We start from the raw sequence: 121,896 nt of genomic DNA, 5'->3' as shown, positions 1-121,896 counted from the left end.
TTATGTCAGAAGCAGGAGGCAATGGAAATTTGGATGTGCTGCTGCAGGCCAGAGAACTAAACCTCCTTCAGTCCCCGGTCCAATTACGCTAAGCTTGATCCAGCTCTACTCTGCACTGCTGACTGCAATGCAGACACATACAGACTGCTTTGGAAAAGTAACTGCACAGTATAATCAATCCTCCTATTTGATGCACAGTGTTACAGTTAAGAACAAAAAATTATGATGTATGCTAACCACCAGAGTCAATGGCAGTCTGAGTTGAGCCCTGCAGACCTCTCCTAAACAAAATCTGACTCATTGCTCAGGGACTTTTTTAAACCATCCTTTTTATACTGAGGTTGGGGAATTCCAGTGTGATGAAAGATAAATTATCATTTTATTTCTCTGTCAGAAATTTATGAGGTTTGGTGGCTCCATTTTAAGATCACTGCAGTTCAGATTGGTCAGTTCCCTGCTCCTCTGGAACCCTGGGAGGTGGACCACCTTCATTTCTGCTGCTCAGATGCTTCACTTGGACAGACAAAGCCAGAAGTCAAGGGAAAAACAGTTGAAGTCAAGCATCTGCCAACAGAGCTTTAAGCTACATTCATGCCTTCCTGGATGGGATGTGGTATAGGGAGGGAGCAGCCTATCTACCAGGGCGTGTGAGAGCATGGAGTTCTCCTTCCTCCCTTCCTTCCTGTCTTGGCTGTGCTTCTGCACGACTGCATCCTACAGAAGATGGCACAGCTGACCCCACTGCTGGGCTGCTTTTCTGAAAGGCAGATATTTCATTCTCTTAGGTATGTGTATGATATTTTATATGTATGGTATTTTATTCTCTTAGGTATGCGGACCCTGGCCAGAACAGGACCAGGGGTAACACATTGTCATGGTGTGTCAGAGCTGTACACAGATAGCAGAGATTCAGGCCATCTACACAGGGCCAGGTGCAATCAGTCCATGGATGCACAATTTGGCCCATGGCTGTTAAATCATCTGACTGCAGCAGCCTGAAGGTCTTCCTTCAAAAAGCAGCACAGTGTGGGGATTTTGGCAATATAGCAGTGGATTAGATACTTAGAAAATGCAGCTAGATTAGAGGCTCCAAAGTGGGGTGGAAGGTTTTTCTGACTGTTTAGCATGGAAGGTGCTTAAGAGCTGTACAACATACACTGGTTCTGGGCCAAATGTGCTTTGTGTCATTGAGACCTTTAACAGGTCAAGTATATGAAACAGGTAATAAGTTCAAAGCTACGTCCTGCCTTTCCTTTAGGCTCCTGCTTAATGCCATGCACAGACTTTAGCAGTTTCCAAAGGCTATGTACTGCCTTCCCAGGTACCTCACTTCCAGCTACGTGGCATTTTGGAGGAGCTCCATGTGGCTGTGGGCACCCAGCATTGGCAGGGGTTGATTGCCAGCCTCTGGCACCCTGTGGCCAGCCTTACCTTGCCTTTCCAGGTCCTGTGGTCAGGTGCCAGCCATGGGACCCTACCCCACACACCCAACACACCAAAGGGCAGGTGAGAGCCAGCCCAGGTAGCTCTCTTCCTGTTTTGGCTGAGTCCTGATACTGGCTGGAGATGTTCTCCAGGAACTGATCACAGAACCAATGAAAGACATCTTTCTCACCCTGTAATCGGGAAAAATCAAACCTTTCCAGTGAAGTCTCCCCTTCTGTTGAAAGACTTTGTGAGATTTGCACAAATGAGTGTGTGAAAGGGAAAGGCCTCACAGCAAAGCTGCCAGCACTATACTGGTCCTTTGAATTTAGGAGCTGAGTCCGAAATTGGTGATGAAAGAAAGGTAAGGTGTTTTTTCAAGAGAATGATCTCCTTTATTCTGATTTGCTAACCTGAGTAAAAGCAAACTTGAACATGACATCTATATACTGCACGATAAGAAAGACAGAAGCCATGTTTTATGCAGATTTTTTTTTAATGAAGAAGATGCTTTCATTGTATCAATTTCTGCATTAGAAAAGCATCATATGCTCTGAAGGTTGCCTTCCAGAAATGATGGTTCTGTTGTGCTGCTGACCCTATTAACCCCGTGCTCCTATTTCTCTGAAGGTTTCAAACATTAGAAGAGGCTTACAAACACTGCTGACAACAACAGAGATAATTATTTTTACCTAGAACTGAGAGCTTTTAGTATCGAAAACTTGCACACATATACAAAACTCCATATACACACAGAAGCGCTTTCATGAAAAATAGAAATTGTACTTGCAGCAGAGTAGAATCTACACAGCAACACCTATATTTCTAATTAATCAGGTGTAAGGCAGGTAACGTTATTTTTTCAAGTATTTTTCCAGATACACTTTGTAGACTCATAACACCAGAGCTTTCCCTTCAAAAAAAAAAAAAATGGAACAGTCTGCATTTTTAATGTATGCAGAATCTTACATTGATTAAATAATGCAGGACCATGCATTTAAACCATTCCTTTTCTTCAAATGATAACTTCTTTCCTCTTGTAATGAATCCTATAGCTGGAGTCTTATATTGCACCTTTTAGTAAACAAGTCATAAAACTTCTTCAAGTCCTTAACAATCAAAAAAGGCTGGAACTTTTTTTAAAGGAAAGATATTGCTACAAAATTTGTAATTATTCCTTTTGCATATAATAACTTACTTGAGTTCAATCAGAACTGCTAATGAAAATGTCATTTTAAAACTTTGCTATTTATGTTAGAGAAATATTCAGAAATAAATTTCAAGTTACTCTGTGCAAGGTCTCTTCCAAACTAGCAGTAGAGGCTTTACTTAGCTCAGCACTCTCATTGTAAGAGTTTCTACCCTCCTGAGTGCAAGTTTTGCTTTGCTCACTGTCAGGATTATAAGACTGTCCCCCTTCCTGAGAGCTGGAAATAGCTGCCTTCAGTTTTTGCTCAATTTTATCAGCTACAGCACACATTTTTAACTCTCTCAGGCTTCTTATTAGGGTTCCATAGGCTCCCTTCATCCCATGACTTTGGTACCAGACTCGAAACAGCCTAATCTTCTGTTCAGATGTATCACCAGGAAAATCCTGAATGCTTTGGTCTATGGCAGGTTCTGATACATGGTGGTGACGAACGAATTTCTTGACTTCTGTGAGTGTCATCTCTGCCACAATGCCAGGAATGTGGCTGCTCAGGTCAACATCTAGGAGCAGGAAAGGAAATGAATGCACCTAGCTCTTTTATCTTACTGGGTTTTATCACCTGCATTCAGATTTGATACTTCTATTTGTGACTCAGTATGGTTTATGTGTGATTTTTTACAATACATGGCAGGTCTCTTTTTACATGTTCTGCCAGATGCTGGGTATTTAAAAGATTCAGGCTTGCAGCCCATATGGCTTTCTACCACCTAAAACAGAGTCTCAGCTCCCTCTGTAACCTATTCTGTCCTTCTATATCATGGAAGTGTGGTCATCTCTCACATACCCATTTTTCTCAAAATAGCACTGGGGAGAGGTCATGAAACAGGACAGGTCTTCTGTTGTGATACAGTCTTGGAGCTTATCTTTTTTCCTGTTGTGTACCTCTCCTCTGGATTTGTCCTTTAACAGAATGTAGGCTTGTAAATCTTCAATCCCATTGTGGACTGCTCCCTTATCATAAATATCCATGGTTATAGAAACAGTTTCTATTGCTGTTTCCTAGTGTCTGTACCACATGCAGAACTGATATTCACTTGTAGACAATGAATAATTGCTCCCTATACACAGAAATTCCTCCTGAGGCAAGACTTCCATGATGCCACTAAGTGTCTTGATGACCATTATATGAACTGGCACTTCTTTAGCAAGTGTTCACTTTTGTGCTGGCAGGACAGGTCTGGATAGTGACAAAGTCTACACAAAAATACTTTTTTTTTTTAGTTTAGGAATTTTTTATCTGCATCTGTTTTTTCTTTCTACTGAATTTTGATAAATTGTTTCTTACCTTCAACTATAAGAGGTACATTCTCCTGAAAAAAAAAAGCAGGAGAGAAAAAAGTAGAAACAACCTTTGTAAAATCCCACACTTATATAAGAGGATAAATACATTGCATGATAATTTTATGATTTTCTTTTCGTTTTCTCCATGATTCCTGTTTTATGAGTGAGAGAGTCAGACCAGACAGACAGACCTCTTTTGACTTGGGTAAGTTTGGGGAATCACCTCCTAATGCCTAGAATTATGCATGGGGACAGGAACATCCTGGGTTGGTGGAGGCTTGATGATTTATGAAGTTTTGATCATGGCTATGTGACTTAGGAAGCATTCCAACAATCCTGAAGATATAATACAGGGTTTCTCTTACTTCTCCCAAAAGAATTCTTGTGGTGAAATTTACTTCATTCTTGTCATAGAAGAGAGGCACACAAATGTTTGGGGAGACTCAGTGCAATTTAAATGGAAAAAAGTTCTTTGCATAAAGCTGAGTTTTTTATGATCAAAACAACAATACTTACATGCTCTCCTTTGTAAACCCCATTACCTGGGAGGCCCGTATTGATTGTAAGATGTTTCTGTTTTTTCTTGTCTGAAACAAAAAAAAAAGCATTTTTAAAATCTAGGGAAGGATATCTCTCCTTTGGACTCCAAGACTATAAAATTATATTTGAATAAGAAGCTGAATGTCTCCTTCATAGTGCAACAGGAATAAGTAGGGAATCACTTACACCAGACTATTGCTCCAGCTATTGCCAGTAGTACCAAAGCTACCAAAGCTACCAAAGCAATCCACCACAGTGTTGCTGGATCTGTTGGAACATTGGAAAATTTGCATGAAAGTTAAGTCAAGAAATGCAATACAGCAGCACACCAAATTTTAAACAAGACTGTGTCAGATTTTAAAAGCCCTCCTAACACAAAAGCCAAATATGTTAAAGACGTACCCTATGGTGAGGTGCCCCTAAAAAGGGGTAACAGCCCCTACACCTGCACAGCGATCAAGGGAAAATCACACTCTGCAGGTCAGTAGAGGGCCCAGTGGGACTGAGGCCCTGAGCTGTCAGGAATTACTATGGCCACTGTGTAGAACAGGACAATTGCAATTGCCTCTCAAAATACAGCATGCGCTGTACCTTGCTACATTTATTTGGTACCTTTCATTCCGCACACAGTGTCTGAATCTCTAGTACATTGCTTTTCAATTACACCGCTTCCACATCTGCAGAAAATATGAACACAAATTATTAGGGGGATTTTTTTCTCTCTTAAGCTGTTCAGAGTGCAAAGCAAAATTTTCTAAGATGTTTTATCAGCAAAATATGAAATATTTTGCTGATAAATATGCTGGTTTCATATTCCAAATCCCTGAACTTGGGGTTTGGAATTTAATAGGTACGAAAATGTTATGGAAATTTGTGGGAAAACAGCAGTGGGAAAACATATGAAATTATTTTTCAATGTAACAGTAGATCACACTAAGACAACAGGAAAGTGCTGATACTTTATTAGTCATTTTGAAATGCATATACAGACTCAGTGGATATATATTTTTTTCTATATTCCTTTGGAAAGCTTTCACGGCTGCAAATTGAGCTGACTGAACTCAGTCAGCTCAGGTGTAAAGGAAAATTGGTATGCTTTCCCTGAGGTTATAGATCACCTTAGCCTCTGCTTGAAACCAGCTGGAAAAAAATATGATTACATATTAACAATTTCATGCGTAGTGATGAAGGCATGAACTTACATGGTACATGGACTGCAAGCGTCACATCGTGTATGATTGCAGAAATGGTTCTTTGCACAGTCACACTGCGTGTCCTCTTCTGGGGTACAGTTCTTTACAACTTCCCAACCTAAAAACAGATGTCTTAAGTGTACTAGTCTGAAAAAGCAGGCTTCTGCCCACAAAGTCTTGTCCTCAGACTTGCTGATAGCTCCACCTCTGGAACTGGCGAGGCTTAGCTTTATAATACGCCGGAGCCTTTCTAAGGAGCTGGGCTGGCAGAGCTGCCAGAGAGACCTCTGCTGGACGGGAGCGTGAAAAACTCATCACACACTGCAGCTCTAAAGCTCATCACACACTGCAGCTCTAAAACTCGTCACACACTGCAGCTCTAAAACTCGTCACACACTGCAGCTCTAAAACTCATCACACACTGCAGCTCTAAAACTCGTCACACACTGCAGCTCTAAAGCTCATCACACACTGCAGCTCTAAAACTCGTCACACACTGCAGCTCTAAAACTCGTCACACACTGCAGTTCTTGCCAGGAGAGGACTCATTCAGCACAGCCAAATCCCAACTTCTTTTTCCCATTTAGTATTGTAAACTTCTGAGTTTCCAGAAGGAAACTCAGAAGATCACACAGCCAATCTCCCTACTTGATAATGAAGATGGGTTCTTTGCACTCCCTGACAGACAAAAAGTTTTACCTTTTCTTGAAGACCTCCAATGATGAGGAATTCCACTGTCTCTTTTTTGGCTAGCATATCCACGTTAAGTATTCCTCTTAAGAATCAAAACAAATTATTAATTTTCTCCTATCCTCAGTTTATATGATAATGCTATCTCCATCCATGAAAAAAATACTTCTGCATTAAAAATTACTGTATCTACCTACTATGAAAGCTATTTTCATAGGCATATATAAACAGAACAAATTTTTGAGTTACTACATTCAGTGCCCTGCTGTAATTTGAAACTACTTGATATTTCAAAATTTGGTGAAGCTCTACTGTGACATCAGTGCTGAAGTAACTCATGAAAATGGTGGATATGAATGATCATAAGAATGGTTCACATGGAATTCAGTGGTAATTTTCCTCTTGCCTATTGTCAGTCTACTGACTTCTCTTCAGCTACATTACTGTCTGCGGAATATTGTGACTAGCCATTACCCCTTTCCTCCCTTCAGTTTTAATAATTGTGACACATATAAAATACTGAATTGTTTCACTCTTACCAATTTCATCACCCACACAAAAATGCTTATTATAGCAGAAAATGAGAGGAAAGTTTTCTATCCATATTGAGGTCCTAAAGGAAGGAGAGAGCACTAAATATTGATATTCCAACAGGTGATCTGAGTATAACCATATTGGAGTTGAGAACTGTTTGTCCATTCACTAAACTTGATTTTGGGTATGAGGAATGAAGAACTGTCATTCCCTAAATCCAAGCAGAGGAGATCTACAGGACACCTGGTGGAACTGGTAGGAGATAAGTTTAATGGATTAAAAAAAAATAAATCTGTGATGGGTATTTATGCAACAGGTAGTGAATTTCTGCTGTCACCCAGCAAGTTCACGAACAAAGGGCTCATAAATAGACACTGCAATGATTAGGTAGGGACAGATTTCCAATGTCCTTTCCCTCAGCTGGGGTTGCTGATAGACAGCAGGGCCCAGACCACAGAAAGCAGACAGGTTGGTTTGTGTTATCCCTAAACAGCCCCTCCTGCCTGCACTGCTGAATGCAGAGCCCTGGGTGGGTGGGCCACTGCTGTGCCCCAGGAGGGCTGGCCTTACAGCCTGACACACCGTCCCAAACTGCATCCTGAGTGTCTTTCAAAAGACAGCAATCAGTTTTAAATAACATTATCAATTATGTGAAAGGCTATTAAAAATCATTACTTTTTACACCCCTGTTTTAAACAGAGGGTGAAGAAGAGGGAGAACTTGCCTTCCTTGACTCTAACCAGTTTGTACAGTGTCAGCTTAGCAAGGACTTTGGCTAAGCAAAGGCAGATATTTGGAGAAATAATGGGCCAGCTATTTGTCTTCCTACTTGGTGCTTGATGAAAGGGAGCTGGAGGATAAACTTACTACTTTCTCACAAATTCATTCATGTCTTACCACTAAAACTTTTGACTCTACGTGCTAACCACGACTAGGTATTATGGAGACTTTTCAGTGAAATCCTGTGTGAAAGAGGAGTCATTGCTACAGTTGCTATTTCTATAGACATACCAAAGTTGCTGTCACACAATTTGCATCTCAAACACTTGTCTAAGTCATTGGGGTGATTCATGAATTCCTTTCCTTTCTGACATGGAGCACAGTGTTTGGTAACATCTGTTGGGCAGGAGACATTTTTAACAAAACCTGTAGAGACAGAAAACCAACAATTTAGAGAGCAGCCACCAGCTCTAAGACTAACATCAGAATTACATTTTTAATCCCTAATACTTTTGATTCCAAATAAGGAATGTATATTCTTTGTGCATGTGTAGATGCACTCCAGGAATGTAGTATACATAACTTTTGATTATCCCCACTCTTCCTCCAATTTAATAGTGAAGGAGAACACACTAAAAAAACTGTACATGAAAAATTGGAAAACCCACAAACGTATGGAATCCTGTAGGCAAAAGCATGTGTTTTCACTTTTTCAACCTTTTTCAAACATGTGTATGTTAATTCTTGGCTCTTTTGTAACAAGCACGTTATGAGAGAACTACTCTCTGTAGTGAGAAGTTATTGGTGCATTGAGCTCAAGAAATATCTTTCAAGTGGCTAATATCCTGTAACAAAACAAAGATACAGCTGGAATGAAGCACTGCATCCAGGAAACCACCTCATGCCACTTCAGTATCCCAGCACAAAGCAATGTGCATGCTGTGGTGTCCCCTGTTAATGACTTCTCAACACATCATACTCACCACTTCTACATTTCTTGCAACACTGATTATCTGAACTGTATTCATCCTCCTTGCAGTTAACTTCCCTCCTGGAAATGATCCTCCTACTGGATGTTATTAGAGCTTCAGTATCATTTTTGCACTCTGTTTCAATAATTAGGAGAGCCACCTAGGAGAGAACAGAAAATTAGACGAAAAAATGTTTTGGACTGTGCACTAAAACTGTGTGTTTCAGTACTAGAAGAGTCACATTAATAGTGTTATCTATAACTAAACATATTAATATTCTCTCCCTTATTAAAACTGTTCATTACTTTAGATTTAATAGACAATGAGGGCCCATATTAAAGCCATGAACCCTACCACTACACTCTCCTTTCAAATTAATTTGTAACAGATCCATTTCTTTGAATTTTTTGCACTGTCAATTTGCACTGTCAATTGCATAGTGCTGGGAGCTTTTTGTTTGTTTGTTTTTATTTCTGCCATTAGGCAGGAGAGGTTTACTAGTGGCCCCTGCCCTGCCTCTTCTCATGATAATAATAAAGCACTCCAGCCCAGAGGCCAAATCATGGTTTTTGTATTATTTTGGAAGAAGGAGGAAGAATTATAAGGATAAATCTGGTATAGTTTGCCTTCTTCTCAGCAACATTTTCTGGGGAATTCTATATCTACTCTGCATACACTAAAGATGAGATGTCTGTATAATGCAGCTATGTATGCTGACCACAATTTCAGTTAGATGCAAAAAACCCTTTATGTTAAATTACCGAAAAAACATTTTGAACATCAAACTGGGCTCTCAAGTGAAGGAAGTGTTATCTGTTGCTAACTAATGATGTAACCAATAAGACCACTGCCTTCTACAGGTAGCCACTTTTCATCCTCTAGTCTATTCACAAGTGAGAAGGTAGAAAGAATTTTATTTCCTTAGCAGCTGCCTGTTTAAAATATATATAATATTAGTTACTTGACATAATTAAGAAGGCTTTTCTTTGCACCTGGAAGTGCAAAGCTCCAGCAGCTGAAACAGCATAATTAGCACTGGAGAAACTCTGGGTATGGATGCTCATCCCATCACTTCCCCTGTTTGGTGCTCTCTCTTCCTTTGCTGCCAAAGCTTTCAGGGTGCTCTCCTCTAAATGCCAGTGTAACGATGTAAAAAAATTAAAGTCTCCACAGAAGCTGTCAAGTGGATGTGTCAAATTAGTGTGATTTGTTTTCCTTTTGTCTAGGAGAGCTACCTCACTAAACACTGGATTAGAAAGTCCAATTAAAAAATAATCATTAAAATATAGTCAGGGATGTATGACCTGTCTGGTTTGGTTTTTCCTAAAGCAGTATGAAGGAAATGTCGAGAGAGTCATGCAAAAAATAGAATATAAGCAAAGAAGGAAACATATTTCTAAATTACTAATACCAGTAAAACCTTGCTTCTTTTACCAAATGCCTGCAAACATAATGTGTGCAAAGATGTGTTTCCTCACACCAACAAAGCTCTCTGCCTCTTGTTTATGCTTTTATACAAATGGGCTATGCTGGTGTGAGGGGCTACAGAAACAGAACATTTTCAGATGGATGCCCTCTGCTCCTGCTCACAGAGATGAACTTCCTGGTACACTTACAAGAAGTGGGGGTGACTTCTCAGAATTTGACACTTAAGCAGCACCAAATACCTACATTGGCTCTGCTTGCAGGGATGTCTTACAACATCTTCCTGTGGAAGGAATTATGATAAAACTGTGAAGACTTTTTTTTCAAAGCAATGCCCTAATTTTTTCAAACATTTTTCCTCTTGGATTTGCACCCTTGTAAAGCAATCCATTTGCTATTTACAAATTTTGGTGTGTCTCATAGGAAAAAAAACCAGAAAAGAATCAATAGTCATTTAGCTTCCTGTGCACACCTTAGTTGCTCTTTCTGTTGTCACTGAGCAGTAAACACTAATATCAGAAAGGAAGCAGTTTAGGGGCTTTTATACAGGCAGGGATGATAGGTGCTTTTTTATGACATGTACACTCAAGCAGTGGTTGTATGTTTTCAGCCTAGAATGAGTCACAGAGACTCTCTTTTAACTTTCTCAACCTAAAAAAAATAGTTTTGGTATCTAAACTGAAGACTTAGATTGCACTAAGTAGTCAATGGGATTAAGATCAATCAGCTGGGGAATCTACCCTTAGCAGAACCCATAAAAATATGAGCCCAGATTTTCTGGTTTTGCTGCATTTGCATTGCCCAGACAATGAAAAGAGTTTTCTACCTGCTCCCTCTCCTTCATCCCAACAGGGCCCTCCAAAATGCTTTCACCAACAGGTATTTGCTAAGGACACTTTTATGAAACCTGTTTTCATCTGCAGTTCTAGGGCACAGTGACAAGAACTTTCATTTCTTTGAATACTCGTGTCATTTTGGGATTTTCAGGCCTCCAGTTCTTCCTCTGTCAAAGTATTCCTCATGACATCTCAATCTATTTCAACAGGAAAGCTTCTGCAAGACACAGCTTATAGGTATGTAATCTCAGCTTTGGAAGTGTGTGAACACGTAATTTGCCTACAGGACTTTTTAAAACTTTACAAAGTTAACCACGAGAAACAAAAAATTCTGTTTTCTCCAGTTATCTTTATAATACATTTTATTTTTAGCAAGCCTCTTCTCCCATTTCTCATCTATGAATGCTGATGGACGAGAAGACTGATGGTTACAGTATGAGGCCTTTTTTTTCCACTCCACATTTGTTACATGGACCAAGGTGCATGAGCTCATCAGGGGCTTTCTAAAGTGTTAAAAAAGGAGGAGGAGGGATTTTTCTTGCTTTTTTTTGCCTCATGGAAGTTAAGTTGCTAAAACTATCTTCATTTTAATATGCTTTTCTCTGTAATTAATCTCCCTTGTATTAACTCTGTCAGGCTGGCCTTTTCAAAGAGTAATTTCGCTCAAAGGGTAATCTTAAGAGGATACTCTACTCCAATTCTTTCACTATGACAAGAAATTTCTTCTTCCAAAGCCTCAAGTATAATTTTTCCTCCAAGTCTTTTTTTTCTCCCACCAAGGCTGGATCTCAGTTAGTACCAAAATAACCTCTAAAAATAGTATTTCACATTCTAAAATCTTTTATGAAAAGAACAAAAATAATCCGGTTGCATTTTTTAAAGCCCAACAATGGGAGTTGGTATTTCCCCACATCTAGAAGCACCCTGAGCTTCTTAAATTCCAAGGGAAATGCGTGTGTTTAGTGCCTGTGAGAGCAAATAGCCTCAGACTGTTCAGCACCTTAAAACACTGTTCAAATTCAATCCCTTTCATATCTCAGCTGACTCACATGCAAATTAAAACAACATACTGGGCCTGGGGGTTGTGTGATGGGTTATTTTGCTGGGTTTTGCTTTTCAGAAGTACTGTACTACTAAGCACCTACTAGTAAATAGTACAGTAGTAACTGTAGTCAATACTACACTATTTGGAGAGTTGGGAGAGATATTAACAGCTCTCACCTCTCTTTGTTGAAGCTAAGCATGAATTAGAGCTTGGCAGATAGAAATCTAGCAACTCTCACCCTTTTCCTTTTCTAGCACAAAATGGTTTTCTTACGATTTTCTCTTTGTTCAGTGAGTTACTGCAGAGATGAAGGTGGTTACAGTGGAAACATGCACAGACATGTTTCCAGAACTGGGGCCCTTACACCTTTCACTTGAGTCTTGGGCCAGCCCATCATTTTATGGCTGTTTATGCATGTACATGTAAATGTGTGTATTAGTTTTCCATGATTTGAGGAAGAAAGGCCAATGCAGTAATGCAGGAACCTTGTTCTCAAAGGTACATCTTCTGAACTTCCAGAAAAGTGCCAGCTCTGTAGTCATATCATAATTACAAAATATTTACATAACAGTTCACTCTCTGGCCTATTCCTGCGGAGGGCTGTCTTGAGGTGATTTTATGGTGGTACTTCATTCCCTAAAGGCCAGCTGCATGGCTAGGAGAGGTTGAAGATGAAGCAGGAGGCTGGGCTGGAGCCTGGGAAGGCCAGGCATGGGCTCGGTTCTCTCTCTCTCTCTGGCATGCTTTGGGCTGTGACTCGGACTGTTAGCTCACTGCCTTTGCTCCATCTGTATCCCTGGTTGCTCAGGCAAGAAGCTCTTTTTTGTCTTTCCCCACCTTTTCCCCTGGACTTCAGCAGAAATCATTCAGTGGTTTCTTTCTGGGTTTTTTTTCCACTTATCTGTTTTGGCTTGCAGTCCAGGGAGCCTACGGGGGCAGTGGGAAAGACCCAGGCCAGCAAACAAAGGACACTAAACCCCACCAGTTTCACCTGCTGTGAGGAGCAGACCAAAGCCAGAAGCTCAACAGCTTTGCCTGAGCTGCTGTGTGGATTTGTTTTCTTCCCTTTCCTCAGACAAATGGAGCGGCCACCATCCTTGCCCCCTGGCCATGGGGCTGGGTTGGGGGTATAAGGTTCAATTTATTTTTTCTGTCTTGTGGGTATCTTGCTTTGTTAATAACCAGGGTTTATTTTCACTTGCACCCACTAGTATTCATTTCTCTCATTGGCAAAAAGGGATTATTGAAGCCCTTCCTCTTCTCAGAGGAAACATTAATTACAGAGCGTTTTCTCCTAAAATCTGTCTCTAAACTGATACAAGTGTGTCTCTCAGTGGTACGTAGTTTTGTAGCTTTTTCTACATGGAGAACTCAGATGTTTTCTAACTTCATAGACCATGGCTATTTTTGCATGACTATGCCTAAATCTTCTTCTACTCGAGTGCAGTGTGGAGTTCCTTGCAAAATTGAAGTCTCGTTCAACAAACTGTTTTCATGTTCTGGTTTAACCAAATAACATGTCAAACTCTGACCAGGTTAACTATTTTATATGTAGTGAAACAACATGCTAATTAAAACAAAAAACTTTTTAAAAATAGAAATTATGTAGGAATGCTACAGACTTTCTAAGGTATACTGAAATTTGGAAACAACTGGAAAATAAGAAGAGAAATTATATATTCTTTGGAGCGGTGTTATAAATGAAAGTATTTTTAATCTTAAGACATATATTCTGAATAGTTTTAACATACTGAGCTACACTGACATTTCTGTCACTAGTTGGCTGCTCCTGTACAGGAACAGGTAATACACACTTCTGTCAGCAGATGAGAATCCTTCTTTGTATTTAATTATGCTTTGATGATTTGTGCAGGGGCATGGATAGAGCTCTCTGAAATACTTTAAATGTTTTACTACCTGTTATGCAGTTGATCAGATCACAATTTGATTGGTTTATACATTAAGACTTGATTTTAACCTGACAAATCGCAAAACAAACTGCGTTTGTTGGCAATAAAACCACATTGCAAAGAGACTTGGGGGGTCAGCTGCAGTGAGGTGTCTCTGGAACGGGAGAACTGGGCTGGGGAAGCAATGTGTTCTGCATGCACACTTCCAGGTGGCTATGCTGTCCAGCAGGGCTCGCTGCCACCTGTCTCGTCCCCCTGGCATCCCTTGGCTCGGGGCTGCCTCGGAGCAGCTCTGGCCGGGCGCAGGCCAAGCCAGGCAGTGTGCTGCCCTGGAGCTGCCTGCCGCTGCAGCAATGCGCTGGACCAGCGGAGACCCTGCGCTGGCCACCGACACACACTGACACGCTTCCTTACTTTTGCAGCTGACGGCGGCCGTTCGGAATGGATCTTTGTCAAGGTAACTTTACTGATGAGAGTGAGACAGGAGACCGAAACTCTCAGAAGCTGCAGGGACTCACTGTGTGCACAGGCATGGCTCAGGCAAAAGGGAAGGCCCTGCCCTACTGATTCCAGTAAATGCTGTACACTGACGGCAGGCTTGGGCCATTCCTCTGGCTTCTCCTGGGTCACTGTCATAGAGGTTCAAACTCCTCCCCTAGAGGTATTTGCTTTTATGTTGCTTTCCCAGCTCTCTGGTAGGGATCGGCGGAGGTGCAGCGCAGGTCGGCTCTCACCGAGCCCGGTTTTATCCCGCACCTCCCCGTGCTGGCGGAGCGGGGACTCCGCACCTGCCTGGCCCGCGGCTCCGGCCGCTGTGGGTGCCTGCGGAGCAGTGCCAGCTGTCCCTGGGTCCCCCCACCTACAGCCACCTGCATCCATCCCCCTTTTCTTCCGTCCGCTTGACACAACACGCCCTTCACTGAGCACCCTTCAGAAGCGCCTGAACTTGAAAGTGAGTTTTTTCCACTTAAAACCTCACCTAACGAACTGACTGAAATGTCGGTAATAAGTTCGCCACGGTCGGTGGCAAGCAGCAGCCGGGCAGCGCTCCCCGCCCGGCGGCGCCGCGCTCCTCGTCCCCGCCCGGCCCCGCCGCCCCGGCCGGGGCTGTCCCCGCCGCCCGCCCGCCGCCCTGCTCGGGCGGACACTTACGAGGAGCAGGGCGAGGAGCCTCCGGGCCATGCTGCCGCCGTCCCGCACCGTCTCCATGCCGCCGCTGCCCGGCACCTCCGACGGGAAGTGGCCCGTCCCTGCGGGACAGCCCGCGCCCCGCCCGCCGCTCCTCCCATGTTGGCAAACGCGGCCCGGCCCGCCCCCGGCACGGCCCGGCTCGGCACGGAGCGGGGGGGCTGGGCTGGGCCGGCCATGGGGCAGGGCAACCCGGGCGCGGTGATCCGGCCCCGGGCAGCGGCTCCGGCCGCCGGGAGAGCCGCGGACACCGGCGGGACCGCCCCGAGCCCAGCGCCCCGCGGTGACCGGGACAGAGCGCTCGGAGCTCCCGCTCGGGTGTCCCGGGCGCCGCGGGGACCGCGGGTGCTTGGCCGGAAAGACACCCGCTCGGCAGCTCGGGGATGCCAGGCGCGGCCCCGAGGTCACCGAGTCAGCGGTGCTGGGAATGAGACGTTCGATTCCTGAGCTTCAGGTGCTGGGCGGAGCTATTGCCTCCCTACCAGGGCAGAAACTCTGCTTTTCAAGTACTGCCAAGGACGGGCAGTCCCGTGTGGGTAGAATGGAACAGGCACTCAGGACGGGCTAAACTGCAGCAGGCAGTACTGCCCTTTGCTGTCCTACTGAAAGAGTTGCTCAAGCCCGTGACTTCTATTTGCTGTCTGTTTCCAGTCAGTTCTTGTGTTTTTCCTGCAAGCTTTCAGGGGTTTGAAATGCTGGTAGTCTGGCCTCCTTTGTAGAGTTAGAAATGACGTGATGGAGTTAGTTATCGATATGTGTTTTCATCTTTCAGGTTTTGACATGATTCGATTGCCTCGGGAGGACCATGGTTGCAATCGAGCTGGCATTTTCATTTTAAACACCATTTTTCAGTGGTTTATGACTCAGATTTTCAAAAACCCTTCAGCTTTTCTGCTAGTATGGCTCTTAGTTGCAATACATAACATCGACAAAAAAATAGCTACTGTTTTAAATACTTCAGGCTTTTAAACCACTTCCGGATAAACCAAAAGTACTGCTGACACGCTTTTAGAGATGCTGCCTTTGGAGTACCCTTGAACAATCCACTTTTTGCCTTCCCAGTGGCAGTATGGAATGTAAGGAAGGAGAGGCATCTCTCTTGGGTGCAGTGCCTGGGTTACATGTCTCTGGTTCCTACTGGGCAAACCCAAAGCAGCGTATCTGTGAGGCTGCTAATTTTAGCGGAAATTTGCGTGCGGGTAGGGGTGCAGTAGGGACTGCAGGCAGTGTTGTCCAGATCCGGATTGTTGCTGCAGCAGAAAGCTTGGTAGAATTGTTTCCAGATCCATCGCTCGAGGGGATTGTGTTTTGTCCTAAAATCAAAACCTTATGTGGCTGGGCCCTCAGCAGGCATTGCTCAGGGTACAGTGGCACCTTGGTGTGCCTCTCGCACTATTTGCCCGGTACCTTCCTCTGATGTCGCTCTAGTCTGTGGGGTGCATGTGGTTTGCACTCCTCCCTGCCCCCAGGGCGTGATGACTGTGTGCATGAAGCTTCTTTGCGGTGAGCTGTTTTTCTCTTAGGTAGGGAGCTTTGAGAGATGTTTGAGAAGCCACCAGATTCATGTCAAAACAACAGTGCCTGCATGTGATGTGAAGTCGTACCTTACGTAGTTAATAACTGTAGTTGTGGGGTTTTTTTAAATATATATAATGGAGAAAGAGAAATGCGTTTGGAGGGCTTTTTTTTGTTTGATGAGAAGACAAAGGCCTCTGCATGATTTAATGTGAATCAAGCAAAAACTGTTTATGGTGCTTCTAAACATTGTTTAGATTTACTTCTTATCTTGGCCTACACAGTCACGCATTGTTTAATTGGTAGCTCTGCTTTGCCCATGCATCTCTTGATTGGTAGCTCTGCTTTGTCCATGAGGCAAGCACGCATCTTCTCCTTCATCTAATTGGTAGATGCTGTGTCATTTTACTCGAGTTGACGCCCCTATGTTTGTCAGCAACTTTTCTGCTTCTTCTTTCTTCTTGCAACATCAGCTTTTTTATCCACAAAGATGATGTTGTTCTTTAGTTCCAGAAGGTTAGGGTGGTTCATTTAGTGTATGTCCTGTAAATATGATCCTACAGTTTGATTATTCTAACTGTGAGAATAGTCAAACAAATAGTTGGTATCAGTGAGGACTATAATGCCAGTGTTTTCATCTTTGCTCTGTTCCTTGTGTTGCAGCAGCTTCTTTTCAGCTGGTAAAAGTGGCATCATCGACTCTTTTCTTTACTCACCCTTCATCTAAAGCTTAATTCTTGTGTCAGCTGCGGCCTGCTAAGCAGTACAGGCTCTGCAGTTTCTCTCTGCCAGCAGATGGCCTTGTGCCTTGCCTAATGTGGGAACAGGGGTCAGGCTGGGGCAGGATGCAACTCGAGGAACATACACTTTTTAGCTCCTTTGCAATTCCAGCTTAAAAAATGTAAGATTCTGGAATTAAAGTGATTTTTTTACTGTGATGATTTAATTTGTGTGTGGCTGTGTGTTGTGTTTCTTTTTCCCCCTTGAAATTGTTGTCCTATGTCACATGTACACTGGTCATAGGAAATTCTGCTCTGAGCAAAACCACCCAGGGAATAATTTTGGACACACATGGTGACAGTATTCTTGCATTTGGTGTTTCTGAGTTGGAATCATTATTCACACCTTAACTGGCATCAAACCTTTTCTTCCCTCTCCAGAAAGCTGCTGCACCTAAAGAAGCTGATTCTGTTGATGTATTATGATATTGTGGATTGCTAAGTTTTTGAGAAGATTAACTTAGCTAGTCTCTCCAGGTGAAGAAAAATTTGTCAAGGTGCAATAAAACATAACTGAAGGCCCAGAGCCCTGTGCATTACATTGGTCTCACCTCAGAATATTGAATCCATATTTATATTCCAGAGGGAAAATAATGGGGGACGAAGCATAAGATCTGACTTGCTTTCTACTACATTTTTCTCTGTTAAATTATTAGAGATTTTAATTTTTTTTTAAATATTTTGTTTAGATTTGTTTTGGCATATTTGTAATCTCTAGCAGTTCTTTTGTACTAAGATTGGGCAATTAGATTGACTGTAGTATAACTTAACCAAAGTAGTTCCATCAAACTTAAATTCCCTTTTGACCTAAAATACACATTAGAAGACCATTGTTGGTTTGTTTTTTAGTTTGTTTGTTTCAGTTTCTGTCTTTTGTTTTCTTTTGCTTTCCTGTTTTGCCTCTCCCCTCCCTCATGTATGTTCAAGAACAACCAACCTTTGTTGGCTGTTCATGCCAACTTTTGGCTTTTTGTTGAAGTACTAGAGTGAGTGATCCGTTACTCATGCAGTTCAGTGGTATCTCCTTCATCTTCTATTCAAACCTCTTCAGTGATGTGGCTCATGTCACAAGCATCACAAGCATCAGCTAACACTATTGGGAAATCATTAGAGTGGCATCAGCCTTTAAATAATCAGCTCTTGCCCAGGACAGTTTTATGATGCTTGTATTGTTTTCCAGATCTTCTGTGAAACACTGGAACAGCGACCTTGCTGCACCCTTTGCATTATGGTCTCATAGACCAGAGAAGATCTGTAACCACTGTAAATATGGCTATTTGTTGCAGTGTGGTGTGGCCAGATTCTGACACCCTTTGTTCATAAACCACTTTGAACCACCACTTCCAATCCCCTGGGTTTGTGGTGCAGGGAAAGTTTCTTTGTAACGTGATGTGGTAGTGTAACACTTTGTTGGCCCTAACCCCCTGGTCTGTGTGTGGAGAAGCTGACATGACAGCACAGAAGAGGGAGAGCAGAGTGTGACCAGAGAAGTTTATGAAGACCCTGTGGGGTTTTTTCATAAGGGTGTTGCCTGGTGTTGCATCAAATAACAGATCAGGGTGTTCTGGCATGCAGTGTACTTCTTTTAAAAGTAACAGTGATCTGATATACCTGCCTGTGGATCCATAGATGCTACTGTTTATCTGAAAAGGCCCCACACTGGCAAGAAAACAGAATGGAAACAAAAACCCAGCCTGGAACAAAACAGAGTGGAAATCGAAACTCACAGCTAGTGACTTGTGTCCTCTAGCAGTTCTCCTCTGGAGAAGGTGATAAAGGAGAACTGGCCATAAACCCTGCCATTCTTAAAGAAAATCAAAACACATATGTGTCCTTTTTCTCATAATTTAACTTCCTGACACTACCCTGGATCCATGCTTTTGTTCAACAGACCCAGTTTGATGACGTCAATGCATTCTTCACAGCAGGGAAAAAAAAACATTTTTTAAACAAACTAAGCATTTCCTTAGACTGGAAAAGCAAATTGGCTGGATGCCTGGTGGCTCCTACAGCCAATCACCATAACCTTACCATAAATGTAGATGTGTTTCTGTCTTAGGGTTGATTATTGACTTTATTTTAGACATGGGACCATCCTGTCCCAGTCCTCTGTGTATGCACTGTACGAGGGAATGCTGAGATTCTAAATGCTGCATTATTTACCAAATATTTTGCACATTACATGAACTGACATAAAATTTGACTTTGTGACTTGATAGGTTGTAAATGCATCTGTTTTAATTGTTTTGAGAGCTCTGTATCCATCCAGATCTTGAGGCAGGCAGCTTTGTTTCAGAGGCTGGTTGGTGATATTTTCTCTTTTTTTTCAAGCAAATTGATCTTAGTTGTTTTTTGAAGATGTTATGACAAAGATTAAGCTTTATACTTTCAAAGCTTGGTGTACAGCAAATGCTGTCAAGTCTGTAACAGATCAACTGTAAAAGTTTAGGAGATACTGTGCTAGGGATACTAAATGTTCTTCAGAGGTGAGTGAGGAAGTGTTCAAACCTTTTCCCTTCAGGTACTGCCTGGACAGAGCACTGCTGATTTAATTTGTGGGTTTCTTCCATTTGTGCGATAAACCCAAGGCTGAATCCTTGTGCTAAGGATGAAAGAGGAAAAAAAAAATCTATAGAGGAATGTCTGAAGTTAAAAGGTAAACGTGAATAAAAGGAAATCTTTAGTTCTACTTTTGACCTTTAATCTGAAGATGGCCTTAACAGGTGCACCAGATGGCTTCATTTCCCATGTTAAGTAAGTGATGCTCAAAGAGCCACCCTTCAAGGAAGTTTTCCTTACAATTTTAAAGAAAACAAATTTTATTAAATGTGGTAGTGAGGAGGAGAAGCTAAAGAAAACATTTTAAAGGGTCTTGGCATGCTGTAGTTTCTGATATTGTAAGAAATATTACAAGTTTGGAATTCAGTTCCACTGTTTTGCTTTGCTCTGTCATGCTTCTCTTTCTGGGCTATCATCTGACAAGTGAGACTAGCAGGCTTAGATAAAAGCAGTCTCTTGTGGCTGAGACTCCAAACGCTCTTGTTTTGGTTTCTTTTGATATCACTTAACCTTTGAAATTCTTTGGGGGTGGGGAAGACACAAGAGTGATGTGAAAAGCCTTATCCCTCCCACTACCATATGATGCAGCTTGGCATCCGCTGTGACATCAGAGCCAGAGCAGCATGCAGTGACCTTACTCTGGGTGTTTGTCTCCTGGACACGGCTGTGTGCTTGTCAGCACGACTTGTGCTTCAGGTAAAGCTGCTGTGCAACAGCTAGATCCTGATAAAGAGGGGCTGTTGTGGTCGGAACAAAGTTGGAGGTCAGGGGGTTATCCCTGCCTTCACCAACTCCCCCACTTGTACCACACATTTGCACAAACAGAGGAGAGGCCTGGCTAGCTGCTGAAGCTGCAGGAGTGAGTCATATTTTCTCTATTCAGCTGCACAGCCCACTGCATAGTAAGGTTCTGTGACCTGTAGCAGATGAATTGAGTATGTAATACAGACTGATTTATATTTCTGTCAGAATGCAGTGGATTGTTTTCTGTTGGTGGTTCTCATCAGCAATTAAATGATGTGCTTAGATAGCTGTGCATCTCTAAGGGTGGTCGTAACCAGAAGGAATGCAGTGGTGTTAGCTGTCTGAAGCAGTCTGTTCAATCCCCAGATAAGACATCAGTGTTATTTTCCAGCTGAATAATTTCTCAAATGCTTCTTGGAGGCCAGTATTTTGAAAGAGGCATCCTTTCCACACTGCACAGTAGCTGTCTCTCCTGCTGTCAGCCAGCTCAGGGGCAGGAATGGGATGAGGGAGTGCAGAGGGATGGGCAGCAGAACATGCATTTCTGGTTCCCTGGGATGAGCAGCAGTCTAGTGGCAGTGCAGGCCATGGCTCTTAAAGGCACAAAAAAAGCTGCTCTCTCAGCTTGGGGATGCTCAGAAACCTCCCTGCCTGGAGGCAGCCAGCTGAGAGGAGAGCAGTTCCTCAGTTTCATATGAAAAATGAAGAGCAAGTCACATGCCTTTGCTATTAGTGTAGGGAAATGGTCTTACCTTCTGGAAGTAGAGGTTTTGGACTGAATTCTCATCTTTCATTTATTCACTTCAGAGAGTCATGACTTTTCAGTTTTTTGGTTTTTTTTTTTTTGAGATCAGTGGTAATTTTGATATTGCTAAGATTTGATTGATTGAAGCTAAGATTTCACTACCTGTGCATAAAGCATATATAAAGATATGTTATATCAATACCTGGGATTTGCCTCTCATGGGGAGGCAGGGCTGGCCACCAGCCCCTTCTCCATCAGCTCCCTGCAGGGGCAGCAGGGTCCGTCCTGCACAGGGCATGTGGCAGAGCCTGCAGTGTCACAGCTGGTGCAGTGAAAGGCTGTTGGCACATGGAGCTTATCCTTTGTCCTCACAGATACTGCCCCACTGTTCCTGAGTGACCTGGCACAAACCCCACCTGGTTTTCTCTTCAGGGGGCCCACCTGAAAAACAGGATCTGACAAAGACAAGCTACTAAAGGATAGTAAGTTATTAAAAGCAAGGTGATAGGGAAGGTTTAGCCCTCATGAAAACAGTAGCTTGTATTGTATGCAGAGTAAAAGAACACAGATGTTAGCCCTTTTTCCCAAGTGTGGCTGTCTCCTGCTCCTTCCAGCCCCTTTTCCTGAGAAGGCCTCACACATTTGCAGTGTGAGCGGTGTTCAGTCTCTAATGCAACAAAATGCTACAGCAACACTGTTTTATTTAAGTGCAATTCAGAAAGGGAGATGTGTTTGTGCTGAAGATCTGCTGTTGCATAATTTTCTTCTTGTATTAAGCAATGTGTCCATGCTGTGTAGTGCAGAGTAATCAGCATGCAGGGAAATGATTTATATTATATTGAAGAGGTCTGAGCTTTTGACCTTGTAAATGAATTCCCAGAGACAGCTAAATACAATGCAGTGAGTAACGGGCTTTAATTAGGAAGCTGGAAGAGTTGTACATAGTTCTGTATCCTGATGTGGAAACTCTCCAGGCATTTTCAGGATGCTTGCACAGCATTGTTTTACAGCAGTGAAAGGATTACTATGCCTTCAACAAGTTGCTAGCAAGGAACTGAAAGAAAGGGAAACTCAGGAGGTACTTACAGGACTGACAGCATGGTAGAAACTACAATTCTGAGACTTGTCATTTTTTTTAGTGATGTTACTGGCTTGCAAGAAGAACAGAAATGGATCAAAAAGCAGTTGAGTTTGCAGAAATCTCCCACTGGCAGGCTAGACCTGAGTCCTGACAGTTTTCATCCTCCTTGAGACCAGTGGTACAATAATTGGTCCAGAAATGGGCTGGAATGAGGAAAAGCTTTAGAGAATTCTGAGTTTTTCCGTGTTTCAGGAGGATGGTTATGTTTGTTTCAGAATTATGTATCTAAGTCTTCCTTACAGTCATAAAAGGAAAGGAACAAAATTTTGTTTTTTGGCCTGTAAGGGAATTTGAGCAAGCAGTTAAAGCTGGGCATGTAAAATATATTTGGTGGAGAGGAAAAGAAAACCCTAAGTTTGATAGGAAAATCACTTTCCCTTTCAGAAACCAAATGAAATTATTGAACAAAAATAGCACATTATCTGTACTTTTCCATAGTTCTTATGGCTGCCTGTTAGAAAGAGGAAGAAGAAACAGCCTTATGTAACTTAGCTGCATCTGCAAAGCAAGGACCAAAGGTCTGCCTGCTTCAGTTTTCTTGTGAGGCTTTAGCATCCTTTGGGGAGTAGTTTATAAATGGAATATTCTAGAGCATGAGACACAGCTGTGTGCTAAGTGACCAACCATCACCAGCTGTCTGTCTCCTGAGGCACCACACTTTGTAACAGGAGGGCGTCCCAGGGCCAAGCAGCAGCCAGGATGATGCAGGGAGGTGTGACAGGGCAGGTTGGCACTGCACATGGGGCACAGGAGAGCTCCAGTGAACTCCTGTCCTTCCTGCAGGCTGCAGTGGGTTAGGCACCATATTCCTGGGTGTGTTTGCATCAGCCAAAATGACATTTGGCAAAAATGCTATGGGGGCATGGGGTGGGAATCCTTCTGCACAGGTCACAATGCAAAGAGCCTTCTGTTATAAATTCCCTATTTATTCTATAATATTCTCCTATTGTAAATACTTCTCCTATTATAAACAGGATTATGTTGGAGAGAACTCTGTTTTATCTTAGATCTTTAATGTAGGTTGTAGCAAGTTATCAAAATACATTCATGCTCACACAGATTTTATCTGTGACCTTTTTCTGTAACTTATATTATTGTTCAGATCACTGATAAAGGCATTAAAGTGTGTAGCCAGTGCTGGTCCCACAGAATTCCACCCACTCAGCAGAGATGTCCCTGCGCTGCTGTGCTGTAAGGCTTCAGAGGCACCTCTCATGCTACTCTGTATATGTTGGATCTGCAGTTGTTTGGTTTTTTAATGTTTTAGAATGTAAAGGGGTTTAGAGGACTTTACAACTATGTTTATAATATTCCTCAAAAAATTTACAATAAATATTTTCTTATACAGCCTTATTCTCAATGTTTATTATATTTTCTCCTTTTATTTTTGTTGTTTGAATTCTGTATTGGCAGCTGTGATAGGTTGACTTAGAGTGGTGTGTTCATCTGGCATGTTTGTAATTAACTACTTCTTGTCATTACATGCTTGAAATTTTTGTTAAACTGCCTTTCTTCCTGGGGAAACCCCACAAGCATTTTTAAGGGCTAATGAAAGTAAGTGTTGATTTTTCTGGAGGCACTTTGGCCTATTTGTAACACCTGTGTGGATGCAGGCTATTCCTGCCTGCTGCAATGTCCATGCCCAGCTTTATTGATGGCTCTTTTAACGTTCTCTTGCAGTGGAGTTGAAATCAAAAAAGCCCCAAACAGTTTTTGCCCACTTTCGAATTGACTTCTGACTTCTTTTTTCTGATACACAAAATGCACATGTATTCAATATGACTGCATTTGCCACATTACTTTTTACTTTTGCATATAACAGCACACACTTTCATGTAATGGCATGCCAATTCCAAAAGTAGGTTTCCTTTTTATCCTTTTTATTAAAAGTATGTGTTCACTTTAGTCACAAAGGTGATAGAATTCGCCTCGTATATTTTGTACATTCTTTGGTTTATTGCCACTTTACTCTCATTCCTTCACTGTTATTTAGTGGTTCTTGTGAAGTTAAAAAAAAAAAAAGTTCAGCTGTGCTCTCAGCTGTTTGTAGTTTGTGCTGAGTGACTCATACAGAAGACAAGGAAGTTGCAGTGTGGCCACATCTCCTTGTCCTGCCCAGCAGCGACACTTAAACTCCAAATGCTCTAAACCCAGTGCCAGGAGCAAGAGATGGAGACCAGGGCTGGGCCTTTGGGAGAGGCAGGCACTGCCTCCGTGACATTTGTGGTGAGTGACTCCACAATTTGCCGTCATCTAGAGCCAAAAAGTGAAACTCTGGCACTACAGTAAATTATTAAATGTGCTAGTGAAAGCAATGACCTTGTTGAGTCTGGGAAGTTTTGTGGAGGAAGGGCCCCTGTGCCCTCCCTGTCGCATGCGCAGGCTGTGTAGGTGTGAGTTCCCTAGAAGTACAGCACTTGTTTGCCACAGCGGTGGGCTGGGAAGATGTCATTTACATTTTGACAAGTTCGGATAACTTGTTGCTGCAGAGGTTCTAAGCATCATGGGAATGCGGCTCTTGAGAGGTGTTCCAATGTAACATTATCGTGAGGCCTTACCTGCAGTGTGATTTTGGGCAGTTGTGTCAGCACGAGCTGTGACCCAGCTACTGAGGGGCTGCTGAGAGTTTGCACACAGTGGGTCACAGCTCTGCCCTGGCCAGTGGCCTGAGGGCTGACCCAGCATCTCCGCTGGATTTGCAGCTCTTGGTATACACTGTGTTCCTTTCACTATCTTTCTGATATATTTGTTGCTTTCCTTGTAACATTAGGGTTGTCTGCACCAGTTAGATTGTGAGCTATGGGAGGTGCCTTGCCGACAAAATGCAGTGTTACTTTCTACCAAAAAAAAAAAAAAAAAAAAAAAAAAACAAAAAAAAAAAAAAAAACCAAAACTTCAAGGGCATTCAAAACTATGTATTCAAACCAGTCAAATTTATGGAGGGAAAATATGAAATATATCTGCATCTATTATGCATGAGGATATGGGTACATACTCCTGTCTCAAGAAATCCTTCTGCTTTACAGAAGGAAGGAGAGGGGATATAGGAAGTGTAGGTGTCCCATTTCTTCCCATGCATTTGCTATCAGGAAATCTCAGACACAGGATACGGACCTATGAGGATATCAGCCTGACCCAGCAGGACTTGTGCTGATGTGCTGTTTATTTATCTAAGAAGGATGATGGGGGAGACATTATCTCATTTTTACTTTGAACATATTCCTTTGATTTTGAATGAAGGATAATTTTACCACATTACTAGAGGAAGATACCTTGTTAAGAAGATGAAGGAAGGTTGTGAATTAACATTCTTTATACAGCGTACTTAAGAGGTCCAGATGGTAAATACTGTCTCCTCTAGCTCTTGAAGAGCACAGGCAAAACTATTTTCCAAATTTTGAAAGTTGAAAACTGCTATACTTGAGAATTATTAGAGCAATTTTGTCTTAGTTATTAGAGAGCGACCAGTGTAGGAGCCTGACAATCACAGAGAAAGCTAATCTATGCGTCTGATGGTTTATGGTTAATCTGACACTTTACAGATGCTTACTGTGTGACAGCTGCAATGAATCAGGTTATTAGAGTGACTTTCTGCTCCCTAAAGCTTATTTCTTCCTGTCTTTCCCAAAATAGGGGGTGGGGAGGTGTAAAGCCTATCAATGAGATAGAGGAGAGGGCCTGAAGGCAGACAAACCAAAACATTTAGAGATTCTGCTAATGTTACGAAGATGAAAGGAATCCCCAAATAAAAGGGAGCCAGAGACATATTTAGCAGAGCCTCATTCCTAAACAGCCAATTGGATGGAGGCAGGAAGGTCTCCACACACATCTCAGAAGTTGTTTTCCCTTATAAAGTCAAGCAAAGAGATTACTTTATTCACATTCTTCTATAGACTGGGATAAGCCTGCAGCTTCTGTCCTCCTTTACCAAAAAAGTATGGCATCTACCCACTGCTGCTGGGCCTCTGAGCTGGCACTCTTGGGGCCAGCTGGAGCCCATTTCCTTGGCATGGGGGGTCTGCAGCCCCTGCTGCTGTGGAGTCCCAGGCACACTTTGGGTCCAATCCACAGTTACTGAAAAGAAGGAGCTTAAGGAAGGTGTAGCTAAATTTCCACTGCTATATGGAAAGATGCTGGAAGCCAATAGGAGAGTACCCAATGTGCATTGGAGCTTTGCTGGGATCTCTATTAAGAGATCAGGGGAAAAGATACTGAAAAGAGGAGCAAAATTCATTTTTCCCCTTCTTTTTTTTTCAGCGATTGTACTCCAGACATACTCTTGTAATGCACACTGTAAAAGTGTTTAGCTTGGAAGACCTGAGAAGTTCTCAGGGGAGTTAAATAAAAACCATAGGTTTTGGCTATGGATATAAAGAAAGAAGAAGAACCTTGGGGTATGGACACACCAGGCAAATTGTGCTGAGCAGTCTCTGTACAAATGAGTGGGATAAGGACTGAAAGGCAGCAGAAGCTGGTGTTGGAAGTGGCCTCCAGAGGGAAAGCTAAACTACTTTCAGGAATGGTGTTTTGTTCTTTTCCTTGAAAAACAAACAAAACCCCAAAGCCCCACTCCATATATATAGATATATTTCAGATGAGCTCTTATTTGCCCATGACTGCAGAGGAGGGTTCAGAGGTTTGATCCCCAGCATTCTAGGCTTGATTCTCAGACTTTTTCTACACAACTTTTGTTAGGTTCTCATTCATGTCTCATGCTGAGTTCATTCTTCCCTCTCCCCTTGCCCCTCTGGCAATGACCTAAGTTACTGAGAAGAAAGGTGTAACCTACTAATGCCATTTTTTTCACATGAGCTTTTATGTATAGAAATATTTTTGTGATCATAACTTTAGCATGGAGCCACTACAAAGAAAAGAAATTCTTTTATTCTATAATGTCCCTGGAGCTGGACTGACCTAATTTCCTCGTATAGTTCACCTGTTTGCCTTCCTTCCTTCCTTCCTGCCCTGGCATTTTCCATAGTGTCCCACTGCAGAGACAAGCTGCCTGCTGAGCACTGCTCTTCATTGTGTGGCTGGGCAGCACCTCTGCATTTTCCCTCTGCTCTTGCTGTGAATTCATTCTCTACGGCTCAGTCAGCCTCTTCTAGCCTGCCTGTGCCTGCCTCTAACTAATGTCCTCCACAGGGCAGCTCCTTCCAAAGAACTGGTGTTTACGTTGTATCACCGTGTCAACACCTGCCTGCTCTGAGCGACACTCTGTATCTGTCAGCTCTATCTTTTTCCCGAGCACCCTGAAATCCCCGGCGCCCCTGGCAGGGAAGGTGATGTGTGATCCCTGCCCAGATAACCATTCCTGAAAGCAGCCAAGGGGCTGCTGCTGCCACCACTGCCACCAGCAGTAATTACACTCGGATGAGGTTACAGGAATCATGGTGAAGCTTAACAGAGGTCCAGTCTCTGGTATCTGTGTGGCTCCTTTATGTTCAGAAAGGTAGAAAATTGTTGCCTGTATTTCTAGCTGTGCCAAGGAGCAGTGTGGATGATGTGCCAGCTCTGCTGAAGGGTTGATTTCTTGGCTCTGCAGTCTCACTTGTGCTGTACCCACCACAGTGCAATCACCACCAAGTTCTTTTGGGATTGTGAGCTTCTGCTCAGTAAGGCAGAAATTTAGGATTTTTTTGAATCTTTGTCCCAGTCTAAGTATTCAAGGATGATGTTTCTGAAAACCTTGGTGTGTGTTTCTTCTGATCTAGAAGGTAATTGATGTTTGTATTGAAATCAGACATAATACTGCATTGAAGGGTTCTGCTGTGTGAAATTCCCCTTCCCCTTGACCAAGGTTCCCTGATCTGATACCATATGCTCTATATGAGGTATGCAAGTTTTCTCAGCTGTGTTGTTTAAAAACTAAGAATTTGGTTTTGGCTGTCCTTTGAATGTCAGTTGGAGATATGCAAAAAAGGGCCTGTTTAGATCTTCAGTTTGCTTATCTCAATGGGTATTTTCATTTTCTTTCCATTTTTCTTTCCCTTTTTCTTTCCATTTTTCTTCCCCCTTTTCTTTCCATTTTTCTTCCTTTTTTTTTTTTTTTTAGTATCTCTGTCTTTTGCCCTGATGATGGAAGTGAAATAGCAAATAGCTTTTGCATGGCTCACGTTCCAACACTTGCTAGCTTCTGTTTCTGACTCTCCAAAGCAGTTACATTCCTTAGAAGTTCCTTTCCTTAAAAGTTAAATTCCTTTTGGTGTTCAAGCCATAATTCTGCCTATTTACTATCTCTGCTAGTAGCTTATTTCTTACATTTTCACATCAGAAAATCTTTCACTGTGGTTTTCTGGGAGGTTTTTTTGCATGAAAGCTACTCAGGCAGCAAGCACTCCATAACAAAGGCACGTTGCCTCTCCCTGCTGTAACAAGACTTGCAAAGCAAGGATCTCACTTGGGTTATCACATCTCTCTTGGCTTGTGTGCTTGGAGAACTTTTGAATTTGCAAGGTTTAGTATTGGAGTTAAGAGATGCTGTTTCTTGTCTGTTGTACAAACTTAATGGCAAAACATTGTTGGCTGTGAAAGGGCTGCTCCACCAGAATTAATCTCTCCACAGAACAGTTGGCTACAGCTGTAGAAATCCAGGCCTGTGCTGAAAATAACTTGTACAGTGAGAACTGTTCCTTTGTTTGCTAAAAGTGTGTTCAGTGGAAAAGATAGCTGGGGTTATAAAATTCAACAACTTTATTATGAACAAATTGGGATGTGAGTTTCTGACAGTCCAGATTTGTGGGCATCACTGGAGCAGCTCTAGGGCAAATTTGGCCTGCAGAGCCTAGAGCTGGAAAATAAGCTTACACAGAAACAGAATGGATTCTAACCCATCACAGACCAGAGAGGATCAGAACAGTCTTTTACATGAACATTTTCACAACCTTCAAGGTCTTCTCTGTGAATCTTGTACAACAGCTGGTACATTTTTTACTACCCTTAAGCCTGTGGGCAATATTCATTATACAAGCAAAATTATAAGCTTTTAAAAAAACTTTGTAGAAAAATTGAGCAGCTGTGTAGCTGGCCAAAAATATTTATTCATTGTTTTTATCAAAATCTTCAGTGACAGCAAGGTGCTTGTTTAAAAAGACTTTCCCTGTTATAAATGACTGCTCTTCCAATTTTTCATTCTGCTTCTTGGATGTTACTGTGGAGTCCTGGACCTCTCTTGTTGGAACACATGATCCTCCTGCCAGAGAATGTCTACTGTGGGCACACTCTCTCTGGATTTTAGCAGCTCTCCTGAAGTTTAAAAGTGTTTATCTTACACAGCTGAAATTCTCCTCCTGTTTCATGAGCTCTACGCTGGAATGCAGTGGAAGAGACCCAGGGCCTGTGGCCACCCAGATCAGAGTTTTTTGTATTAAGGTCCCTATATGGTTTTGTTAGAGACTTCAGCTCTGTCTCTGTCTGTCTCTGCTCCTTGTTTGGGAGGCTAGTGGGAGGAGAAGAGCTGAAGGGGCTATAAAACCTCTGGGGTTTCAGATACAGAGTGTACCACCCTAGAGCAGCCATCCTCAGCCAAGCGCTGTCAGGGTAAGTGGCACGGAACCAATGCATGATTTACAGGTTGCTGGAGGATTTCAATTAAATAATGTCAAGTGGAAGCTGTTCAGGAGGATGTACTGCTGTGCTGTAATTTGCTTAAAAGACTTATTAGAATTTGAGTTGATAAAATGCTTGCAGTATCTATACTGAGTCGTCTTTATTTTATATTCTGAAAGGAAAAGTTATGCCCTAATAATTTTACTGCTTCTACCAGCACTTCAGCAACTGTATAAAGAAACGGTTTGTGTAATGCCACTGCTGGAATTGCAGATATACTCTGGTTTAAATGAACCCGTGTGACATTGGGGTGTTAGTTTGGGACAGAGCTCCTGATGGAGTGTGTAGTAGTGTTTCTTAGCAGATTTGCTTCAGTGCTTTAAATCAAGTGTGAGGTGAAAGAGTGTTTCGAGGAATGTGACTGCAGGAAGAGCTAGAAGTATGCAAATCAGCAGTGTCTAATAGGATAAATTGAGGATGCATGTGTATTCATCCTTGTCTCCATGCATATGAAATTACTGTTCTGTAAAATGCCAAACATTCATTAACTAACAGGCTACACGCAGCATTTGAGGAGCTGGAGTTCTCTTTATAATTTATTGTGGAGATTGGGGAGGTGATTAATTATATTTGCATGTAAAACAGGGAGAAGAAAGAGGCTAAAGACTGTTTACTTGGGAGAAAATTTCCTTTGTTCCACAGCACTCAGTGACATTTGCTGCTCTAAGATCTTGCTACTGCCTGCCATGGCAGTCCTGAGCTGTAACTCATTGGTTGGTAGCAGAGCCCTCTGTCTGATTTTTCAACTTTTTGTGCTTTATTACTAAATATGGTTTTCATTTAGAGTCCACTAAGCTCAGAAATGTAGCCTCTCCTGCCCCCTTCTTCCCCTCCCCCAAGTGATTTTTGGCATTGCATGAGCTGCATTGGTTTGAGCAACCCCCTGACCTCAAGCGCTGTTCCAAAAACAGACGGCTGAAAAGCATATTTCCTAATTAGGAAATGGTTTGTCCAAACCAGGCTGTTCATTCATGTTAGATAACAGTTGTACTCCATTCAGTAAATCTTTTCATATAAAGAGCCTAAGGAGTTTAATAAATGAAAAATTGCAACTTACTTTCCTTTCACAGTTATAATGATAAAATATCTGGAATACAAAGTTAGGATTTCCCTATCCTATCTTCTCCTGGGAGTTCTGCCCACGCAGCCTGCAGGAGCAGGGCTGCAGCCATGTCTCGTGGCTGCCTGGTTGGGGAGAGACAGAGGATCTCAAATGAAGCATTTGGGAGAACTGTCAGTGCCTGTTCCATCCATTGTAGAGGCTTAAGAGATTGTGGCCTCCCTTGCTCATTGGCCTTGGCTCTTGCTGACCCCATTCTCATCTCTGCCTGCACTTCCAGTATTCCTGCAGCAGAAGGTTTTGGAGACTGCATGTGGAGCCAGCTGGTCCGTGGCTGACAGCTGTCTCCCTTAGCTGTTAACACACTGCATTTTGCTGAACTCTGCATGGAAGCCCAGGCTTGAAGTGGGCCAAGTGATTCCCTACCATGCTATAAATTGTGAGCAAATAGTTCTTCTTGAGTCCTGGTATTCAGTGCTTGTTTCTGTAATTGACTTCAATACAAAGCCTTCAAAGCATTTTTATTACCCATATTATCTTACTGTTGCCAGAGGAAGAAAACAGTTTCTTTTTAGTGAGCCAAGGAGCCAACATAAATTGTTCTGTCACTCTACAAATGTAGTTTATTGGCTGCTTTGAAATGATGATAGATGTTATGGCCTGTTTTTAAAACACATACTGTCTCTGACTTAATTTTAAAGGTGGGTTTATTTTTCTGACTGATTAGGGGAGAACAGGAAAAGACTTACTTCTTTTTTTTTTCCCCTTTTTTATTTGGAAAATTTCTACCTTTTTAAAAGGTTAAATGTAAACTTAATTGGCCGTCTTCACCAGTGGATTAATATGTGTATCAGGAAAACATCCCTGTTACATGCATAGCATTTAATATAGCTAGTTTTTGGGAAGCCCAAGACTAGAATGGGAAGTTGAAGTGCTCTCACCTTTTAACAGCTATCCACATGTGTCAGGATTTTGTCAGGGTGATAGAAAAGCAGGAGAAGTTGTGCTGAATTCAATGCAAATGAATCTTTGTTTTTGCAGCTGTCAGTCCAGCATTCTCTTTTATCTCTCTTCCCCAGCCGTGGATTTTTGAGACCAAATTTAGATAAACATTTGCTGCTCCCTGATCTCTCTGCCCGTGCCGCAGGGCTGGAAGTCTCCTCTGGAATTCCCTGGATAATCTCTAGTGCACCCAGGCATGGTTGATGGCTCTCATGCTTTCAGAAGGAAGCCCATTCCCTCCCACAGCCCTGCAGTCCTTGTGATTCCCAGCTGGGGCCATTCCCCTCCTTGCAGGTCCTGGTGGCCAGGGTGGCTCTGCTACCTGAGTGTGATTTTGATTTAATTCTTCCCCGCTGTTTTCACAGAGCTGTTTTCTGTCTGGAAGCTACAGGCACTGCTGTAGAAGATGTGTGAGGAAGAGGACAGCACTGCCCTTGTTTGTGACAATGGGTCGGGGCTCTGTAAAGCCGGCTTCGCTGGAGACGATGCTCCAAGAGCAGTTTTCCCATCCATTGTGGGTCGTCCCAGGCACCAGGTGATGAACTACTTTGCTTGTTCCATACTGGGCTTGTAGAAGGCTTTGCTGCTCTGTCACCAGTTCTTCAGCCAGGACCATCTGTGTCTGGGGCTAGTCCAGCCTAGGGTCATCTGTGTAATACAGTATTTCCTGGCTAAATGAGTCCAGCAGCACACTCCCCTGAATCAAGGGAGGTCTCATGCCTTGTAAAGGAATGATTTTAAAATTTTTCACTCCCTTCTATGCCATCTTTTCCCTGCCCCTTAATTTTGAATCACCCAGAGAACTTGGTGAGTAGAACTAGGTTAAAGAAACCCAGCCCAAAATCCAAATAAGTCCAACACAGGAACATCTAGAAATTCTGACTGCCCTTAAAGCTGATAATAGGTAATGTGTGGAAGACTAAAGGAGGAAGCAGAACTTTTCAGTCAGCTTTCTCCTAACCTTTCTGGCTTTATTCATTAAGCTGTACCAGAAATGGGTACCTGTCTAGGGTTGAGTTTCCTTAGCTTCAAGGTTTACATTTGAGTATATGATGCACTCCATTATATTTTAATAGTTTGCAGAACACATTTATTATCTGAGCTGTTAATTATAGAGTTTATGAGTCAGATCACCATAAGCATGAATTAGAGCAGCTTCTCTAGGTCACAACAAACGAATCCAAGTAATTAACAGATCCACTTAATTGCTTCTATGTCACCCAAGGCCCTCATGGAAAGAGGCAAGCTCTTTGCAAGATGAAGACTTTATATACCCAGCAAATGCATTTTAAGTTCTCCAGGATTGGAGAAATACCTGCCTTTCAATACAGAAACTAGGACTGGAGGGCTAATTGATGCCTCTGGGAATTACCATAATTTGAAAAGTGCATTCAAATGCCATCATCTGTAGCTAGTGTAAATGATAATAATTGCTCAAAACCAAGCAATATAGTTACAGTGGAAACAAATACAGATTTCTAGAACCTTTCTTTCCTGATCATTTAGGTTGGATCATCCCATTAAAAATTGCAAATCTGGGATGCCTGTTTTAAGACATGGATTTAGAGATGTCAAGGTTTGGAATCTCTAATGACTGAGTTCTGATAGTTGTATTATGCACTTAAAGGATCCTACTATATTTTTCTTTCATTATTTCTCATTTTAACATAGAATCTAGTGTATATCCAGAGTAGTTTCTAGCTTCTGGTCCTTCAATAATTTCTACTGGATCCATGAAAATATCTGTAAAGAAGTCCACACAGTAGATTTAAATTGTCCATCCCTAATCACAGTATTATGGCATTCAAATAGAGGATTAAAAAATATTGAAACTGAACCTTTGGGAAACGTAAATTGTGTATCACTCGATCTTGACCCTTAGATGGCACAATATCACTTTCTGCTTTTACTCCACTTTATTATCATTTAGCAGACCGTTCATCCCTAAATAATAACAAACATAAAACAACTCAGTTTTCCCACTTTATCGTGATGCATTTAATATTGTACTTGTTCTGTTTACTCAACTGTAGTGGAAATATGAACTCCAGAGATTTAATAATGAAACATTTAATACTGGCAATTTAAGAGCAACACATAATACTCCATTTGTTAGTATTAGAAAACTATGTTGTAACTAGTATAACTCGCAACTGGATTTGTTCCACAGCTAATGTTCTGTCTACTTTATGACACTTTTCTCTGAGACACTGACACAATTTGTACTATTTTATAGGGTGTGATGGTTGGTATGGGTCAAAAAGACAGCTATGTGGGTGATGAGGCTCAAAGCAAGAGAGGAATCCTGACCCTGAAATACCCCATAGAGCACGGCATCATTACAAACTGGGACGACATGGAGAAGGTATTTCAGCTTTGAGAAGTCAGTGTGTACTACTGGTAAACAGAACTATTTGAACCAAATATTTGCAGAATATCCACTAAATTTGAGATGAAAGTGTCATGCTACCCAGTATGGTTCAAGGAGAAACTTGTTATTTGGAATGGTCTGGACATCCCAACACACTGTAAGTGTGTGGAGTCCCGAGCACCTAATGACTCTCAGTATTGTAGAATTTGCTTGAAAGCAAAATCTTTTAGGTGCCAAACATATCAACCAGTCCTTAATGACCACCAGCTTGAAAACAACCTTAGGAAAGACTTCTTGGCCTTCAGATTGAAATCTCTGGTTGTTTTACTTCTTATCAGTGTATTAACCTCCTCACTGCCTCATTTGGCCTCAGATTTTTACAACTTGTAGGAGAAAGTTGTGTGGAGGTGATAAACACAAGTCGACTTTCAACCTCACAACCATTTATCTTCATTTCTTTTCATGAATGCTTGGGCTGGCCTGTACAAACCAAAAGACATAACTGTCAAGAGACCCATTATCTATTGAACTCTGTGTATGTTCTCCGAGTTGCTCTGGAACTGTTTCCCTTTCAGTCATTATTGAAATAGCACTGCTGGAACCAAGTGTGTCCTGTTCTGTCTTTTCTGTTGTAAGAGTACTGTATTCATTTTCCTTATGTGTCCTTAAAGTAAGTCATATATTACTGGTAGTAAAGCCGGAGGATGGTGGTTTTCTTTCTACAGTTGTTCTGGTAGTCTCTGTGGAGGCAGTAAGAACAACTGCATGAGAAACATCACCAGCCTATATCTAGAGCTGTAAGCAGAGTGCTGGAGCTCAGCACCTGTCTGGAAGTGATGTTGAGCTGCTGACTGATGGTGTTTCTTTCCCTTGGCTTCTCTCACTATCCTCAGATCTGGCATCATTCTTTCTATAACGAGCTCCGGGTTGCACCTGAGGAGCACCCGACTCTGCTGACTGAAGCACCCCTGAATCCCAAAGCCAACCGTGAGAAAATGACACAGGTGAGCCACACTAAAGCCATGGCATAGCCCAACCTTTTCATTCAACAGGATGTGAATGTCATCCTTCCAGTTAGTCATGCTGTCCAGAAGTCTGTCTCACTCAGTTATGGAAGATGGAAAGCACATAGTGACCACCTGTCATATTTACATATTATTACATATAATGTAGAAAATCACTGTATTCACATTGAATGTGAGCATTCCAGTCTGTCCAAACTTTGTCATCTTAATCTGTTTTTATACCCAGGCCTATTACGAAATTATCTTTAATATGTGCATGTGGCTATAGTAATATGATAAAAATACAGGCCAAACACAGGGACATACCTTATAGGACAAATATTTTTGGATTTAGATTTTGTATTTTCCTTTCTTGCTTTTACCAAGCATAGAGAAATATCAAAATCTTGCATTCTGCCTCTTTTTCAGTAAACTGCTTCAACTAAGCTAAACCCTCTAGTGTTACGACCATTATTTTAATTGCATTTCAGATTATGTTTGAGACATTCAACGTGCCAGCCATGTATGTAGCTATTCAAGCCGTTCTGTCCCTCTATGCCTCTGGACGTACCACAGGTAAGCCTCAGGGGAACGTGGCACAGGTGTTTGCAATGGTTCCATGGGGATGATGGCGATGAACCGTGTGTTACCCTCCCAAAGGGATCGTGCTTGACTCTGGGGATGGCGTCACCCACAACGTGCCGATCTACGAGGGCTACGCCCTGCCACACGCCATCATGCGCCTGGACCTGGCTGGCCGGGACCTGACCGACTACCTCATGAAAATCCTGACGGAGCGCGGCTACTCCTTCGTCACCACTGGTAAGGACACGCCGAAATGGAGCCTCGTTCATGGGCCTCAGGACTGTCAGTGGTTCTGCAGCTGAATAGGCATGAGAAGGTCTCCAACATGAAAGTCCCTTGAAAGACTAGCAGAGGGTTTGTTTAAAATATGGGGAGGGTGTTGGAGGGTGAAAGGGAACAAGCAGTCAACATGCATGGGTCCTTCCTGAATGCCAATTTAAAGATTGAATCCTCTTTACAGCGGAGCGTGAAATTGTCCGTGACATCAAGGAAAAGCTCTGTTACGTGGCCCTGGACTTTGAAAATGAGATGGCCACTGCTGCATCTTCCTCGTCTCTGGAAAAAAGCTATGAGCTTCCTGATGGTCAGGTGATCACCATTGGGAATGAACGCTTTCGGTGCCCAGAGACCCTCTTCCAGCCATCTTTCATTGGTGGGTTCAGTGACTGTTCTGCCTCGGTAAACTGCACTGAAATACCAAGTCCCTATTTCCTTTTGCTTGTGCTCCATTACTGACTCACCCACATCTACACATGGGTGTGTGTAGCACCCATTATAAAACAATCTTTTATAACAGGTCTATTAATGTGGTGGGAAGAACTTCACGTTAAACAATTAGCCAAAATGCTTTCCCAAAATAAACACACAATGTTTGTTCCTGCCTTCTGGCATTGGGCCTGTGCCATTTTGTATGTTTGAATGTGCTTGCCAGGAGTGGGAAGAGGTGGGAGGGGCAAGCAGGCAGCAAGACCTACTTTTATTTTTCCAAAAGACTGCTCCAAATCCTGAATCCATAGTTCATTGCCTTTTCGGAGCAAAGTCAAGATGATGCCATGCTAATCAACATCCATGAAGGCAGATTTGCAACTAGGTCACACAGAAATCCAGAGTCAGTTCTGCCAATAGGCAGAATTTCAACTCAGAGATAAAGCAGTTGCATACCTAGGGGTATTAGGACATATTTTGACTGTTCTGTCTCTGAGTTGACTCAATTTGAAAAGAAAAAAAAAAAAGGAAAAACAAGAGAACAAATGATTCCAAGACCATATAAGGAATTCTTAGGACAATTGAGATTGCCTACAGAAGCCTAGTGGAAACTTTGCTATTCCACACTCCCAACTTTCTTTTTAAGGAGGACTTGTTGTGTGTAAGGGGGAGAGCAGGGCTGTACACGAAGGAACTCTTAAGCAAATAATTTAGGCAACTGAAAAATGACTTTCCAGATTTCCGAAGCTCTGAGACTGATGTCTTCCAAAGAGTCACTAAACAGCATGTCAGTTCTGCATTAACAATTTTAAGCCTCTGTATGGAGTTGCTTCCTCAGTGTTCTTCTGTAACTTCCCCAGGCATGGAGTCCGCTGGCATTCATGAAACCACTTACAACAGCATCATGAAATGTGACATAGACATCAGAAAGGATCTTTATGCTAACAATGTGCTGTCTGGAGGCACCACAATGTACCCGGGTATTGCAGACAGGATGCAGAAGGAAATAACTGCTCTGGCTCCTAGCACCATGAAGATCAAGGTATGTATGGTGCAATCATTCGTAGATTATATGAGCTGGCATTCACAAAGTCCTCAAAGATCTAGTGAAACATGCAACACCTTACAAAGTAAGTGCTTTTAACACATTCTGAATCACATCTGGGTTATCTAGTAAATAATCACCAACTGGTAACTTTGGTGCTGGAAAAAGAGAGCTTTCTCTCATTTCTTTGTTCATGTTGATTTTGGTCAAATGTCCTAATGAGGCCAAAGAACAGCAGGAACCCAGGAATATAAATTTTCCTCTGGGGCTGTATGTGAGCTTCTTCAGCCCTTCTAGTCTGATAGACACGGGAGAGAGGAAACGCTGGTTTTGTCTTTGGCTTACAAGTTTGAAAGAGACCCTGACAAACTAATCTTTGTTCTGCTACTTCAAGTCTTCTGTTCTTTGCTTTACAAACACTTTATCAGCTATACCAAAAGTAGTGCTCCATAGGTCTTTGATTTTTTTCAAAGCCCACCTAGACTGTCATTATATTTCCAGAGCAATCATCTTCCCTTTTCTCATATATGCTCAGGAGTACATGAGTGCACCAGGGATAAGGGTCACTGAGGGTTGAGTCAGGCAGAGAATTTGAGGGTATAGATTTATATAACAAATTCTAAGCTTTCCTGCTTGCAGCAATGGATAGCACTAGCACATAGATGCAGTGTTTTTTGTTAATATCACATATCACTGCTTCTGTATTTTTGTATAAAAATGTATTTTATTCATAGTAGACACTTGGACTTTATGTTTTATTTCTTAAACAGATCATTGCTCCTCCCGAACGCAAGTATTCGGTCTGGATTGGAGGCTCTATCCTTGCATCCCTCTCTACTTTCCAGCAGATGTGGATCAGCAAACAGGAGTATGATGAAGCTGGCCCATCCATTGTTCACCGCAAATGCTTTTAAATTGCTTTTTCTTTATATGTCTCCTTAGTGTGAATGTATTCAGGGAAGTACATTCTTATAATTTCATTCCATAAATCCTTCATCGTAAGTAATCTAATTAATTGGATACTGTGTATTTCTTAAAATAAATTTTAAATATGCTATGAAATTGCTGCTCCTATTTAAAACAAAAAAAAAAGCCATGCCATGAGTGTGTGTAGATGCCATTACAGCTGGCTTGAAGCTCCATCTTGTGACATGAATTTATTATTACACTCCACTGGGCTTAACAGAAATGGTGGTACCTTTAGCTCGATGATGCCAATGCCAGAAGATGCTCACTTGTCAGGCTGGATGTTCTCAAAGTTTAGCCTCAGAAAACATTTTAATCTGCAGACAGAACCAGCCATGGTTCTTACAAAGTTCTAGGCAGTACCAAAGGAGCATGGCATCTGTTCAACATCAGGAATATCGTGTTCAATATCATGGGCACGCTGCTCTGCATCTGCTCTATCCAGAAATATTATCTATCCACATCACTTCTTACTTCACAGCTGTCATGCTGGAAAATCTAATTTCTTACAGTTCATGGCCCAGGGGTGTATGATATGTACCACAACAATCCTGTGTTTTCTTTAAAGAAATAAAACCTGTTCCTTTGGGAGCATTTCTAAACACTAATAGCAGGTCAAACATATGACTTTTCTATTGTATGCCCTCAGGATGAGTGCAGCCTATTATTTTTATTTTGTGATTTCTAGCAAGATCTAAAGGGTAATTAAGCTGGCTTAAAGGACTTTCTTTTCAGAACTTTTTTTAAAGGGGGGGAGTAATGTGTTCAAAGCAGCTAAAATAATTTTGACAATTCTCTTTTTCTGTGATTTTTCTGATTCCATTTATAATCTTAAACACATCAGCTAGAAGTATATGCTTAGAAGCTGAAGCCAGTAATACTGTCTTAGAAGTATATATATATGAATAAAGAATTCACTGAGACAGACCTGGAAAAGGTCACTTCTAAGGAACTTGCTGCAATCTGTATTCATTAGAGTCCAGGATAAAGGATGCTATTTATTTTTGTTAACCTATTTTCCTCTCTCAACTCAATAGTTTACCTCACTTGCCTGTTACTTGTTACCTTTCAAACTGTAAGCTCTTTGCAACAGCACCTGTTATTACCATGTCTTCATAACCCCAGGGTTTCAGATCTTGTCCAGCTTCTGACTGTTAGCATATGTTGCAAACCTCTTTGTACTAACCTTATTATTTAAAGTACAGGTCATCTAGGTTCTCGGAACAGTTACTAAATAAACTCTTGTAAAAGCAAATAACTTTGTACGGCTCTTTCTTCTAACTCTGTCTAGATCTTTTTATCTAACTCTAGATAGATTGAGGAAATCCTTTTCAGGATAAGAAGTGTCTTTCAATTTAAAGTCTCTACTGGCAGGTTGCTAGGGAAGACACATTTCTCCAAGGGACTCTGATGCATCCCTGCTATCCCAAAATGGTGAGGATCAGCTCTCAGGTAAAGGATTTGGATATTTCTAAGTATCTTCTGTTTAATAGCTGAAACTTGGGCTATAGAAGCTGGACAGGAGAAAAAGATGAAAAAAAAATCACCTAAACTGATTGATTTGCCTCGACTACATATAAAAAGCTAACCACTGTTAAAAATACCTAATTCTCAGTAGGCAATTAATGCAAAAAAGTGACAAAAGAAAAATTACTTATTTCAACACAGTTACTGTAGTTTGAAGTTCATTTTATTGTTGTGTTTTATGGGTGAGATTTGTTTACAGATTCAGGGTTAATGCCACTGAACTCCATCTTGACAGAGCAACAAAATAACTCCAAAACAGGCTAGAGCAATAAATATCAAACCATTCAATCTAAAATGTATAAATATAAAAGTAATTTCTGAAAATGTAGGAAAAAACAGGAATCCATTTTTCTGTTTTGGCCTTTTGTAGAGTACATTGTTGTGGTTCATCCGTATCACCTCAGATCCAGCACGATTATCTTTATGTCTTTCCCAACCACATGGGTACATGGCTGCAGAAGAAGTCAACCCATTACTCTCAGAAATCTCAGTAAAATACCCATTAATACTTCATCCATGAACTATATGTGTAAAAGACCACTGAAAAGAACCTACATGGAACACAAAATCGTAACTTTTTTCAGAGCTGGACTACCTTCTCATTATCCCTGCACTCAATGATGAAAGAACAGAACAAAACAAAAAACTGACCTTTTCTTTTGAGGCCTAATGCTGACATTCAGAGAGCCTGACAATACAGTAATTTCCAATGTCTCTCAGCATGACTTCTCTGTATTGGATCATTTAATTTTACTCTACAGGAGAGGCCTCTGTATTTGAAGCAAACCCCATTGAAAAAACCAAACCCTTAATTATTCAAAGGTAAAGGCTCTTATCAGAAATGCCAGTATTAGCTGGAAGACAGTTCTGGCTGACTGTACTGCTCAGCCACACACACACCATTATGCTGTTGAAACATCAAAAGATCCACCAGTTACAGAGAAATGCTCAGAGAAGCCAGGGCAAACTCTTGGCAATGAAGGAAATAGGGCTTAACCTACTTACAGCTGCATTTTTAAGCAGCTGGGATGTTTTGTTGGGGCACCAAAATTGGAGAGATGAATAGATTAATTGCTCAAAAACTGAAGACTCAAGAGTAACTCCCATTTGAAAATGTGGGTTTTGCTCCTTCTGAAAGAAGGTAAAAGTGGTGACTGATAGTAACCACCTCTGGTTAACCACCAGCTGAATGGCAGCTTATAACACTCATTAGCATGGCTGCTTAAGTAGTCTCCTGATGTCTACCTTGGTCAGTGAACTAAGGGTAATGAATTAGTAAAACAGGGGGAAAATTATTAAGAAATCTAATCTCAAGTTTCTGTTTGCAGCAGAACCACGGTCAAGAGTTTGAATAGTAAAAACTGTGTTGAATTATATACTTACATTAAATAACCTAGGGTCCTTTGTATGTGGATGGAATCCCTTCTTTCTACAAGCAGAAACTTCTAGCATGCCAGCATTAGTCAGTCTGAAGATGCCAGTGCTGAAAAGCAGAACATGAAACTCCTGTTACACTCTGCTCCCATAGTACATATCCAAGGTTTCACATACAAATTGCTTTGCTTAAAAGAAGGACAACAGGAAGGTGCTTGGTGACCTTCAATACACAGGAGCCCTGGCTGAGTTGGGTTTTTAAATGTATTTTAAATCAAGGGGAGTTGTATTGCTGTAAAGGCAGAGATGATGAGGGGAAGGGGACAAAAAGGATCCCAGTACTGGCGCTGTTCCTGTTGGGCACGTTAGGCCACTGAGGGATAAGGCTGGTTCACACAGGAACAGCTGCAAACCAGAAACTTACGTTTCCTGGATTGCATTTCACCCAGGGCAACTTAAAAGATAACAGCCTTTAAATCAGCTGTGTAAATGACTAGGAGTGCATCCTCCCCACTCTTTTAGGTAATCACACAAAGCATTAGAAAATGCACTGCTGCAACACTTTAGACATTGAATAAAACATTACAGTGCCATCCTTCTGCAAAGAGAACCTATTACCTACAGGGCAGCACCTGACCATATAAATGTTACAGGTTAGAGTTGGTTACAGGGTATCAGCATCAACTGTGAGAGAGGCTTTAAGAGCAGAAATTTGGAAAGGTATGTAGGCATGCTCAGGGTTAGAAATGCTGGTGCTTGTGCCCTTGGCTCTCAGTCTGTGTTCACAGCTCTGCTCCCTGAAGGGCCCATTTAGGAAGTCAGGCAACCAGGACAGGATTCACATCTACTGAGGCAAAAGGCCAGAAGCAAAGGCTGAAGAAATGCACACTCTAAAGAATGGAGTTAGCCCTGGCAACCTGAAATGCCAGGCACACCAAAGGAGAATCACAAATTTGTTGAGGTTGGAAGGAACTTCTGAAGACTGTCTGGTCCAGTCCCCCTGCTCTGGCAGAATCACCTTGAGCAGGTTGCCAGGGCCATGTCCAGTCATGTTTTGCTTATTTCCAAGGATGCAGACTTCATGACATCTCTGGGAAACCTGTTCCATTACAAGCCTTCACATTAATATTTGCATTATTCTAGTTTTTTCCAGATACATAGTTTGTAATTTATGAAATACAAAAATAGATCCTTATTATTAAAAAAGTGACTTTTGCCCTTCTGCTTTGCAAACCGCAATTTTCATATCATTCTAGAGAAATAAGCCTAACCTCCCTCCACACTCTTAAGCAGACAGGATGAAGGCAGATCTGTGGTAGGGCATTGGCAATGAGTACTCCAGAAGAATAGCTCCTGTAATTATTACTTTGTTGAGCAGAATATAAAATAAAAAAATAAAAAAAAAAAAATTTAACACCTGCGTTGGTGGAGGGAGGAATAGAGAAACAATACTGTGCGCAGAGACTGACTGAAATGCAAGTCTAGGCTACTTATAGAAAACTAAGTCACAACACAATGTTCGTGCCCTTCATCTGACTTGACATGTACCCTTTGCATTTGATCAGATTTTATGACAAGAAGCATGGAAAAATACAAAAATATTACTTAAAAAATTCAAACTTACTCATTATGCTTTGGTGAACAAACAATTGCAATGGCCTCTGGCAACATTAGCTGATAAGAACAATGAGTATGGAGATCAACACTGGATAAGAATGCAGTTTGTGTTGGATGTGTCTACAAAAAAGAAAGGGAAAACTCAACATAATGAAGTATTTCTTACAGGTCAAGGTCAACATACATTTAAGAAGGAAAAATAATTTGTTATGAGTGAAAGCATCAGTACTTCCCCAGGCTAGTTTCTGAAGTTCTTCTTAGCCCAGGGTCTATATTGTTCTACACTGTTCAGCCTGGAGAAAAGAAGGCTTTTCAGGATGAGTTTCATGGAGGCATGTTCACAATCAGATATACAAGCAATTTTCTGATCATGGGGAGGAAAAAGTGGAATGAAGAAGCACAAGACAAATGGAAATGACTTAATTGTCCAACAACCCTAAGAGAAAAATTAATATTAAGTTTAAACAACACAGTAGTCCCCTCCCTGACTTTTGAATATGGCATTAGAAAGTAACAAAATACCTCTAAATCAACATAAAAAGAAGTTGCACCAGCAAAAGTAGGCCCATTGTGTCAACAGGATGCCTCAATTGCATTAAGGAGTTCTCTGTGGAGAACATGAGTGCTTATTTACATCACTACAATTTGAAGTCAGTAAGCAAATTTGTATTACTCCAGTTGTTTCTTTCTTTTTTTTTAGTATGTAGAGCCAATATAAAAAAACAGAGTCTATGAGTCTTACATACATGGATCCAACCCAAAGTGAGGAGATCATACTGATCCTGAACACCAAATAATTCTTCCACGTTCTCCATGTCACAGTAGTCTGGTCCTGCAGTTTGCTTTGGCACTATTACATGTGTAATAGTAAATTCATTATGAGTCTGCAAAACAAACATTGACTTAGGGTGGAACAGATTGCCTAAGGAATAAATGCTGAATCAAAATCTGAAAGATGCCAGCTAACAAAACAGTACAGCTTCACTGATTCCAGCTCCACTGATTCCAGTGCAGCTCTACCAACATACTGTACCTAAAAATATGCCTTAGCATTTCATCATGAAAGCATACAGGGCAGTATTAGTCACAACACAAGACTGTTGCATTGAACTGTTGTCAGTGATCAGTGTGAAAAGACTGTCCTTTAAAATAATTAAAAACACATAAAAGAGCTTTGAGAAAACCATCATGATTTTCTGTGAAACAAGACTAATACTGCTGTTCTTTCCTTTCATGCAGTTCAAATACACTTGGGATTCTCTAAAATTCTTCATGCCAGCATCAGCCATGCCATCTTTCCCTGCTCTCAAAGGACATGAAGTAATCTAGCCCAAAGGAAAAAAAAAACCAGCCTGAAAATGAAATGTTCTACAGCTTGATGGGGGGATTTCTGTTTTGTTGTGCCATTATTCATTTGATGACTCCGGTGGATTCTGGCAGTCTTTATATTTCATTGTCCCGTAACTAAACCTCTCTTACCTTAGATGAATGCCAGAGAAAGTACTCGAAAATGCCTGTATTGTACAGCATGCTGAAAAACTTGCTAGGCTTGACAACAATAGCAGCATACTTTGAGCAGAAGTTTCCCCAGTAAAGCAAGCCCACAGTGCTGAAATAACCACTCAGGTTATAATATGAAGTTCATTACATGGAAGGCTAACCATTTATAGCTGCTTTTGCTCTGAAATCAAAACATCATAGGATATTACAGAACTACCAAGTATGTCTTCCCCATACAAATATGAGGGTTAAACTGTACCAGTTTTCCACAGAGAATTCCACATGTCTCTATTCCTCTTACTGTATTTGCCTCTGCCAGCAGCAGAAATTTGTGACAGAGATCCCTGGGCAAAATGACACCTCTGAGTGCTTCGGCCAATTGAGCTAACCAAGAATAAAAAAAAAGAGAAAAAAAGAGAGAAAGAGAGATAAAAAGGCATTTACAGCTAACAGCTAACGCAATGAAGACCCCTAAAATAAGGAAATATACACAGTATATTATACTATATTACTACAAGTGGAAGAATTATACTTACCACATCATAGACTTTTAATGAGAATAAATCTACAGGACAAGCACTTCATCTAAACTGAAGTCACCAACCCACAAGATACACTCACTAGCCTGTCCCTTAGGTGACAGTCAGCTGGGACCATCTCCCAGACCAAGGCTTTCCAGGGGGAACCACTGCAGGTTCTGTTTCTGTTCCTTTGAAGCCCATGGCAAGATTCAGACTTCATTTCATAGGAACACTAAATCTCAATCTCTGTATCCATCCATTGGTACTCAACTGGAAAATGTGAAACTGTGCAACTCTCCCTCTTAAAATGAAGAAACTATAAGGAGCTGTTGTGTTTGCACAAACCTGTTCATGGTTATTTCAGTATGGGCATCCTCACAGTGAATAAAGACATATGCAGGTAGACAAAATAAAATAGGGGATAAAAGAAATGTGTGCACTTACTCTGAACAGCACTTAGAGTAGCTGCTGGCTTTAAGACCCGTTCCACGGGTGGTGAATGTCCAGCACAGCCAGAGGTGCCGCGCCTCTCCTTCTTCTCCAGCAGTGCTGCAGATAAGGAGCTGTTCTCTTGTACAGAAACACAAGACAGCATACTTCCATCTATCTGTTCAGACATAACCACACTCTCTTTGATTTTCTGATCTCGAGCTAGCTCTTGCTTCTTAAGTTGATCCTCAAAGAACTGAAACTGTTCTGATTCGAGCTGCTGCTGCCGCATGTGTGCGATTCGTTTCTTCTCTGCCTCTATTAGCTTTTGGTGCTCCAGTTTCTTCAGAAATTCAGCTTTACATTTGTTCTGAAACATACACAGCGTAGTGACATTCTCAGAACACCAAAAATGCTAGGAAAAATGGAAGGAAAGGAGCAATCTAACAGTTCAATAAAACCATAAAGTCCTGTCATTAGAAAGGAACTCTTTTGGAACCTCGTTACTGAACTGGAAAATACAACTATATCCCCAAAGGTAGGATGGAAAACATAGCATTGATGGATGGAACAAAAAAGATGTTTCTCAGATGCTTTTTCCAAGTCAAGTTTTTAAGCTATAGATTCTGTTTTCAGTGGCTTCAATCTTAATTCAAAGTAGAGCACATTTGGAGCCAAGGAATCTTTTCCACTTATTGACATGAGTATCAACTTCATTCTCTTTATAAGGCAGAATCATAGTATACCAAAAACCTAATTGGATCTTTGTAGACACTTATTAAGTAAATATAGCAGCACATGTATTTCCTAGCACACATTTGCATTACTTATTTTTAAATTATCAGCTGATTCTCAAGAAGAAATGAAAAGTCATTCCTAAGCAGCTCAGGAAATTATTTGGTTGTTGTAAAACTGGCATTTTGCTGCTTAATTTTCAAGTTTTATATGACAGAAAAATATTCATGTCAACATTTAATAATCATATAAAACTTACTTTGTGTTGCATGTATTCTTGATACTCTAAGTTATATTTTTTTAAAAGATCTCTTTTCAGTTCGTCTGTCCGTGGGAATGCAACCTCCTTCAATTTCTTTGAGGTGGGATGGGGAAAAAGATAAATAAGTTTACTTTTCACTTTTTAAAAGAGCCACCTGGAAAACAAACTCAGCTGTAACACAGATTTTTAAAAAATACAAACCAGAAAATAACCTGCTCTCCTCAAAGGAAAAAAAAAGCAAAAGAGAAAACACAAACTATATCATCAGTCTATGAAACTTCTATAGTACATTGCTTTCAATAAATATATTGATTTACATTAGTGAAACATGTGACATGGCTGCTTCTTGTCTCAAGGAAAGATTAGTCTTTTAGTAGGAATCTGTTATCTCAGTCTTGTTTAATAGGTGTCTCATGACTAATGTTTTTGCTGTAGGCGTAATTCTTAAAAAAATGCTAAGACCAACTTAGAGCGTTTCAGGTAGGATCATTGCATTTTTCTCTGGAACTTCCCAGTCACAAATATGTCTGAATATGCCCATTTCCAAGTGGTAAAAAACAAGGTTTTTTTAAGAGATAGTTATACCTATAGCTTTCTGTCACAGACCTGGCAAAACAACATTTCTTATAAAACAGAACCAATACCCAATGCTTTCTACTCATGTGAAGGCTACTACAAAATAATTCAGAGGCTGTAGGCAAGGGAGGAAAAGTGACCATGTGCTTAATGCTGCTGAGTGCCACAGGAGAAAGCAATGTTAGATGCCCTTTCTCAGTAGGGATGTTCTGCTAGAGGACCACAGTCAGAACGTGGGCATGGATTTGGTTTTGCATAAAACATTCAGTTTAACAGTAGAGAAAGCAAGCAAATATGGGGGCATAGAGCAAGAGACACTCATGGTCCTACCAGAAATTCTCACTGAGCAGTTCCAGCTGTTTTAAGTTCAATATAAGGCTATACTTAAAATTTATTAAGAATTTATTTTGTAGGGGGAAAAAAAACAAAAGTAAAACTATTTTGCATGGAAGTGGAGGGGAAAAATCTGGTAAAAACTAAGTAAATACATATTTGGTAATAAAGAAAGAGAAAATATACTTTACTTATTTAGCAGAGTAAGCAAATACTGCAGAGGCATCAGTAATGCCACACATTTCTCCTTCTGTTTGCAATAGCCAGTTTGGACCATTTATCCATTCACATAACTGGGACCAGAATCAAACTAAGTACTGTTAACATATGCATTTTTAATAGGCAAACTTTCAGAAATAGATGTACCTGGGCTCCCAACAACTTACCAACTTATTCAGACCATTCTCATTCACGTTTTAGATCAATAATTTAATTTCCAAAATAAAACAGGTATGAGCAGTGGAGAAAAGTATCAGAAATTGAAGCTGTGATGGCTGCTATGGGTGCTCTGGGGAAAAAGAAGCTATGGCCTATATGGGCTGGGAAAAATGAAGAGGTTCTGAGTAAAACATTTCATAAAGACCAGGAAACCATAACCGTACCTTAATAATATCTTGTTTTTCTGGTACTGCACATTGGTGATAGTCTCGGTGACTGGGCAATTTTTCTACAAACAACCTAGAAAATTAAACATGCATGTGTTTAGTCAGAAGAATATCCATAATAGCTCTCATGTTGGCAGAAAAATCAGTTTCACATAACTGTTAAACACTGAATTCCAGATGACTTGGACCAGGGTTCTACACTCATGTTTAAATTAACACATTATGGTATGGACCTGTACGGGACACACAGAATAAGGACAGGAGATTATTTTCTACATCTGATATATTTTGGTTTCCATTAGTACTGGGTTAAGTTAAAAAAAACCAAAACCACCCTCCACTCTAGTCAGCACTAGTAAATCCTATTTCTACTCTCTTTATCTGTTCTTAGCCAAAATGCTGACTCTCCTATGGAAGACATTGCCACTAAAGCAGGTATTTTTACCAGACCAAGCCACACAGATAAATTGTGGCAACACTCAGCTGCAAAGAGCTTGTAATGCAGAGCTGCTATCATTCTTTCAGCAATTTGCACAATATTCACCTCCAGACCCTCTTTTTATAGAGATAGATGCATTTGAAAACAGGTGGGCTAACAAAGGTTTGGTCTAGTTTTCAGAGTATGAGGAAAATAAGCAGGGAGGAAGGATGTTTCCTTTACAAAAATTTTAAAATATGCACAGTAAAAAACCCCAAACCTTTCCAAAGTAATAAAACAAACCAATCAATCCTACAGCAAAACTAGCTAGGTTAAAAGTTTAAATCTGCCAGTGATATATTTTTCAGCTGTCTATTTTGAGAGTTGTAATGAAAGCTGGCCAGATTTGTTCTTTTGTGGTAAGGAGAATAATCATGAACATACATTGTAGATTTTGCATTTATTCCTGTAAGAAACAATAAATTATACTTAATCCTTTTGGGGGAAAAAAAGTAAAATGAAAGCAAGAAAACACTTTTCTCATGCTTTTTTAATTATTGTGCAATACTACCATCCTTAAGATCAGCAGATGCTCATAAAACATGACTACTAAAACTTAGAAATCTTATTTAAACATTGCTTTTAAAGTCAAAAATTGTATTTAACCAACATGCTGACATAAACAGAATAATCTGGGGGCAGCAGTGCTCATGGTATGGCCTGGCAGAGTAAACTCAAACCTCTGTTAGGTTAATTCACGCCTGGCAGTTCACACATGGATAGGACAACCACATGAAAAGGTGGCAGGGAGTTTCAACAAAGCCCACGCTCAGTGCAAAATATCCCAGAGAACAGAGCTGTTCTGCAAGATCACATTAAACAAATTTCTCCTTATCTAAAGGGGTTCTCAGGGCAGCTCTCCATTTCCGTTCACTCAGAATTACAAGCTGTAATGGCTGATAATCTGCTTTCTTACGTGATGAACTTGTTGTAGAAGACGAAGGCGTTCTCCAGGTTGCCCTCCTCCATGTAGACGGCGGCCATGCGCTCCATCTCCACCCCTGAGCGGAAGTACCGCCGCGGGGTGATGTCCTCGTTGATGCTGATGTTGCTGCCCAGCTTGCTCAGGGCACGCACTCTCTCCTCCGGGCTCACCGAGATGTCTGTGTGGTCAGGAACAGCCACCAGCTTTCTCTGAAAATGAACAGCCTCGTTAGCTAAGAGTATATTCCGTTTCACTTTCAGTAAGTGGTCTCAGTCAAGAAGCTCAAGGGATATATTCAGCTAGTTTTTTTCTGAAAGTAGGCATTGGTTTCTCCACCTCTAGCCACAGTTGAAACATTACAACATATTTCCCAATTGCAAGTAAATTGTGATCAAAAAGAAAAGTGATTTTATTCCCTCCAAAAACAACAACAACAAAAAAGGATAAAATTAGGAAAATACCTCTGGAAAAAAAAATTAAGTAAATTGCTGTAGAAATTACCAAAGGCAGTATAAAGCGTGTCCTCTTTAAAAGCCCCCACACATGAATTCTACAAGGTTCTGTCTTAAGTTACTGAAATAATTTGATGGATGTCCTGAACACTCAGACTCCTATTACATGATGTATAGCATTTGACTGCTAGAAATAGTTCAGGAAACAAAGAGCAATAGGTTCTTCTGGTGAGTCAACAGTTCACTTCAAATATTCATTTCCAGTTTTAAAGGAGGCAGTTAAAGACTAAGAAGTTCAAACTAATTACTGAAGAAGAACCATAGCTGCTTATTATGGTCATTTCCTTCCTGGTAATTAATAAATAAATAAATGGCTACTGTAAGTTGTTTCCCTTTTACTTTGATAAATTTTTTTACTCTTTCTATTCAAAAAGCTCATTTCAACTTCTTAAAACTCTGGTTGCTGACACCCCATAAATCACACATACAGGAATATAATAAATTCCCACAAAACTTTCAGGTAGCATGCAGGAAAAGACCCATGGAGCTGAGAGCCACCACTGCTAAATTGCTCTCTTGAAATTTTTCCTAATTGAAAGAAAAGCTGCTCAGCCACTGAAACATTTTTCTGTAATACATACCAATGAGCTGACAGTGAATGGTTGCTCCATGTTGTTGTCTGCCTGTAAACCAAGGAGATTGCTCTTTTCCTCCAAAGTCTCCATCTGACTGAAAGGCCAGTATCAATCCTGAGCTCAGTATTTGCCACCAGATGTGTCAGGGTTTAATAGCCCAAGAGAAACTGGAATATAGATACGCTGGTTGTGGTTGTGTGCTGGAAAAAATAAGTCATTCAGATTAGAAATATATTCAAATGTCAAGTAACTTTGCATGCCAGCACCCACTCATTACTTTCGTGGCACAGTACTTATACACTTAATAATAATTTAAAACTTACCAGGTGTCTAGAATTTAAATTGGGAATGCATAAGGGCTTACAGTGCAGTTGTGAACTAGTTGACCTGTACTAAGGTTATTTCAGCAGATTTGAACACAATAAATTATTTTTACAATTTTTATAGCAACTTAAAAACCCACTAACTTTCAAGTATTAAGTGAAAAACACAGAAGTTTGAGGACTTATAATCTGTGCTTCATTGAGCATATGTTTACAAACATATTTATAAAAAGTATGAATCTGGTATCCTTATTTTCTGCTAAGACTATGAGAAATAAAACTTTATACACAAATTTGTATCAGCATTATAAAGCAGAAAAAATACTTCAAACACCATGTGTTCCACCTGCACAGCTTGCTGGTTTCAACACTCAAAATACAATCAACTCTGATGAGCCAACTAATAAAAATTCCTCCTTGCACAGCTTTGAACAAGTAAAGAGAAAAAATGTAGATGTTGTGGTCATCAAAAAAACAACCCAAAAGGAAACTAAACCAAAACAAGGAAACCCTACTCTGAGAGAGGAATGAAATACTCAAATTACACAGGAAATGTGAAAATTAAGTTTCTAATGTGTTTTTTCACTTGTGTGCTCAGTCTAAACAGATCTGATCCTGCATGTCGTAGGCTCTTCATAGGTTGCAATAAACATGCTTATGCTTTTGTAAAAGCATAGAGTGGGTTCAGCAAAGATACTTTCTCAGCACACCCCTCTCTAGAGAGAGGCCAGAGGACTCTGGGTTGAAGAAAACAGCCCGAATGTGTTTTTAGATGGCTGTATTTCTCAAGTTTTGATTTTTGTGTTTGTCTCTTCCTCTTTTTTCTTCCAAAAAGCAATACTATCTATTAGATCAGTCCTTAATTTTAACCATTAGTGCAATTCATTTTCAAGAAGTTTTGCTAATTAAGGTATTCAAACTGCTTGCATAATTTGTAACCAAAAAAATAAGCAAGGCTTATACGTCTGAGAAAACAGCCTTAGTTGTGGTTGCAGTGCTAATAAAAATAGTTCTCTAAACCATTTAATTTTATGGAGATGGAGCTCTGGTGTAAATGATCACCTTGGCAGGAGAGCCTATTCATTGCCTGTTCACAAACTGTAGAAAGGCCCCATGGGACAATGATAAGGAAATATTTCTGCTTTAGCCTACTCCAAGAAACTTTCTGCTTTAGGGCTTGTTCTACCTGAAACCCTTCTTCACTGAAGCACTGTAGATGTGGAAGGCTGTGAAAGGAGAGAGCTAAAAGCTTGGCCAGTGCACAGTTTGTGTCAGACTTCTGGCCCTGCAGCCCAGATTCTAAGCAGAAGTAAAACCTTCAATGAGAGACTCTGCATGCATATGCTTTGTGGAACTCAGGAACAAAAACCAAAAACCAACCCAACCAATGAAACAAAAAAGGACTTAAAAAGCATATATTTTACAGATATTTATCCATTCACTTATCCATCACTTGTGAATTTTAAATTTTATTTCCCCCAGAAGCATCTGGGACAGCTGAAATACTTGAATGGAAGAATGGATTTGGTCTAAAATATGCATCCAAGTATAACAAACTGCAAAATGTTCTAGTCACTCGTATATAAAAATCATTCAAAAGTAAAGGTGCAGAAATGTATTTCTCTCCAATTTCTTATTTCATTTAGCAGCTTCTGGCAGGAAAGCTTTTCTGTAGCAGTTTTTCATTCTGCTTTCAAGGCTTTCTCCCTTAACAGTCCTTCTGCGAAGCCTAGAGAGGAAATGAACATTAAGGACAATGCTCATGAGATGCTTGCCACTGAAGACATGGAATATGGATCAAATGCTTCTTTCAGCTGTTACCACTCCTTGGAGAGCTTTCAATCCAGCTGGTAGGCAAGTGCAAAAAAGTTATTGCAAGTGGCAAACACAGGAGCCACTAATTAGGGGTTTGGGTGTTTTTTTGGGTCCAGTACTCCCAAAGAGGTCTGTGTTAAAGAAGCCTATGGTATTCCCCCACCAAAATCTCTTTGGAAATGCCACAGGAAGACATCATGGAACCCTTTACTTGCAAATATTTCTCAACTTGACTGGCTCTAAGAATATTAAAGTTATAAACATAATTCAGTGAACTTTAAATCTAAAGAAGCATTAGTTATAATTATTTTTTAAAGTGTAATACCAGGTATTTTAAACAGGAGACATCTGGTAATAGCAGAAACTCACACTTCCTCAAAATTGTGTCAGAGCCTGGAAAGGATGAAGAAGCTCTGCAACAGACATAAGACACGTCACAGTGCAAGAGCTTAGCAGAAGAACGCCTGCAAATAAAAGAAGAAACTGTCTTTTTAAATTTAGTTTCAGGAACACACTAAAAATGAGACACTGTAAATAAAGAAGAAATACTAAGATGAATTTGTATCCCTTTTACAAAAATGTCATATAAGATTCAAATACATTCACTATTAGAGGTGGCAGGGGTAACTTAAGAAAAAAGAACTCCTATAAAGATTGTGGGCTGACTTATGACTGCACTCCAATAAATTATCCTTAACATGTGGACGCACTGGCAGAATTATGAATGATTAAAATGCAGAGAGTTAAGCTTTACTGAAAACACCACCAGAGGCATGTGTGCCAGGTGCCTGGAATGCCTCTGTGCATAATGCTCCTCATGCACAGCTCCACAGTCACCTTCAGCTGCTCCAAGGGCACGGCACTGCCAGGGGCTCCCCTCACCCTCACCATCCTTCTTTGTGCTCTCACTTTGCTGCCTCCACTGACTTCAAGGCAAGTTGTAGCTGATCCAAATTAAAATTAAATGGACTTTTACTTCCTTTTCCAAATCAAAATGCAAAGGAGCAGGCAGAACCATGAAGCCAGCAAAGCAGAGAGGTTTGTCGCTTTCTGAGGCAGTGCTGTCCTAGATTGATATGAGCTGCCTTTGAAAGGGCACCCTAAGAGTTTGTATAGTTCCTACAAAAATTGCCCAGTTCTGGCAAGTGACTCTGTTTTCCAGAAATATATTTCACTTTACAAGAGTAAAGATAAATTCAAACACCAAATCTCTCTGTATAGCTGAAACTAATTATAATCAAACATACAAAATCCTTATGCTAATACAGTGAACTACACTCCAACCTCAACCATAGGGGATAAATACCAATGCTAGCCTGGAGCTGTCTTAGTCTATTATACTCTAAAGTGCTCAAAACTCCAAGAGTGAAGATGCATTTTTCTACTTCACTATTTCAGGCATTCCAGTTAACTTAGATGGAGTTAGGTAATGTTTGTTTGAGGAGAAATACCAGGACATTTAGCATTCAAATTAAGCTTTTTTTTCTAATTATGAGTTTTCTGATAGTCATTACCAGATAATAATAATAATAATAATCTAACATCTATTCAATGGTTAAGAAACTTTTCTTGATTTCATTGGGAATAGCACTTCTCATAAAATCCCATTTCCTCCTCAAAGAGCATTTGTTTTCCCATATGTCCCATCTTACTATTGTATGTATTATTCCTTGACAAATTCAGGTTTATTAAATCAAAGCCATTCAGCCACAAGAAAACAGAGCAAACTGAGAAAACCAGCATTTTAAATGGCATTGAAAGTGATTCCTTCTGTTCAGGCTAACAAGCATGGTACCAAATAGCAGGGAAATGAAAAGCAGAGAGATCAATTTTAAGTGAAAGTACATGCCAAGAGTAGTACATGAAGACAGAATAAGCATATCCAGTACCTTAGGAGCAGGCTCATGAGACAGAGGTGGTGTGAGAAGGCCTGGGAAACACATGCACAAACCCTTCTGAGAGCAGCAATATCCCAATTCACCGCAAATTCTCAACGCCCTCACAGTTTGCTGCACGCTGGCACGTCAGGCATTGCCAGGCTGGCTGGAGGTGGCCAAGAGAGGCACCCTGGCTGTGCTCAGAGCCCGACAGGCCCATGCCCTACTGGCTTTCCCTGTGACACACGTGCGGGGTGGCAGTGAGAGGTGACACACACGGCTGCACAGCTGCAGTGCTGCAGGAGCTGCATGGCTGGTGTTTGCAATGCCTGCAGCACAGCAGCCAGGGCACAGCCTGGCACAAGGAGTGTGTCTACATGCCTTGCTGGGACAGACCCTGAAATGTCCTTCCCTGAAAGAGCCTGGCTCTGGGAGGTGACTGCCCCAGCCAAGCCAGGGACACCAAGCAGGACCATGCTCTGCCCAAGGAAGGATGCCCACAGGGACTGTGGCACCCCAGTGGGAGCTGTGCTGCTCCAGCTCTTCAGAGAGGACGCAAAGAGAAGCTCAGGGCATCAAGACTTCCCAGAAACTGACTGCAGAGTGCTAGCATTGAATTTCAGCTCCTTGGTGGCATCTGGAGGCTGCTTTCCCCTCTTCAGTTCTTCAGAAGAGGTTGAACGATCAATGCTGCTCATTCTTGAGAGGTTCCGAGAAATGCTAAATGAGCTTTTGGATTTTTAAACAAGTAACCGAGTAACTTCCATAAATATTATTAAAATCTATATAATTTTCCCTTTGTAACATTAGTTACTTTGAAACATTTGAAACTTGAAACTTTGAAAGAGTTTCCTCTTTGTAACACATTTTAAAATTTCAAGGCAATTAATCATAACAAGGACTGCACTGCTGCCAGCAACATTTATCAATATTTTCATTATTTATCTTCCAAAAAAATCTTTATTAAAGAGATCACTGGCAAAGTTTTCCAAAACACTTTCTTCATTCAAAGATTATGTTAAAAATAATCCATGCAATGATTTATTCTCTGAATATTTTTAATGGTAGATTATTCCAGAAATACTCATCCTTTTGTTTGATATTTTTGTGGAATGTAAAGCCTAGATGAGGTTCCCACCAAAATCATTCACCTCACTCCATGGGGATCAGGATTCTTAGAGTATATCTAGAAATATTTGCTAATATAGAAGCTAAAATGTAGTATAGCTCTACTTTTTGAACTACTCTGGAGAGAACTGTTTTGCAGCCATCCCATGGCAAGGAAAAGCTTACTTTAATATTGCCATGAGAAGTTAACACAATCATACTTCATGTTACTATACTAGGAAGTGTGATGATAACAGAATCCTAGAATAAAGATGCATGTCAAACCATAAGGAGGTCAGTCCTCGTTAAAATAGCCAAATTAGCAAGTGCAAATAACACCTTTCAATTACCCATAAGGGAACGAAGTTGTCTCAGCAAACTTTAAATAGGTCACACCAATGATTGCCAGATGAAGGTAAAGGACCATTTCATGCCAGTAAGTCACCCATGAAGCAGATACTTAATATTCTGTACTTAGAAGTGGATACTCAAGTGAATTTGGTGAAAAACAGGTTAGAAATACAGGCACCTATCTCATTCAGCTCTTTTTGAAATTCCAGGCCATGTATTGGCACAGCACATGATTATTTATATACACACACTTAGGTTTGATATATAAATATGCTAAATCCCAGCCTAAATAGCAAACTGCCTTCTGCTGGTTCTCTCCAAAAAGAAACAGCATATTCATCTGTCAACATGCTTTTTGTAACAAGCACTCATCATCACAGCAAGCGATTCAGCTGGTGTAGTAAGCAGTCTCTTCTGGAAAAAAACCCCAACAAAGCACTGAATGTCATGGCAAGATGATTCCCTTGTGCAGAGGAAATACCCAATCCACCAAACTCAACAGAATGGCCTTTCAATGAAGGAATCACTGCAAGGAGCCAGTTCCTGAAAGCCCTGTGCCTTTCAATGGAGAAGTTGCTCTTTACAGCTACTAATAAGCTCAGCTCTAGAAAAGCCCATCTCAGCAACAGCTCATAGGTTGACAGTGCTCCTTAGCTCCACAGCTCCACTTAAACAGCAGTTCCAAGACCACCTCCCAAGCTCCACTAACTGCCAGGAGCAGCTGCTGAGCTATACAAACATCTCTCCTAGAAGTGGGTCAAGAACATTTCCTCTTTCTCACTGGTGAAGGACTGGTGCCTCCCATGCCCCAGCACAGTGCCCAGAAGCCTCTGTGTCAGTGGAGGATTGACAGTAGCACCTTCACCTGCTTGGGCACTGAGAGGGAGAAATCACAGGCAGGGAAGATCCTCCATGCACAGGTCTGCCAAACCCAACCCTTGCTCATATGCTTAGGCCACTCAGTGCTGTACCTTGCATGACAAAACTGAAATTTATTTTCATCTGAAAAAAGAATGGGTGACACAAGGGTCTGTTTTCCCACTTCAAAATGAAGTTTGAATTAATTGTCTGAAGACTGTTATAGTTCTGCAAATATTTGGACTACTGCAATTAGTCAGTGTAGTTTCTAGAATATCATTGACTACTTTGTTTTCTAACGACAGCATTCCTCTTGGCACAGATACAAACATTGCTGCATCAAGAAGCTACATTAATAAAATTAGATTGCTACTGAGTCTGCTCAGACTCTGATAAACCACTACAATATGCAGAAAATGTCCAACATTTCACATGCAAGAACCTTACTTCTGCTCCCTACAGAGTATGTGAGTGCAGAGCCTACAGGCTTCGCTCTTCTACTGCCTCAAAGCACAGAGGAGACCTCTGGCAACTATTTTCTCATTCATTTTTATGCAGGCTGTTTTGAAATCAACAATTAGTATGGTTGTGCTACTACAACAGAATCCTTTACATTTGAGCTGTACACATAGATGGCAGCTTGCTTCCAGATTTATTAACAAGCTCTGTCTATAATGACATTAGTGACTTTTAGGAGAATGTCCTCAAAAATGGACTGGAAATATTAAACATTCAAACATTCATTTGTGAACTGACAGCTCTTGCTCTTGTGGATTCTTGTATTAAAACGAAACACAATCCCTTCTCCCCCCTCCTTTCTTTAGTGACACCATGCAGTTTTAGCAAAAAAGCATTTTTAACATAATGGAAAAATATCAACCATGGTAGAATGTCTTGGATTACAAGCAAAATCTTTCTTAGGCAGTCAGTGAAATATTACTTATGCTACACAGAACAGCATCTTTCCAGTGACCCACTAAAAGGATGTTCTAGACATGGTGTAGAAAAACAGTGCTATTTCCTTCCTTTGGGAAATCCACTACAATCCCCCAAGAAAACTGCACCAGGGCACAGTAACCCAGAAGAGGACAGAAGTACAAGAAAGAGCTGGTTTTATACAATTTGTTCTTTGATGATTCAACTGAAATACTGAATAAAGGAGATACTTGACATCCATTACATCACTGATAAAACTAACTTCCACCACAAAGACAAGAAGCTGTGTTGCTAAGGGAAACAAATGAGAGGTTAAAATCAGCACAGAGGCCTGCAACTCCATACACTTCCAAGAATCAAAGAAAGCAGGATTCCTTGCAAAGCCTTAGGTTTCACACATTTTTTTTCTATCTGTACCACTATTTCTCTCAGGGACAAGGTCCCAGTAGGCTAGAGGGGTTAAGAACCTTCTTGTTCTTCCGTATGAAATGCAATGATTTTTTTTTTTTTTTTGCAAAATATATCCTACCTAAATTTAGAACACTTTCAGACTCCATAGCATCTAACAAGGACACTTGTTGATTGAGTGAGTAACTGGTTGCAGTAATCAATTTCTGTTTCTATCAGATGACAAATTCTTATGCTGTCTTACTTTCTGTAGCTCAAAATATAGGGGACAAAACAAAAGTGAGCCAAATTTATTTGACATTTCTGACATACAAATTCACAGTTTATTTGAAGCCTATTAAAGTGCCTATAAAGAACGAAGCTTGGTTTTTTGGCCTCATATCTAGAAAAAAATAATTTGAGGCATTAGTTCAAAGGATTCTGACTGTTTTGTACACAAACAGTTAAGTAAAGAAAGGTAAGAAATGGACAGTGAGATTACCTACAGGATGAAGTGTGATCATTTAGCATGAACAACTACCATTTTATCTGGCATGATTCTGTTGTACACAGTTGATTTCATAAGGAAATCTTTGACCTTCTCCCCCGTTCTAGATGATTCAGGATGTAACATGCTATGAGCAAAAAACAACCCAGGAAAAACAAGAGGAATGCCTGGTTCTACGAGAAGAACTCTGTGAGCTTTAGACTGCTTGTTCTACTTGGCTAGTTACAATACTTCATTTCTCTTACTTAAGTTTCTAAGATTGACAGCGTTAAGTACATGTTTTATAGCAGCACTGGCTGTAACACAGTCAGCTCACAGGGCTCCTTGACAGTCAGCTGAATGATCCAGAATATCAAAGCTGAGCATGATGATTTCTGGTTAACATTTTGTACCCCTGCAGGACAACAGCTTCATCCCAGTGAACCACAGTGTACCTTTGAGCCTTTCAAATTATCTGCGTTTCCCCTCAGGATGAGCCCATTGATCTTTGCAGCCTATACAAGCTCCTTTTTATACCAACATCCAGCATTAGATGTCCCTGAAGGCTTTTTGACAGCAGTGCAGAGATGCTAACGGGTCAGAGATGCTAAAAGATGCTCCTACGCTGACCGTGTGGAGAGCCCACAGCTTCCATAACGCAATTCCGTGTGCGGTGAGCTGAATGTGACTCATCCAGAGCTGCCAGTAGGAAGTGGTAGGCAGAGGGTTGTGTCTGAGGAGCTGCCTGACTCACAGCACTTCTGAGAGGCATCAGCACCTGGGCAAGATTGACAAGGCTGGGTTTTTATAATAGGAATTTCTTTGCAACAACAGCACTAAGCCACTGCACAAGGATTGTTCAGGAACTGCACAAGCAAGATAATTTTCTTTCATGGATTGATGCTTTCCATTATAAATAGAAGTATGAGCAGAAAATATGTTTACTTGCATGACAATCTAAATGTTCTAATTTTATTAAAATTGTATAGACAAAGGCTTCCTTTACACGGCAGCAAACTAATTTTCAAAAGATGAATTGGAAGTGTAACCTTTGGTGCAGAAATAAAATTTCAGGAGTCTGATAAAGCCAGAACAAAGCATTATTCATACATGTCCAGCAATCAGAGACCAAAAACTTAGTTTTATACAGTATTTGTTCAGTGCCTTCATGGACAAGTCACCTTGCCATTCCCTCAGCAGCTGAGGAATTTACAACATCCCTCACCTTGAGCTATACTGTTCCTGATCCTGGTGATTAACTTCCAGGAAAAGCCTTAAGGCCTAACCTTCAGCAGGTTTAATGCACATAAAGAAAACCACACAAGAAATGCCTTCACAGCGTCTGCAGAGCAATATCAAGTAATACAAATGACTGCAGGATTGATCAAAACAATTTTTAAACATAATGCTACAAAATACCCCCCTGCATTTACAGCCATTTAAAATACTGTACACACACACCCACACAAGGACCCCCAACTATGAAATTGGTACCTACAGAATTTGGGATGAACGCTTCCTGCATTCCTACAGTATCCTGTGATCTATGAAACTCCAGACTTGTAAACATTGGCCTTTGGTTTAGTTATCTAAACATTTAGCACTTAGACATGCAATATACCAGCTGCAATGCATTTAGTACCTGAGAAAACTCATCTGTTTCAGAGTAAATTGCCTGAGCAGCACCCACAACAACCAACCTGGGCTCCATTCTCCTGGGAATATCCAATGAAGTTCTGGGTCTATATCCTATTTTCTAAGACTTGGTTGTCTAAGGCAAGTCATCAATATATGCTAACTACAGTTTTGGATAGTAATCCACTTAAGCCTGCAATGAAGAGAAACATTACTTCTGTGCAGACAGAACTTTCTCAAAGCTGGTCTTCACCTGGGGAATGAATGTCCTGGGAAGTACAGTGTCTCCAAGATCTCAATCTCACTACTTCCCATTATCAGTAGAAGGTGGGGGGTTTCCTGCCCATAACTTCTCAGAGCATTCAGAACCACGTGCATATTAAACACAAATAATTCCAGATCAAGAGGAATTCCCCCAGAAGAGACTTTTTGGCATCTTCCTGAAACCGGGCAGCATGTGCAAGAGTGAGATACATTCCTCAGCGCACTTCAGAAGGACACCTGAGATCCTACAGAGGTCAAAAGGAGGCAGGTACAAAACCAAGTACATGAAACAGAAAAAGTTCATCACAGAGTTACAGATGCTCAGCAACCACAATTTCTACTGGTTTAGATTCTTTCACTTTCTATTCCGATGACCACCTTTCACATATATACGGAAATAATTTAAAGCCAGAACATTGTTATCCGTTTGATTTGCCTCTGGCACACGGCACCATTCTGGACTCCCACCACACCACCACAGCTCTTTGCGTAGCCGCAGCGGAGTCAGCAGGATCGGCCGGCCGGGCTCGCTGCCCGCCGCCCCCGGCACAGCCCCGGAGCCCCGCGCTGCCCCCGCCGCTCCCCGCTCCCGCCGGGGCCGCTCCCGCCGGGGTTCCGCCCTGCCCGGAGGGAGGAGGGCTGTCCCGAGAGGCCTCGGTGGCTCCGCACCTGACACCGGGGCGGGGACAGGGCGCTGGCCGGGCCGAGGAGCGGATGGAGCGGGTACCGGCCCTTGCCGCTGCCGCGGCCCCGGAAGGGGTCCCGGCCCTTGTGGCTGTGCCCGCAGGGGCCGCTGGCGCAGGCAGCGGGAGCGATGGAGGCGGAGGCAGCGCCTCGCCGCTCCGCTCCCGCAGGGGCAGGGCGATGCTGCTTACCGGCTCTCGCATCCGCGCTGGCGGCGGCTGCCGCGGACAAAGCGCGGGCCGGGGGGAGGCAGGAACGCCGGGGCGGCCTGGGCCTCCTCCTGCTTCTCTCTCTCTTCTTCCTCCTCCCGCCTCGCCTCGCCCCGCCGGGACCGGAGCCGCGGGCGCCGTGCGCGGGAGCGGCCCCGGGCGGGCGGGCAGGTGGCGGCGGGCACCGAGCGCCCTGCGCCGCCGCAGCCGGGCCGTGCCACCGTGCGGGGCGAAGGGAGGAGCCTGCGCCGCGCCGGGAGAGCGAGCGAGCTGTGCCGCTCCTCGCTGCGGGGTCCGGCCGGCACAGCCCCGCCGCTGCTGCTGCTGCTGCCGGGGGGCGAGGGCAGCGGGAGCGCCGTGCGTGGGCGGGGGCACAGGGTGCTGGGGGCAGCATGGTCCGTGCGCACCTGGGATGCGTCCCCTCCGCATTCCCCAGGGCCCCGGTGCCAGCCCGGCCATCATTGAATCAGTCTTTATCCGCTTGGGTACCGGAGGGTGTGCACACCTCGCCTGGGCTCTCCTGAGCTTTGGGAAGGGCTAACTCGGGGGAAAGAATGTTAGCAGCGTTGCGGAGGAAGCTGTGGGTGAGGAGGAAAAGGACGAAAGATAACTGAAGGTGTGGTTGTCAGTATGGGGCTGCTGTACCTGGGAAGAGGCATGCTGGACCCGAGGGCCTTCCTCTGAAGCAGAGGAGGTAGGCTGGGTTTCTGAGGCGGCAGGGCAGTGCTGTGGGCTGGCCTAGATCTCTGCTGGGAATGTTCAGCCGATGCAGCAGTTAGTCACGCCGTGATAAGTTTGGATGACCTTTGTGTTGTCTTTTTGCTGAACCTGCTCAGCAGGTGTTGATCATATTGATGCCTTTCCTGGACCCCAAACCTAAACATGGAAGTCTAGGCATGGTCTAAGATACTTGTATTTAGCTCATCCTGCACCCCCAAACACAGTAATGTAATTTTCCTTCCCTCCTTTCATTGTGTGTGAGGCTGTTCTGGCTGCTTGGCTTCCCAGCCTTGAGGTACCACTCTTGCTGCTGGTGGCTGTGGAGTGACACCACAGGGCTTGGTCCTGGCTTTAAGAACAGGAGGGACTGATTTGGGCAAGCAACGAAAATCCAGTATGTTCAAACACCTACCTTGTTATCTTGGATTTGGCTGAGAGAATTATGAAATAGAGGCTCCAGTCTATGCCATGGAGGGTTTTCAGTGGACTGTTGAGTTAATCCTATCCTGAAGCAGCCATGGAAAGGACACTTTCAGTGCTGCAAGGATTTTGTCTGGATAGCTCATGGTTTTCCAAGGGGAAGTGTAAAGAATGGCTATTCCTGTTGTCCAGACCCTGTGCATTCCAGGACTGCATTTCTGATGGATGGCAATAAGAAGATAAAGTTTGGTTGCAGGAAACTTTGGTAAATGGAGACCCTATCAGATGGGTATTTGGAAATTCTCTTCTCTTAGAAAAACTGGCAATCCTTTGTAAAACTCAGTTGCATTAGAGGTGAAATTAGGCTGAACATTAGCCTCAGATTAGATTTAGGTGTTCAGTATTGAAGACACTGCACATGGTGCTCTTTCCCAAGAACTGTTGGTCACTGACCTGAATGCTTCCCTGTAACCTCTTGCAGGGTGTGTCTGTGGCTGGTTCTTCTTCTACAGCATGGGAAGGTGCTCTAGAAAAGATTGAACTTGATGTCCTGGGGCAGCCCTTGGTGGCTGCTTCCAGGATGAGTAAACTTAATTTCAGACCAGTGTCCGTCCACCCAACCAGATTTTGAGGAACTGCTAGATCCACCTTCCTGCACCTCCCTGAAAGGGCAGTGTGTCCCCACTGCTTTCTTCAGCTGGGCAGAGCCATGTGCTCTGGTTCATGGAGAATCAGTTCTAGTTCATGGTTAGCCCTGACTCTGCAGCAGGGAAAAGGCACCACTGGCGAGGTGGAAGGAGTTCAGTGCTGTGATTCTGGTTTTTCCCTCCCTCCCATTGTACATTTTGTGCAGAGTCACGCTGTCAGGTTCATCCCATGCACCTTGTCTGAATGCTGGGTGGTGCTGCAGAAGTGTGAATGAGAGCAGAGCTGAAGGGCTTTGCTGCCAGATCCTCCACAGAGGCCCTCTCCTCCTCTTTGCCTGAGCTGGAATTGTGGATCCTGCTCCCCCTCCCTTCAGAGCTGAGCCTGTGTCTGTTTGGGGTGCAGGGTTTGCTGTGCCAGTGCTGGCTCTGCCCTGCTGCTTTATGGGGTGGGCCAGGTCTGCTGTGAGTTCCCTGGGGCAGCCAGGACACTGGGATTTATAAATGATGTGGTGTGGGCAAGAGTGGCCACTCTGTGTCTTGGACTGCAAATGTCCCCAGGAGCTGAGAACTCAATTCCCAGTGGTACCACAGGTTGCTAGAGGAGGTGTGTCATTTGCATATGTTTGCATGAAGGTGGCCTTTGCATGTGTTTTCTATATTACAAGAGACAAACATGTTTTGTTTATATTGCTCTCTATCTCCCAGATTATTATCAAATGGGTTTCACTTTCCACAAGTCTTGACTGAGGAATCTGGGCTTATGCCCCCACCCAGAAACACCCACAGTGCCTGAACTCTCCTGACTTGCCCTGCAATGATGAACCCTTTGGTGTGATCTGTACCCCCTGAAATAGTCCCATAGGCAAGCACTGACATGAGGAGCTGAGGACCCAGAAGAACTTCAGCTTCTTTACTGATGGTGGCAGGAATATTTATTGAGATGGATGCAGTTGTCTTTTAAGTACAGTTTGCTGCTATTGCCAGGTTTTGAAGACAGTTGTTCTCTTTGTAGTAAGAGGGGTAACAAGCCATTAGTTAGTGTAAGGATAAGAGAATATCTGCATCTGTCCAACAGTCAGGTGCTTTTTCTCTGACATATATGTTATGGTGTTGGATTTCTTTCATTTGGGCCAGTATAGCCAGCTCCTGTCTGCTTAGATGCCAGGGTGATTTTACAAGTGAAAATTTTTTGGTTTTGCTGTTTTTTGGTATTGTGAGGAGAGGAAAATTGGTGAAACGCTATCAGAATGACAGATGATTGAACTTCAGCAAAGTTCAGTAAACAGAGAAATTATCTCCCATTTTGGGTTTTCAGGGGAAATCACCTTTGTCTCAAGTGAAATATGTAGTGCAGGTCAACAAGGAAACAGAAAATGAAATCTTAGCAAAATCAGTCATATAAAAATTGAAATCTTCCAAATTAAGGAATCCCTGAAGTGTTCTGTGTAATATATTTGTAATTTCAGTGGTCATTCACATGTACCTCAGCTTCTTCTGCAATCACCAAAATAGTGTAACACCAAAGGAAGCAGTGTAAAAATATTGCAAACCAATTGTCAGTAGTTTGTAAACCTCTCTACCTATACCAATAATCAACTGCTAAATAGAAATCTCTGGGGTTTCTACTGCATGAATTAAATCCTTCTGTGGCACTCTAAGCATATTTCTTCAGTAGTTCAATGATTTTCAGATACATTTTCTCAGCTGCATCAAGGCCCCAGAGGAAATCAAGATGTCCCCATGTAGGAAAATGCTCATGGTAAATGAGATTAGTGATCCGAGGAAGCAGCCTTGCTATGTCTTTTGGATCTGCAAATTTGTCCTGTCCACCACTCCAAACAGCAGTTGGTACCTTTATCTCCTCTATCTTGTATGCAGGAGGAGCAGTCTGTAAGACAGGGAAGAGACCTGAGTGAGTGCTGCTGTATCAAACCTTTAGAGAAAGGTTTCTGTGCAAGCACCTCTCTTTGTCTTTTGCCTCTGCACTGCCTACAGTAAAACCATAAGGATGAAGGCCATCCTCTTACTGCTCATTGCCCTAACCCCATTCCCTGCCTTGCTTGTCATCACAGAAGAAGTTAAAGAAACACAGAAGATTAAAATGGAAATTGTCTGAGATCTGAACCAAAAGCCTTAGTGCAGGATGGTTATTTGTCAGTGTGGCAAGGGACCGTGCACAAGATGTTTTGAAACTTACCCTTATTAAAGGAGAGTTCAGTTATCTTTCTTCTTGACTGCTTTTTGGGACATTTCCTAACCTTCCACATCATTGGGAATAAAGCATTGCCCATTTAAAAGTTTAAACTTCAGATGTTTAAAGACCGTATGTGTGTATGCAAGGTGTCTGAGAAGGAAGGTGTCCTTGGAATCTTTATCGACTTGCAAAATAATGTGCCACCCATGAAATAACCTGCCCTGACTCACAAAGCACTCTGCAAGTCAACTGATCTGATCAAACCTCAAAAAATAATCAGATGAGTTAAAAGTGTTGCAAGAGGATCAGAGCATTTTCAAGTGTTGACTACACAGTAAATAAAGCTCCTATAGACCAAATTTTGCCTGTTTCCTTTTTTCCATACAGGACTCTTTAGTTCTTCTCAGCAGTCTCCACTGTGCCATACTGAACCATCCCTTAAGTTTAATTTTTACAGCAAGTAGCCTCTGAAAACCAAGGTATGCATTTCCACTTTTTTTTTTCATCACCATTGTAGTGTTTAACTGAAACGCAGACTTTGAGGATTTTTGGGGAAGAGCTCTGTACTCATCCAGTCTGGGACCTGGGTTGACTCTTAGCCTTTTGGGAATGGCAGGTAAGCTGACATGTTGTTGGACACATCCCTGCATCAGTAGGGGAGGCTGCAAAAATCTGTATATGCCGTGTTTGTGAATAGACTCTGACAATCATGACTATTAGATTCAGGTGAAGCTTTACCTAAGACCACCCTTCCCTTCCTTTTGTAGCATTCAAGGTGCTAATATATGAATTTTTCTATTCTTGGTTTTTCCAGGACCCAAGGATGAGTTCTCAGAAAAATGAATTGCCTTACCTGGTTGTATTTCTTCATGTTTTCCTTACAGCCATAGTCATAAGCTTGAAATTGGTCTGCATGTTTTATCTGTTAATATTGTAACAAGGGCAGATAAAATGAGTTAAGAGACTCAGGGCAGATAAAATCAGTTAAGGGACAGAGTGCAGGAGTTGTTTTCTTGCATGTGATTGAACTCAAGTTTCCAGCAGTAGACAGGATTCCAGGGATACTGAGGAGGGATTATGGGTTAAGTGGTTTCACCACCTTTCCCCTCGCTAACATTTTCTCTTGATCTTCAACCACCATCCTTGTTGTGTTTAGTTATTAAAGCCTTGCTACCCAATCTTAATTTGCTCTTTAGTTAGCTAATGATAATTAGTAGCTCTTCGTGATGCAGGAGCATGTCAGGGCTCTCACTAGCCTGGGATACCTCCTCAAAATCCTCAACTTTTGTGTGCCTGCTTGGTCTGCTCTGGTCTGCTCACAGTAGTGGCAATGATATCTGAGGCTCTGAACTGCATACAAGCATATTGGGAGCTGAGTGTGATTGCCTTAGCATTAAACTCTTGTCTTCTGTGTTCTGTCTAAAAGGAATATCAAAATAATAAAGGGTTAACCTGTCTTACTGATAATGTGTGTGCATTCTTTTTTGATCTAAACCTCTAAGTAACTGAGGATATGATAGAAATCTGCTAGCTCATCTCTGTTTTCTGGCTCTGGGTGCTGGGTTTCTGTTCTGCATACCAGGAATTTTGGGCAGGGGATGTACAGCAGCACACATGTATTTAAGGGCTGCTTTAAGTGGCACAGTGCACTTAGGGTTCACTTAAGTTCACAGTTGACTTGATGTGTTTGGGTGATGTGTTTCTGAGCCAATGCCATCTTGTCCTAGTCTGATTTGGAGCCTAGGCAGAACAAGCTTGGGTCTGGAAGTGGCATGAGGTACCAGCAGAAGAGGCAGTTCCCCATTTTGCCATTGTGCCTGCAGAAGCATTTGTGCAGTAAACTGGTTTTGGAGGTAATCAAGGCTGCAATTAACCCTCTGGGAGATGAGTTTTAACCTAAATCCCTTCTTTGTCTGGTTCATCCCTGACTGTAAAGTTCACTTATCCCACCTGCCAAGTGCCTAGACTGTGCTTGTGTTCACTTCTGCAGCTTTCTGCACACATCTCCATCAATAAGGATGAAGGCTGGAAGCCATTAGAGCCAAGAGAGGTGTGATGTGCCCTGGGGAAATCTCAGAGCCTGGTGCCAGAGGGGAAATTTGGGGAATGATCTGGTGAGCCATGGGGAACAGGGCTCCCTCTGTGACAGGTGAGAAGATGTGATGGGCAGATTTCCAGATCTGTCACCTGTGGATTCCCCTGTTGGCTGCCAGTTGGATAAAAAGCCATACTAAGGGTGTTTATGTGTCAGCACAGCTATACCTGCTGCCAGTGAATAATGTTCTGTACCGATGTTCCAGCTGGGTAATGTCCCGTGTATGAATCTGTTCGACTCTGCAGACAAAGCAGAAGTGTTGTGAAGGCTGAGATCCAGTGCTGTGACAGAATAAAGCTGTGAAGACCCTGAGCATCATACTGCTGCATACCTCATTTTTATAGGATATTCTTCAGATATAAAAATGGAAGTTGAGGAAAGATTCACAAATACACTAGTTTACAGTAGGAATGAGTACATGGGATTTTATATCTTTGGGATAATCTTTTCAACATTCTCAACATAGAGAAAACATCATTTGAGAAGCGTGTATGGCCTTTGTTTTCCCAGTTTATATGATTTGTATAATGCTTTTAAATAATGCTGTGCATGATCAGTAGAGAAAGATTCTCTACAGTTCTCTTGGGCATAATGAAGATTTTTATGGGTACACTTGTTAAATAGTCTGAGAGATGAAAGGTGACTGGAGAGCAGACATGTGAATGGTCTGTAAGAACAAGAGGTAGCAGCCAGAGTAAAGGAATTCAATCTTTCTGCTGGGAGAAGTGTGAAGAAACAGCTTTGTGTTTTGGCTGGAAATGTTTCAATGTGTAGCAAACAAAAAGAAACCATCTCTTAATGTCCAGAGGAGTCAGATGTCTTGTTTAGGAAGGAAAATATATGAATTGTGCAAAAGAGAAAAAGATCTTTGTCCAGTTGCCCTTCAAAGCTTTTTCAGATTTACTTGTACGAAGCTTTTCTGGGAGGTGCTTACCGTGTTCATATTTTGTATCATGCCCCCGACCAGGTAGCAGAAGATATTGCCACAAACTTTCCCCAGACATGCACAGAACCGTGTTACAGGTCCTTTCATCAGCTCATTGTATTGAAGAGCTCCTTTGCAGCCAAGTAGTAACTGAGGGGAGGAAAAGTGCAAAACTTTTCTTAGCTGTTGCAAGATTATTTCATGCAGAAAACTCCCTCTTCTTTAAGTCACTCTCTCTTCTTTAATAGCCTTGCCTCTTCACAAGAGGCAAGATTGCTGAAACTGCTTGCCATCCCACTATCCTTTACAGAGTGTTCTTCCCAAGGACAGAGCACATGTTCCTCCTTCTCCTTGACACAAATGCTGGAGGTCACTATCCATCTGTTTTTAGTGAGAAAGAGTGCTGGCTGCACTGATGGCTGCAGAATATAGGAAGTCCCTTTTTGCCCTAATACCTTTTCCTGGCAGGTGCAAACTGTGCTGTGAGTGCCACTCCTAAGTAAAGAGGGATCAGACTAATGAGACAAATGGGAAGGGTGTAGAGCTGAATGATCTGTAGTCACATCATGGGTGCAGCTTGGACAGAAAGAGATGTGCTTCTGTGGTTTGACATAAAGTATAGCATGCATGATTTCCACATTCCCAGGAAATTCTGTTAAGTTGACACCTTCTGGTGTTTAATTTATCACTTGTAAAGTAAATACTTTACAAGCATAAATTATCTGCATGTCTGATAAAATTAAGATGTGAAATATTTTACTTGTGGTTTTTATTAGTGCTTAAGGCTAGATTTAGTAGACTATATTAGATTTCTTTTGTTCTGGTATTTAAAAGTTTTATTCAGAAATATTTGACTTAAATAAATAATGGTGAAGGTATGCCTGCTACCTTAAAGAAATTGCAAAAGCCATACCATGTGAAACCTTGCAGTTTAGCTCTTTGGAAAGTCTGAAGTCTGATATGCAGAATTCAATTCTAACTGAGCACCCCTTAAAAGTTCAGGTTGAGTGAGTCCAGTAGAGACAAAGCAGACAATTATGTCTTTCTCTTTAGAAGGAGAAATTCCTTACCCTGATCAGTGGCTGGGGAAGCAGTGCAATTGTTATCAGAGGACTGGTAGAATGTGTGATGGTGGTCACTGGTGCCAAAGCAAAAAATGCTTTAATCTTCTGAGGCATATCAGGATAAGTAGAAAGTGCTATGAAGCCTGCAAACTCAGAAAAAGAAGTCAAATTGATTAAGAGATGTCCACAGACCAAATAAATAAAAAAGCAGTAGGCAACAAAGCAATGAGACTAGGTTAGCTTCCAATTGGCTGTTTTCTATTTCTGTGCTGCAGACCTAAAGAGAATGCTTGATTCTTGCTTAAAACCTTTATTTGGAAGATAAAGTTCATTCTAAGGATACAAGCTCATTAGAGCAGTCCTGATACTGCTTTTGTCAGAACTGATAATTTTGTGTTAAGGCCAGTTTTGGTTGAAAAGGTATATTAATTAGATTTTTGAAATTTAAATTCTCTCTAAAGTTCCCTAAATTCAAAATAAAAAGTTTCTCAGCTTGCAGTCTCTAAAAGACTGTACATGTGTATGCTGCCATTCAGCAAAACAAAAATTATCTGAAGATTAAGAATAATTTTTTTCCTTGTAATTAAGCACATACTTGCATGAAAGTGAATTCACACATAAAGGAAGAGTATAAGGAAGACATTAAAGCAAAAAAGGTTTGTTCCATCCTGTTTTCTGAATGTGTTTACATTTCTCCACTGATGGATTTGACTGGCTGACATAATTATCTGAAGACAAAGAAGGTGGTGGTTTTGTCTGAACTGTTAATTCTGTAAAAAGACTCTTAGAATGCACATATGGGAAGAAAGGAAAATAATTTTCTAATAATGCCACTCCCCCCATTTTCTCCTCTATTTCTGAGTTTGTTTTTGTAAAAGGACAATGGTACACTGTGACATAAACCCCAGAGTCTGCTCACAGACCTTATCTATAAATCATAAACACTAACACTGACTGTTCTAACATTACCTGCAGCTGACCCTTCAGAGTGACCAATATAGTAAACATCCTTCTGTCCAGTTTTATTCATGATGAAGTTCAGCTCTGCTGGAATGTCATATTTACCTATCTCATCGAAGCTGTGGAGAGAAACACAAAAAGCTGGCAGACAATTTGACTATCACAGTGTGAGTTACTGACTGTCAGTTTTGTTCATTGCACCGAGCAGGAGCCATTGGAGGAGGAGGTTGCACACTGTGCCTGCATCCTCGCCTGAGCTGGGGAGGTGGGCAGAGGGTGCAGCTGTGCAGCCTGGCTGCCTGATGCCCTGGGCTCTGTGTGCATGAGGTGCCAGTTTCACCTGACAGCTGCAGCCCTTGGGGAACTGAATTTAATCAGGGCTTTCACCTGCAGGGGTTACAAGAAATATTTTTCTCTCAGATAACATCAGTTGTGGTAGATCAGATTTCTAGGCTGAGCTGAGCAGTCTCCTGTCCTTTCTGCACTTGGAACATGGTGTCTGGTGGGAGACTTCAAGGTGACAGATACCTCACAGTTTTGGAAACCTTTTCCCACAGAAACCAGCAAAGGTGACCTAGGTACTTCCAGCTTTGCTTCTGTGTGTGCTGATTCCAGAAGAGCCAATTCAGCTCATGCAGCCAATTCCTTCTTATAACCTCCCTCATATGCCCAGGAGTGGCTGCATCTCTGGAAAAGAGTTTGTCTAGTCTCCTTAAATGTTGCATGTCCTACTTGAAGTCGGATTATATGAAAACATGTCATGTTTTCATATAATTTAGAAGGGAATTTTTTTCATCTAGCCAGAAGGGGAAAGGTTGTGCATTCTAATAGCAACTGCCTAATCTTGCTAGTTCTCTGACAGTTGCTTTCTTCAGAAATTCTTTCTCCAAAGAGTACCTGAACTGCCAGAACTCTTTCTGGCAGGGCTTAAGGGTCTTATGTTTTAAAGACCAGGTGTCTCCTCGGCTGTTTCCCAACCAGACATCATAGCCAGCATCTGCAAGGATGAAGCCCAAGCTGTTGTTGGGCAGGTTGGCAATCCAGTGAATAGAATCTGATAAAAAACCATGATGTAGCAAGACTGCAGGCTTCTTTCCTACAACAGAAGAGATTTTCTTAAGCTGAAATAGTAATAAGTAATGTGTACTTAAATCTGGGGCGCAGAATTTGGTTTTGCTGGAGTGTTTTAACCAATATACAGAATTCAGGCCCCATTCTAGGCTGAATGACTGGGTACCCTTGGTGAGATGGAAAGGTGTGGAACTTTGCATTTGCAAAGGGGAAGGATGGGGAATCCATGTGAGAGTTGGCTCTCAGACTGTCCTTATGTCCTATATGTCATACCTGCATTGTGGCTGTTCCTTCCAGAAGGAATTCTGAAAACACCAAGAATGTATCCATCCTCTGTTGGAACTTCATATTCCTCGCTGGGGAATCCATGATATCTGATAATTTCACTCTGTGGGAAGCCAAAGGAGAATTTGTTATCATGCATTTACAGTGAAGATATTGGTGTAAGAACCGTTTGGAGGCTGCTTCTGCCCAGGAATGTGAAGCTAGCCAAGAACATGCCAGGGAGATAAATGTGGTAGCATATTGCTAGCCTTTCTCTACTGCTCTGTGTTGTACTGGTAGGGAGGGACAGGGATTCCTGCAGGAAAGCAAACCCCAGGTCTCTCTTTTTCGTGGATGATCCTCTAGCTGCTATGCTGTAGCCATGGAGGCTGGAGGATGCAAACAGCAGCTAGAGGAGTTGGGATGGGTTTCTGTGGAGTGGTTTGTGTACTCTACTTAATGCCTAATATCTACTTAATGCCAAATGGTAGTAATTTGCCGCAGTAATTTGCTGTAGCTGTGGCACTCAAACACTACACAGATTTATAAGAGTATCAGGATGCAGTAAAGTCTTCATCAGACCTGCTTAGATGGTAGTTGTCTGGAATTTGATTTCCTATTACGGGGCAAAGTGAGTGACTAACATTTTGGGAGATAGTTTATCCTGTTTTGCAAGGGTGACACTGGTCTGTATGATGATATTCTGCCTTGGAATGTGGTCAAACCACTCAAATAATGTCCTGTTTTGCAAACTATCAGTGGTAGGCTGAGAAAGAGCATCATGTATTCCTGTTGGTGTTGAATTATGCTAAAACAGGTCTGACACATCAACCCCAAATTAGCATCCCGATAATGAGATAAAGAGCTGGTAAAGATAAACTGCTAAGCCAACCTGCAGGCAGAAGGTTGGTAGTCAATCACTTTATACTTTCACTGCCCAGTCCACTTTCATATGATTAAGTTCTCCTAATATATCCCTTCCTGGAGTTTGTATGAAGATTTCTCCTTTGGGTTGGGATGCCCCTCAAAGTTACTCCTAGAGGCTGAGCAAAAGAGATTTTGTCCACAGTTGTTGGTATGGGTGAGGGTGAGTTACATCAATCTCAACTTTAATAATTGTTTCTTTTTGCTAGCTTGAATACAATTGCTTTTATATGATTGCTTTGATATAATGCACTGTGCTATATTACCTTATACCAATACTTTTAGCTACTTTTCTGTATAGTAAAAAATTCTGATTAGGTTATTTTTGTCTAATCATTAATTATAATAGATCATTCTATTTTATATAAATATATCTGGTTTGCCATGGTTAGTCCTGCAGGACAAAGTTGTAGAATGGTTCAATCACACCTTTATAATTCCTTAGCCTTCAGCAGTGAGAGTCAGAGGCTGAGACTGGATTCAGCTGCACCCAAGCTCCTCTTTGAGAAGGAGTTTAGAAATCAAAGGGGGTCCCTTCAGCACCTCACAACTCAACAGGAGGGCTTCTCTAATGAACCTTGTCTGAAGCTCCCACTCTCCCCACAACAAGGTTGTACCTTTCCAGTCAGTAAACATGCAGCAGTATCTCTGTCTGATCCACAGTGAATCCTTGCCAAAATGAGGTTAAGCAAGCCACGGAGGGTGGATCTCTTATTTCAGACTCACAGCACCACCTATTACACTGCTGCCACAGTGAGGAAATCTTTCATTTAGTGCAAGGGTTTTGTTTTGAGAATCTGTTGTTTGAAGGAGGAGTATAAGCACCCTTTCCACTGTACTAGGCAAAGAGGTTGTTGCAGAAGATCAGGCCTTGAGACTAGAAGCCAGCCTTTGTTTCCAGTGCAAAGGAATTCTTCTCTCTAGCTCAGACTGTTTGGCTAGGAGCATCAACATTTCCTCTAGGTCTGTGGTGCTGGAGGAACCCCTTTGAAGGGAACTGACTTTAGCCTCCTGATAGGCACTGTTAGTCAGTGGTGGTGGTAGTGGGAGAGATGCTTTAGAAAGAAAGGAAAGAAGGTGACCCAACTTACAACATTCATGAAGCATTCCGGGTTGCGGCGCTTGCAGTGGCTTGTGTCAACACCTGCAGTGGAGGCTGCTGTGAATCCTGCTGAAAAGGCAATTCCCTGGGAGCAGAGCAGCAGGAGCAGGCACCACATCTTGGGGCTGTGTGGAAGAGCACGTGCTCTTTGTTCATTAGAAAGAGTGTGGTGTGAAATTCCACAGGAGGACCCAAGAGCGGAGTCTCCTGAGGTTGCCCAAGGTCTGTTCCCCAGGGGCTGACAGAATAAGTACCTGTGTAAAGGAAGGATTGTCTACAGATTTTCCTGTTTAATATGGATTACAAATGAGTCAAAGGCTCCAGGATGAGAAGGAACCAACCTGGGGGCCTGTGTTTGTATGACATTGATGCTAGTTTGTGATGAGTACCTTCCTTTCTCTCTACATATGGCCTTTTCTATTGTAAATCTGTCTTTCTTGGAGAAAAGGCTGAATCTTCCTGGATTTTAGGCATTGTGTGGTGCTCACAGTAAAGCTTGTCTGAGCAGAAATTGTAGTGCTCTCTGTGTATTTAATGCCCTGCTTTTTGGTTGTAGCCACCTTTTAATTAGCATGGATGGAACAGGTCATAAACCCAGAGTGTTTTATCTGAATCACCATGGGGAAGATCATTAAGGTTTTGGAGTTTGGAAAGGACAGGTAAAATTTCTTTTATTTGTTTCCTCTGAATTTCTTTAGGAGGGAGGGAGTGAGTGGGTTGTCAATTATCTTCATTTTTCATTAAATCTATTGTATCCCTTGAGAGACAACAACATTTGGATTAAGCCAGAATTGGAATATTATAGACAGATGGGTAGATATAATATAAAAGTTATATATAATTATATATTATTAGAATATATATACAGTGTAATATTATATTTTTAATATTGAAATCCAAACTCATTGTGGCCTATCCACTTTGTAGGAGAACACTCCAATTCTTCTGTCAATACAACAGAAGTCCTCCTACCTGTGTGCTCTGGAAGCACAGTTTCAGAGTAAATATTCCACTGCTTTCTGCTATTTTATTTAGTTCGAACAAAAGTAAAAACCACATTCCTCTTTTTCTGCATGTGGAGCATTGTTTGGGAAAAAAACTGAAAAGTTCCGCGTAAGTCACAGTTTCTACTAAAGATGAATCTATGCGGTAGCTAAATTATCACCTTTTTTATGGTGTGCAAATTTCTCTGTACTGTACTGAATATGAAAGCTTTGTAAATCAGACATAATGCACCAATCAACTGCAAGGCCTGGCACACAGCTGTCTCATTAATTTCAATGACCAAGTCATAGGGGCTTTGAACAATAATCTAGTCTTTTTATGCAACAAAACAATGCCAAAGAGTGATATTTACCATGGCAAACTGGAAATAACTGAAATCTTTTAAAAAGAAAAAAAAGGTAGAGGAAGATGCCTGAAAGATACATTCAAAAATGTCATTTCTGGAGGGTTTTGATATTAATGAAAACAAACCTTAAACCTTCTAGAAATTCATCAGTGTACTCTTGAGAGACTTCTATGGCTTTCACATAGACTATTAATGGGACAGAGAGACACCAGAGGCTAGCAGGTGTCGGAATCTCTGGGTTAACTTACAGGGAAAACTCAAATGCTTTTGCATCTATAAGATTTATTTAATTTATGTACATGTTTTCAAGGCTGAGATTTCCATGCATCCACAGTAACATCCCTAGGGGGAAAAAAGACAAGGAGAAGAAAAGAAACCATCATTTACTCCTTTTTCCCATCTGCATGGGCCAAAGGCCTTTTCCTCTCCCCCTCTGGCACACCTGCCCTTTGATGCACAGCAGTCAGGAGGGATGGCAGGCTGGCTGCTCTGAGAACCAGCTGCACAGAACCAGGACAGCACATCTGCATGGAGACAGGCAAGGGAGAAAGACAGCATGGATGCATAGGAACAAACTCACCTCTGGTTTGGCTCCTGTGCTTGCCCCTTCTGCTGCAGTTCCTGGTCAGTCTCCTGCTGATTCACTGCCAGAAGCTTGTGCCAATAAAAGGAGCAGCAGTAGAGTTCTGTGTGAGATCTGCATTCATAGGACAGCATGTTTAGGTGCTGCTTGTTTGGCAGTATTTAAGGAGTGGAGTTTTTCCATGATAAATAGCACCGTTGCATGAATTCTGAAAGACCGAATTGCACCATGGATCTGGTGAGGTAAAGAGGCATCTAACCTGTTATTAGAATATTTATGATGAACTTGGTTATTCTTGTTCCCCGAGGCTGTGGCAGATCTTTATCTGTACTGCTACCTGTCTTACTAAGTGCTGTAACTACTATATTTTGGGATAAAAAGGAGGAAGGATCTATCTTTCTCAAAACTTTATAGCTGTGAATATGATCTCTGCTGCTGAGGGTAGTACAAAAGCTGTTTTGGTCGCTGGTTCCACACCAGTTGCTTGTTTTCTGAATTGCTGATTGCCCGGGACAATCCTTCTTTGTTAGATAATCTTAGAATAAAACCAGAAGTTATTTGAAAGGTGTGAACCCCACAATATACAAAAAAGAGTTTGCTCCGAATTACCCAGCTTCTGTAGGGATTCTCAGGATCTAAATTAAGTTTGAAAACATTGTTTAAACTTCGAGTCAAGAGAGGGTGCTAACACTAATTCTTACTATTTCCAAGCCACCTCCATAACTCTGTGAACCCAATACATTAGAAACCCCTGCCTAACCACCCAATTAATTGAAGTCAGCCTGGGGGGCTTGATATTCACTGAAACTGGCCTGGCTTCTTGATGCCGCAAATTCTTTGAAACGTGGGTGCTAATGATATGCTGCCTTGCCTGGGAAAGTTAATGGAGTAAGTACTTGTTAGTAAACACAACCTACCTGAGAGTCACCAAAGAAACAATTCTGCTCTATGAAGTAGGGCACAGTCTGTGGAAAAGCCAAAGGGGGATTTCTCAATGAAAAGCATCACAGGTCAGCAGGTCTGATACCCCCACTTATTGAGAAATATTGAAGACTTTATTCTACTCCCAGATTACAACATCCCACATTTTTTATTTTATAGAATTGCCAGCTGGGAATGATCTGCAACATTTTACCTATATCACCTTGTGGTGGCATATAGGATGTATGGTATATTTTCTGATATTGTTGATGGGAACCAAGTGAAGAGCAAAAGATATGTTAGCCCATCTTAAAAGGGAAAAGAGAATGAAAGTAATGCATATAAAGAGAGAATAAAACCCACAAAGCCTAGAAACAGAAACTTCCCAGGATGGGCTGCCGTTACATAGAGAGCCAGGGAAGCTGAGATAGAAAGTATTCTGTTTTAAAATGCTGTGTCAAAACTGAAGTCCAGGTGGTCAGGCCTGGAGCTGGACTTAGCATGAGCTCAGTTTAGTGTTACAAAATACAGGCTCTGGTCCATGCCATGGAGGGGTTTCTTTGTGTTTGCTGGGTCTGTTGAGTCAATCCTGTCCTGCAGCACAGCTGCAAGGGACACTTGCAGGGATGCTGTACAAGTGGTTAACAATCTTCTGAGGGAAAAGGTAAGGTGTCAGTGTGCCTCTTGTGCAGACACTGGCCATTCCAGGACTGCATTTCTCAGGAATGTGCATTTGGGAGGACTGCTCTGCACACATGACTCCAACAAGCCACAGGTTCCTTTCCTGAGAGTAACATGGCTTGTGGGATTTGTGGCAATACAAATTCTAGTGCTTGGAATTTAAAGAGACAAATGATCTTCTGTGACTTTTATTGAATATGCTGTTCTTAAATTATTGATATCTAGTTTAAAAAATAGTTTACCTTATTAGTGCCCTAGTGAAGGCTCTTATGAAAAATACTTAGTTCCCTTCTGGCTCACATGAAACTTTTGAAGTATTGTTGAATTCTGTCAGGAAGTAAGAATCATCTTTCCTTCACAGACTGGATAGGGGACAGTTTGCCTATGCACTATCTCAGCACCCTTTGGAGAAAAAACCCTTATTCATAAAAAAAAAAAAAAGTTTTTCAGGATTCTAATCTTCATTTACAAGTATGGCAAAAAGCATTGAAGCAATAGGTTAGTCAAAAGTGAACCTGTGACTATATACATTTGCATGAGTTTCATATTTCATCATGGTTGGGCTGTTCTTCAGCTGAAGCTCTGACCAAAGTAGTCACTTCAGTGCTTTTCAAGAGGACCTGGGATGTGATGCTGGATTAAATGGTAATTTACACGGTCTTGGGAAAAGTAAATGTTGCCTGAAGCTATTGCTCTGCTTTGGAGAGGATGGGCTTTTTTCTTTTTTCTTTTTTTTTCTCTTGGTTTGTTTGTTGGGGTTTTTATAATACTTTTTTAGATTATCAAAGATTTATTTATTTTTGTTAGAAAGAGATTAATTAAACTACTATGTTGTTTTATGTAGCATCTTAGTGATTCAATATTTCTTTCAACAGGTTGTAGTTTATAGATTCCAACAAGCTGGTCAGTAGATGCAGGAGGATGTGAATATCTTAGGATCTTGATGTGAAGAAGATCTTAATGAAATACTGGTGAGGAAGACCTTTTCACCTTTGAGGTGTTACTCACTCTTCCATGTCCTTAGTCCAACATGATATCCACCACATGCTTGAAGACCAGTGTGTTGTCACAGGTAGGTGTTATACCTGCATCTGTTCCCTGCTGTCACAGACTTCTTTTATGAAAAATCCTTTCTTTAGGATTTTTCCTCCTGAGAAGCTGAGAGGCCTCACGAACAAAATGTAAACAATGGTTATCTGCTGCTGTGGAATGCAACAGGTGGATCTTTGATTAGCCCATGTTAGATGTTTCTAAGTAATGCTAGATGTTTCTAAGTAATGGTCAATCACAGCCCAGCTGTCTCAGACAGAGAGTCCGAGACAGAGCCTTTGATAATGATAATTCTTTGCTGTTCTATTCTTAGCTAGCCTTCTGATGAAGTCCTTTCTTCTATTCTTTTAATATAGTTTTAATGTAATATACATCATAAAATAATAAATCAAGCCTTCTAAAACACAGAATCAAATCCTCATCTCTTCCCTCAACCTGAGACCCCTGTGAACACCGTCACACGCTGCCAGCTTAACTTTCTTCTGATAAACAGCTACTGAATGGGCTATAATTGGTGCCAGCAAAAGAACACCACAGCCAGAAATATTGTACTACTTTAATTAGACAAGGCTGGAGATAGAATAAGAAATTTTATATGGTCCTCCACCTCACTGAGAATAAATACGAACATTATTTGGAAAGAGAAGTTCTCAAATGTAAGGCAGAGGGCTTGGATTTAAGATGCATGCTTACATTAATATGTTTTAAAACTTTTTTAAAATTTGCTTGAAATACATGAAACGTGATTTAAGCTATAAAAGGAAAAGATATTTTTGAGGTGAATGCAAAAATTTGAAATACACATGCCTTACTCGGAAAGACTGAGTGTAGTACAGATATGCCATCAGTATCTTATCCTCAGGGCCATCAGCAATAATTCTCTTCCCAATTAGCATATAAAATTATCAGGGTAGACATGAATCATATTCATTGGTTGGGCTGGGCTAGAAAGAGAAGACGAAGCCAATGTGATGAAAGCGGCCGGCCTGTTTAATTGAAGAGTGAGAGGCTAATTATACTGGGAGTTCTCATTAAAGGCGTGGGATTTAGGTGCTTCCCTTTTCCTGACAGGAATTCGAGGTGTTCTTGCAGAAGGTTTGGAACATGTTTTAGTCAACAGTAGCTTGGGTGGCAAACTAAGTACAATTCTTCTTTATTTTAAGTTTTAGGTTTCATGCTCTTTATTCTTTTCACTCCTCCACTTCTTTACTTGTGAAACTTCCTTCCCTTCTCTCTCCCTCCTCTCCTCAACCTGTTTTGCTACTTTCCTTTTTAGGTAACTGGAGGATGTTATTGCAGAAATGACAAAGGAAAATGCTTCTGTGTTGTAACTTGTTCCATCGGTCTCCCGTAGGCTGCTGTTCTCACGTTAACTCCCTGGGTTGGGTTTCTGAAGACAATAGTTTTATGCTACTAAGTAGAAAGCACTGAGAGGAAACATAGCTTAAGAAAAAGTGATACTTTCACGTTAACTATTAACCAGATTCAAACAAGCTCGAGCACATTTCAAGTGAGGGTAACTTGTTGGGCTGTTGAACAAGAAGGAACTCCAGAGTGAAGAATAGGCATGGGGATACTCTATTCAGAGGTACGTGACCATTTTCTGCAGTTACTGACGCTATTCAAGGTATGGATATTCACTGGGCTTGGTTTGTTCCCTTTGCAGCCTCCCATACACAGGCTTATAGCAATCTGGAAGTTTCTTCCCTTTGGAAACGTTTTCCTTTGTCTATTACAAGTTGTCAGTAGTATTGTTTATAGAAGCAAAAAAAAAAAAAAAAAAAAAAACACTAACCGGCAAAGTTATTGTGGCTTCGCAAAGTATGTGTTCAACATTTTCTGTTGTTCTGTGTTGAGATCAGAACGATTCTGTACATGGTGCAAGTGAAAAACAGCTTTGCAAAGAGCAGACAACTCCTTGGCTTACACTGAATACAGATTATAAAGTTAATGCCTAAGAAAATGTCCCATGCCCCCATATTATTTTAGGAAGGTAATTATTTTTTACCTTATCTTTACGGGTTTGTCCCCAAACTACACTTCATTTAACATTTTCCTGTACTTTAGCATAAATTCTACCTAAACGTATTCTGTTATAAATTTCCCATTTGTACATGTGGGGACAAATGAGGAGTTTGGTCCTTTGTGACTGTGAAAAGAATGTGTTGCACTTTGTTAGGTTTTCTGGAGGTAGCATTACATAGCTGTTGCTTTTAAAGGTTACATTTCTATGCTGAAAGCCACCCTTTTATTTTCAAAAAGCTATTCTATGAAATCAGGAAATCAATCTTCTCCTCTTTCAGTATTACAAGGAACTTGAATCTGTGCATTCATAGGGTGATCATCTGAAGACACTGTAGCTTATTCTGAAAGGATTTCTTGCCTCTCTCCAGATCTGCTACTCTGGGATAGTACTGCAATGGAAATCAGTGTTGTCTAGCTTAATTACACAGGTTTTTAAAGAATGTTTAAGTGCTGTCCATGTTTCTCATGCTTATTAGTTAAAATTCTCATATAAATTAATTTTCTCTCTTTAAACATTTTGAGAAAGTTTTCCGCATAAATTATGGTCCATGTATACAGGATAGAAAGCTAGGGAACTGAAAATAAAGAATTGCAGGTTGCCTTTTCTGAGAAGCAGAACTTATTTGGGTAGTAGTATATTCCTTGGCATCCTAAACATAATTTAGACTTTCCTGTTAAGTTCATAGCATGCTGTTTGTATAATTTTAGTGCAAAAGAAGAGGCTATGGATTGGTTCAGAATATCTTGACATTGCAAAATGTTTTCCTTTTTTCTAAACAATTGCAAAGACTTCATGTAATTTAGGCAATCCCCTGGAGTTCTAAAGGAGGAAACAATTGCAACTGAAATTGCTCTCCAAGTTGCAAGACAGGCTTTACCTTCACCTCCTCTCTCTTGGTTGAATGCTTTGTCCTTCATACTGTGCCTTTAACGTTTACTTGTGTGCTAGAACTTGCTAAGTAGCTGGAGGTTTATCACTAGCTCATCAAAGCTGAGCAGAGGGTGATGTAAGAAACCCTGCAAACACCAGACAGGTTCAGATGTGGTGGTTCATCTGGATCTGGGTAAACTACTAGGACTTGGCATCAATCATGTTCCACAATTGATCAAAAAAAAAAAAAGGTTCTATAACTGCCCTTTCTGATAGTGAAAGTGTTATTGCTTTTCTTGTACCACTTTTTTGGTGATCTTGTACTGAGTGCTCTCAGCCATGAAAACCCTTGCATGTCCTGTGAGTATTTCTCACCTTCCCTAAAGCCTTTTATACTGAACAACTAAGATCTGGTCCAAAGGGCTTGCAGAAGAAGTATTGGAGAAAGAGAGATTTTAAACACTCAATTATTGGCATATCTAATCTTCAAACTCTACTTTCCATACTCCAGTGTCTCCCCACTGTTTTTTTTTTCAGCTGGGCAGACTGTGCTCTAGTTTATGGTTAGCTCTGATGCTATGGCTGGGAAAAGGCACCTCAGGAGAGGGTTAAAGGAGTGTTTGGGGTTGTGATTCTGGTTTTTCCCTCCCTCCCATTGTACATTTTGTGCAGAGTCACGCTGTCAGGTTCATCCCATGCACCTTGTCTGAATGCTGGGTGGTGCTGCAGAAGTGTGAATGAGAGCAGAGCTGAAGGGCTTTGCGGCCAGATCCTCCACAGAGGCCCTCTCCTCCTCTTTGCCTGAGCTGGAATTGTGGATCCTGCTCCCCCTCCCTTCAGAGCTGAGCCCGTGTCTGTGTGGGGTGCAGGGTTTGCTGTGCCAGTGCTGGCTCTGCCCTGCTGCTTTATGGGGTGGGCCAGGTCTGCTGTGAGTTCCCTGGGGCAGCCAGGACACTGGGATTTATAAATGATGTGGTGTGGGCAAGAGTGGCCACTCTGTGTCTTGGACTGCAAATGTCCCCAGGAGTTGAGAACTCACTTCCCAGTGGTGCTTTCTTCTGAATTTGTTGTTGTGTTCTCTTCTCACACATGCCTAAAGGAGACTCCACAGACATGAGCACAAGACTTTGGATTCCTTGGGTATGGCTTGCCCCTGGCATGTGAAGCTCAGGTATTCTGAGAACTATCCCATAGATTTATTTCTCTCTTGTGTACGATGAGTGGATAACAATAACATAGCAACAGTAACAACCATAACACAAATATGAAACTGGCTGTATCACTACTGAGGCAATCTTCTAACACTGTAGAAAACAGAGTGAGATTTTCCAGTCCCTTATCCTCCAGGCTTTTCTACAGACTTAGAGGAAATATGTTTTCTCGGTTTTTGGATGGAACCTACTGTTTGTACCTAACACTGATCTAACTCCATACTTGGCCTCCCTGCTGATACTCCAGATAGGTGCTGCCTATCTGTTTGCAAGGAATTCTGTAATTGTCTTATGAGCATACTTTGGGAAACAGTTTAAAACTTAAGCACAGTTAGTCCTCCTTTAGATAGGGTTGCCAGAGTGACAACCCAAAAAAAGTGAGAGATGGAAAAGAGTTTTGTGGCTGAGGCTTCACAACCACAGAAATCCCGGTACAGGCTCAAGCCCCAGCCTGGGGCCAGGCAGGTTTTGTGTCCAGTCTGTTGCTACTGGAAGCTTGTTTTGTTACTTTGCTTATGAATACAAATCTGTTTCTAATTTTCATGCTAAATTTCTTGGTCAGATGCATTACCTTTTTTACCATGTTCCTTGAAATTAATTGGTCTTCTTTAATACTGACCCTTTAATCTATTTTGGAGCACCAAGGACAGTGCTGTCTCTCCCTAGCCCACCTAAGCAAATCAGCCTTTCTTCAGGATCTTCATATTCCTCAGTTGTAGAGATGTTTCATGCTCCTGCTGTGGTCTGATCTCATTTTAGGACACAAATGACAAGAACTCTACACACTATCCCAGCAAAGTGTCTTCTATAACACCTCTTTCTGTGAGAGACACTATCTAATATAGCATTTGCCTTTTTTGGACGAGTGGCTGATTGTCACCTATTTGTAATTTTTCTTATCTTCACACTTTCCTAACACATTTTTTTCTGAATCCTTATTGTTATTGATATCAATATAATGAATTTATAGTTGTTGGTACTGCTTTGTTCCTTTACTTAAATATTCTGCTACTATGTTTGCTTTTCCAGCCGTGGAAAAGCCAATTTGAGAGACATATTACAAGTTTGGTCTGTGAGACTTTTCAACCTTCTTTGGCTAAAAGGTATTTTCAAGCAAAGTGGGCCTCAAAAAAATCCCATACAAATGGGAAGAAAGTTTGTGTTTCCTTTTTTTTTAATATGAATGAAACATGTTAATGCAGACAGTATAATTTCTACAAACTACCCCTACTCCAGGGGAATAATAATGATTCAAAATACATCTTTACTCTACATCACACTTTAAATAAATCACACTTTAAATACATCACTTTCCCAGGTATTAGTTGCTGGAATGGATGAGAACTGCTTCCTTGCATTCTCTGTGCCCTGGATGTTTTCTGGGAGCAGCTGGTTTCAGTAGGTGAAGGAGCACCTGTGACTTGTGTGTTCTGGGCTCTGTGCATGACTTCAGCCCAAATAATGTGGTCTCTTAGGGAGTGGTCTGTGTGCCATCATTGTTCATGGCTCTAGAACTGAGTCCAGCAGAAGTGGAAGGTTTAGAAAAAGATCCCATGGATCAATGAGAGCATCAGTCAGAAATGCCTTGGGTTCAACCACCTAGCAAGTAAAAGTCTTGGAGGCAGTACAGAAAAAAAAGCAAAAAAAGCATATCCTTGAGCTGCTGAATGAGCAAAATCAGCTTAGGAAGGAGCAAATTTATATGGTAAATGACTGGGATTTAAACAGATGTTCAACCAAAGAGCAAATCTCCTGCATCTTTAAATAAGCAAAGCAATATCTAAGAAAAAGAGTAGCAGGGAAATCAGAGGTGCAGACAGACTCCACAGGATCTTCTCTCTCCTGGACATGAAGATGCAGTTCTAGACACCCACATGACAGAGAGCAAGGTTCTAGAGAAAACTGATCTTTTAGATGGCACCTGTGCACAAATCACAGCAAAGGGGGTTTGAAAGAAGCTTTTCTCCTCAAAATCATTGAAACAGTTCTGGTTCTGGTTCAATGTGAAATCCCAAATTGTATGTGTATGCTTCTATACAAATACAGGCAGATGTGCAAGTTTAAAACATGGTATGTGTTCTTTGTAGATTTTTGACTCATAATAAAAACAAAACAAGAAGTGGTGCAAGGTCTGGTAAGCATGTAAATACTTCCTTTGGAAACAAATCACTTCTCTTACGCAGCTGTCCAGAAAACTAAGCAGCAGTTATGCTGGAGATAAACCTGTGGTGTAAATCAAAGTTTGGCTGAAAATGTGTAAATAAGATGAATATTTTTAAGGCAGGAAGGTGTAGGAGTAGAGGGGAGGACAGAGAGAAGGGAACAATCTGGAGGAGTGAGGAAAGAGCTCAGAGATCAGGACTAGATCTTTTTCATATAGAGTATTTAGAATGTGAAAAAAATGAGAGTGAAGAGGAAAAACTACAGCTAATATTTAAAGAAAACGTCTGCTTTGGAAAATGTTGGGTAAAATCCTCAGTATCAAAGAAAAGAAAGACTTCTTCTGTTTTTGACTGGAGAATTCAAATGCTACCAGTCTGCCCCACCTCTAAATGTTAGTTTCTGCCTGTATTAGGCTGTTAGAAACCTGCAGTACTCCTGCCCTTCTCAGCTTCTCCTTAGTCTGAATTCTTGCTACTGGAGAGGGAAGGAATTGCAGTTTAGGTCAAGGATGTGTAGAAATACTGAGTGAAAAGCTGACCAGCAAGCAGTTCTCAAAAGCCAAGCAGGATCTGACCTGTGGGCGCACTGGCATGTATTTTTTTAGGTATTTCAAGGTCTAAAAGAAATATTGGTGGGGCTTGGTTTTTTTAACTTTCACCTGAAGTGTGGTTCTCTTCTGGGAACGGTGAGTCAGGAGTGGCTCATTCTGCTCAGCCAGAGGCAAAGCCTGAGGTGAACTTGGGCCCAGGGGCTTGTCCCTGCTTGCTGCTTAATACAGTGACCAACTCCCGTCAGAATGCAAGCTGGTTTGGGGGGTTTTTTGCTAATGGCTGCAAATAAACAGGACTTATTTCCTGGATTATAGAAATAGCATCCAAAATGAACAGAAAATCCATTCCACTGTGCAAAGGCTGTGACTTTGGGGCTGGGAGCTGTGTAGAGCTGCAGGAGTGTCTCCTACCACCATCTTCTGGAAGGCACCAAGAACTACAGCCTCTGTCGAGTGCTTTGGGGTGTGTGAGGAGTCAGCCAGAATGGGAAGTATGGATGTCTTAGTGAAGCACGTGCTGATGAATATTATCTTCTCACTTCAGCCCATCTGTCAGGCAGCTTATAACAACGATTTCAACAAAGTTCATCTCCTTTTGGAGAGCAACAGCAACTATTTGAATGTCCAGGACAGCTTCCTTGGAGACACCCCCTTAATTTGTGCATGTAGACAAGGAAACAACAGGATAGTTAACTATCTTCTTAGGAAACATGCTGATGTCAACATCAGAAATAAGGTAAGTGGCCACTGACTCTCTCCTTTGTGGGACTGTTCTTTCAGATTCTTGGAGTGCCAGTGGGGACACTGGAAAGCACAGGCAAACCTCAAGTTTGTTTCCTACTGAGGATATGTGGAGAAACAGGTGGAACTAAAAGGCTTCTCTGCTTATTTTGGGGCCCTGTGTCCTGCTCCATTTTGACAACCAGTAACAAGTTTAACACTGTAGCACAAAACTATGCAAACCCGCCCTTTCGTTGGTTTGGTATTCAGTATTCAAAGAGTTTTTAAAGCTCTATTCTCAGTAGGAGTCTGTGGTGGTTTTTACTGCTTTCCTGTTTTTCTCTGGTGTCCCAAAGGAGATGTCCTAAGGTCTCACATATCCTTGCTTCAGTAGCCAGCACCTCCATAAGAAGGGGGGCTGTGGTGATTTCTCCTGCTGATTTACCCTTCTGTGTGGCAGCAACAGCCACATGAGATACCCACTGTCTCCTTTGAATTTCTGCAGCCAGGTCCAAATTTGCCAACATACTCATGGAATCCTTTGGATCCCACATCCTCTTTGCATGTGTAGTTCAATTTCCATGGCCCTCTATGTGTTAAATATGCTTCTACTTGAATGAAGCAAGATGCATGTGCCTATTTCTGCTTGAAAATCACAGGAGATTTCCTATTGGACAGTCTAAAAGAAAGCTTGTGGAATTTAAAATTATCTAGTCAATATTAATCAAAGTGAGTTCACTGAATCTGATACTAATGAGAGTTGCTTTGTGTTTAGAAGGACTGCACTTGCCTCCACTATGCTGTGAGGAAACGGTTCACCTTCCTTGACTATGTGCTCATCATAATCCTCATGCCAGTTATGCTTATTGGGTACCTCCTCATGGTGAGTCTGGATGGAAGCAGCAATGACCCTGGACCTTTCCCTTGCCATTTTTCCTGGCAGTGTTTCAGGCCAGGAACTTCTACAGAATATGGGCTGCTTTCTTAAAGCAAGACTGAATGTGCACAACAGAAGGGATTTTGCTGTGGCTGTAACTGGTGAAGGAACAGATTTGTGTTACTGCATCAGTCTGAGATTTCCAGAGACCATGCCTCTTTTTGGGAAAAACCCCACAGTATTTAGCACAAATATACTTAAGACTATATGCGGATTAACTGTTTTACTGTGTTACTCTTTCCCTTGCACCAAACAGGTCTCAAAGACAAAACAGAATGAGCACCTGGTCAAGATGTTGCTTAGAGCTGGAGTCGATGTGAATGCTGCAGACTCTGTAAGTGGGTTTATACAAATGCAAATGTGGCTCACAGGAAGGAAACAATACTAAAAACAGACTACAGAACCTTCTAGCAGCATAGCTGGAGTAGGAGCAGCAGGCACTGAACTGACTAATGTACCAGGAGGATTCAGTGCTTCTGCTTGACACTCAGGCAACAGATTTATAGTGTTTGCAGAAATAATTCCCCACTGATCAAGTAATCCTCCCTTTCTGAACAATGCCCTCATAAGAGAATCCAGACAAGCTGGGCTCGGGTACTTATGTATTAAATACCCAATTCTGTAAAGATTCTTGTCATATAAGCATCTGAGTTTACCAGCATTTATTTTGAACTGGAACAGAGTTGTGGGCTACAGGGCAAGACCCTGTGTCTTTTCTTGGTCTTCACAGTGTGCTGATCTGTCATAAACAGAGTTATGTATCCACTATCCTACTTGGGTGAGGTAAAGAACTCCTCTTCTCCAAGGAAGAAAAGGAGAAACACCAATTTTATCAGCAATAAAATTCTAAAACACTGAAGTACAAGCAAGCAGTATTGTTTAAGATGTAGTTTCTGAGGTCAAGCTCATGTGATCCTCTGAAATTACTGGCTTCCTGCTAATGTATCAAACCTGTTTTAGCAGTTGCATCCCAGGGAAGGAATTAATTTTTTTGATCCTGTTTTTCTCATGGTAATGTGTTTGTTTTACCTTGTAGTGTATTGTGACAGGAAAAGGTATGTGTGTTTTGCAACCAGCTGTTAGGGGGAATCTGATAGCCTACAGGTAGTCCTACTTACCTTAGCTCTACTAAAGAAGTCATAGAAATAAAATTAATTTGCTTCCATTTTTCTTCAGTCTGGCAGCACAGCCCTTCACTATGCTTGTGAAATGAAAAACCAGGCAGTCATTCCTCTACTGCTTGAAGCTCATGCAGACACTTCTGTAAAGAATCAGGTAAGAAGGTGAAGTTGATAAATGTATTTGCTTATCGTGGTGGTCAGCCAGTAGGTACATTGTCGGCCTTAGCTGGTGCACAGCAATGTAAAGAAAAGGGTGCACACCTTCCTGGCAGCAAATTTGTTTCCTGTTTTCTTCTTAGCTCAGAGCTTCTCTATAGTTGTTCCTAAGATGTAGGCTGCAGGGCAAGGATAGAAGTCTTCCTAGGTGGTTTTTGTGCTGTTGAGCACCCTTCTTCTGAGAGGCCAAGTCAACCTGCTTCTGTCACCAGAACAGCTCAAGTGTTGCCCAAATCAATATTGACCTGGGAGTATCTGCACTGCTGAGTTGAGGTGAGCAGCGTATTACCTATGCTGGTCTTGAAATCAAATCTTAGCTGAGCTCTGTACATTTGGATATTACTCCCAGGAAAAGTGGAAAGGCTTTCCCTGCTGTAGGGGAGGTCTCTGTTCCTTTCTTCAGCCAGAGCAGTATAGGCTCAGCACGTCCTGAAACCTTTATTTTAGAATAGAAGTGACAGGGGACCTTACACAGGTGGCAAGGTTAGGAAATCTCTTTGTATGTGACCCATATCTGTCATATTGCAATGTATTTAATGTGTTTCTTTCAGGATGGGGAGACTCCCTTAGATATAGCAAGAAGATTACAGTTCCACAGCATTGAAAGCATGATAAGAAAAGATTCTTAGCCATCAAGAACTCTCAAACATGCAGAAAATCACCTCATCTGACAACCCACCTTTCACAACAGCAGAAGTGCTGCAGAGGATGGGGGCTGATGCTTGATAAAGACCCAGTCCACATCCACCCATTCCTTGCTGCAGACTTGGACAATTTTGTGTGAGATTTATCAGTGCCCCGAGGCCATGAAGTTCATTTTATTTTACTAAGCCATGAATTACTACAATAGTGTTTAAAATATTGCCCTTTCCATCTGCTTCATCAGTTTTATTACTTGACTTCTGCAGACTGTGGATTTTGAAAGCTAGCTATAAAATATCTGGAAGCCTAAACATTGCATATGATGGTTGGCAGCCAATGCAAAAATAAAATATCCTTTAGAGTGTGTGCTACTTGTTCCATAGGGAAGGTAAGCAATATGATACAGCAGTTATAAAAGGCCTGGTACCCTTCTTCTTAGTATTTATCTTCCTACAATGAGAGGGGCTGGGAAAACAGATCTCTCAGCTGAGCCCTTCCTCCTTCCATCCTTCCTAGAATTTTCACACACCTTAATTCTCCCTGTGTTGCTACAAGGGTAGGACTTAGATTTCATCTAAGAAACAGCAAAAAGAGATTCAATGCCTTGCTGGATTAAGAAAGAAAGTCAATTCCCAGATCACTTTAATGCATTAAGAAATAGTAAAGAAAATATGTTTGGCTCAGTAGAGAAACAGGTCTCTTGACTACCTTTCCAGTACAAACAGTGCACTAAAGAAAAAAGAGTCAATAAATGAAATGCTGTTGATGGAAACCAGATGTATCATTCCCATGGGACTAGGCAGGATAGCCTGCTGTACAGAGTGGTGCAGGCAGCAGGGAATAATACCAATCATAATAATAATATATCCATGAGTCTTCTCTTGCATAAGTAAAGGCAGAAGAAAACCTGCAGTAATAAGCAATGTATTAAAGTGGTCCAGTGCTTTGTGATTTAATAATGCAGCAATAAAGGGGAAGCTCCTTTCATACACTGCTGTGTTGTGCCTCCTTGGTCTAATGGATCTTTATTTTTGTTGACAATTTTGGCCCTTTCCTGTAAGCTGTCAGAAGTGCAATACATTGCTAATGGTGCCACAGTAGGCGTGCGGACAAGCTAGTGTACTTTTCCTGTGTTGCAAAAACTGATACATTTTTCAGTGTAACTATTGTATTGGATGTCAGCTCCACCTACGAGGGGTCTTGGCTGGACAAGATGAGCTTGAGGCTGCAGCCAGAAACACTCCATGAAATAAGCTCCTGTTGGAGCCTGTAATAATGAACATCTTGTGTGCAGTCTGGGGACACACTCCAGAGCAGCTTGTAGGTGAGAAGAGGGGAGGCGCTTGCATGGATTGTGAAGACACCATCTCTTAGGGCTGATGGCTGGGACGGAAAACATCCAACTGCTTTGCCATGTTTTAGGAACTGCTTGAATGAAGAATGGCCCAGACACAGAGCTGTGTAAAACTGAATGCTGACAGCTCAGAGTGCTGGCAACAGCTTCACTGCCAATGTGAAGAATAATTCATAAGGTGGAAGCTGTATTGCCTGGAGTGCACCTTACTGGATGGGTCTACATCTCATTCCACAGCTGCCATCTGTGGTCTTTGAAACTGTGAGGGGCTCAGGGAACAAACATTTGTGTGATTTGTAGGCATGGGGGGCAGAGGAATACGTCAATAATTTTTTTGAGGTTGGATTCCTTGATATTTTTTAGTCATCTATTATCTGCTCAGTTTCTTGTGCTTGAAGATCTCTTGGTTTTGTTGGCATAAAGGGGTAAATTGAGGAAGGAAAACAAAAAAGACAGGTTCTCTGTCAAGAGGATCAATAATTTAATTTAAACAAAATTGTTCATTTCAACAGAGAAATGATCAAATCACATTTTTGGGTCTCCATAGGAAGACAAAAATTGGGAATAAGAATGCCTCAATTGGGTAAATAAGATCTATCTGAAAAAACAGAATTTGGGCTTAGGAAAATTAGTCTTGTAGAAATAAAAACTTTTGAAATTTAGTGATCCCTGCAATATGTACTCCAATATATTCATGTTTTCAGCTTTCATTCTTATGTACCTCGGACTTCTCAGGAAGACAGCAGTCACAGTAACACCATGGAAAAACTCAAATTATGAGGAAAGCAAGAAATAAATAAGAACAAATAAATACCTGTAGATGTATCCATTATGTGTGCCTGTGTGTTTACCTCTTCCCCAGATACCACCCTTATTGCCAAATAGAAATTTTGGAGGTTTTTATAATCAACACTCTGTTCATAATTTCAAAAATATTTTCTTAATAATTCAATGATTTTCAGATACATTTTCTCAGCTGCATCAAGGCCCCAGATGAAATCAAGATGTCCCCATGCAGGAAAATGCTCATGGTAAATGAGATTAGTGATCCGAGGAAGCAGCCGTGCCATGTCTGTTGGGTCTGCAAAAGTGTCCTGTCCGCCACTCCAAACAGCAGTTGGTACCTTTATCTCCTCTATCTTGTACTCAGGAGGAGCAGTCTGTAAGACAGGGAGGAGACCTGAGTGAGTGCTGCTGTATCAAAGCTGTGTTTAGAGAAAGGTTTCTGTGCCAGCACCTCTCTTTGTCTTTTGCTTCTGCAGTAAAACCATAAAGATGAATGCCTCCCTCTTAGTGTTCATTGCCCTAACCCCATTCCCTGTCTATGGAATGACCCATCCTATTCCTGTTCTTCCTATAAAGCAGGGCTAAGGGTTGTCCTGCAGTTTGGTCCGGGCTTGTGCTTCTTCAGAAATGTGAGCATGGAGAGAACAGTGTCAGTATTCATCAGTCAAGGACTGCGGAGATTTTTCCTGTGTGTATTCAGGGTGAGGTGATCTATACGGTTTTTGGGATGCACAGAGTGCAAATCTTGGTCTTAGTTCTCATGCTCAGAACTGAAGTGGAAAGGAAATAATATGATCATTTATGATTTCCCCCCAGAAAATTTCTGAGTGTGTGAGATAGAAGTGACTGATTGTAGCTCTGGAGCCGTTCTGTTTGTGAAAATCAGCATTTTGGTACAGCAAGTCAAATGCGCTGGTTAAAAGTGAAATGGTTGGCCAGTCCACTGGAGAGGTCACTGTGAGGTCTGTTTCCTCTCTTAAATGAAAGGCAAGCTTTGAGGATTTTAGGGCAAGTGAAGAGCTCTGTACTCACCCAGTCCTAGGACTTGGGTGTGGTTATTCATTTTTGGAAAAACATTGAGCACATCCCAGCATCAGTAGGGGAGACAAAATGAACTTCTGTCAATTGTCTGTAAAGGTCTATCTCTGCCTTGTTTGTGAATAGACTTTTACACTTGTGTGTGATTCAGCTGAAACATTATCTGAGACCACTCTCCCCCTTGTTAATATTCACGGGTGGTAGAATTTGAATTTTTCTATTACTAGTTTTACCAAGACTCAAGGGTAAGTTCTGAGGGGGTCCATTTTGCCTTACCTGGTTGTATTTCTTCATGTTTTCCTTTGAGCCATAGTCATAAGCTTGAAACCGGTCTGTATGTGCTAGCTGTTAAAAGGACAAAATAAAAGGTATGAGAGATGAAGGAGTGGAGTGCAGGAGGCATGTTCCTGCCTGTGAGTTAAGTCAAGGCTCAGGTAGTGGACTGTGTTATTCCCACAGCTTTCTCTGGTTGCAGGCTTCCAGGGTGCTGAGGATAGATCACAGGGTAAGTGGCATCCTTGCCTTCTCCCTTGCTAACTTTCTATCCAGATCCTTATCTTCCACCCTCAGTATGTTTTGTTACTTAAAATATTGTTTTACTACCTTAGATAACTAAAGTTGGGGTCACTGTTTGTCATGCAGAATTGGGTCCAGTTGTTGCATGGGAAGAGAACCTGAATGTCTGTAATGTGTCAGGGTAACATGCCGTGCAGGACTGGTGAGTGAATACCTGGAGTTATTTGTTTGTTTTGGTAATTTAATTTTTTGCACAAACATGACAAGTAATTTTATTTTTGAGTTGTCTGTAATAAAGGGTGAGAGAAACCCAGTTTAGAAAACCTTTGCTTCCTGGATTTAACTAGCTGGGTATGTGCTAAAAATCTGCCTGATGCATTGTCTTTGCTGTTTTATCTTCCTGTATCTGTGTTTCCTTTGCAACCACTTGATTTCATGAGAGGTTGGCAAAATAAACCATAGAGTCACTAGCTGCTCATGGTTTGTGTCCATTTCCTGACTAGTTGTATCCTGTGGGATGGACTGTTGGGAATCTTTGTCTTCAGGAGCACATCTATATTCCAGACCATATTAAATGTGCAGGTGCTCATGGCAGGAGGTGGGAAGGTATGGTGGTCATTTTTCCAAATCCAAAGCCTCTGGATTTCCCTGTAGGCTGTCAGTTGCATAAAAAGCAGCAGTAGGAGATTGTTTACATGTCAGTGCACAGTTGTACCTGTCGCCAATGAAACATGTTGTGTACCGATGTCCCAGCTGGGGAATGTCCTACGTACATATCTACTCGACTCTGGAGAGAAAGCAGACATTTTATAAAGACAGACATCCAGTGCTGTGACAGAATAAAACTGTGAAGAAAGTGAGTTTCTATTAAAGAAGTCAGCTTACAAAACATTTTTCATAGTTCTGTTAGGGAAATGTCCCAATTCCATCTCCCTGGATTCTTCTTCAGCTGTGTTATCTTGCTCTGAGAACCACATTAGTGACTTAAGCAAGGCAGGAAATATCCTTCATGGTTTAGCACTGCAATTCAAAAGCTGCAAGTGATTTTGCATTGAGCCATTGAGTCTAACTGCTTTCCCATATGTGCTTTTAAAAAGGATTATAGATGAAAAAAATGGGCCCAGTTGTTACAGACGCTGCAGTAATAAACATTATACAGGCCAGTTTCTGCATACTTTGGTCACTGTAAAGGGGATTGGCACCACAGCATCCATATATTGGCAAGCAGAGGGAAAACTGCTGTCTCTCCTGTCCCCTCTGATTGATGCCCAAGTGTTTGTGAATCCCACTGTAGGTGTGCTGCACTCCTCAGCACAGTGGAAGGGCTTTCTGTAGCTCTACACCTTGTGGATGGAGCTGTTGGGCCCAGCTCTAAGGTCAACAAAACCAGAAAATGTCCCTTACAGTAGTTCTTTGGGACCAAGTTTTTGGTGCAAATAGTCAGAAAATTGGGAAGAAGAAGAGGTTTTTCTCCTGTCTTTTAGCTATTTCAGTGTTCAGAGGACTCCAGTGCCTCTATGCTAAAGAAGGAAACTGTCAACTGTATTGGCAAGAAGTCTGACCCATCACTTTTTGTCTCTTTTTAAAGAACATCTGTGTGTGACAAAAATCTGGTTGGCTTAGCCCCAAAGAGGGTACATTCTGACATATGCAATATAGCTCCACTTTGAACTCAGCTCTTTCTCTCTGCCACTGGAATGTGCCCAGCTGTTGGTTCCACCCATCACCAGCCCTAGCCATGTTCCCACTGCTGACAGTCCTGGCATACCCTCGGTCTGCTGAGAGCTACATTGTGGTTAATGTACATTTACATGCATGACAATAACTAGACAAGGATGTACTGCACGCGTGCAACTGCCAAAATCTCTTTAGTTTTACTCTGAGTAGGTGTTCTCGCACATACTTACCGCGTTGATATTCTTTACACTGCCTCCAGCTATGTAGCAGAGAACATGGGCACAAAACTTATCCAGGCTTGTACAGAACTGTGTCACGGGTCCTTTCAGAAACTCGATCTGGTGGGCAGCTCCTTTGCAGCCAAGTACTAACTGAGGGAAAGGAAAAGTGCAACGCCTTTTTTTCTTGTTTCAGAATTTTATGCAGAAAATTGTTGCTAATAATAGTTGCCTAGCCTTCATAACACAGTATTGTGCTGGAACAGCTTACCCTCACAGTACCCCTTAAAACACCCTCTTCCCCCACACATCATTTATTCTTCCTCCTTCATATTACTATCAGCAATTCTCAAGCAAGCTGTCCTTCCATTTCTAGTGGGCTGACCCTAATGCCTACTCATTTTTATAAGTCCTGCAGATTGTCATGTCTTCCATTGCAGTTCTGGTTTAACTCCTCCTGCATGAGGCCAGCAAAATTTTAATTAAACAGAAGGAATCCTAAAACAAGACAGAGTTTCACAAGTCTCCTACTTCATTGGGAGCTGCTGCTACAAGCTCTATATCTTAACTATTTTCACCACAGGGTTTGGGAACAGTTTTTTTCAAGACCACTCAATCATCCCCAGCTCAGTGTCAGCATTGTCACTTGTTTGGGAACACTTGACCTCAGGCTGAGGGAACCCTGTGAATATCAGTCAGGCATTAGACCTAGAAGGAAAAAGTGACATACCCTGAGCAGTGGTTCAGGAAGCTTTATTAACTTAACCAGAGGGCTTGTAGCATGTGGGCATACAGTTACTGGGCCCAGAGCAAAGAACACTTTCACCCGTTTAGCCAGCTCAGGGTACATATAAAATGCTATGAAGCCTGCAAACACAGAAGAGACAGCCTGAGTTAGTGAAGATATCCTCCATAGACAAATTAAATACATGAACAGCAGATATAAAACAAGACATCATAGCAGGTTTGCAGCCCAGTCTGCTGTTGTGTTTGTGCTGCATATTTTACTTAAGGAAATTGTTGAACTGAAATCCTGAAACTAATTTTATTTGGGACACAAAGTTCATTTTAAGGTTTAAAGCATGTCTGGGCACTGTCTTTATCAGAACCATTTTTGTAGGCAACATATCAGTGAGGTTTTGAAGATATCATAAACTCCCTTTAAAGTTCATGAAACTGTCATTAAAAAAGAGTTTTTCAAATTAGAGTCTCTAAAGATCGATGCATGTTTATGCTTTCATGAAACTATAGAATAATTAGCTGAATACTGGGAGCTTTGAGTATTTTCAACTGTGCTTGCATCACAGGCAGATGAAGAAAGCCTAGACTGGTTTGTTTTGCCATGAGGGTCCTTAAATACTCTTATGAGAGGCAAAAAAAGAGAAAAGGCCAGAATTTGTGACAGTATATGATTTTTCCACACTTCCTTCTCTTTTTTTCTGGGTTGTTTACACTAATAACTGGCAGTGGCTCCTTTCTAATCAATGTTCATTCCTGGATCTTACACCATAACCATCAAGAACTTTCAACTGATGCTAAAAGAAAGTTAGCTGCATTTAGAGGCCATGAAATGAGTAATGACAAAGGCTGGCCCTAAGAGAAAATAAACTATTAATGTTTCTACTTTCCTGATTTTTGCTCTCTGACACTATGTTTTTAAACAGCAATGTGGCCAGTTATAGCCTGTCATTAACTACAACTTAAATTGTAAGATTGAAACTTAGTCATGACTTAGTAATGTTAAGGTTATTTTTCCTTGCCTTCAAGCAATTTAAATAAATGTATTCATGTAAATGATGTATTATATGGGCTGTTTTATCTTTTCAGTTTTTCCATCCTGTTCACAAGAACAGAGTCCCCAGGGCAGTGATCACAGCACCAATTCTGCCAGAGTTCACGAAGTGTCTGAACAATGCTCCTAGGCACATGGTGTGAATGTTGGGGCTGGCCTGGGCAGGGCCAGGAGTTGAACTTCAGTGATCCTATGTCCCTTCCAGCTCAAGATATTCTATGATTCTATGATTCTAATTGTCTGCCTTAATACAAAACAACTTCATGTAAATTCCCATTGCTGAGAAAAATACCCTATAGCAGTTCAAGAAGTACCCAGTAAATGACTATTATTATGTCTGTAATTATTTAAAAAGTTGAACTATCACTACATCTTCTATTAAGTTTATTTGCTTCTTAAGGGTAACCAAAGCTGATTTTAGATAAGTTTTGCATATTTTCCAAATCTCAACACAGAAAAATCTCTCTGTTTTTTCTAACTCTCAACAAACAAGAAGAATAACAGAATTAGTGGGGAGAGTCACTTACTGATCAAATAGGAACACAAATGGTTGTCAATAATTCTCCTAACATTACCTGAAGTTGACCCTTCAGAGTGACCAATATAGTAAACATCCTTCTGTCCAGTTTTATTCATGATGAAGTTCAGCTCTGCTGGAATGTCATATTTACCCATTTCATTGAAGCTGTGGGGAGAAACACAAAAAGCTGGCAGACAATTTGACTATCACAGTGTGAGTTACTGACTGTCAGTTTTGTTCATTGCACCGAGCAGGAGCCATTGGAGGAGGAGGTTGCACACTGTGCCTGCATCCTCGCCTGAGCTGGGGAGGTGGGCAGAGGGTGCAGCTGTGCAGCCTGGCTGCCTGATGCCCTGGGCTCTGTGTGCATGAGGTGCCAGTTTCACCTGACAGCTGCAGCCCTTGGGGAACTGAATTTAATCAGGGCTTTCACCTGCAGGGGTTACAAAACACATTTCCCTCTTGGCTGAATTCAACTGTGAGAGGATCAGATTTCTAGACAAGGCTGCTCAGCGTGTTCCAGATGAGGTTCTTGTTCTCCCTCTCACAGTACAGTCTCCCTTTTCCTCAGCATCCCGTTTCATTTCCCAGTCTGAAATCTCTTCCCCAGCCAATGCTCCCAACTCTGGGTAGTAGTGAGCACCATCTCTGTCTGGTTCTTTACTCTCCTGGGTTTCTGTAGATCCTGATCTGATGCTGGTTTAGGTAAAGGCCATCAGGCTGAAGCTATCTAGTCCCCTTGGAGTTTCTATGTTGAGTCTTTTTCTCTCAACTTAGTACCTGAACTGCCAGAACTCCTTCTGGCAGGGCTTAAGGGTCTTGTGTTTCAAAGACCAGGTGTTCCCTCTGCTGTTTCCCAACCAGACATCATAGCCAGCATCTGCAAGCACGAAGCCCAAGCTGTTGCTGGGCAGGTTGGAAATCCAGTGAGTAGCATCTCCTAGAAAGGCATGTTGCAGGAACACTGCAGGCCTTTGCCCTGAAAAAGATTAAAAAATACTTTTATTGGAACAGCAATTAATGTGTATTTAATATTGGAGCGCAGAGTTCAGTTTGTGAGAGGTTTCTGTCTTCTCAAACTCCCAGGAGAACTATACATAGATATTGGCTTGAGAAACCTGAGGGATTTTTTCTATGCAAGCAGGAACCATTTAATGACATTTCATAACCTTTTTACGACAGGTGTGGCAAATAATGGATTTACTGAGGATGCTTGTTCTAATTCCTCTGCACCGGAAGGGCAGATTACAGCCCCTATGCTGAAACCATCTACCCAAAGGTGAAAACTGCTGAAGGCACAACAGCGTATGGAAGAGGAAGAAAAGTTAATCCAAAGAAGGATTAATTAATCCAGGCAGCAGACAAAGAACTTAATGTTACAACTTACTTTATAAGTTTTTTCACCATTCACACAAAGCAAAAGCATATTGACAGTAGTTTTATCTAATTACTATAAGCACAAGTACCTTTGGTTAAAACAATGCTTGCTTATTTCGAATACAATACCTGTTTGTAAGGCTTAAAACACAATGCACAGAGCTCCATTATTAAACTTAGAACTTGCTAATATCTCAATAGATAAACTTTTCTGCATCTTAGGGAGTTATTCTAGACAAGCGTTAATACACAGACAATTGTCCTATTTGTCCTTACTTTTCTACTTACGTGATTTTTCTGCTGACCTAACTCATGGCTACTGCTTAGCTCCAATCACAGTCCTGCTGTCTCTGATGCCTGCCTTTTGCAGCTTTCCCCAAATCCTCTGACTTTATGGATTCCCACAAGTAACCACCAAGCAGGGCTGAGAGGCCCCTGATCTAACTTGGCCAGCCTGATTTTGAGAGTCAGCCTGGTCCAAATTATCCACAAAGGAGATGCAGTTAGGGGAAGGCATCCAAATAAATCATTCTATAATACTAGCAAGGACTAATAATCAAGGTAACAGTACCCAAGGTACCTCAAATTCCAGCTAGAAATTTTTATTCAATTCAGAAACTGTGATGAAATGGATGAAATGCATTTACTTTTCACTGACAAACTGATTTCTTTCCTTCTTCCTTAAGAGTATCTCTGTCCTTCAGAAGCCTGGGAATTATTCATATACCTAACCTCAGAGGCTTTGTTGTCAGGCTACTATTTTATATGTGTGTGATTTACATTGTTAAGGCAAAACCTCCCCAAATCCTGTTTACCAACCTACCTGCCAGGCCATTTGAAGGGAAAAAACCTCCAACCCTTGGATGTAACAAAATTATTAGGGAAGCCTGAAATAAGGACAGAGACACTGAATGTGTGGACTTCAGATGTATTCAGAATTTGAGTCACACTTCTGACTAGGTGCCCTTGTGGAGATGGAAAGGTATGGAACATGCCATTGCACATGAAAAGGGGAAAGATGGGGAATCCCTGTAAGAGTTGGCTCCTCTCAGACCTTCCTTGTGTCCTGTAATTGTCACCTGTATTTCGGTCATTCCTCCCAGCAGGAATTCTGTAAAGAGCAAGAATGTATCCATCCTCTGTTGTAACTTCATATTCCTCGCTGGGGTATCCATGATACCTGATAATTTCACTCTGTGGAAAGCCAGAGGAGAGTTTGTTAATTTGCCAGTTGTCCTGTTCCCTGTTCTAGAGCCTAACTAACATGAGCAGTGCAGATGTGGGATGTGCTCTGATGGTAGTGCAAGGCCCCAGCCACAGAGAACATGGCTAAGAATAAACATTACAGATCTTGTAAAAAGATGAAGCAAAGTCCTCTTCAGACCTGTTTAGATGGTTGTTGTCTGGTATTTAGCCCTCTGTTACAGGACAAAGCAGAACTGTGCTGACCAGCTCCCTTCTGAGAAGCAGTTTGTTGTGTTATGCAAGGTTTATACAATTGTACCTTTCTACAGATTAAATGTGCAGCTATATCTGGATAAGACAATGCCAATGGCTGTGCGGATGGTCCATAACGAATCCCTTTTTGGAAAAGTGTGGTTAGGCAAGTCATACAGGCAAAGTAAACAAGGGTGGAGATCTTCTCAAAGGAACTAATGGGACCACCTACACCTAATTTTGCATGCACTCTGAGGAAATCTTTGGTGACTCAGGGCAAGGCATCTTTGATTAGTTTGCAATGAGAGAATCTGAAGAAGGGGTTCAACGTCCTTTACCACTGTTCTGAGCAAACAGTTTCTTATGGAAGGGTAACACCTTGCTTCACTTGAGATTAGAAACCAGCCTTTGCCTTCACTGCAAAGGAATTTTTCTCTGCTGCAGCCCAGATTGTTCGGATAGGAAAATCAAGGTTTCTTCCAGGCTAGTGCTGGAAGGTTCCTTGTTCTCTTGCCAGGTTTGCATTCCTCCTGCTCTGCAATAGCCTGAAATACCAACATGTGTTGAGAAAGCTGACTGCAAACAGGTATCATGAGCCATGACACAGCTCCACATTTATCATGTATCTGTTGGGCTTCACCCTAAATGCAGGCAGCAAAGTCTGTCATTCAGTTTAGTATGGACTGTAGCAGTCGTCAGTGCTCTGTCCACAGCCAGGGCTGAGTCTGGCCACTGGGACCAAAATTACATGGTGTGGATCTCCAGTGCCCTTCAGGAGGTTCTGGGGAGCTGCTTAGCCTTGGAAACAAAGGTAGCAGTCAGCAGTTCCCACTGCAGTGCTGCGTGTCTGTCCTCATGCAGTGAGGCACATCTGACCCTGGCATGTTCAGAGCCAGCCCTCATGGTGGGAGTGACCCTAAGGCAGTGGTTTTGGAAACAGCAGGCTGGGAAAACAGGAAATGCAGAAGGCGTTCTTCTTAGCTTTCCTGACAAGGAGTGTTAGATATGCAATGGAAAGAGAAGCTTTAGAAGAGGAAAGATTACCCAACTTACAACATTCATGAAGCATTCTGGGTTGCGACTCTTCTTGCAGTGGCTTGTGTCAACACCTGCACTGGAGGCTGCTGTGAATCCTGCTGTGAATCCTGCTGAAAAGGCAATTCCCTGGGAGCAGAGCAGCACGAGGAGGCACCACATCCTGAGGCTGTGTGGAAGAGCACATGCAGGGGTGCTTGTGTTAGGAAGAGAGTGGTGTGGAGTTCCACAGGAGGACCCAAGAGCAGAGTCTCCTGAAGGTTGCCTGAGAACTGTTCCCCAGGGACTGCCTGAGTAAGAACCTGTGTGGGGATGGGCTGTCTTAAACTCTCCCAGTTTAACAGGTAGGGTTGCAGAACAGGAGTGGGAAGCACCTGGGAGTACCATGCAAGAATATGCCTGAGCACTCTGCAGATTACAAGAGAACTGGGCTTGGCAGCCAGGGCCAGCTCTTGGCATGAGCCTAGTAGAAGCTTGACAAAGCACGATCACCTGAGATGATTGTCACCCAGCTTGTCCACCTTTATCTGCTTCCACCCTTCTGCCAGCAGGAGAGGTGAAGGGAGAAGAAAGCACTGTTTGTTTCCTGTGTCCTCATGAATGAGGTGAAAGAGGTTCAGGATGGGCTCTCTTTAAGCTTGCCTCTCTTCCTCTGGGACTGAATGCTATTCTTGTGTCTGTCAGTGGTGTGCTGGGGGGAGGGACCAGATAATGAGGCTCATGAAGGGGTCAGGAATAATTCAGGCACTCTGTGAAGAAATTTAATGGATGTTGGGCAACATGCTTGCATGTTCAGTGCCAGTTTGTGCTTTCTTCATAGGGTGATGTGCCCCAGAACATAATCAGTTCCTCTGAGAATATAGAGCAAACAAGGTGACCATGTGTGGCTCCTCAAAATCCCCATGAGTCAGTTCCTAGTCAGCCTTACCTTTTGGCCACCAGGCAAGCAGCTGTGAGGAGAGAGCAAGAGATCCTGAGACTGCCTTTCTGCTACCAAAGGCATATCTCCAATATCTCTTAGAAATGGTTGTCTGTAGTGCAAATCTTGTATTGGTTATGGGGAAGTGAGACCTTGCCTTTACCCGGGATGATGGATGGTTCCAGATTAGCATTTCTGAATAGAAATTGCAGAGTGCAGTCGATCTAGTACCAGTTTATGCCAACTCCATGTAAAAAAGATATGCTGCCAGGTTTTACTCTTTATTTTCTAGAATCCAGATCAATGAGTGCAGGAACACTGCTCTCTCTGAGCTTCCCAGACTTTTTTTGCACAGCAAAGATTGGCCCGGGAAGCTCAGTGCTGTGCTTATGTATTCAGGAAAAGCCACATCATACATTATGCATCAGATTTGTGCTTTATGCTGTGCTTTAATGTGTGAGGAGAGAATGATGCCTGTGAAGAGAAGAGTAGTAGTCATTCTGCATGTGTATAAAGACCATAAAGACCAGGCAGGAGACCTAAATATTCAGTAGTAGAATCCATGGGACTTACTGCAGCGTAAGGCTTCAGCTCACTGCAGCATCTTGTAAGAATGCCTCACCAGGAGCAGCTGGGGACACCACTGCTCTTACAGGCTGGGCTTCCTCAGAAGTAGAGGACACGTTTCTATGACCATGGTGTGTTTGTGCTCACCATCCTGTCCATCCTTTGATGGACTTTTGATGCAATTGTTAAGTATCTGCCAAGTCCAGCACTGAGACTGGGGTCGCAGCAGTCCCTGAGGACAGTTTGTCAGGGAAGGACAGGGAACTCCAGAGGCTTCAGCCTTGCTGGGGGAAGGCAGGCAAAGGCAGCTGGTGTAATGCCCAGCAGCAGCCAGTAAAAGTGAGATTGTCAGCATGTCAGAGTCCATCTAACTTCACAGTAGCCATGGCATACATGGTTTGTGAGTGAATTTCATGGGAGACCTTCCTGTCTTACAGTTTTTGTTAGGAAGTTAAGCAGGCTCAGGAGACAAGGCTTTTGGGAACCAGGCATTAGACACGGAGAATGCAATTATTAATGATGAACAGAGGTTCTCATGTAGCTACATGTTTCTTGAGTCTGCTTCTAGCATAAGACATCTATAATGATGAGATATGCTGCTCTGTGAAGTTTATTTGTACTCAGGAATGTTCAATATCAAGATCAAGAGAAAATAAGGAAGTATTCCCCATCAAGTAGTGGGGAAAAAGAACAGAATTTGTGGGATGAGAGAGAGATAAACAAGGAAAACATGTTTTGACTTTTAGTGATCTCCAATTTGGCCTTTAAATTTGACTGAACAAATTTAAAGAAGTCAAACCTCATGAGTCATCAAACAGTTGAAATGAGGTAGCATTTGGAAACACCCAGAACTTTAAATTTGGCATAAAACCACACTTCATTAAATTCCCTTTGAATATCAAATACTTCTTAATTTTTTTGTCAAAACAGGAAGCCTCACAACTACATACTCAGGCAGTGCAACACTCTGTTTTGCTTTCTGCTGTTTTACTCTGTTCTAGTGGGAGCAAAATATGCCTGCCTCTCCCTGCACTGGGAATCTCAATTTGGCAAGAAAAGGTTCTGCCAACATCTCAACTTGTTTTCACATCACTACCAAAATTAATTGAGACAATGCAAAGGCTTAATTATTCCTCTTGTTAAGGTAAACTTTCCTCAATGCACTCTGTGATCACCTGGCTTAGCTGGCATGGCTTATGGACTTCCAGGTATTCACCTGTTACAGATGCAGGGGGCCAAGTAGCATCAGCATTGGCAGGCCACTGCTCCCTTAAACTCTAGGAATAAAGACAGGAGACACAAACAGCTGTTTTCATCTAGTGAGATGAAGTCATAAGTAACTGCTGAGCATGGTAAACTATAATAAAAGAATATGCTTAGGTGGAAAAAAGATCAGAGAGAGAAATGCCCTTGAAAGTTCCTCTACGTACTTTTAAGATTTAGTGAAGCTAAGCTGCAAGTCATTCTGAAATTTGTCCTTTTATCCTTGTGCCTTAAGCAGTCTAAAGTTTACTTCATAGAAGCTGTAAGGCATAGGCACACCAACCAGAAGAGCAACTGTGACTAAACATGCATGAGAATTTGCTGCCTTACTCACTAATAAAACGTACACCCGCATTATACAGAAGGAACAGGAGGTCCAGATTACACATTGTTGCAATACTTGCACATTCATTCCCTTGTTCTCAGAGGGAAGAAAACAAGTAGGAAAAAATTAAATAGTTTCTCTTTTTCTCCTTTTTGTGCAGGTCAAATATTTTTGTCTTCTATTTTAAGCAGAGAAGCACTTCAGTGCATCACAACAGACTTACAAATGAGAGGAAAAACTCTGCTTACTTTTACAACCAACTGCACAAAAGCAAGGCACATCTTCATGGAGACAGGAAACAGAGAAAGAGACCATGAGCATGTATGTACCAGTAACTTACCTCTGCTTTGACTGCCTTGCTTCTGCCTTCTGCCACGGTCACTGGTCTGTCTCCACCAGCAGACTGATTCACTGGCAGAAACCTGCGCCGATAAAAGGAAGTCAAAACAAAATGAGCTCTTCAGGGAAGCAGCTGTGAGTGTCATGAGTTGGCAGCACGCATTGCAGAGTGTGTTTAAGTGCTGATTTGGCAGTATTTCAGAAGTGGGGAAATCCTTGTGATGAAAAAGATGATCTGGTTTAATTCACCACCCCAAAATGCACCATGGAGCAGGAGAGTCTAGAGACTACCTATAAATCAGTGGTTAGAATGTTTAGCTGGGACCTGGGTGTTGCAGTTCAGCTGGGGCTGTGGCAGACCTTGATCTGTACTGTTGCCCAACTGAGGGGCTGCTTCAAATGTAATCTTTTAAGATTGAAAGGAGGAAGTGTTCAGCTTTTCTCAACATAGGGCCTCAAGAACACCTTCTCCGCTATTGCTTTTCATTTGTTTTGTGTTAACTTTAACATTGCAGACTGACCTAAATCTGTTTTCCAGTGAGCACTACAACTAATGAAACCCACTTTATTCTGCATTAATCACACTCCAGTGCCAAAGGAGGCTTGAACACATGTAACCTTTTTCCCAGTGAGGGAACAAACAAGGGTTCTTGTTTATCCTAAGCTATTTTCATCACCTCTGAAAACACGGTATCTGGAGATCTTTGCTTAACGGCTCAATTAGCTGTAGACAGCCTGAGGGCTCAGTCCTCACTGAGACTGGCTGATGACCATGGGCAGAAGGACTTGTTCTGTGTCCTTGGGCAGCTGGGCTATAAAGTACTCAGTACAATCCTCCTACATGAGGATCAACCTGTTCAGCCAATTAACTCACAAGTGTCTTCAGGAGAACTTGAGTTTCATCAGGGACCGATGAGCATTTAGAAGAGCACCAGATAAGAGGAATGTGTTCTTTGGAGCACCATTGCATAGTGTGATGCCTTCGACTCCTAGGGGAAGGAAATGAGCGAAACAACAGGATGCCAGCACAGTAACAGTTCTGCTTTACATGCAAAGTAAAGAACATTGCTTGGGATAGTGGGAAATGTAGTTTGATAATTTCTCAGTGAAAAGCACTGTAACTTGACTTCTCTGATATCTGTAAGTGACAATAACTATCATCAAGCCATAAATTGATCTCGCAGAAGGACTTCTGCAACATGATGTCTCATCCCTTCTCATGTCCCAAGGTGGGATCAACAGTCCCCATGATGTGTCTAATGCTGTTTGCTCAACCTGCTTTTCCTGATTTTCCAGAAAATTCAGCTCTCTGCCTCCTCTATGGTGTCCCAGGTTGCAAGATAGCTGTACAATTGCAAACTCCTTTCTAGGTGACTTTATGGAATGCTCTGTCACTCTCAGGTGTGATGCTGTTGCATTTAGCATGGAAAGGATTGAAAACTTATGAAGCAGGTCTCATGTCCTCATACATTTTCCCTACAAGCAGTGAGTTAGTTGAAAGACTGACTCTCTGAAGGGCATTTGTCTCCAGGAATTTGTATCTGATGGAAGGAATGTCCTTTTCTGGACGGGCACTGTTTTGTTTGGATCAAGCTCTGGTTACATTTGTGAAACAGAAGGAAACAGGACAGCCTTCAGCAGTGGGCTCAGGAGATGAAAAAGGCCTGTTGTTTCTCTTGGAAAGGAAAGATGCAGAAGTGGTAACAGCCATGGTTAATTTGTTTGGCCAATGAACCATTACTCAGAGTGAGACATTGGTCCTTTGGTCTTACAGTGTCACCAGTGAACTGTCCCAGTGCAAGAGCTGCACTGTGCTGGCTAGGATCCCAGACCTGGCCCACATTAACATTTCATTGAAAAGGAGAATGAGGGTGTCAGGCTGAAAGGAAACCCCTAAATGCACTGTGCTCCTTTCCACAGTGGAGCTAATGGAACTTTGTTTTGGAGGAATGGTGACCTATAATGCTGTAACCTAATAACCACAGAGGTTACCCTCCAGCTGAGTGGTTTTGTGCAGTAACTACCTATTTGAAACAAAATTGGTAGAGTCATAATTACCTCAGGAAATTAATAGGATGAATAATTCTTTAGCACTCTCTTGAAAGCAGCTCTTTCCAGTAGTGGTCAAAGTGCTCTAAATTTACGTGGGATGAAGATAATGAATTCTTTCTAACAATGTTCAGGTACTTCTCATTTTAGTGTCTAAACTCCAAAGAGGCTGCTCAGAGCCTTGACAAAGGTTAGATCATCTCAGCTCTGTGATAGCCAGTAGCTCACATGTGAAACAGCAGGAGGTGTGAGGTTTCTGCTGGTGTAACTTGGAAATAAATGATCCCATGGAAGTGCTGCCATTGCCAAAATGATTAAGATTGAATCAGCAAGGATTTCTCTTTTTCAGGGTGGGTCTTGAAGCCAAGTTTCCCAGCTTCCAGGTGCATGCTTGAACCATGATACTGGCTACTGTTTTTTGTTTGTCTACCTTGTGTCCCCTGCTCTTCCTCATGAAAACAGGGAGAATTCCTGTTTCAAACAAAGACAAATCATCTTCTTTTCAGGAGTGAGATGATTTTTTTTTTTGTATCAACTCACTTTTTTGTTTAATAACCTTGCTTGATAATAAAGTTATACAATATCACAACTGTTAGAATAAGATTTTGATTACACTATGCCTTTAAATAACTGTCAGCCCAATAAACTGAGCAATAATATGAAGAATGGAAAACACCTAGAAATCACAGAATGTATCCAGAGAAAGGAAGTGCTTTCATTACTGTTACAGTCTAGAGAGGAGAGCAGGCTGGAAGCAAACCCTGTCTTCTGTTAGCAAAGTATAGTTACCGCAGAATTGAAGTATCAATTGAAAAAGTATTACAGATCCACAAAGTTGCAAGAAAACATGAAGGGCACTATCAGGATGCAAAAGGCATTGGAGTGACATGTAGTGTGCAGGAGGAACCCTATCCCTGACTCCAGATGCAACAGAAGGAGGTTTTTGTACCCAGTGAATCTAAGTGCTGTTGAATGAGTCAGGTAAGGCTTCTGGCTGTGGGTTAAGGATACTTCTGCATCAGGTCAATAATTTCATTGTACACATGTAAAGGTGCATCCAATCCCCAGATGAAATCCAGGTGTGCCCATTCAGGAATCTTCTTGTGATAGCTAAGCTTCTTGATTTTGGACAATAAAATGGCTGCATCCTTGGGATCTGCCAGCAGGTCTCGTCCCCCAGTCCATACTGCAGTTGGTACAGTCATCTCTTCTATGTTGTAGAGAGGAGGAATAGTCTGGAAAACAGTAAAGGAATGAGTGTCCAGGAGAGCACAGCAATCTTAAACATTCATTTGGGGATTTCTTCTGTCACTGCTCAAAGTAGAGGTGTCTAAATCAAGGAGGAAGGAAGTTCCCTTGTTTGCCTTTTCTATCTATGCTCACAGGGATTACTCAAGTGATTGCACAGCCAAAAGTAAAACACCTCCTGGGCTGATGAAGAGTTATTGTTGGGTCTTTGCCTTCTCAAGTGGGAATCTTAGGGCAGGAACCTGAAACTAGACAGAGATGTCAGGATGCCTCTGGATAAACCCCCATCATGGTCCTTTTGAAGTACTGTTCAGTCCCAGGAGACAGGGGCTAGAGAGAAAACACAACATGTGACCAGGATGAAAAGGATCATAGACTGGCTTCTGTAGGAGGAGAGGGAAAGCAGCTTAGGACTCCTGTGTTTGGAAAAGAGACGCCAGAGCAAGGGCAGGAGACAGGTTTATACCACCACAAACGGTATGAAGAAAGAGCACTGTAAGTAATTATCCCAAACACAAAACCTAGAAGGCATCCTGTGACTTTCCAGGGGCAAGCAAATTCAAAGCAAACCAAAGGAAGCTGCATTTCATGCAATGCATCATTAAAACATGTAACTTGTAATGACAGGCTGCTGTGGAGACCTAAAGGCTAGGAGGGTCAAGGATGGGATTAGATTGTTGAATGGAAAAGGTGCTCCTCAGGGTCTGCTTGAGGACAAAGTCCTTTTGTCTCTGGCTGCCAGAATCTAGGGGCGCTTGTTAGTTTTCCAGTTTTCCTATTCCTATTGTTGTCATCTGTTTCAGTTACACTGGTAGGCAAGATGTTTTTGTTATTTTCTGTGTACTCTTCTTTCTCAAAATGATTTTCTATTTTTTCTGCCCTTACTTCCCCTTATTTGTATTGATCATTTAATTGGAAAGTTTTTCTCTTCCTCTCTCTCTTTCTTTTAAAATGTTTTAAATGTATTATTGCCAACTAGTGCTTGCATGCTTTCTCTATTGATTTCCAAACTGAAAAGCAATAATATTTTCATTTACTTATGTTCTGAAAATATGTCTCCTACTTCATCCTTGCTCTCTTCCTGTGTGTTTCTGTTCTGTCCAAGGTTGCTTCACCAAGACATACCTGTTGGTATTTTTCCATGTTCTTCTTTGAACTGCCCCAGTCATAAGCTTGGAACTTCCCTGAGCGGGCCTCCTAAGAGGATGAACAAGAGAAGGGTAGTTATAAAGCCATCATTTGGGAAGTTTGTGTGTTCTTTCCCTTACTCCAATCTAAAGCCCCAACAGAAGTTCTTCCAAGAGCTATGAAAGAGCTGATAGTAAATTAATTAGAAGTGTCAAAAAGTGAAAAGAGTCGGATGTTTTTGTCATAACAAAAGAAATTCACATCTTCTGCAGAGAGACCCAAGGATGTCCTTGCAAGCAACTTGTTCAAGTTTGTAAAACTGCTGTTAACAACTGCTGTCAGTAAGTTCATCTCAGTGCTACTGCTTTGTCCTATTCTTACAGTCTTGTTGCCAACACTCAGCTCTGTGAGTGGTTCCATCTTATGTTTTTTCTACCCACTCTATTTTGAATACAGAAATTACTATTTTCAGTTCTCTCCCTTCTTGGCTTTACTTACAGCATGGGTTGCTCCTATTCTGAGAGACACCTTCACCAGAATCTTAGTATTGAAATTCTGTTAGCTCCTTTAGTTGTAATAACAGTAAGGACTACAAAGACTTAGGAGTATTACTTCTGCATGTTTATGCTTGTAGTCTGCGGTTAGATGCTGAATTCCATCTGAGTCAATTTGCAGAACTCCCCCCACTCTGCTTTTGTAACCCTTTTTCTTTACAGAAGAAGGTCAGGTCATGGTTACAAAAGCAATTTATTCAAAGCTACTATCTAATGCAATCTCACATCCAAAAGTATAATTTTATTTTGAGTCAGTGCCTGTGCAGATGTCACTCAGACATCTGTGTATTTGCTTTGCTGAAAAGGCACAGACACTCCTGCAAATTCTGTGTGGTCACAGCTGCTTCCAGTGCCGCTCCAGAGCCCATGGTGCTGCCAGCAAACCTTGGATCCCCAGAGTGTGAGACCAAAGACAGAAAGGCAGCTCCCATCAGCACTGCTGCTGAAAAGGTGCTATGGCAGTACCTTGTAGGTAAGGGGTACAAACAGTATACTAAATAAAGTATTTATTATTTATGGTTCTACTGCTGTCCAGACACTGACAGCCTTGAAAGCAAGAGAAGAAACTACAAGGTTTTAACAGTAAAATGTGACAATTTATGTGGCAGCCTAAATTCTGCTCATTTATTGACACCACATTGGAAACATGACTAATTTAAGATAAACCCCCTACAAACTGTGGACATCATTCATAAAAGGTACCAGATACACAATAAGAAGAGTGATGTGTACACCTGCACACACAGCTTCCAGCCTACATATTTTCCCTCAAATGCAGCTCTTCATTGTTGGCTTCAAATGTAGGACATTTCTATCCTGCTGGCAAAAGAAGGAGCAATGAAAAATAGTGTTCTGAACTGAGTTTTCAGCTGTAATTCACAAGTTGAATGTGTTTCCAAGAAGTTGGCAATGGCTTCACAGCTGGTTATCTCTTACCTCTCTACTCATCTCAAGGTGAGTACCTATCTTATCTTTCAGGGGATTGCTCATACCTGACTCCAGCGGACTATGTTCATACCTGACTCCAGTGGATTATGTTCTGCACAGAAGTTCCAGCGGAGGTTTGGGCAATATACACATTAATTCGGTTCTGAAAGAGAATATTTGGTGAGCATTCTCTTCTTCCCTTCAATACAGATGTACATCAAAAGATATGCTACAGCAGTGTCATGTATCAATTAAACCAACAGAAATTGGAGTGGCATGATTGGAGACTCCCTCAGATTTACTTCAGATGTGGCAGTATGTCAGATTAGGAGTAGCATGGAAAGAGCAATTACTAACCAGAGCATTTTCGAGGATGACTAAGAATCTAAAAGAATCTACAGATGAGAAGGAATGATTAAAAAGCCTGCAATTTAGACCCCAATCTGTATGGTTTTTTTCAGAATTCTGTATCAGATTCCGTGTGAGAGAGGATCACTGTTGGACAGAACAGCAAAGGGAAATGCAATTTCCTGATGGATGCACAAATATTTGAAATAAAACACATCCTAGTACTGCAGGGGTTTCTTAGCAAGCTGCTGTGGGATCCCTCCTCAGTGAACACTTTCTGAGGCATTTTTTGAAAAATGCTGGAGCAAAATTTTGACTCCCAGATGATCTGACCTATAGCTGAACTTAGCATGAGGTGCCCAGGTACATCCTAATACTCTCCTACCCTGATGGCCCAAGACTTAGAGAATGAGGACAAGGAGGAATATGTGTGTTCCTTTCTGTGTTGCAAAGCGAAAACATGAAGCAGGTAGACTTTTCATTTCTTCTTTTTCAGTGTGCCAGCATGTGAAATATCTCTGATGAGACCAGTAGCCACAGGATGGACCAGGTTATGGTGCCCTGGGTGAGGTCTGTCAGAAGGCAGACTGCAGAATTCTGGGGGGCTCTGAGCGGCTGCCCACTGCAGAACTGGCGCCAAATGCTTTTCTGAGGGCAGAGGCAGTGGTTCCCTGCTAGAGATAGGGCAATCAGCAGATACTGCTGTCCAGTAGTGGGGACTGCTCCCTGCAATGTGATACTAACAGAAATTCAGCATTCACGCTGTAAGATAGAAGGTGAATTTGAGGAGCATAAGTTTAAACTCCCAGTAGAGCCAGTAAAAGTTATACATACCACATCAATGTTTTTCAGGTTACAGCCACCCAGATTGAAGAAGACACTTCTACAAAGCCTGGAAAAAGCTTGGTAGCTGCAGACAGGGGCTATTATCTTTGTTAGACACTCAGTCTGGGGAAGGAATTCTCTGTTGCCAAGCATACCCTGTGAAATACAAAGGTAACGACAATTTAGGAATGTACACACTTCTCCATCAATTTCAGTCGTTCTTACTGGCCTTTTCTTCACTTGTCAGGTGATGTTCCCACAAACAAGGGAGAAATTACTTGGTTTTCCATTGCATCAACCTGCTTGGGCATTACTCAATCTGGGTTACATCACTTTTAATGAAGAGATATGTTAAATTAACTCCAATTCATAGTTTAAGCTTTTATATCAGTGGCTTTGCCTGAAGGAATCTTGGAAACCTTTGAGGATCTGCATCTTTGTACCTCTCTGGGTGACCTGTCCCTGTGCTGCACTGTTGCCTTGGACTGAGAGCTTTTCTTATTGCCCTGTCTGAACTCCCAAAGGCCTCACCACAAGGTAAACCTGCCCACATGCAAATGAGTCGACTTCACAAAGTCCCATACTTTCTATTTATCCATTTTAAGAGCTGAACAAACAAGTATATGGTTAAACAGTGGAAACCAAGACATCACACACCCTGAGCATTTTCTCAGGAAGGTAGAGGAGTTTTGTTGCTGGGCCTTTAGCATACTTAATAGCAGTGACAGGTGCCAATGCAAAGAAGAGTTTGATTTTTTGAGCCAGCTCTGGCATTGTTGAAAATGCAATGAAAGCTGAAAAAAAAAAGAGGAGTTAAACCTCCATATTTTTACAATAGACTGTTTTCAGTATTAATCTATATTCTGCACTTTCAATTTATAAGTAACCTTGTTAGTTGTTCAGAGATTTGTATGAAATCCCTCCCTTCCATAAGTTACCAGCTTGTAGAAGTTTTGTATGAAATCCCTCCTTTCTGTAAGTTACCAGCTTGTAGAAGTTTTCCCCTATTCAGAGAAATTTCTTTCTATATTTTGCATCTTTCTTCCAGACTTGATTAAACATAGATGTACATTTCTGATGTACATTCATGTATTTCTTATACTATTGGGAGGAAAAGTAATTTTTCTTCCCGTCGGTCCAATTTTGTATTTTCTTTTTTCATGCCTACATCTAGTCCAAACTGGCCAACTTCTCTTTTTGTACTCTCATCTTCCTGTTTTGTTTATTTTGTTGAACTGACCAGCTGCTGTTGGGCACACCCTTGCATCTTGGATAGAAACAATTTGCATGGCCCATGCACAACATTTTCCAGATTAATTCTTATTTGACAGATTTCCAGCAGCAGTGCATATGATCCATTATTCTTCATTATCTTTATAATTTTAAGTGCCTACATGTTGAAAACTGCTTATACTAACACAGTATTTCACAAATACAAAGAGTTAATGAAAACTTTAAGTACATTCAGTAGCTCAGTATCTTAAATCACATTTTATTCCTGTTTTCTGGAAGAATTTCTCTCTTGTATGTAACTTACCAATGGTAGTACCTTGTGAATAGCCAATATAGTACAACTTTTCCTGTCCTGTTTTCTCCAAAATGAAATTTATTGCTGCTGGAAGATCAAACTTTGCCATCTCATCAAAACTGCAGGCAGGAGATTTAAAGAGAGGCATGCATAAATTAAAACCCAGACATTAAATTGAATTCACATTTTTATTAATAGCTTGTCAGCAAAGAAACAGTCTGACTGATTTAGTGAATAACTCAATTGTTCCAAGTTCTTTGTTTTTCTGGCAGTGGATATGGAAGATACTACTCAAGAGTTTTTTTGGGTTATTGTATTACACAGACTAGTGTTTCTAAGTAGCTGCTAAAACTGGCTCCAGGGCTGAGGAACGGCTTGGAGATGGCCTGAGCAGGTTCCTCTGGGTCGTCCTGCTGCTGTGCCTCCAGTTTGAAGAACCTGATCAAGCAGTAATTAAAGTTGTCTCCATTAATATTACAGTTCACATGCTTTCATAGGGGCACCTCAGCAAAAGCAAATGTAAAGAATGCTTATTAAAAAGTGGCATATGTAAATCCCTGATTTAGCCATCTGAAATAATATGCAAAGATGGGCTGTGGATATCCCCTTCAGTGGTTCTGTCTACCTGAAAGCCCAGAATTCATCTTGGTCAATGGAATACTTCTGATGTTTTCTTGACCAGTGATTCCCTCTGCTATTTCCCATCCAAACATCAAACCCAGCATCAGCTAGCAGGAAGCCCAAGCTGTTGTTGGGCAGGTTTGTGACCCAGTTACGAGCATCTCCCAATAATCCATGCTGGAGAAACACAGCAGGTCTTGAAGCTGAAAAATAAAGCAAAACCAAAACAGTTTATAATTGTTTTTATCTTTTCATTTCCTGGTTGTTCAGAGACATTATTTTCTCATATTCAATACCGGGATTTTTTCCTGAATCAACAAATCATAAGAACAAAACCCCTCTTTCTGTAAGAGACAACTTCTAAGCTTCTGAAAGAATTGATGGAAAGGTCTGCCTGACAGCACAGCAAACTAACTTGGCACCCTCTGGTCATTGTTTGTACAGTCAGACACATCAGCTTGAGATTCTCAACACTGACAGGGAGATGAAGGTGTGGCATTGTTTTTAGATATTTCCCTTACCCAAAATATGAATCAGACACTGATACTAACCAGGTGTCAGCAAAAGCAAAGCAAAATGAGAAGCTGGAAAAGCTTTTGCAAAACAGGTTGATTAGGCAACCTTTATCCTATTTTTAATTTTCTAAAAAGTTTTACTCATCAACTCTTACTAGGAAGCATATACTTAATACTATGGTGGATTTTTATTATAAATAGGTGCTTGACATTAATTCTGTTGATCTTGCCGGTTGTTCAGGGCAGCCAGAACTCTTTGCAAAAATTTCACTCATGTATACAAGCTTTGGTGGATGTTTTAAAAATACGAGTTGTCCCTTTTGAGAATATGCCTTATCTAGACTGGTGTTGTGTCATATTAAATAACTGTACCTGGGCTTCCTTGATTCTGAGTACCATAAGGGATTCTGTTAATGGTAATGGTATAACCATCTTCTGTCATCACTTCATACTCCTCACTGGGGTACCCTTTGTAAGTAATGAGCTCATTCTAGGAGAGAAGGTACAAATGCATTTTTTTGCACAAGTCCATTTCATATATTTTAAGACAGTCACAATGAAGAAATGTTAGAAAGCAGGTACAGCTGGGGATTTAACCTAATACAGGAGGCATCTGAATGTATGTAACACTAAAGCAACCACAAATTTCCTTTTTTCTTTATATTATATCTAGGGCTTTACTACCTGGTTAAAATGTGTCATATAAAACCTGTATTACACTCCTGCCATACAATCATCACAAGCCTTTGCATTCTGGTGATATAAGAATCCCTATAAGCTCATAGCAGGACTTTATGAGCTGAGGCGTGTGGCTGAGGAGCTGTGTGGGTGCAATGCTTCTGATTTTGACACAGCCTGGGAGCAGCTTATTTAAACTACCTTCAGAGGAATCCAGACAGCTTCACAACTGTGGTTCGCTGAACAGCATAGATGCAGTGAGCACTGCTGAAAAGCTGACTACATTATGGAAAAAAATGGTCAGGCATTTGCCCAGCTGCAAGGGAAACCAGCACAGCCCATCTTAAGCTCTGAAGTAAATATTACTTTTGACCTGTAACATTCCATCTGTTTTGTTACAAAAGAGTATTGGTTTTTATAACTTGTACTCAGAGAATTACTCAATGTGTTTTGCCATGCAGGACAGAACCTCCAAGATTTTAACAAACAATGAAAGACCTACACAAGTTTCTTGTCAAGAGGTGTTTTTCTGAAAGCTGGCCATTTCTGGTCTCTGCTGGTCACCACTAGTTGTTTACAGACTTCATTGCTGATGAAATGCTGACATTCCAGATAGTCATTCTTCCAGATAGGCAGGCAGTGCCAGCAATAGCAAGCTGGTAACTGATATTTAAAAGGAAAACAGGTCTGGAGATTTTTGCTTTAATTTCTACCAGAGAAAAGATGGGCTGTTACACATGCAGGCAGAAGAGAATAGAAGAGAAAGCAGTAGTACCTACAGTGACTAGAGAGGATAGGTTAAATAAAGGCAGCTTATCTACTAACACTTAGAAACCCCTCTGCTGTTAGTCATGCATACCATCCATCCTCAGGTCACTCCATCAACCAACTTACAATACTCATAAAGGCTTCAGGATCCACAGCTCTCTTCATTCTTCTCAGTTCTTCTGAATAAGTAACTCCCTGAAACAGATATATCACAGCAACAAACAGCCATATCTTCTCCCTGCAAAATCCAATATATTAATCTGTCAGTAGTCCTCCTCTGTGCTTGCAATCCAGACAGGTTCTGTATTTTTCTGATGAGGAAAGTGCTGTCTAATAATGAATGGAGCCAGTCAGGTCTTCCCTACTTGTTAATTAAATGGAACAAAGCTGACTTCAAACGCCTGTCTGAGGGTGTTGGGCAGCAACCTGGACTCTCTGCTAAGGTTTGGGTGAGGATGCTGCTCTTGATCAAGGCAAAAGTATCAATGAATCCAAGCAAAGGAGCAAAGCTTCTGGAGAAATGAATTTCACTCATTTGTCTGAGAAGTAGGTCACTTGCATTCCCATACCATGCATTTGATCTGTAGGTGAATTTGGAAACATTTCTGGTTACCTCTGTGAAACAGAGTTATTGGGTAACTCGTAAGTAAATCAGTCATTGTCACAGGGAAGATTTCAAAGTAGAGATAACCAAGTTGTTGGATAGTTAGTGGAAAAATTAAAAACAATTGCAAATAAAAAAATTGAATATTTATCATTTAATTAAAAACTTAGGAACCTAAATGAGGCAGTTCTTTATATTTGCAAAATTCATGCAAATCTGCTTAATGACAAAATCAAAGGATGAGGATGGATAAAGGAAAAGAACACTTTGCTAAATGTAATGCTAGGTAGAGACTGAGTGCAGGGACCAGGATCCAGTTTTGTTCAGCAAAAAAGGAACAAAAAAACCCTGGGAGGTGGCTGTCCTGCTTAGAGGCACACATACAGCACTGTCTGTGAAGACCTACATACTCCTGGCTCAAGAAAATGCAGTGTTTGTATTAGCATTTTCTCTATACTGTATAACCCCCCAGAGGCCACACCTAAACTTCTGTAGTCCCAGAGATACATCTTTCAGTCAGACTGATTCAGCCAAAAAATCTATTGCATTTATTGTTTTCCTATTCAAGAAGACTTTTAAACTATTTTTCCTTCAAATAATATGAATAGCATTTTCTTTTCTTCTCACAGAACAACAATTTATACACTAACTTCCTAGCACTGCATTCTGGTAAAATCTGTGTGTTGAAAATGCATAGCTCCTTTTGTAGAAAAAGGGACATTTAGAGACTTTTGTTTTACTGAGCTAGCACCCTTTCTTTTGGTTTAAAGTCACCACTTTCTGATTCTCTCATTTGCTATCTTCCCATACCTCTCCAGCTACCCCAGAGTTACTAAATTCAGGCTAGGTGAGCCAGGCCTGAATCTCTTTAGTCACAAAGAATCTTGTGAGAAAATGCCATACTTTCACCTACCTACAAGCAAAACAACACACGAAATACATTTGTTCCCAAATAGTAAAGCAACTCCTCAAGCTCAGGTTTCATACCATCTTTTGCAGCTCCCATGAAGCTTCACCACTTTTGGATCATAAATAAATCAAAGCATTACTGACCTTGTGCCCAAAGTCATGTGTTTGGCTGAGCAGCTGCAGCTGCAGAAGAATGAAAACTCAATTCCCGCCTGTTTGGAAGCGGTGCTGGCAGTGAAAGAATGGTCATGCACTGTTTTTTCCCCCAATCATGCAGCAACTTGACAATAAGCCTCTGTTTCTTTCCCACTACTCATTCCTTCTACTATCACTTCAGCTTTTCCCTGATGCAGCACCAGAGAGGGGTGACTCCTTTTATTCTCAAACCTCATGCTTTTCAGCTCCTTAGCCACCACAGCTTTAACAAGGCTCTTCTACTATCACAGATTGATGGATTTTTAAGGAGAATACCAGCCTCTGTAGAGTGGCAGAGCAGGATCAGGAATTTTGAAAACAAATATATTCATAGATATACCTTATCATACCAAATGAAATTGTCAATAGACCTGCAACAATTTTCTCTTTTACTAACAACCTACCAATTCCAGCTTCTCATGTTAGCTGGAAAGGAAGGAAGGAACTCTGATACCTCTACAGATGTAACTGCACATATTTTTCTTTTATTTTTTAATGCTTTGGTTGCTGCTCCATAATTTTACGCTGTTGCTGGAGTGGTTTCAGGAGATTTTCCTCCATTTATATTTCACCACTTAAATGGGCATAGAATTGAATGGATATTCCCTAAATGAATAGTTATGAAACTAGAAGGCTTTTCTGTAATCTGTATGGACACAGAAAACATTGCTGAGATGGGCACACGTGTGTCAGTGGTTTCAAGCCTACTCTGAGTGGGCCAGAATGGTTCAGCAGTGGAAATTAGGTAGGCCTGAATGGAGAGTCCAGACAGGTCCTTTTTAAGGCATTCAGGACAGTGACCTTTTTAAAGTTCTTATTTTTTTAGAGGACAAGCCCTGTGCAGCTGTATTCCACCATGAGTGCTGACCTCCCTACAGCAATACAAGCTTTGCAGAAGCATGAGTGAGAATATTTTTTTTGTCTACTTGTGTACCCTGGTATAAAGCTGGTGGTTTTTTCATTCTGCATATTCCATGTATTTTTAAATCTTGAAACTAATTATTCTTTCTTGTTCAGTTCCCAATTTTTATTCCTCCAAATATTCTTTTTGTCTCACAAATAATGTTCATCCACATAGAACAGATCAGCTTAAACACTGAGATGAACATTGACCAAGGTTTTGAGCAGGATTTGATATTTCTATTCATATTATAGCTTGCATGCTTTCTTCTTGCAGTACTACCTGTGGTTAGGATCAGAAATATTCAATATATTCTCAGAAGTTATTTTCTTTAGTATTCACAGATCAGAAAGAAATATGAAAGAAAATCTCAGAAGACTTGTTCCTACAAAAGTTGTTATCAGGCTTTCAAAGAGAAATAGAAACATCTGAGTTCAGTTTCTGGCAGTGAATAAGGAGAGGAAATGATTTTCAAAGAGCTGGTTTAGAACATGGAGTGTTTTCAAATATTGCTTCTACACACAGGATGGGATGTTTTTGGATCTTCTCATTATTTCCTTTATATACTCCAAGTTCTTTCATCTTTCCCATAACAAAAGCAGGTTTCTGCCTTTCTGAAGTCTCAGTGTCTTCTGAAGCTCGACAAGAATTTCATGAGTGAACTGTTTAAATGTGTACTTGCTTTTGAGTACCTCATGCTATTCTGTGTCATTAAGTTGTGCTATTAACTCACTGTGAACAAAGCCAGCTTCATTCTTTAGTGCAAAACAATGCTCCAATAACAAAAAACTCACTAAAACATTGCATACACATGCCATAATACCATAAATAGCAAATGACTGGATAAAGTCATTGCAGGCACTATGTGTTCAGAGTGAGTGTTTGAGATGGGCAAAGAAGGTGAACTAGGCTTAGTCTTGGGCTAATTTTTTTAAAACCAGACATGCACAGTCTGTTGTAAATTATCAGGTTTCAGGGGAAGTTACTCACACTATAATCAGGTATGGAATTCAGTGGAAATGCTTAAAGGTTGAGATGCTGCTGTCAGAGTTGTGCTGCATCTTCACAAGAGTGGTCATATATAAATGAACTTTAAACTGGTCAGTCTAGGTGCCCTTGTATAAATAAGTGCCTTATATAGATTGTTCACTACATGCTCAGTTTATGAAGCCTCAACTCTTTCCAGTGCTTTGTGTGGATAAAACCCCCATCAATGTACAGAATATGATCCCTAGCATTTTTGTGTTTTCTGTAAACTCTTTGCTCTCCCCATTCCCTCCTGCTGCAGGAATTGGACCTGGCTCTGGAAATTACTTAGGAATGGAAGATATTTTTATACAGCTGAATATAGCAGTTCATCATGGATCAAATATGTCCTTTTGGCTTCTTCATGTAGCTAGTGAACACAGTTATCAGAAATGTTTGGCTATTTTAAGTATGTTAAGGAGGGCCTTTAAGGGGAGGTATGCTCTATTGAGAGACAGACTTGTTTTTGTGGAAGTTGCCATCCAGGAGTCTCCAAGGGAACACATAGCAGCAAAACCAGAAGGATCCCCTTGTGCACTGATATGGCTTTAAAAATATTTCATGTCATAATGGTGTAAACAGTTGCTTCCTGAGAGTGAGAAAAACACTGAGAACTAAGCACAGGGTCTCACAGTGTGCTCTCCACTGAATCCCTGGGATAATACCTGGCTTGCACAGCATACAGCTGCCCTCAGCCACACACCCCATGCTGTTGCCCCAGCTGGAGTGCTGTTGGCCCCCAGCACAGGCACATTTTGGGGGTGAAGGCAGACCCTCCCTATTCAGCAATGGACCCTACACCTCTAAACAGCAAAGGAGCTTCTCTCAGGGCAGTGCCTACACAGAGACAGAACTGCAGAAGCATAAAGCACTAATGAGAACAGGCACTGCTTGGGTGAGAGATTCTTCTCAGCTCTGTCAGGCCTGCAAAAATATTTCTGGTGGTCATCATTAAGGTCAATGGACTTGCCTGTAATCACAGCCCAGTACTGGGCTGAGTGGCACAGTATTTGTAAGTTATGAGTAGCTCTGCACTGGCACTTGGATAATTATGAGTCTTTCCTGTGACAGAGGTAAGCTAAGAAGTGTCAAAAGGAAGAGCTCATGAGGGACAGAGAGGGCTGCATGCCTGGCTGTGCTGCTCACACTGCTGATGCCTTGTCTGGAAATGTCCCAGGCAGCGTTGCCCTCCTGCTCAAGTGCCACTCACCTATAGAAGGGGCAGCTTCCACACGAAAAGCTCAGCATCAGCCTGTCTGTTAACTTATCCAAGGAAGATACAACTTGTGATAAGAGCAATTATTTCCACAATACTTTCTGGCTGATGGTGAAGTTTGTGAAATGTCTGCAAGCCAGGACTTCTTCACCTCCGAGGGCGGATGAAGTCTGTGTTGCAATTTATGAGCTTTGCATTGTTAAAATTGTTTTGCCTCACAATCTGCAGATTTTTTTTAATCCTTCTGCTAATTTTGTAGCAATGTATAGAGCAGTATCTTTTCACTCCCACAGTCACCTGACATCAGTGCTATCAACTATAATTAGAGAAGAAAGGAATTTACACATCTGCTGACACATATGGAAAGCTGAAAATTACATATGCATTATTTCTCTTGTACTTGCTGCTAAATGAAAGTCTTGGGAGTGTGAATTGAGATCCTCTGGCAGAAAAATTGGGACCAGTAGGAGCACTGTGCAGGCCTTGCACTCAGTGTGCAGCAGTCTCCTAGTGAGCATGATAAACCCAGACTGAAGAAGTATCTGGTCAGTTTTGTGCTGCTATCAGTAGGACCTAGCCAGCTATTTATAGAGGTTAAAGGGACTGTGGGCAGAGGGGCTTTGGTTTTTCTTAATCCTAAGAATTAGAGTAAGGGGTTTGCTCTGGGAAAGAAGGAAGGGGCTAGGGAGGTTAGAGACAGCACCACTAAACCTCTGTCCTCCATTCAAACTGGGATTTTGCATACCTGTAACTGGGTTGAGTGGGGGCTGAGTTAGCAGCATCCCAGAGTGGGCTGTCTCTCTTCCTACAAACACCTTTTCTCCTTGCCTTCTTTCTACTGGAAAATTCTCACCAAATATGAATGCCATTACTAATCATCTCCATCATGGTTTCTTCATTCTTTTCATGCATTAAAACCAAGTTCCTCCTAACTTCACACAGAATCACACATAACCACTAGGTTGGAAGAGATCATCGGGTCCCATCCATGCCCTAACACTTCAACTAAACCATGGCACCCAGTGCCACATCCAGTCTTTTCTTAAACACATCCAGGGATGGTGACTCCACCACCTCCCTGGGCAGACCATTCCAGTACTTTATCACACTTTCAGTTAAAAACTTTTTCCTAATATCCAGCCTATATTTCCCTTGGCACAGCTTGAGACTGTGTCCTCTTGTTCTGTCAATGTTTGCCTGGAGAAAGAGACCAACCCCCACCTGACTACAACCACCTTTCAGGGAGTTCTGGAGAACATTAAGGTCATCCCTGAGTCTCCTTTTCTCCAGGCTAAACACCCCCAGCTCCCTCAGTGGTTCCCCACAGGGTTTGTGTTCCCAACCCCTCACCAGCCTCGTGGCTTCCTCTGGATGCACTCAAGAGTCTCAGCGTCCTTCCCAACCTGAGGGGCCAGAGCTGGACACAGCACTCATGGTGTGGCCTCAGCAGCGCCAAGTACAGAGGAAGGGTGACCTTCCTGCTCCTGCTGGCCTCACTGCTCCTGATACTGGCCACCAGGCCACCTTCTTGGCCACCGGGGCACACTGCTGGCAACCTCTGCTATG

General features: G+C 41.6%; 7 protein-coding genes across 12 annotated transcripts; 2 read left to right on the top strand and 5 right to left on the bottom strand.

The window, feature by feature from the left end:
• Positions 1-1,776: 1,776 nt before the first annotated feature.
• Positions 1,777-17,176, bottom strand: FAS (Fas cell surface death receptor). Its single transcript, XM_030951297.1, has 10 exons — positions 17,079-17,176; positions 14,933-15,389; positions 8,577-8,724; positions 7,885-8,019; positions 5,659-5,767; positions 5,069-5,133; positions 4,643-4,723; positions 4,433-4,503; positions 3,921-3,945; positions 1,777-3,135 (listed from the first exon to the last, which is right to left on the bottom strand). The coding sequence occupies exons 1-10, from the start codon at positions 17,174-17,176 to the stop codon at positions 2,705-2,707; spliced, it is 1,620 nt and encodes a 539-aa protein (XP_030807157.1). The 3' UTR covers positions 1,777-2,704.
• Positions 17,177-19,903: 2,727 nt separating this feature from the next.
• On the top strand, positions 19,904-38,893 carry ACTA2 (actin alpha 2, smooth muscle). 3 transcript variants are annotated; one of them, XM_030950939.1, is made up of 9 exons: positions 19,904-19,918; positions 32,507-32,656; positions 34,358-34,486; positions 35,386-35,496; positions 35,988-36,072; positions 36,157-36,318; positions 36,542-36,733; positions 37,647-37,828; positions 38,602-38,893. In XM_030950939.1, the coding sequence occupies exons 2-9, from the start codon at positions 32,528-32,530 to the stop codon at positions 38,743-38,745; spliced, it is 1,134 nt and encodes a 377-aa protein (XP_030806799.1). In that variant the 5' UTR covers positions 19,904-19,918; positions 32,507-32,527; the 3' UTR covers positions 38,746-38,893. The 3 variants fall into 3 exon arrangements, with proteins under 3 accessions (XP_030806799.1, XP_030806797.1, XP_030806798.1); XM_030950937.1 differs by lacking the exon at positions 19,904-19,918 and adding an exon at positions 29,899-29,990 and having other exon boundaries at positions 32,487-32,656; XM_030950938.1 differs by lacking the exon at positions 19,904-19,918 and adding an exon at positions 29,952-29,990.
• A 1,579-nt stretch (positions 38,894-40,472) lies between these two features.
• On the bottom strand, positions 40,473-61,841 carry STAMBPL1 (STAM binding protein like 1). 3 transcript variants are annotated; one of them, XM_030951021.1, is made up of 11 exons: positions 61,682-61,841; positions 50,773-50,966; positions 49,671-49,888; positions 48,274-48,349; positions 46,760-46,855; positions 45,781-46,135; positions 45,075-45,199; positions 44,062-44,199; positions 43,323-43,435; positions 41,708-41,807; positions 40,473-40,776 (listed from the first exon to the last, which is right to left on the bottom strand). In XM_030951021.1, the coding sequence occupies exons 2-11, from the start codon at positions 50,854-50,856 to the stop codon at positions 40,720-40,722; spliced, it is 1,362 nt and encodes a 453-aa protein (XP_030806881.1). In that variant the 5' UTR covers positions 50,857-50,966; positions 61,682-61,841; the 3' UTR covers positions 40,473-40,719. The 3 variants fall into 3 exon arrangements, with proteins under 3 accessions (XP_030806881.1, XP_030806883.1, XP_030806882.1); XM_030951023.1 differs by having other exon boundaries at positions 45,117-45,199; XM_030951022.1 differs by having other exon boundaries at positions 50,773-50,933.
• Positions 61,842-65,140: 3,299 nt separating this feature from the next.
• On the bottom strand, positions 65,141-74,203 carry LOC115905039 (lysosomal acid lipase/cholesteryl ester hydrolase-like). The gene is made up of 9 exons (XM_030951088.1): positions 74,075-74,203; positions 72,069-72,183; positions 71,622-71,820; positions 70,734-70,843; positions 69,771-69,907; positions 68,710-68,850; positions 67,943-68,014; positions 66,534-66,602; positions 65,141-65,374 (listed from the first exon to the last, which is right to left on the bottom strand). The coding sequence occupies exons 1-9, from the start codon at positions 74,201-74,203 to the stop codon at positions 65,141-65,143; spliced, it is 1,206 nt and encodes a 401-aa protein (XP_030806948.1).
• A 5,744-nt stretch (positions 74,204-79,947) lies between these two features.
• Positions 79,948-90,217, top strand: ANKRD22 (ankyrin repeat domain 22). Of its 2 annotated transcripts, XM_030951349.1 has the most exons (6): positions 79,948-80,259; positions 86,036-86,227; positions 86,987-87,094; positions 87,405-87,482; positions 88,325-88,423; positions 89,037-90,217. In XM_030951349.1, the coding sequence occupies exons 1-6, from the start codon at positions 80,239-80,241 to the stop codon at positions 89,112-89,114; spliced, it is 576 nt and encodes a 191-aa protein (XP_030807209.1). In that variant the 5' UTR covers positions 79,948-80,238; the 3' UTR covers positions 89,115-90,217. The 2 variants fall into 2 exon arrangements, with proteins under 2 accessions (XP_030807209.1, XP_030807208.1); XM_030951348.1 differs by lacking the exon at positions 79,948-80,259 and having other exon boundaries at positions 86,012-86,227.
• Positions 90,218-91,407: 1,190 nt separating this feature from the next.
• LOC115905015 (lysosomal acid lipase/cholesteryl ester hydrolase-like) lies at positions 91,408-101,039 on the bottom strand. The gene is made up of 9 exons (XM_030951036.1): positions 100,896-101,039; positions 99,485-99,599; positions 97,809-98,007; positions 97,084-97,193; positions 95,447-95,583; positions 94,729-94,869; positions 93,537-93,608; positions 92,582-92,650; positions 91,408-91,641 (listed from the first exon to the last, which is right to left on the bottom strand). The coding sequence occupies exons 1-9, from the start codon at positions 101,037-101,039 to the stop codon at positions 91,408-91,410; spliced, it is 1,221 nt and encodes a 406-aa protein (XP_030806896.1).
• Positions 101,040-107,340: 6,301 nt separating this feature from the next.
• LOC115905001 (lipase member M-like) lies at positions 107,341-117,209 on the bottom strand. The gene is made up of 10 exons (XM_030951009.1): positions 117,137-117,209; positions 115,606-115,717; positions 114,406-114,523; positions 113,523-113,721; positions 112,907-113,016; positions 112,027-112,163; positions 111,379-111,525; positions 110,288-110,359; positions 108,713-108,784; positions 107,341-107,574 (listed from the first exon to the last, which is right to left on the bottom strand). Exons 1-10 carry the CDS (start codon positions 117,151-117,153, stop codon positions 107,341-107,343), a joined length of 1,218 nt encoding a protein of 405 aa, XP_030806869.1. The 5' UTR covers positions 117,154-117,209.
• Between the last annotated feature and the right edge of the window lie 4,687 nt (positions 117,210-121,896).

Source organism: Camarhynchus parvulus, chromosome 6, assembly GCF_901933205.1.
Source record: "Camarhynchus parvulus chromosome 6, STF_HiC, whole genome shotgun sequence".
NCBI classification, from domain to species: Eukaryota; Metazoa; Chordata; class Aves; order Passeriformes; family Thraupidae; genus Camarhynchus; species Camarhynchus parvulus.
This window is presented reverse-complemented; position numbering and strand designations above follow the sequence as displayed.

Coding starts and splice junctions, on each gene's coding strand:
- FAS (XM_030951297.1), bottom strand. CDS start 17,176: ATGCCACTTTTACCAGCTGAAAAGAAGCTGCTGCAACACAAGGAACAG. Junction 8,725..14,932: donor GGCTCCTCGCCCTGCTCCTC/GTAAGTGTCCGC, acceptor GTTCTCTCCTAG/GTGGCTCTCCTAATTATTGA. Junction 3,136..3,920: donor TGTACCTCTTATAGTTGAAG/GTAAGAAACAAT, acceptor TCCTGCTCCTAG/ATGTTGACCTGAGCAGCCAC.
- ACTA2 (XM_030950939.1), top strand. CDS start 32,528: ATGTGTGAGGAAGAGGACAGCACTGCCCTTGTTTGTGACAATGGGTCG. Junction 32,657..34,357: donor TGGGTCGTCCCAGGCACCAG/GTGATGAACTAC, acceptor ACTATTTTATAG/GGTGTGATGGTTGGTATGGG. Junction 36,319..36,541: donor CTACTCCTTCGTCACCACTG/GTAAGGACACGC, acceptor TCCTCTTTACAG/CGGAGCGTGAAATTGTCCGT.
- STAMBPL1 (XM_030951021.1), bottom strand. CDS start 50,856: ATGGAGACTTTGGAGGAAAAGAGCAATCTCCTTGGTTTACAGGCAGAC. Junction 48,350..49,670: donor TTCTACAACAAGTTCATCAC/GTAAGAAAGCAG, acceptor TTAATTTTCTAG/GTTGTTTGTAGAAAAATTGC. Junction 41,808..43,322: donor TGTTCACCAAAGCATAATGA/GTAAGTTTGAAT, acceptor TCTGCTTTTCAG/CACTGGCATCTTCAGACTGA.
- LOC115905039 (XM_030951088.1), bottom strand. CDS start 74,203: ATGTGGTGCCTGCTCCTGCTGCTCTGCTCCCAGGGAATTGCCTTTTCA. Junction 72,184..74,074: donor CGGAATGCTTCATGAATGTT/GTAAGTTGGGTC, acceptor GGCTTCCCACAG/AGTGAAATTATCAGATATCA. Junction 66,603..67,942: donor ACATTATTCACTGGCAGCAG/GTATAGCTGTGC, acceptor CAATATTAACAG/ATAAAACATGCAGACCAATT.
- ANKRD22 (XM_030951348.1), top strand. CDS start 86,012: ATGAATATTATCTTCTCACTTCAGCCCATCTGTCAGGCAGCTTATAAC. Junction 86,228..86,986: donor ATGTCAACATCAGAAATAAG/GTAAGTGGCCAC, acceptor CTTTGTGTTTAG/AAGGACTGCACTTGCCTCCA. Junction 87,483..88,324: donor ATGTGAATGCTGCAGACTCT/GTAAGTGGGTTT, acceptor ATTTTTCTTCAG/TCTGGCAGCACAGCCCTTCA.
- LOC115905015 (XM_030951036.1), bottom strand. CDS start 101,039: ATGTGGTGCCTCCTCGTGCTGCTCTGCTCCCAGGGAATTGCCTTTTCA. Junction 97,194..97,808: donor AAGGAGTTCTGGCAGTTCAG/GTACTAAGTTGA, acceptor TTCTCCCCACAG/CTTCAATGAAATGGGTAAAT. Junction 91,642..92,581: donor ACATGAAGAAATACAACCAG/GTAAGGCAAAAT, acceptor CCTGTCTTACAG/ACTGCTCCTCCTGAGTACAA.
- LOC115905001 (XM_030951009.1), bottom strand. Junction 108,785..110,287: donor ACATAATCCACTGGAGTCAG/GTATGAACATAG, acceptor TCATCCTCTTAG/GAGGCCCGCTCAGGGAAGTT. Junction 107,575..108,712: donor ACATGGAAAAATACCAACAG/GTATGTCTTGGT, acceptor ACTGTTTTCCAG/ACTATTCCTCCTCTCTACAA.